The following is a 118969-nucleotide window of genomic DNA, read 5'->3' on the forward strand; positions in this document are numbered from 1 at the left end:
TACAATCTGTGGGAGTCGTCGGTGACGGTGGAAGAAACTAAAGCAGAAGGGGGGAAAATGATTATTTTAAAAGCCAGTGCATTCTACCTTCCCACCAGGATGCAGCCAGCTGGCTTGGAAGCTGGCATTTGATCCATTATTGATCACATACCCACACACCCTGCCGCACCCTGCAAAGGATTGTTCTGCCTGTATTTCTTTTGGGATTTTTTTTTAAACTTCAGAGAAGGGAGAAACTGTGTTCCCAGCAGATATTGCTGGACCCCCAACTCAGCCAGTGTGGTCAACAAGTCAGGGATGATGGGAGTTGTAGTCCAACACGGCTAGAGGGTCACAGGTTCCTTACCACACTTTTACTTCAAATGGTCCCATTGGTTTGGGTAGTTAGGTTGTCTTTTTTGGCCGTTGGCCTACAACTCTTCCTGCACAGTTCTGGTTGCCTCATCCCAAAACTGGATATTGCGGAGTTTAAAAAAAAGGTTTCAGAAAAGAGCAGCTAAAATGATCAAGGGGATGGAGCAACTCTGAATACTGAATGAAACTGAATGTTGGAAGATTCAGGACCTACAAAAGAAAGGACTTCTTCATGCAGTGCATGGTTAAACTATAGCACTGACTCCCAGAAAATGTAGAGTTGGCCAGCTTGGATGGCTTTAAGCAGGGTTAGACTACCGTATTTTTCGCTCTATAAGATGCACCCAACCATAAGACGCACCTAGTTTTTAGAGGAGGAAAACAAGAAAAAAATTATTCTGAATCAAATGTTGTTGAAGGAGGAGGGATGATCAGGCTAAGGCATCACAACAAGAGGTGCTGTGGAGCTTTCCCTCTTGCTGTGCTGGGTTCAGCAGAGCAGTGAAAAGCCTCTCCAGCAAAGCAGGAGGAGGAATGCTGCCGCTTCGCTGAAGAGGCTTTGCGCGGCTATCCCTGAAGCCAGAACAGCAAGAGGGATTGCTGCGCAGCTCTCTCTCTTGCTGTTCTGGCTTCAGCTATAGCTGCGCAGCCTGCATTCGCTCCATACATTCCCTCTTACTTTTTAGGAGGGAAAAAGTGTGTCTTATAGAGTGAAAAATACAGTAATTCACAGAGCATAAGGCTGTTCATGGCTACTAGACATGGTTACTATCTTCTACCTCTGTCATTGGAAGGCCAATTGCTGGAAATCCCAAGTAAGGAGATTTCTGTTGCATTCATGGTCTCCTTGGGGACTTCCACTGGTTGGCCACTGTGAGAGCAAGATGCTGGACTACATGGGCCATCGGCTTGATCCAGCAAGGCTCTTTCCATGTCCTGGTGTTCCCCATTACTAGAGTCCATTTACTTTTAATTAAAGCCATAAATTTATTTTAGGGCAAACTAAAGCTGCCTATTTCGTGACTACAAAGTCCTAAAATGCTTCTCTTGTTTTCCCACTCACACCTAGTTTGCTGCCCGCTCTCTGACTGCCGCCGTGGGCATAAGAATGAGTCATTGGCAAGCCTTCTTGGGTCGTTTTCTTGTAATTACCTTAGCAAAAGGTGGGCCTGGAAGCTTTGCTGCCACGACAGAACCTTTGTAGTCATTCTGGGCCTCCTCTGCCTAAACCCAGTGTGATATAGTGGTTGGAGCTCTAGATTAGGACTTGGGAGACCAGGGTTCAAATCTCCACTCAGCCACGAAGCTACCAGATGGCCTTAGGTCAGTCACAGTCTGTTTCAACCTGACCAAACGAAAACCTTGTTATGAAGATAAAATGGAGAGGAGGAGAGCAATGTATGCCACCCCTGAGCTCCTTGAAGGAAAGGCAAAACACGAGTGCAATAATGACAGGACTCCATCATCTGACAATACCTTTGATTACTGGAACCTTGTGGTGAAGTGTAGATTAAAAAAATCTAATAAAATAATGTTAGAGAGAAACAACAGCAGATGACATTATTCACTATGTTCTGCTCGGCTTTCCAAGGGGAATAGTAGCAACTGTAGGAGCCAGAGTGCTTGACCTTTGGTCTGATCCAAGCAAGGCAACCTGTGGTCCTTAACTCTTTGACAGCATAGTAATAAACCCAGCTGAAATCAATGTGATTCGTCTTCACTTAAATTTAGTTATCCAATGCTCTATAAATGTCCTCCTTCCGAAAGGTTTCTCACTCACGTGTAGTTTTAAAATTCAGCAACGGGTTTATTTGGTGGCATTTTTACGATTCCAGCCTTTTTGTGTTGTAAACCCAGTGCTTTTTTCCCTTTTCTAAAAAAAATGTTTAGGGGTACTCTCATTTTCCTACTCATATTGAAATACTGCCCCTCAATGGGGCCACACTTAGATTCACACAATGTTTAGGGGTATGCGTCCCCCCCCCCCAGAAAAAAGCACTTCGACATATTTGGAAAAGCAACTATTTTATATTGTTCCTGGCAGAGCATTGCATTTCTTCTTTATTCCTCTCATCCCTTTCCAGGTTTTTTTTTTAAGCTGCCTTTATGTCTAGAAACCTGTTCTTCATGTGGGATTGCCTATGCCATTATTCATTCCTATAAGGTTAAAATTCAGGCCAGCTGAAGCGCTGTAGCAATTTGGCAACTGCTTGATTGGAAATGGCCAATGAGACTGTGCTTCTCCCAGGTCCTGCATTCTTCAGTCCCAGTGGCCATTCATCGTTTATGTGTAATAATCATCTAGGTAACTAGGTAGCCCAAGGTATTTAAGAAGGAATGAGCACAGCTCTCTCTCCCCCTTTTCGCTCTTGGATAGGTACATGCAGGCAGATCCTTGGCTCTACCGACTGACAGAACATTTACAAAACTGCAAGCAACATGTGTTACGGGAGATGCATTAAATATGTTGGGTACAAGCTGCTGATTCTTGCTGTGCTCTGCATCGTAGCAAACATCCTGCTTTATTTTCCCAATGGAGAAATAAGATACGCTTCACACAATCACGTCAGCAGATACGTTGGCTGTCTTCATGGCATTGTAGGAGGAGGTATTTTGGTGAGTAACAAATCACTGTATGTTTCCTTTCTCACAATGGATGTTCTTATGCTTCTCTTACCTCAGCTGCTGAATTTCATGTTTCAGAAAAAACTCCACATGGCCTCACTGGATTTGGAATCTTTGCCATATTTTTACTTTTTATGTTTACTTTTTTTAAAGTTTCAAAAATTCAGAGTTGTGCAGAACAATAAGCCAACAAAAAGTGTCTTGGCTGGCACTCCTTGGAAGCCACCAAGACATCTGCTGAAGAACTGAAGTTAAACCAGAAAGTTTAACCAGAATGATACTAGTGGGGCCTGCAACAAAATGTTGCAGTGTAGCCCCACCTCCTGAGAGGAGCACTCTTATTCAGAGGTCCAGACAGCCTAGAACAGGATCCTTGGAGGCCTCTGTGAGGTGGTTGTGGGAGATTCAGAAATAAGGAATGGAATAAAAGATATTTCACCCACTTGACACCTTCTCCTGCTGAGCACTAATTCTATTTTATGGTGGAGAGCATAAAATTTACTATATATTTACTACAGTATATACTGTCAGAGTATTGAGAAGATTAAGTTGCTCTTTTCCTCTGTTCTCCTGACACGTAAATATTCCAAATCTCAAAAGTGATGTCTTTTAGACACACACACACACACACACACACACACACACACACACGGTGTGCCTTTCTAGAGTCAATTGACAACAATTTCCTAAACGATCATTGTTTCATGTTGGGCAGTTTCCTGGTTTTAAAGATGGCATTTTTTAAAAAATTCACAAATGTGTGTGTTACTGAGGGTGTCTCGTGAACAGTAGAAGCTATTACCTTGGTTTCGGGTGTCTCTGTTTCACATCAAAACTTATCAGTCCTCAACCACCTCATATTCTCCAACATTCCTCAGGTGAAAATTGGGGCATTTCTCTCTCTCTCCCCCGCAACTGACCCACCTCAAACCCCCCCCCATTTTTGTTGCCCCCCCAACATTACCTAGCAGAGAAAGAATGAGTGCCACGAACAGGACACAGCACACTGTCCTTAGGAAACCCCTTAATTTTATTTTCTTCTTTGGTAAATTTACAAAAAGACAAACCACACACCAATAATGAAGTTTTAGAAAGGGGCGAGATTAGATGCAGAGAGACAAAGCTTTATTTTTTAAATGTATTTTTAATCTCTTGTTGGAAGCCACCCAGAGTGGCTGGAGAAACCCAGCCAGATGGGTGGGGTATAAGTAATAAATAATAATAATAATAATAATAATAATAATAATTATTATTATTATTATTATTATTATTATTATTATTATTATTTATTTTTAAAAGCATTAAAAATAAATAAAAATAAATAAATCAAGACTCCTTGCGCTTTGTTCTGCTCCCCCTTTCTTCCCACCCAGGAAGACCCTGCCCTCTGCCTGCCCCTCAGAGCTGGCACATCTCAGTGGCGGCAGCTACCAGCTATCCAAGGGAGGAGGTCGGCCGCAGTGGCCATGGAGAGGCAGTGGGGTACTCCCTTGCAGCTGCCACTGCCACTACCACTGCTGCTGCCACTGCCATTTGTGACAAACACCAGCCTGAGCTAGAATGCGGCAGCACTGCCGGGGGAAATAGGAACATTCCAGGATCACTCTGGGACTGTTCTGTTCCTGGAAAATCAGGACGCTTGGAGGAGGGTATGCCACCTTCGTTTGCTAAAGGACCTGGCAATGGGGAAGAATACACCTGCAGACATGGCCTCTGGGCAGCTGTGTAGCTGCTGCGTGCTGGAGCAGTCAGGGAATGCGGCAGTAGCAAGGTCAAGGCTGTTTGGGGATGGCAAAAAATAAAGGCAAACCAATGCTCCTGTTGATGCATCTGAACCTCCCTGACCTTGCCCTCGCACTGTCCCTGGTGGTGACGCTGCTGCCAAGACGCCAGGTCTGTGGTGGCACCCCTCCCTGCTGACCAGTCCTAGAATTATAGGTGCCTAGGAAGGTGTCGGCTAATAATCCCTTCTCCTTCTGTGGTTCATGACATCGTTATGACAAGACCTAAACATCCCCTCTCAGCTGATTCAGGCCAATAGTTTTTTTCAGCAGCCACCTCTCCCTTGTGCAGTGATGGGGAGGGGCAAATGAAGGAGGTGGAAGAAGTGGAATAGTTTAATTTCAAATTAGGCCAGATTTGATTTAGCCTGTAGCCCATTGGCTAACAAGCTTGAATTGGTACGTTGACACTTTCAAATAAATACAGCTGGTTATCTGTCTTCGCAATGAAAACAGAAGTACTATACATGACACAGGGAGGGTTGCAGCTTGGTGGCAGAGCATCGGCAGCAGGTCCAAAATTCAATCCCTGGCACCTTCAGGTAGGGCTGGGAGAAACTTCTGCCTGAAGCCTTGGAGAGCAGCTGCCGGTCAGTGTTGACAGCACTGAACTAGATGGACCAATGGTTTGACTCAGGAGATGAAGTCAAATCCATTAATTACGGTGGTCTGATATTGGGCAACTGCAAAAAAATATCTTTTGGTTTAATTAGCTAGAAGAAATTGGACATAAATGGGATACGAGATGTAAGCTGAGCCACATCAGTAGGCATGATCGAAACTAATCAGAAACTCATACTGAGATGTGGAATGCAGATACAGTGGTACGTCGGGTTACAGATGCTTCAGGTTACAGACACTTCAGGTTACAGACTCCGCTAACCCAGAAACAGTACCTCGGGTGAAGAACTTTGCTTCAGGATGAGAACAGAAATTGTGCTCAGGCGGCATGGCAGCACCGGGAGGCCCCATTAGCTAAAGTGGTGCTTCAGGTTGAGAACAGTTTCAGGTTAAGAACAGACCTCCAGAATGAATTAAGTTCTTAACCTGAGGTACCACTGTACAATCACTGATCTAATATAATTGTTTGCAATACAACTGTTTGTTTGTTTGTTTGTTTTAAAATTAAACCTAGGTGTTGATCCCGGCATTTGTGCTCATTGGACTCGAAAATGAGGGGTGTTTCCATGGATGCTTTCCCCACGAGCACTATGGGAGAAACTGCGCAGTAAGTGAGCCTTTTCCCTTTGCCAGTCATTTAAATATGAGACCCAATCAGAAACTCAGAGGAGGCTGTTCATTCCTTTCATTGGTGGTGGGTACCCATCGCAGCTGGTTGGGTGGAAGGCAGAGAGGCCAACACTAGGTGGCGCCAGAGCCAATGGCAGGCAGAGCCAACCATTTCTAATGTTGTCCTGTTCCCTACTGAGTTCTACACTTGGACTGATTAGGAGGAACCTGACAACCAGAACCACATCCTGGACTATTTCTTAAGCAAGAAGGCAAGGAAATGGGACTGGCTGAGGGCAGACTGGAGTGGTGGGGCAATAGCCCATTTGCCTTAACAGACCAGCGTCCCCTGACTCCATTCTTTCTACTTTCCTATTGTAGCTGCTGGCATCAGTCGTGGTGGCCGCTGTTGGGATTCTCGGTGCTGGATACTGCTTCATCATTTCAGCTTTGGCTTTGGCCGAAAGACCTTACTGTTATTGCACTGATGACCACAGCGGGTGCTATCCGTTCTTAAACACTCATGGAGGGTATGTAAGCTTTCCTGTGGCAGACTGCAGGGGCAGGGTGACTTTTTGACTGCAACGCTCATCATCTTGGGCAACCAGCCATGTGGACTGAGAATGATGAGTGCTGGAGCTCAAACACCTTTGCATACTGCCCAGGCATCAGAGTCTATTATTCTATGTTGCTGGTTTTATTTTGATTTTTTAAAGACTATCTTGTCTGATTATATTGGCATTTTAAAGGTATATTTTATGTAAACTGCCTGGAGGTTTTGATTATTAAGTAGTACAGTGGTTCTCAAACTTTTTGTTCTGAGCCACACTTTCAGAATGAAAATTTGCTTGCGCCACAGTGAAATTTTTATTGATGAGAAGTACATTGAAAAAGGAAAATCTCTGTCCTCTTTCTGTTTCCACATCATATTTTTCCATGTATAAGTCTATATTTTTTCCTAAATTTTTGAAGTTTAAAATAAGCGATCGTGCATAGTGCGTTTTCTTAATTTTGATTCCCAAAAAATAGGGGGTGTTTTATTCACGGAAAAATACGTGTGTGTGTATGTGTGTGTGCGTGCTTTAAGTATGCATACAGATTCAATGAGAGGTGTGACTTGGCTTTTGCTGGGTAATCTTTTATATTAAGTCTAATTTGAGATAAACAAACCCTCATTTCCTCATCAACACAAATGAATTGTTTAAATGTTTCTGTGATAGCCCTTGAATCTTCCCACCCCTCTTGCCATACTCTCCTGCCACACCCTTTGAGAACCACTGAAGTAGTATATTGCATCCTGTCATTCATCACCATCCCTGACCACTGGTCCTGCTAGCTAGGGATGATGGGACTTGTAGTCCCAAAACAGCTGGAGACCCAAGTTTGGGAAACCCTGGTGCACACAAATGAATAAACTTGGGTACGAGAATGCATTAGGGAAGATTGCTTGCGAGAATGTGTATGTCAGGGGGTGGGGGGGAGAGCCTACAAAAATGTATATACCAAGTGGTACCTTGGTTCTCAAACTTAATCCATTCCAGAAGTCCGTTCGACTCCCGAAACTGTTCAAAAACCAAGGTGCGGCTTCTGATTGGCTGAAGGAGCTTCCTGCACTCAATCGGAAGCTGCAGAAGCCGTGTTGGACGTTCGGCTTCCGAAAAAACGTTCACAAACTGGAACACTTACTTCCAGGTTTGTGGCTTTCGGGAGCCGATTTGTTCGGGAGCCAAGCCGTTCAAGTACCAAGGTACCACTGTTTGAGTACTAAAATTCGGATGAATTATCAGGAGGACTTTTTTAAAAAATTGCAAACTGTTGCAGAAATGTGAAGAACTGAACTTAAGACTGAAAAAACAAAAAACGGAAAGAAATAAAAAGTGACAGATTTGTCTATTTCTAGATGCAGACAGTCCCTCTCCAGGGAGGAAAAACCATGTTGTGAGGATATTTTCTGACTGCTGTTTTTCTCTCTCCCTTCCTCCCTGTCTGAAAAAGCAGAGTATATTCACGACAGCGAAGGAATAGGGAGCAAATATCTTCAAAATATTAAATGGGGACAAAGACTATTAAATTTATTAGAACAATTTGTTGTTGTTGTTGTTGTTGTTGTGGCACCTTTTCTCCACTTCCACAGCTACAAATTAATATTTGTGATTGTTTTCAATAGGTACCTGTGCCATGAGCCAAGGCACATTGTTACCTGGAACGTGACCCTGTTCGCCATCCTGCTTGTTCTGAGCGGGATCGAAATAATTATCTGTACCATTCACATAATAAGGGGCTGTCTCGGAGGTGCATGTGCCGTGTGCCATGTTCACAAAGAGGTAAGTGTGTTTAAAGGCTACCCAAAGCTTTCAACAAGTATTTTTGGGGTTATTTGATCACACAGAAACTGCCCATGACGCTTTACGAGCTGATTCAGCAAGCCAAGGATGGCCATTATGTCTGTGTCATTAGGAAATTCGTGCCTGGACAAGCAAATACAAAGTATATTTCTATATTTATTGCATTTATAGGTCCCTTTTGGGCAATGCCCCCAAAGCAGCCGTTCCATAAAAATGTAAATCCAATAAAATGTTAGCAATTATACCGCAGCGAAACAGACATCAAAAAGAACCAAACACTACTAATTGGTTTTGCAGCACAGAATCGATCCGGCTTGTGGGTCCCAACCAAATGAGTGTTGCCGCTCAAGAGAGTTGGGCATGTGCTTAAAACACTCCCCCTCGGCTTCAGTGTGACTTAAAAATGCTTGGCCACAATCCAAAATAGAGGTGAGTGCATTCATGTTTATAGGGTTGCATCTGACTAAGTGATGTTTGGAGTAGACACACTGAATTCAATTGACTTCCGTCGTTCATGACCATTTGTATCAATGAATCTACTCTGAGTGTGACATATCTGGACACAACCCATAGATTTCAGCGCAGTGATGTATGTTCAGTGCTATCTTGGATTGTGGCTCTTAGCTTTGGCATGAGAGCAGTGTTCTCCAACTTTGGGTCCCCAGATGTTCTTCGACTACAATTCCCATCATCACCAGCCAGCTTGGACCAGAGGTCGGGGATGATGGGAGTTGTAGTCCAACAACATCTGGGGACCCAAGGTTGAAGAACACTGCATGACAGTATGCCTTTCCCAAATGTTGCATAATGTTACATCAGTGGGATTTGCTCATATGAAAAGATGAGAATGTGTGTGCAAGTGTCCCATGATGTTAATTTCCTCCCAAACTTTCTAAATGATTTGGTCACCAGAGCTTTTACTGCCTATTTAGTTTTATAATCTTCTGGTCTCATAAGGAGTATCTACTACCCATTTTACTTCCAAGCATTGTTCCTTTGGTCCTTGAGTGACTATCATTTTCTCTCTTTCATGGGAACATCTGATGGTCAATCAACCAAAATCTTGTTGTACAGGAGTGAGAAACATCACACAAGGAAGAAGCCCCACTATTTTCTGTGTGAATGGCACTCTACCAAAGGATGCCAACGCTATAGTTGGTGTCACAACAGAGGATCTAGCAATGGGGAGTTTCCCCCATTCAGATCAGTGCATCAGCTCTGAAAATGAGTCATTGATCCATTGAAATTGACCTTGAATTCAGTGAACTCTGCATTGGGCTGCCTATATTGTATAAATGGATAAGGGTTTTGGATTCTGGGCTATTGCTCTCATGTATTTATCAAATGTGTGTTTTTAATCTTTTACAGACCTGCCCTTGCTAAAACGCTTGGACTTGGAAATGGGTTGAAAACTTCTCATACTTCGCTGTAATTATTCCTGTATTTTTTTGAACTGAGACAAAACTCATATTCTTAGCACTTGTTTTATATAGCATATGTACTCTGTTCATGTCACATACGTTGCTCCCGAATAGCATTGTTTAAAAACTTCTAGCACGTAACTCGGCAATTAAAAAAAGTATATTGTGCCAGATCCCCTTTGAGCTCTCTTACGTTACAGAAATGTAACTATATTGTTAGCTGTGCAAGCGCAGACCGATGGATCATTTAGGCTGCCACCTTGAACCCACGTAACTGGGAGTAAGCCCTACTGAACTCAGTGAAATTTACATCTGAGTAGACATGTGTAGGATTGCGTTGTTAGCATATATTATACTGTTTTCCATCGTTAATTGGATGGTTTTCAATGTTCTATTTTTCATGTATAAATTGATTTCCCCCAACAAGACGTTTACTGCTTCAAATGACAGCACTAGGAGCTGTAGCTGAGTAATGGTACCAGTAAAAGCTTGGACTCATTTTATTAGGGATCATGGGTGTAACCAGGATTTATGTTAGGGAGGGACAGAACACCTGTCACCGTCCTCTGTCTGGCTCTGTCTAGCAGATTCGGAATGTAATGTTGTTTTAAATTACTTTTTTTTTTTTACCCCAAGTGCTCAGAAAAATCTGTCAATCTTTCTACGGTTTCTACTTTTAGTAAAGTATTTTTATTTACTTACTTCATTTAGGAGGGGGCAAGTGCCCCCCCTGCCCCCTTGCCTATGCCCATGTTAGGGGCGCGTCATATATCTCCTCCTTCAGGTGTTCAAAATGAACCTGGGGAAGGAGCAGAGTTGAGTACACTAGCTCCACGTCCCACCACCATGGAAGCAAATTTCAGGTGCAAAGATCTGAAGTGGGATTCCAAGCTGAACCCACATAGAAGTCTTCCTAAGATTGAGAGCCCTGCCTTGCTTGCGTTCTCAAGCATGGGGAAGATTCCGAGTATGTTTAGCCAAATGCACTTAGAATAAACTTCAGACCTTTGCGCTCAGTGTGTTGAAGTCAGAAGTGGAGTTGAGGTCAGGGCTGGTGTGCATTCTCCACCTTCCTCCCACAGTCTCTGTCTTCACACATTCCGTGGAATGCCTGATTAGGGCTGGAGTTGTATTATTTATCCTTTATGGATATAGAGATATATTTGGGGAGTGCATACCTAAGGAGCAGAGAGGCTGCTTCCTTGAACATTGTATCTTCCTATAGAAGAAGGAAGTAAGATGACGTCAAGGTGGGAAGGAGTGAAAGAGATTCGACTTAAAAAAGATTGGGTTGAAAATTAAGATGACGGTGATCCACAACAGTAACAATAAAATAAACCCCACAACCCCCACGTGTGTTTTCTTTCTTTTCACGTCTTTCATAGAGATTCATTTCACTGCCGAACAAAATTCACAGTTAAATATACAGATCTGAGAAGGTTATGAATGAATTGGCACCGGAAATAGACCACATGAAGCGCTGCAAGGAAATCGCTAAAGAGAAAGGCAGCTCATGCACTAAAATTACAAGCTATTGCATCTCTGTAGTAAGTGAAATAAAAAAGAACTGCAGAGTTGGAAGGGGACTAAGAGGGTCATCTAGTCCAACCCCCTGCAATGCAGGAATCTCAACTAAAGCATCCATGACAGATGGCCATCAAACACCTCCAGGGAAGGAGAGCCCACAACCTCCCGAGGGGGATGGTTCCACTGATGAAATAACTAACAAACGACAACTCCCAGCATTCTTTGAAGAAACCTTTGTAGTTAAGTGGTATAAAACCATCTTATGTTTGCAGTGTACATGTGTTCCTTGTCTTTCATCTCTCCTCACTGTAAGAAGACATCCTCTTGCACACTTGATTTGCAGTTAGTGCAAAACTGGAAGTGATCTTTATAAGTCATGACAAAAATCTTTTCGGCTTTCTTATGCGAGTAGAGACTAACACGAAATAATGGCAATGGCATAACGCCTACTGATGAATTCTAAACCCTTTCAGAACAAAAACCTTACGTCTGGCAAATGAATTGCTTTTGGTCAAATTTGGTTTCAGTCAGCAGGTAGGTTATTCAACTCTCTCAGCAAGCAACAACAGCTAGGAAACTTGTCATTTATGGGAATGTAGCTGTAACTATTGCAACACTAAGCAACAGTTGAGAAACTGTCTGTTAATTAGCAATCCAACAAAAGCAGAAGACATTTCTTCTGTTTGGCATGCACAATCTATGATTAAATTTTTTTGCCTGTGGAAAGCCACTTTGAGCTGTGGAAAAGCAGCACACAAATGGTGTGGTCTTCAGACATTGCATCCCAAGTACAACCCAAACTCCCTTCTTACAACTTCTTTCTGGGGTGGGAGAAACCCTGCTGCAGGCCTACATTTAGAGCCCTGCCAGAGAGTTGTATATACTGTAATCCTATTCGATAAACATAATGTTACTAGCACCCGTGAAATCGGGTGTGACGATTGGGGTTTCCCAGGGGGCATTAGGCACCGGCTCCAGCACTCCTTGCTCCACGAGTCGGTCCAATTCCTCGTCTATACGGGGTTTCAGGGCGAACGGGACCCGGCGGGCCTTGAGCCTGACTGGTCGTACTGCGGGGTCAAGCTGTAGAGCAATGGGGGGGCCCGTATACTGTCCCAATTTCCCATCAAAAACCCCCGGAAATTCCTTGCATATGGCGTCCACGTCCACTTGCCAACCAATCATATTGCTGCATTGTTCTAGGACCAATCAGACTGCTGCAGTTTGGATCCTATTCAACTCAGTACATAACAACCCGCATGCAGTCTGAAATCAGTAGTCACGTTTCAACAAACAAAACCACTAAGAAAAGGAACTTACTCAGTTAAATGATAGCCCTCCCTCAACTTATTCCCACACATCTGCATTTAGAACTGCAGTACACTGAATTCTGTTGTTTTCAAGAAAAAAAGTGCATCCTATAGTTCGATACTAGAATTGAAATTGTTCTACGTTTTTGTGAAAACAGGTTAGGAAGAACATAGAAAGATGCCTTCTACCAGGTATGAGATAATTTTTGTTGCCTAAAGTTGAGCCCAAATGCTGGAGCCAGTAAAAAGTCTTGTTGTACTTTTCACACACAAATTCTTGTCTGCAGCTATCCTTTCCTCATGATGCCACCTGAAACAGGTTGCCACACCCTGGTGCATGAAAGACCCAGCCTTTTGTCAAACTAGTTGTTCACCTAACCTAGTGTTGTCTATTCGGCTCTGAATGACAGGGTTTCAGGAAGAGGTACCAAATTGATCCAAATATAAGCCACCTCCAAATATAAACTGCGGTTCCCAAAATGAGATCTTTTTGAAAGGAAAACATGTACCATAAAGCTCTGGCACCACCCAGTGCTTTTTTTACAATCTGAAAGGTACATTCAACCTCTAGCCCTGTCCAGCAATGAAATAACTCAACAACAACAACAACAACAATTTATTTATATCCCACCCTCCCCAGCCAAAGCCGGGCTCAGAGCGGCTGACAACAGTAAAAATAACACAGTTTGCATAAAATCACAATCAATTAATTGAAAAACATTCTAAAATCAATTCATTCTAAAATCAATTCAGCCAAGCATCGAGTGATTCCTGCCGAGAAGGACAGGCGATCCTTTTACAAAAAAAACTTCTGAAGTATCCCAAAGCCCCACGTGGGTCCCAATATCTCATTTTAAATCATGGCTTCTCTACCTAGAAGTACATGATTATAAACCTCACTCAGGTTTTATACAAGCCAGATTTTGGGGAGGAAGTGCAGCCTATATTCAGACCAATACAGTATTACCCATCACCTGCTTTTAACTGTTATGCTTATTTGTTCCTATGGGTATCACATACTAAAGTACAAACAAAACAAACCTCTTTGAAATGGAGACAAATGCTACTGCATCTGAAAAGGGAGAGTCACTGCGAGTGGGAAGGTGAGTTAATGTTTGGGGATGGACTAAGACTTATTTTGGGATGCAGAGGCATGTAAACATCAACTCCTTATTCTGGGTGCTCACCCAGCTCTCTGGAAACTTGGAGCCAACTTGGAGCATCATCCTCACAAAGCAGCACCAAGGTAAAGAAGAGAATTGGTTTGGCGTCCTAATCAACTGTACCTCGTACAGCGTTGGCGCATCTGGCAAGAGGGCATGTTTTCTGGGTGAGCTTGAGGCCCCAAGCTCAGTTAAATGCCAACCCAACTGCATGCTGCTATGGAAAATGAAAAACAGGCAGTCAATTGGTCCTACCTACATAACCTTGTCCTGTTTTTCTTTAATTTTTGGAGAAACCCTGGCTGGATCCAGCGGTGGAACTAGCCACTGGGGCACCCAGAGCCATAGCTGTCAACTTTTCCCTTTTCTTGTGAGGAATCCTATTCGGAATAAGGGGATTTCCCTTTAAAAAAGGGAAACATCGACAGCTATGCCCAGAGCGGTGCATATGCCATGCACCCGGGGTGGGGGTGGGGGGGTGATCGGCATGGCGATCAGTGTCCAGGGGGGATTTTGTCAGCCCCCCTCAAGGATGACACCAGGGTCAGACCGCCACCCCCCCTTCCTATGCCCTGACTGGATCTAGACACATCAAAAAAAGCAATTCAGTTAAATGCATTGTAAACTTCATACAGTGGTACCTCAGGTTAAGTACTTAATTCGTTCCGGAGGTCTGTTCTTAACCTGAAACTGTTCTTAACCTGAAGCACCACTTTAGCTAATGGGGCCTCCTGCTGCTGCCACACGATTTCTGTTCTCATCCTGAAGCAAAGTTCTTAACCCGAGGTACTATTTCTGGGTTAGCGGAGTCTGTAACCTGAAGCGTCTGTAACCTGAAGCGTATGCAACCCGAGGTACCACTGTAAAGGGAAATCCCATTGGCGAAAGACAGGACTCCACAGCACCATCTGGTGTCATAGTGTTATAATTCATATAAAGCGCTTTTTCTTTACTGAGTCCCCTGTCTTCCGAAGAGCGACTGAGGTTTGAGTCGGAATTCCCTTTAGAGGCGAATTTCCTCAGAGGAACACCTTCCCCTCCTTTCAAGGATATGACAAGAACTCCAGCCAGTGGCATTTGCCTATTGTTCTACGAACCGCAAAGCTTTTATTTGCTGGGCACTGAGCTTGTTTGAGAAGAATCATATCCCGGCAACCGGGTTCTTGTCAATGCAAAATGACACCGTTGAAACAAGAAAGTTGAGACGTTTGACAACTTGGCAGGAAGGATTGGCCACCACCTTCTCTGCCCTTTTGAGATGGGGTTACAAAAGTGTGGCGGCTGCCTCAGTTGCCTGTTAATCCCCCTTGCACTTTGGAGCATTGTTATAAATATCCTGCTCTATTTTCCTGATGGGAAAGCTCTGTATGCTTCCAGCAACAATCTCACCAACTATGTGTGGTATTTTGAAGGAATCTGTTTCTCTGGTATTATGGTAAGTGTGGTTTCTGCTTTCTTTTTCAATTGCTTCTCTAGGGATCCCTGCAACAAGGTGCTAGTCTGCTGTGTGATCTTGCAATGTCAGAAGGGGCAGATGGGGGGAACAAAAGAGAAGTGGCTTTATTTTAGAGACAGGATATGTAAATGGGATTCTGAAATCAAGGGTAACAGCCACCCAAAGGAAAGTGCTTTTTAATATAGGCTTGTTTGCCAACAACATACAAAAGCATTTACTACAGAGGAGGGGTGGGGGAGAAATTCATTGCATTTAAAGCTGAATCGATCAAATCTGAATTTTCTAGAATATGAGAACCAAAACAGAGCCGCCTTCCAAAATTCTCACTTATTTGAATTTTGTGTTACATTTGTGCATATGTCGGTGAACATAACGTACAAAATGCATTATATCAGGGGAAATTGCTTGCAAAAAAGTGTATGTTATTCAAAGTTACATACCAATTTTTATTGGTCTTTAAACAAATTCAAATACAAGAGCCACTTTTCCAGCAGTACATCTAATGTTGTTTGTTCTAGCCATTGACTTTAAACATAAACTTACACACTTACACATTCAGTGTTCAAGCATATTACTTAATGTATTCCCTCCACTGAGAATACTAAGCAGTTTGGTATAACAAAGTCTTGATTTGGGCCATTAACATAGTTAAAGAAAGGGGTCCACGTTTCTTGGAAGGTGTCTCTATTCGTTATGCCTTTATTTGCTCTCCTGTGTCTGCTGAGATGCTCAGAAATTGCTGTATCCCATATGTTCAGGGCAAAAATATATTTATTAGGAATAAGTCAGATTAAAATGCTGATCATTTTTATAAGGATTTTAAAAAACAAAAAAAGCAACACCCCCCCCCCCCGCAAATGGTGGCAGAAATGTGGAGAATTGAACTTTAAACTGGGAAAAAATGGAAAACTGAGAAAACCAAAACTGGCAGAGCCTTCCATCCTACTCTAGAGTAATATAAGTGTGATCTCAATATGTATGACATGGGCTTGAACTAATGAGAACTGGCAGATGATATGACTATGGTAGCCAGTGTTTGTTGGACTGAATACCAAACAAAGTGCTTCCTTTATTCATTTATGTACAGTGGTACCTCGGGTTACATACGCTTCAGGTTACAGACTCCGCTAACCCAGAAATAGTACCTCGGGTTAAGAACTTTGCTTCAGGATGAGAACAGAAATCGTCCTCCGACAGTGCGGCGGCAGCAGGTGGCCCCATTAGCTAAAGTGGTGCTTCAGGTTAAGAACAGTTTCGGGTTAAGAACAGACCTCCAGAACGAATTAAGTATTTAACCCAAGGTACCACTGTATTTCAAAGTGTTTATACCATTGAATTCAAAATCAGAGCAGCTCACTGTAGAGTTACATAAGGCAACCGTGCTTATTGGAAAACACGCCCCTTTGAAATTAGCAGGACTGCCTTCTAAGTAAATAAGATCAGGAGTTAGGTGGTTAACTTAAGTCAAATGGATTTCAATGGGACTTCATGGTGACTATCCTTTGTATTCCCCTCAAAATAGAGCAGCGGCCATAGCTTAATGGAAGTGCATCTGCTTCGTATGCAGAAAATCCCAGTTCCAATTCTCCCAGATAGAGCTGGGAGATAACCTTGTCTGAAAGCTTTCAGAGCTGCTGCCAGAGCTGAGCTAAATAGACCAATAGTCTGGCTCTTTATAAAGCAGCTTCCTAGGTTCCTAGATGGATATTGTAGCAAAATCTACTTTTCCCTTTTAATATATCATACATCACAGATTGGACCTGCTAGACACAACTAGAAGCCAGTATTTATTTTCCAAAAGGAGAGAGTTTTTATCTCCAAATTTTTTCAGCTGCAAGGCAACTGGTTATGGTTACTCATTTATTTGGGAAAGACACTCACTTTAACTTTGTGAAGATTAGATGTTCAGCACTATCTGATCAAAATTTATTTATAATATAATTTTTACACAACCGTTTTAGGCATAACTTACTGCCAGCGGCTCATAATATCCCTTTATAGTATACCATATTTTTGTGAGCATCACACTGTAGTTCATATGCCTACCAATAGGTGGCCATACCAACTGCAGCGTGGCAAGAGAATGGCAGGCAGGCAAGCAAGCAAGGAAGCAGCACAGGTGGCAGCAAGTCCAGGTAAGCTGCTGAGGAAGGAGCAACGTTTAATGGAAAGGGGGGGGCACGCCTCAGCCATCTGCTGAATATCTCTCTGAAGAGCTTCCCACCCTCCTTTAAACACTGCTCCAGTGCTGTTTAATGGAAAGTGGGGATGCTTCAGAGAAGTTTTGCTCCAAGGGATGCTTGCTCTGTTGCTGGAGCAGTGTTTAAAGGAAGGTCGGAAGTGGTTTCACAAATCATTTCCCTAAAGTTAAACGAACTGTGAGGGAAGGAAGCTGGGGTTCGGTGGGTGGAGAGGAGTGGGGATTTGGTCAGGTGTGGGAGAAATGGTTAAGCAGATGGGGGGTGTTCATGAGTTGAGTGAGCAGGGAGGGCAACCTCTAGTCCAGCGGTTCTCAACCTGTGGGTCCCCAGATGTTGTTGCACTACAACTCCCATCATCCCTGAGCTCTGGCCTTGCTAGTTAGGGGTGATGGGAGTTGTAGTTCAACAACATCTGGGGACCCACAGGCTGAGAAAGGCTGCTCTAGTCAATATAAAAACACAACAAATTGTAGAGCTTTCTGGAGACACATGCTACAATTCTAGCTTATGGAGCAGGCATAGGCAAACTCAGCCCTTCAGATGTTTTGAGACTACAATTCCCATCATCCCTGACCACTGGTCCTGTTAGCTAGGGATGATGGGAGTTGTAGTCCCAAAACATCAGGAGGGCCGAGTTTGCCTATGCCTGTTATAGAGTCTATAAAGGTAAAGGGACCCCTGACCATTAGGTCCAGTCGTAACCGACTCTGGGGTTGCGGTGCTCATCTCACTTTATTGGCCAAGGGAGCCGGTGTACAGCTTCCGGGTCATGTCGTCAGCATGACTAAGCTGCTTCTGGCGAACCAGAGCAGTGCACGGAAACGCCATTTACCTTCCTGCTGGAGCGGTACCTATTTATCTACTTGCACTTTGAGGTGCTTTTGAACTGCCAAGTTGGCAGGAGCTGGGACTGAGGAACAGGAGCTCACCCCGTCACGGGGATTCAAACCGCTGACCTTCTGATCGGCAAGTCCTAGGCTCTGTGGTTTAACCCTCAGTGCCACCTGCGTCCCTCTTTATAGAGTCTATAAGAACGTGATATTATTGGATACCATATCCTCTGTGACTTCCATTCCTGCCTTTCCAGATGCTTATGCTGGCAGCACTTTTAATATTCCTGGACCGAGACACCTTCCAAAAATGCTGCCCAAGTGAAAGCTGCACCAGGACCTACAGGGTGCGTATCTTGCTTCCACACATGGCATTTGTGCCGAAAACTTCCTTTGACCCTTTCTGCTCCCGTCTCCTTCCTTACTCTGTACCGGAGAGGAAAAGAAAGAGGCTACCTCTGATCTCCACAGCTCCTCCTGGGGTGAAAAACAACAACAGGAAGAAATGCTCCCACTGCTCTCAAATTGACGGAAACCTTTTCTGTTTTTGTTTTTGTATGAGATACTCTGGGATTCCGGCCAATTTCTTCCTGCCTCAAACGCTCATCACTGTGGGGTGAATCACACGTTGCTTCCAGACAACCTGTTTTATTGAGCATTCATCCTGACTTGTTTGCACAAAGCTTGCTGGGAGATTAGATGGCATTGGCTATTTATTGAGCATTCGTTCTGATCTGCGAAGCTGTGGGGAGGGCAGAGTGAGCTGGATGCAGCGTCCATGCGCCCTTCGATCCCACCCCAATTGCCCTCCCACCCCCACGCTACACTCCTGCTCCCCCCCCCCAAAACCAGCACCCATATTGAGAATGTTGACAGCAAATCCAACTGAGAGGTGTTGCAAACAAAATCTGCCCTTATTCCCTTATGGGGCATACAAGAGCCCTTTATAGAATCCTTTGTAGGTTCTCCATTGGTAGGAGAAAAGAACAGAGGCCAACCAGAGAATATTGAGGAGCAAAGCAGCTAGTAAGCCTGATCTTTATGAAAGCTGTTGCAACAGGGTGCTCCCCTCACATACAGGAGAGAGGAAGAGGAACCCAGAACCAAGGTGTGCCTGCCCTTTTATAGACATTTTAAATTCCCTGCCCTGGAGCTCCAGACCACCCCTCCATACATCATACATACACCACAGAAGGGGTGTAACCCAAGACCACCCCCCACAAACATCATACCTACATCACAGAAAAGACGGTCTACAACAGAAATTTGAATGTTGTTGTTTTTCCTGTCTGCCAGGTTAACTGATAATGCCTTATCTGATTGCCTTTCGTGGTAGTCTGACTATTCCTTTGAGATGGTGATTACCCAATTCCTGAGACAATGGGAAGGTTCCCTCACCCCCTCCCTCCTTGCAGAGAAAATATTTGGTCAGTTTGGGAGTCAAAACGGTTTCAGGACGGTCTTCCTGTGCTGCTCCAGACATGTGGTCCACATATCTATGTACGTGCTTGGTTGTTACATTTATGAACACTTATTACAGTGGTACCTCTGGATGCGAACGGGATCCATTCCGGAGCCCCGTTTGCATCCTGAGTAAAATGTAAGACGTGACTGTGTGTGCGCGGGTCGGGTTTTGCCACTTCCGCGCATGCGCGTGACATCATTTTGAGCGTCTGCGCATGTGTGAGCAGCGAAACCCAGAAGTAACACGCTCCGTTACTTCCGGGTCACCACGGAGCGTAACTTGAAAATGCTCAACCTGAAGCACATCTAACCCAAGGTATGACTGTATATATTAGAAGACCTTAAATTTTTTATTACAAAGGCTATCAGCGTAACTCCCCCTCCCAGCAAACTTTGTTCAGACAATGCTCCCTTTCTTGCAGCTTGCTTCTATTGTAGTGATAGCATTCCTCCACCAGTTCCAACAAGGTAGAAATGTGTTCTTATAACAGATTATGCTATTTTGAGACATTGCCTGCCAACAACATTCATTCTAATCTGTGCTAAAGATTATTGCTATTCCCCGCCCCCTTCCTCCTGGCTCTTTAAGTTACGGAACACTTTCTATGCTGAGTTCATCTAAGTATTGGGTAGAAAACACACACACACACACTTTTATCAGGAAACTGAAGCGATGGAATTCCTTCACTGTCATAAAGATAACACTGTGCTCTCTTTAATGCAGCGCTTCATTTCAGTTGTGCTTGCCCTGCTGGGCATCGCGTTCTCTGGATACAGCCTGATCATATCTACTTTGGGTTTGGTGCAGGGCCCATACTGCAGAACCTCCGCTGGCTGGGAGTATGCCTTCAAAGACACTGCAGGCCGGTAAGAAAGAAAGAAAGATTGCTGTCTCTAGGGGCAGCTTTGAACCAGCCCCCAAAACACCAGACCAAAACACAGAGAGAGCCAGTGTGGTGTAGTGGTTAAGAGTGGTAGACTCATAATCTGGTGAACCGGGTTCGATTCCCCACTCCTCCACATGCAGCTGCTGGGTGACCTTGGGCCAGTCACACTTCTCTGAAGTCTCTCAGCCCCACTCACCTCACAGAGTGTTTGTTGTGGGGGAGGAAGGGAAAGGAGAATGTTAGCTGCTTTGAGACTCCTTCGGGTAGTGATAAAGCGGGATATCAAATCCAAACACCCATCTTTTGAAATATAGAGTCAAATGTGCATATATATTAGTAAAAGTAACATAGGAAAATGCCTTCTCCTAGGGCAAATTGCTTGCAAAAATGTGTATCTTAGTAGAAATTTGCAGTAAAATGCTGGTGCCTTTGCACAAGGTGTAGGGGCCTGCAGTTAGGGTCCAGGTTAGTTTTCAGTATGTCCCACGGAGTTCGATGGAACGAGATGAAGACAATCTGAAAAGGCAAAACCTACTTCTTGTTCAGTGTATGTGGGGGTTTAGCCCATGCACTAATGGTGCCCTTAGTGCATGCCTGCATGTCTTCCCATAGAAATGAATGGCTGCTATCTGGTCACATGGGGAGAAACTGTGCTTTGAGGCAACATTACAGTGGGGACCCCTCTGTCCCTGATAGCCCATCCACAGAGCCAGCGCAAGACATCTGGCTGCCTGAGGCAAAGGAGAAGATGGTACCTCCCTTCCCATGGACAAAAGCTGGTAGTTGAATCCTACTTCATCACCAGCAATGGGATAATGACTTCCAGTGCACCTGAGATCAGCAGGCTAGTTTGAGGAGTGTAGGCCAAGCCTGCAGCATGCATAGCTCTGATCTCCAATAGAATGGATTGACTAGAGGGCAGCCGCTGCTGCTCCCCAGCAACTGCCGCCTTAGGCAATTGCCCACATTCTGCCTAATGGTAGGGCTGGCCCTGACCACCCACTATTGATGTAGAAACTCTAATGGGGAATAACATCCCTCACATCTCTAGAAAGCAGCTCCAGAAATGCAGGGGACAAAGGCATCATGTTTCACAGGAGCCATATTTGGGAGAGGAACTGAGGCGGAAGGAAGCAGTATTGTCACCATGGCTAGTTCACAGGGCTAGAAGCATGGTTAGATTTAGAAAAGGAAGTCTGGCTCAGTTTCTTTCTTTGAAATAGCCTCAAAGATGGATGAGAAAATGAGTCATGTGGCTATAGCTCTGAATGGGGACTGACACTTCCCCTGCCTGCCAAACTCGACAGGCCTTGAGGTAAATCTACAATAATAGCTTCTAACTTCTTTATGCTGCTGTTTCTCTGATAGCTACCTCATGGATCATGCCTCCTGGTCCGAATGCTCCGAACCTGCCTATGTAGTGGAGTGGAACATCATTTTGTTTTCTATTCTGATAGCTCTTAGCGGCCTCCAAATGTTGATCTGCTTTCTGAAAGTGATTGCGGAGCTAAAGAGGATACTTTGTGGGACCTATTCTGTCTTTGTTCAGGTAAGAGAATCATTCCAGAAGCTGCTTTAAAAAACAGCAAAGAAACAAACCCGTTATTATTGTCATAGCTCTATGGCTAAATGCTCTTCTGTGAAGGATTTGAGTTCCACCCAGTGCTTCCTTTTGTAGAAAAGTAGGTCTGGTACTCACTATGAAGTTGTTACATTAAGTGCCACACTTTTTGACAAAAAAAAAAAAGAGGTGTCAGAAACTAGGTACTCTTGAGTACTCCCTGGAAAAAAAAGCACTGCTCCCACTATGCTTTTCAGCCCTGGAATATTTGGGTATAAAGGTAAAGGTAAAGGGACCCCTCACTGTTAGGTCCAGTCGCAGATGACTCTGGGGTTGCGGCGCTCATCTCGCCGGTGTACAGCTCATGTGGCCAGCATGACTAAGCCGCTTCTGGCGAACCAGAGAAGCGTACGGAAACGCCGTTTACCTTCCCGCTATAAAGCGGTACCTTTTTATCTACTTGCACTTTGACATGCTTTCGAACTGCTAGGTTGGCAGGAGCAGGGACCGAGCAACGGGAGCTCACCCCGTTGCGGGGATTCGAACCGCTGACCTTCTGATTGGCTTTGTGGTATAGGCTCTGTGGTATAGGCAGGGCTATGAATATGGTAAGTATGGTAAATGAATAAATAGCGCTTGACTGCGAAGCTGCATAGGATATAAGTGAAAACTTCCAAGTTCTGGTTTAACTTGTAAGTTAAAATTTGACCTTTCTGTTCTTTCCCACAGCCTGCACTGATCTAACATTCATGAGAAAAGAAGCACAGACGCTAGCATGTCATCATGTCTTTGATCACACCTTTTGACTTACTTGATAAGCTTGGAGCGCTCCTTCTGTTTTGCTGCATTCCTTTTTTATACACAAACACACATTTCCATGCCTTAATTTTTATTTTTATTCATTTTCAAAATATTGATACATGAAATTATCAATTAACAACACAAAGAAAAGAACCCCAAACAATAAAAAAACAAACCCATCCAGACAGCAACAAAACCATTTACTCAAAGTACATTTCCCCCCCTTTCCCGCCGTGATAAACTCATTACTTTTTAAAAAAGCAACGCAAACCTGTAGAGAACGCATTCAGAAATCTATGGATTATATAATGTCACATTCTACAACCGGATTCATTTAGACACTTCCCCTTGAAGAAACCTGTATGAAACAAACTAAATATTTATATGTTACATGGGGTTCAACTCCCTATTTCCCCAGCATGTGATTTATGATGCTGCACACCCTTCTTTGCAGGTGCGCAATGATTGGCATATCCACATGTTCTTGCTCCCTGTTTTCATCCCTTCCTCCTCCTTTTCTAATCTGTTTACCTTTCAAGCCCCCCTTTGTATTTGCATATACAAGTGGACTTTCGGTCAGGCAACAGGAAGCGCAAGTGTGCTGTGTTCTTGGAGTGAAATATCAGCTTAACTTGAGGGACACGTGATGAAATAACTGAAGAGGAAGTGCAACAGAATATTTACATGGCGACTCCATCAGATTGGCCTTGTATGTGAATTATATATGGATCCAAATCAGCAGAGAGAGAGACAGATTGAGAGAGAGAGCTGCAAAAGGGTGCCAAAGATACTCTGTTACCTCGGGTTAAGAACTTAATTCGTTCTGGAGGTCTGTTCTTAACCTGAAGCAGCACTTTAGCTAATGGGGCCTCCTGCTGTTGCCGCGCTGCCGGAGCACGATTTCTGTTCTCATCCTGAAGCAAAGTTCTTAACCCGAGGTACTATTTCTGGGTTAGCGGAGTCTGTAACCTAAAGTGTATATAACCTGAAGCGTATGTAACCCGAGGTACCACTGTATAGGAAACTTTCTGAGAAATTATGTCCTGTTGAGGTTATGTTCACTTTGGGGCTGCATCAAATTGACTGCATCTCGCTCAGCCACCCCATTGGTGGTGAGTGGCAAAGGGCTCAATTTTTCCTGGGTAGTCAAATTGGTTTGCTATTTTGCTGAAGAATTGGTGGATAGCTCAGTCAGTAGAGCACAAGTCACTTATTCTCAGTGTCGTGGGTCATTGGGCAAAAGATTCCTGCATTGCAAGGGGTTGGACTAGATGGGCCTTGTGGTTCCGTACAATTCTAAAGAGTGGCTCTTTTTAAAGAAAAAATTGCTGCAGGTGCCAAGGCAAAAAGCAGAGGAGAGGGAGGCTGCTGCAGTGGGATGGCGGGGGGAGAATAAGCCTCCCACCCCCTCACAAATGCTGCCTAGTAAGTAGGGGCATTTGCTCACATTCCACATATCATTTCACTGCAGGCTCAGTGCTCTTTTCTCAAGTTACACTCACACAGCCCTCTAAATTGACCTAGATATTTTCTCTGCTGACTGATCTCTTGTCATTCCCTCAACTTGTTGCCCTATGGAGGCGACGCCTATCATTAGTTTTAAGTGGCAGAGTGAAGTGGAGCGCCTGCTTAATTGACCAGTTCCTTTATCGTTAGGATTCCTAGCTCTGAAACTGTACATTAGCAATTATTTGGGGAGGCGGGGAGAAGCAAGGTCACATTTCCAATTTGTGTCCAAGAAGCAAAAACAAAAGAAAGAAAAAGACTTTCAGAATTTCACAGCCTCTGTTTAGTGAATGGCTTCTTTGTCTCATGCTTCAGGGGCAGAGGGTTGGGGAGGGATAGGAAGGGGGAAAACATCAGTTTTTGTTCAGGCATTGGCTTGGGTAAGCATGGAAGAGACATCTCAACAGCCACAGCGAAAAAATTATTTGACTATAACGACAGACTTCGAAGAGTTGTTTACAGACGATAACTGAGTGCGCAGCCATCTTTTGAAACTAAGCCACTGTTATTTCAAGATTCCCGTTATCAAATAAAGCAATGCAGTGTGTGGCTTGATTCGGTCTGTATCTTATGCGTCTTTACCCCCTATATTTCATAAATTTTCCTCTCCCTAGAAATGGTATTGCCACTGAAAGTCAACTGAGAGCAAAATTGGATGAAATTGCTAAAGGAACTAAATATCTAACTGAAATAAAGCAAATACAGAAAGCAGTACAGTGGTACTTCAGGTTAAGTACTTAATTCGTTCCAGAGATCTGTTCTTAACCTGAAACTGTTCTTAACCTGAAGCACCACTTTAGCTAATGGGGCCTCCCGCTGCCGCCGTGCCGCCGCTACACAATTTCTGTTCTCATCCTGAGGCAAAGTTCTGTAACCTGAAGCATATGTAACCTGAAGCATATGTAACCCGAGGTACCACTGTAGAAGCTAAATAAGAAAAACCAGACACTAATATATGCATAAAGGAAGTGGTTGAAGCAGAACTTTTGACCATATGTATTGTTGGCATCTGTCTGCCTTGAGAGACAATGGAGTGTCACCAGGTTTGAAGTCAAGCTGCCTGGGGGCGTGAGGACCCTCATCTTGACATGCTCTGCCTGTAGGGAATTTTAGTTCTAATAATGAACCTACACACATTAGTCATAGGCGAAGTTTTACAAACTACTGTAATAAAAACTCAATAATAGCAATCCTACTGTGTAAACTTAATTCTGGGATTAATTGCATAGCCTTCTTTTTGTTTCCTGCACAATGGCTTGTAAAATTTAATAAGACTTTTATTAATTGCATTTCAGTGAATGCAAATGAACTTAATGAAGCAATTAAGCACAATTTTTTTTGTCGAATTACAGAAGGAAAAAGCACATGTTCTTACATTGCAGGAAACACATATTAATAGTGCCTTTAAACGTGTGTTTTTTTTAAATAGAAAACCCAGATTAGGCCAACTGTATTGTTCTGTGGTCAATTCTAAAACAAAAGATGAAGCCATATATCAGAATAAGCTATAAGCTATTACATGAAGTTCAAGATGTTCTGTGAGCTAATTTAGGCAGATGCTGTTTTTGAAAAGGGCGTTTTATGCAGTCAACAGGATCAGTATGTCCCCAGTGAAAATATGCCTTTCATAGGCATCTCATTGGCCATCATGAGAAAAAGTTGCTAGACTAGATGAGCCTTTGGCCTGATCCAGTAGAGGCCTCTTCTTATAGTCTTAATGTCCACTATCTAAAACTTCAGCTATCTTTGCAGTGGGCCAATTGATCATGGCAATCAACACAAACTATATAGTTATGCAACTATAGGAAGAGAGCAGAAACCATTGAAAATGTCATTTGGATCATGCACACATTATTTTCAGCAAACTGCTATTTTGAGACATGGGTTTGGATCTGGGCAAAGCAATCCTAGCATCTGGCTGGACACATTGTGACATCTGAAGCCCTGCCCCTCATGCTAACCAGGGCAGAAGGTAGGGATGCTGTTTGTTTTACTTTTCGCTGTGCCAGTTTCGCTGCAAATGAGGGCTCCGAGGATGATCTTGAGGGATCAGCAGATCCAAACTGCTGGCCCCAACCCCAAATGCCCCATATGGGGACTTACCATTCCCAGAAGCTTCTTCTCTCACTCTGTGCAGATGGGGGTCTCTGCAGTGGAGTCCTTCTCCTACCCCCTTCAACAGCAAAGATCAGGGTGTTGGGATTGTACTGCAAGATCACCTAAGGAAGTTCACAGAAGGAAAGTTTTCCAATCCGTTCTTTCCCATGCAACCAGAAGGTCCCTCCCCTAGCACCCTAGCCCATAGTAAAACATCAAACATTGTTGTTGTTGTTTAGTCGTTTAGTCGTGTCCGACTCTTCGTGACCCCATGGACCAGAGTGTTGGTTTCTGTTTCCCTCACTGAGCTGCAGCTGGTAGTCCCAAGACTATGTTTTCATTCCACAGTTCAAGTTACTGTTGGGTTCCCACGGGAAAGGGAGACTGGATGTGACGTACACTGGTTTCCTGTTTCTTTGTTCTGTTGTTTCTTTGTTGAGAGAGTTGCTCTCTGCTCTCACAGAGGCAAGATGTACATTTGTGTGTTTCTCGGTATAGCGAAATAAAATAGCAATGTAGCCATACCTGCCTCATCCTTTTGTTGCGGACTACGAGATTACACTCTGCTGGGCTCAGGACAAGATGAGCCATATCAGCTCCAGATGGGCCGGAGCTGAATAAACTAACACAGAGCACCCCAGGCACTTCTGTCTTCCACTGCCTCCCGCAGTTTGGTCAAACTCATGCTGGTAGCTTCAAGAACACTGCCCAACCATCTCGTCCTCTGTCGTCCCCTTCTCCTTGTGCCCTCAATCTTTCCCAACATCAGGGTCTTTTCCAGGGAGTCTTCTCTTCTCATGAGATGGCCAAAATATTGGAGCCTCAGCTTCACAATCTGTCCTTCCAGTGAGCACTCAGGGCTCCTTAAGAATGGATAGGTTTGATCTTCTTGCAGTCCATGGGACTCTCAAGAGTCTCCTCCAGCACCATAATTCAAAAGCATCAATTCTTTGGCGATCAGCCTTCTTTATGGTCCAGCTCTCACTTCCATACATCACTACTGGGAAAACCATGGCTTTTACTATACGGACCTTTGTTGGCAAGGTGATGTCTCTACCTTTTAAGATGCTGTCTAGGTTTGTCATTGCTTACCTCCTGATACAGGGCTGCCTTCAGATGACTAATAAAAGTTATGTAGTTCTTTGTCTCCTTGACATCTGAAAGGAGGGTGTTCTACAGGGAGGGCTTGTTGTGGGGGAGGAAGGGAAAGGAGAATGTTAGCCGCTTTGAGATTCCTTAAAGGGAGTGAAAGGCAGGATATCAAATGCAAACTCCTCCTCCTCTTCTTCTTCTTCTTCTTTACTACCAAGTGGTTGATGATAGACTGTTAGATCCGATTTGCATTGCATACCTAATAAGTAACCACATAGTTAGATAAAAAGAAATGGCCTTGGGTGGAGAGAAAAAAATCAGGCAGGAAATGTTGGTCTGACTTGAAACCTAGAAGGGATAAATATAATTAATAAATATAATTTAGTAAATATAATTAAAATGTCTGTGCTTCCTAAAATTATTTTCCTATTCTGCAATGTATCAATCTTTTTAACAGATAAAATTTGGAGAGAGTAGTGGAACTGACTGAATAGACAGATTCATAGAATCATAGAATCATAGAGTTGGAAGAGACACAAGGGCCATCGAGTCCAACCCCCTGCCAAGCAGGAAACACCATCAGAGCACTCCTGACATATGGTTGTCAAGCCTCTGCTTAAAGACTTCCAAAGAAGGAGACTCCACTCAAAGAAGGAGATTCATCTGTATGTAGAAAAAACTAGTCATTCTTAAAATTGCACATGACTCTTCCTATACTGAAAGGCATTGAATTTAGTCTTTGGCACTCTACTATCAGGCTGCTAAATTTATATGGACTTTATCAACTGGATGAGCAATGAGGAAGACCAAACAAGCATGAATATAGAACAAACCATTTGTAAAATCCCTCAGTACTTACTAGGGTGAATAAAGAAAACGAAAAGGAGACCTCTTTCAAAATTTGACAACTTTAATATTACTGACCACATGGAATCCACGTCACTGTCTTACTGCTTGAAACCTTCTGTTGTGGAATGCAGGAAATTCCACTAGCACCATGTCCAAGAAAGTACGGTAGATGGGCATTGCTTTCACACTGGGAAACTCCAAAAAAAATTCACGGGGAGCTTTAATCCTTTAAACCCTTTTGATGGGGGAAAGTTTCTTTTACAGAAGGTCTTATTTGCATTTGAAGGAGGTTGGCTGAAATCAAAAGGAAGTTTTTCTAAAAATACTAATCCGTCAGCTGCCCGAGTTACTGGCATCAAATCTGGCTGTTTATTCTAGCAAGCATTGTGCAATCTTTTAGTCTACTGAACTATGCAACAGCAACCATGGGGGCGGGTGCGTAGGGGAAATCCTGATCTTATAAAGGGAACACGATCTTCTATTACACCGGCAGCAATAGAAAATGGAGCTGTTCGTACTAAGCCACTTGCTGGCTTGCTGCTTCTTACAGTCCTGGGCAGTAGATAGGGAATATTACATTGGGATTACAGAAACGGATTGGAATTATGCTCCCGGGACAAAGAACATCATATCTGGAAATCCGTTTTCAGAAGATGAGTAAGTGATACTCGCTTTGGGCTAACTGTATTGAAAACAAGCTTTCACCTTTTAGTATAGACGATTTATCTCTGTTGATTTTAATGGGTGCTCAGTAAATGCATGTTGTAGAATAGCCCAGTGCAAAGAAGGATGAGACTTTGGTACTTGCAACAACAAATTTCAGCCGATGCAGTTTTGTTCAAGCTATGCCTGCAAAACTTGTATACGTGGCTTCTTTTCTTTATTGTCACATTAGTATACAGTGGTACCTTGGGTTAAGAACTTAATTTGTTCTGGAGGTCTGTTCTTAACCTGAAACTGTTCTTAACCTGAGGTACCACTTTAGCTAATGGGGCCTCCCGCTGCCACTGTGCCGCCACTGTGCAATTTCTGTTCTTATCCTGAAGCGAAGTTCTTAACCTGAGGTACTACTTCTGGGTTAGCGGAGTCTTTAACCTGAAGCATCTGTAACCTGAAGCGTCTGTAACCCGAGGTACCACTGTACAGATTTGCTTCTATCGAAGTATACTGGCTGCTTAAGGACTACTTAAGAAAAAAAGTTGATTTGTATGGAAAGGAAAAGTGGCTTATGCGGTTCCTACAGGATGCAGCGATGGCCACTAACCTAGATGGCTTTAAAAGAGGAATAGACAAATTCATGGAGGAGAAGGATGTCGATGGCCACTAGCCATGATGTCTATGCTCTGCCTCCATTCAGAGGCAGTAATGCTTCTGAAATATACTCAGAGTCGCAAAGTGATTTCATGCTCTTTATTCAGCTCATAGTGGTGAGGCGGAATGAATGAATGTCCCCTCAAATTATCTGCTTTATATACATTATTTACACAATGGGCTGCACATGATTGGCTAATTCCGGAATTCTACTGTAAGCCAATCAGGTTGTGGATTCACTTCTATCTGGAGCATGATTGGGTGGTTCGGCCAACCAATCATACTGCTGTATTGTTCTAGGACCAATCAGACTGCTGCCTTTTGGATCCTATTGTTCTAGGACCAATCAGACTGCTGCAGTTTGGATCCTATTCAACTCAGTACATAACAGCTTCTGAATACCACAGGAGGGGAGAGTACTCTGGTGCTCAAATACTGCTTGCAGGGCTTCCCACAGGCGTCTGGCTGGCTGCCATGAGAACAGGAAGTTAGACTAGATGATTCAGCAGGGTCATCTTATGTTCTCCTCCAACCAGCCTGAGCGTTCAGCTTAATTTACTTGGCTTATGAGTAGTTTAGCTAATGCCCTGTGTCTATTGAGCGCTTGTTCTGATTTGTTTGTGCGGTGGTTATACAACATTGAACCTCCTGCACCCATCCCGATTTGCTTGTGATATGTTTATATATGTTCATGTGGGCAATTCCTCCACCCAGGGCTGCCTTACCCATAGGCACTAGGGATGCGGGGCACCCGGGCGCCAGGCTCTCAGGGGCGCCAGGCCAAGAGTCTGGGGCCCGAGAGTTGAGTCCGGGGAAGAGCCCGCCTGCCGGTTGGAGTGCCGTGGCAGGCTCTTCTGTTGCGGGCGGTTCTGAGCTGCGAGTTTGGGAGTGACCGAGACAGTGAGATGCTGAGGCGGCCGACTGGCTCCGCCCTCCTGCGCACCTGGGCCTGGGCAACCTGGGGGGGAGGTGCTGGGCAGATCTTTGCACCCCAGCACCGCATAAGCTTAAGACAGCCCTACCTCCACCTCACACTTTTCAATGCATTTCACTGTCACTTTCCAAATCATAAACGGTCCAAATATTTTCTTAAAGCTGACAGATCCTTTTAAGCTGCCGTCACTGCATGAATCTAAAGTTTCCCTCTGAGTTTTTATCCCTACCACAAAATACTGACGCTCTGGAGGCACCCCAAAATGTTGTGTTGAGGCGGTCTATACCTCTAAATTAATTTAGAGTTATTTTTACAGTGCAATCCTATTCATGTCTACTCAGATGCATGCCCCATTGTGTGCAGTGGTTCTTGTGGTTTAAAATAAACCACTTATAAACAAACAGTCATTCTGAGGAGAGAGGAGTGGTTTGATAAAAAGTGAGGTTGTGGCCACGGGTTCTGTGTTCGAGATGGATGTGGAAATGCAGAGATGGCAATCTCTGCTGGATAAGTGTTGAAACAGGAAGCAAAAGCAGAAGATGGTCGAAGAGAAAAATCTGTTAATCCTTCCTCAAGGGCTCTCATGTGAGATGCAAAAGAGGCGTTTGAGGACAATGACATGACACAATGAGCACTCAAAATCGACAAAGCTGACCCTGGCCTTTGCCCCTCCCTTTGCTTAATCTAGGCATCTTACCAACACCAGTCTCCTTGTCTTTGTTGAAAGCAGCTGGGCAAGAATGAGGAAAGAAATTCAAAGGACTGAGAAACACAGTGCCTCTCAGGGGCTAGCAATAACCAGACACACAGAGTATTTCTGAAGAGCAAAGCAAAGGGAAAAGGCTGGGCGACACCAACAAGAGACATACAACAGACCTTCACTGCCGTGGTGTGTCGGCAACTCTATTAGCTCTCTGACAAAGCACAGAGGCATAGGGCCCAATTTCTTTCTTGGTGTAAATTCACTGAGAACAGCGAAGTTGCACTGTGGGGTTGCTTTTGGCCTATGACGCTTGACGTTTCACTTTTAACCTCTACTTAAATCCTTTAGCCCTCAGGAATCTTAACTATGAGGTGGAGTTTTAATGAAAGCTATTATCTTTGCAGAGGAAGAGAAGGAGACTTTCCAATTAAATACGAATTATTTGGACAGTCCAAGGAGAGCCATGACATGCACATCCGATTTAATTTGTGACTCACAAAGCTTCCTGTAAACAGGCTCATAGCCTGAGCCTTTGCAGCAACACAGGTCTCCTTTGGAAATCTCCTCCTTGCAGAGAAAAACCCAATAAGGAGAAAGTACCCGTTGCACATTGGCAACCAGTCCTAGGTGGGGAAGCTTGGATGGGGAGTTTGCCAAATGTGTGGTGACATTTCAGTGGGTCTCCTCTGTTGCTGCACCCTGCTGAAAAAAGCCCATTCTCATGTTGCCACCTTCTCATGGAGCAGGCACATGAAGAAGGGCCTCAGATTATGATCACAGGGTCCGTGTCAGTTCATATGAGGAGAGGCGGTCCTTAAGATATTGCGGTCCTGAGCCATTTAAGGCTTTATAGGTCAAAATCATCACGTTGAATTGGGCCCGGAAACCAATTGGCAGCCAGCGCAGTCAGGCCAGGACTGGTGCTCTAATTATCATTATTTATTGATATCATTGGCTGTTTTTAACATCTTGTACCTCTGTAAATCTTGGGATTTACTCAAGCCAGATGACATCTCCCTCTTGTGCATGGATGACACCATTTTGTCTATGTAAGCAATGGCACTCGCCTCCGAACTTCGGAAGTAGAAGGAATGATAATAATAGTTAATTTGAGACAAAGCGTATGCTGTGCAGAAGCAGTAATCATAGGACCACAGAATTGCAGAGGTGGAGGGGACGACCCCCTGCAATGCAGGAATCTTTTGCCCAATGTGGGGCAAAACCCCACAACCCTGAGATTAAGAATCTCATGTTCTACTGACTGAGCTATCCCAGTGTACCCAGTATTTTTTTAAAGGACTTACGCTGACATGATTGTGTGTTGATCCTTTAGGCAAGCTGCTGTCTTTCTCCAACAAGGCCCAGACCGGATAGGAAGCACATACAAAAAAGCTGTGTACATGCAGTTCACAGACAACTCATACAGCCATATTATTGCAAAACCACCTTGGCTGGGCTTCCTGGGTCCCATTCTTAAAGCAGAAGTTGGAGACACACTCATCATCCATGTAAAGAATTTTGCGACAAGGGCCTACACACTCCACCCCCACGGTGTCAAATACACAAAAGAAAACGAAGGTAAACTTCCACTCGTGTCTTCAGGAATACCAACTGATTCCATACCTTTCCTGTTTTGCAACAGAATTGCATCATTATGCCTGTAGACGCCCACCCAGTGCTGTGAGGAACACCTTGAATTACAGTCAGGGTAGCCAACTGACAGTGTAAATCAACTGGACAAATCTAGTATAGTTGGCAAGACTGAGGGGGCAGCTGCACCTCTGTCATTTTTGTGCTGATATTAATGTCTGACTTGATCCAACTCCCCACAGACATACAACCCTATGGGTGTAGGATAGGATGCGGGTGGCGCTGTGGTCTAAACCACTGAGCCTCTTGGGCTTGCCGATGAGAAGGTCAGCGGTTCAAATCCCCGCGACGGGGTGAGCTCCCGTTGCTCTGTCCCAGCTCCTGTCAACCCAGCAGTTCGAAAGCATGCCAATGCAAGTAGATAAATAGGTACTGCTGTGGCAGGAAGGTAAACAGTGTTTCCGTTCGCTCTGGTTTCCATCACGGTCCTCTGTGCACCAGTAGTGCTTTAGTCATGCTGGCCACATGACCCGGAAAGCTGACTGTGGACAAATGCTGGCTCCCTCGGCCTGAAAGCGAGATGAACACTGCAACCCCATAGTTGTCTTTGACTGGACTTAACTTTCCAGGGGTCCTTTACCTTTTACCTTACCTATGGGTGTAGGGTTCTTTTTCTGCAACTAGAAAATCTGCTCCCCCCCCCCCCAAGACCTTCAATTTTGAGATGCGGGAGAAATTTGTTTGCTTCACATTTTAATCCCAACCTGCTCAGCCACGCTTAATGTTGCTCTGTGCTTTCTAGGCAAAGTTCTGAGTTTCCCAAGTCTGTGTCTGAGCAGGGTTTTTTTCCACCAGAGCTTTCCCCAGGGAAACCCAGATTATACCCCTGGATCAGAGCGAATGCCAATCTGCAGAAAACCCAATTGCTGTTTGTTCATATTCATCAGTAAAATGTTTGTTTTCCCAGGGAAAGCAATGGGACCAAAAAAAACCACTACTCAAATCTGTCTTCTTCTTTGGCAATCACTCGTAGCTGAGTAAGATTGTCTTCCATAAACACAGTTTTAACAATGAGTCCGTAAATGACTGTGGAGGCCAATTCTGGATCCACACATCCTTCTTTAGTGGGGACATTGGTTTCCGGGGGGGAGTTGATCATAGTGAGGATTTTCCAAGCGTGCCTACCTCTTAGCACGTTTCTCCCTTGCGTCCTGAGTTCGAGTGTCTTCAAAGTCCATGACACCTTTGGTAAAGGCTGTTCTCCAACTGGAGCGCTCGCAGGCCAGTGTTTCCCAGGTGTCAGTGTTTAAACTACATTTTTTTAGATTTGCCTTGAGACAGTCTTTAATCCCTTTTTGTTGACCAACGGCATTTCACTTTCCATTTTTAAGTTCGGAATAGAGTAGTTGTGTCAAATCTGAACCTGTGTCTAGAAACATGGCACAAAAGGAAATGTGAATGAGTCCTAAACTGCATTTCCCTAGCTAATGGATTGTGCCCAATGATACTCATACGCAGAGGAGACCCACCAAAATTAATGGACATGACTACCTTAGGTCCAATACTTGCAATTGGTTGAACTTAATTGGCTACAAATCAGTATGTAAACTGAGGGGCAGCTGTCCTTCAAAATTCATACTCCCAGTACATTTCTGAGCACAATTAAAAATGTTGATGCTGACCTTGAAAGCCCTAAATGGCCTTGGCCCAGCATACCTGAAGGAGCGTATCCATCCCCATCATTCAGCCCTGACACTGAGGTCCAGCGCTGAGGGCCTTGTGGCGGTTCCCTCACTGAGAGAAGTGAGGTTACTGGGAACCAGGCAGAAGGCCTTCTCAGTAGTGGTGCCCACTCTGTGGAACGCCCTCCCATCAGATGTCAAAGAAATAAACAACTATCTGACTTTTAGAAGACACCTGAAGGCAGCCCTGTTTAGGGAAGTTTTTCATGTTTGATGTTTTATCATGTTTTTAATATTCTGCTGGAAGCGGCCCAAAGCAGCTGGAGAAACCCAGCCAGATGGGCGGGGTATAAATAATAAATTCTTATTATATTATTATTATTTTGCAATACAATTCTCCAACCAAGAAATGTGCACAAACAGGCATATATTAGGGGCAAGTGGACACAAACTGCATATGTTAGTGAAGTGGCTTTAAAGGTCTGCACCAACACTTTTAATTGTGCTCGGAAATGTACTGGGAGCCAATGTAGATCTTTCAGGACCAGTGTTATATGGTCTCACCGGCCACTCTGAGTCACCAGTCAAGCTGCCGCATTCTGGATTAATTGTAGTTTCCCGGTCACCTTCAAAGGTAGCCCCACGTAGAGTGCATTGCAGTAGTCCAAGCAGGAGATAACCAGAGCATGCACCACTCTGGCGAGACAGTCTGCGGGCAGGTAGGGACTCAGCCGGCTTACCCGATGGAGCTGGTAGACAGCTGCCCCGGACACAGAAGCACTTGTACCAGTACTGTGATATATAATACCACGTTCACTATTTGTTGCATTTCCTAGGTGCACTTTATCCTGACAACACCTCAGGTTTGCAAAAGAAAGATGATGCCGTGCAACCAGGAGAACAGTATGTGTATAGATGGGAGGTAACTGAAGATCATGGTCCAGCAGCAGGTGATAATAACTGCGTGACCAGAATTTATCACTCACATATAGATGCCCCAAAGGATGTTGCTTCTGGGCTTGTTGGACCTCTGCTCATTTGCAAGAAAGGTAAGGGAAATATGGAAAACGGCCAAGTGCTGTTTCCCTTCCCACCCCCCTCAAGAAACGAGAGTCAAAGAATCTTATCTGTTTGCAGTTTATGAGTTGTGTTCCTGAGATTTTAGCTGAAGTTTATCTGTGTGAGTCACATGTGCTCCTCATTTCTCTGAGAGGTGAGTAGTTTCAAGGAGCAAATACAACACAGGTTTGGGTTTCCTTTGAAAGAGAGAGCACTGGAAGGTCATGACTTTATTTATGAATAAACAAGCAGTAGGCGGAAGCAAACAGGATGTGTGTTTCTTCCAAGCAGAACCCATTGCTTCACATCAGATCTGCAGACTGAGTCACCCTGCATCCTCTGATGTTTCTATAGCCATCAACCAATTCTGTTTCTTCCTGACTTTCTTTCTCTCTGTCCCTAAACTGCTTCTTCTTATGGTTCTTCAAACACACAAACAACTTACACAAGCCTCTTTCTCACAATTGCAGTGTGTGTGTGTGTGTGTGTGTGTGTCATCTTCCATTCTCTGATAGTTCCTCCATATCTGTTGTGTGTATTTGTGTCTGGTTTCTAAACATTTCATCAGCTGTTGCACCCAACATAACTGTCCTGGATAGCAATAGACTGACCACTGTTATTCATACTGTAGGAACCTCCTGATGACTCAGCTGCTATGCGCTGCATGAGGAGTTGCCTTTAGAGATTATTTGAACTATTAGGAAACTTTAATTGGTTTAAAAAATAACAACAACAACACTCCTAGATAGTTGACCAGCAAACGCATTAGGGTTGCCATATGTCCTCTTTTTCAGCAATAAAAATTGGGACACATTGCATTTATTTGCTTTGAATGGTTGTCATAGCGTCCTCTTTTTTGCTCTCCAAAGTATGACAACCCTAAAACACATCCCACCAGTTCTTAAACAGCTGACTGCTGGTCTGCTCTGTACTGTCTGCTGGTCTGTTTCTGATCACAGTTCAAAGGTTTTGGTTTAATCCTTTCCAGACCTTTCAAGCTTAGGATCTGGGAATCTAAAGGATCATCACTCCCATGTGAACTTGCCCAAATGTTGAGATTGTCTTTGGAGACCTTTAGATAAAGAGAGTGGGTGACCACTGGGGGGAAATTCCTTTTAAAATGGCAACATCACATCCAACAACAGAAGGCTGCATCTCAGAACTGGAAAAGAGCCTTATTTGATCAGAAAAGCCCATCTAGTTCCACCACCATTCCAGTTCATTTGATGGCCTCAAGTTCTAGTTCTGTGATTTTAGATTTGTTTGATGTTGCTGATCCATTTAAGGTGTGTTGCTGTTTTAGCCATGATCTTTAACATGGTTGTGTGTGTGTGTGTGTGTGTGTGTGTGTGTGTGTGTGTTTGTGTGTTAGCTGCCTTGAACATTTTTATTTCACATTGAAGGGTTTGCTATAAAGTATTTCAAATAAATAACCTCAAATGTCTCTCTTGGCATTTTCCCACCTGAGTGAATACCCACTATTCATGCACATGGAAAAACAAAAAGAAAAACAAAAGAGCTGCATTTTCAGACACTGTAGCAGAAAATGGGTTGGCCTCTCCATCATACACCACTGGTGGGCATTTTTCTGGTAACAAATAGCTGGGAGACAATAATTTCAGCAGGTAAATGTGCAAAATGTGTCCTTTGTTTTCCTTAGGTACACTGCAGGGTGGAAAAGATAAGGATGTCGACCGAGAATTCATCCTGATGTTTGCTGTGGTAGACGAAAACTTCAGCTGGTACTTAAAAGATAATATCAAGAAATACTGCTCTGAACCTGACAAAGTTGACAGGAATGAGGACTTCCAAGAGAGCAATAAAATGCACTGTAAGATTACCTTTCAGAACAAATTGTTTCATTCTTTTAAGAACCTTCTTTGCAACATGTATATGTGCGTATAACATTACAAGTAAGTTCCATAGATATTCACAACTTAGGCAAGATATTGAAAGTTAGCCACAGCAGCAGGCAGTCAAGAGATATACTGTCCCTGAACATAGATGCTTCTGCCATAGTGAATCATTTTTATATTGCTCCACACAAATATCTATATGGTGTATGTGTTACTCTAGTCTGTATGGTTTTTTAAAAAAATATATGGCACCTGTTTAGAAGCTAAGTAGCTGATCAGTAGCTGAATGGCAGACTGCTTAAATGCCCCAAGTTAGTCACTCTGAAGATTCTAAAAACAAGTACAAGATACAGAGTGGGCATCAAAATTCAATGGGTCTCTTGCAAGTTTCCACTAACAAACCCAGTCTGGCAAGGGCCGATTGGTGATGGGCCCTCTGAGCTATTGGCAGGTGTGCAACAACACCAACTTCTGATGTCATGCCTGGGGTCAAGATATTAGGTATAATAATCAATTAAGTGAAATCTACGGCATCAATGTTCTAGATCTAAAGTGGGTTCTGCAAAAAGAAAACCTGTTTCAGAGGTAGAGTTTTGTTGATTCCACCTCATCATGATTGATGGCAATAGGTTTTTTTGGGCTCAATCCAAGATGCTGGTGTTAACCTTTAAAGCCATGAATGGTTTGAGACCTGGAAACTTTTGGAATGGCCTATTTGTTCCAAAACTATCAGTCTCAGGAGGTGAGGATAGTGTCAACCAGGGATAGGGCCTTGCTAAGTGAGGTCCCCTTGCAATGCTTCTTCAGGCAGTTATTGAAGACCTGGCTTTTTAAAAAGGCCTTTGGTTAATTAACTTTCGCTGGTTCAATTCAATTTGTGCTGCTGCAATCTGTAAATAGATATTGCTAACATATTAATTTGAATGTACTCTGTTTTTGGGGGAGCACCATGGTAGTTTGAGGGACGCGGGTGGCGCTGTGGGTTAAACCACAGAGCCTAGGGCTTGCTGATCAGAAGGTTGGCGGTTCGAATCCCTGTGATGGGGTGAGCTCCCGTTGCTCAGTCCCTGCTCCTGCCAACCTAGCAGTTTGAAAGCACATCAAAGTGCAAGTAGATAAATAGGTACCACTCCGGCGGGAAGGTAAACAGCATTTCTGTGTGCTGCTCTGCTTCGCCAGAAGCGGCTTAGCCATGCTGGCCACATGACCCGGAAGCTGTACGCTGGCTCCCTCGGCCAATAAAGCAAGGTGAGCGCCGCAACCCCAGAGTCAGCCACAACTGGACCTAATGGTCAGGGGTCCCTTTACCTTTACCTTATGGTAGTTCAGCGGCGTAGCGTGGGTTGTCAGCACCCGGGGCAAGGCAAGTAATTTGTGCCCCCTAACCCGGGGCAAGGCAAGTAATTTGCGCCCCCTAACCCCTAACCTGCCGCCGCTGCCAGCTTCTTCTTGCTGCTGCCTGGGCTGGTCTGGTGTGGTTCTCTCCCGCGCTCAGCGGCCGCTGCACTGTCCCTCCCCCAGATAGTCCCTCGCTCTCTCTCCGCACCGCAGGCCTGGCACCCACGCCCTCCACAGTGGGCGGCGACCCGGCGGCTCGGATCGGATTCGCACAGCCAGCACTGCAGTGAGAGAGAGTGAGCCAGGTAGGGGCAGAGAGCTGCGAGTGCGAGTGCCCCCCCCAGATGTTGCGCCCGGTGCGGCCGGCCCCCCCTGCACCCCCCACGCTACGCCACTGTGGTAGTTTGAAATAATCTTTTAACTTTTTTCTTTTAAAGCAATCAATGGATATATGTATGGGTATCTTCCCAATCTCACAATGTGTGCGGAAGAAAATGTGAAGTGGTATCTTTTTGGAATGGGTAATGAAGCCGATATCCATTCAGCCTATTTCCATGGGCAAGTCTTGACAGAAAGGAACCATCGAATTGACACGGTCAGCCTCTTCCCGGCTACCTTCGTGGATGCTCTCATGGTGCCAAAGAACGATGGGCAGTGGCTGCTTAGCTGTCAAGTCAATGATCACATAGAAGGTACAAACCAAGGGTGCTTTCTCTGGGTTTCTTTTTGCATACCAAAGAATTATAAATATTTTCAAGGTTCTGAAAGGTGTATTCTCTTGAAGCCTAGAGTTCACAGCATAGGGTCCACTCCTTAAGAAAGTAATAAGATTGAGACAGGCAAAAGGACAGAGACTTTAGATCAGGGTTGGAGAACCTCTGGCCTTCCAGATGTTGCTGAACTACAGGCTCCCATTATCCCTGGGCATTAGCCATGCTTGTTAGAGCTGGTGTGCATTGTAGTTCAGCAACATCTGGGAGCCCAAATTTTCCCCACACCTGTAAATCTGGGGTGGCTCCCTTTTTTGTCCAAAGCGCCAGCTTCATCCTTGACCAACCCACTGGGGCTCACATGCTAGCAGCAGGTGTGGTTGGGGATTGGGAAGGAATTCATCAAACTCAAATTGCAATTAATCAGATCTGGGCAGACCATGACCTGGGTTGGATCAGGGGTCTACAGAATCCACAGCCCTGCAGAATCCTTTACAAGGTTGCTGCCTCTATTCCTGTAAAAGGTATTTCTGGCTTTTAAACCTCTTGAAAAAAACAGGCAACACAGCTGCCCAGAGCCTGGAACAGCTGGCAGGTGAAGCTCCACAAATGAAGCTCTTTGTCGCTGCATGCTTTGAATTCAAGATAGGAAATCCCCTTGAGAGTGATGGGCCTTGATGATATTTCATTGCTTTCAGGGGAAACTGAACAGGGGAAAACAAGTCTGCACTAGGGAGCAATTCATTTCACTCTCTCTACCAAATTTGCTTAACTGAGCTGCTCAGATATACTGAATAAAATTATAAGGTTCTGATAAATCATGAAAGACAGCCTTCTCCAATCTTGTGGCTCCCAGATGTTTTTGATTACGTCTCCCATTAATCTAAGCCAGCACAGCTGCTTCCTGGGGATGTTGGGAGTTGTAGTCAAAAAAATCTGGAGACCACCAGGTTGTAGAAAGCTGCTGCAGATTCTTGCTGATTAATACAAGCAAGTGAATGCTCATAGCTTTTATAGTGCTTCATGTTAAGGTGATTCATCATGAGGAGATATGGATCTGGGCTCATTGAAGCAAACCTTTAACTTTAAAGAGTCTTCAATCTGTTTGCAGAGATTCCCAGAATTTGAAGTATCCTAACGCCATGTGTTCTGTCTTTCTTTTCTTCAGGCGGCATGCAGGCCATTTTTGAGGTGAAAAACTGTAATAGCCATACCCCCTCTCCCAAGAAGAGCACTATAGCAAGGCACTATTACATTGCAGCAGAGGAACATGTATGGAACTATGGCCCATCTGGAATAAATAACTTCACAGGGGAACCATTAATTCTGGATGAGTAAGTATTGCCTTTTAAGCTATCAAGCAAACAGCAGCCAGATGATTGCATGAAAAAAAAATGTGTGCTTCCAATGCACTCACCAGCAGAGCTGTTCAATCTTAGCAAGCAGCTGTCTAGGAGGGGTGTGTGGAGCAATCCAATCCAGCAGTGCCTTTCCTTTGTTTGTATGTTCAGATTTTTTTTAGCAGGGAGGGAAGTATAGAGTCAAGTCTGCACAAGAAGATGTGGCCCTGGTCTGGTACCAGCCTCTGGCATCCTAGGGCAGCTGCTGGGGACCCAGTGCCCCCAAAGGACCCACCAGGGCTTATACTTACCTTGGGTTCTCAACATCGTGCAGCTAGGCTTGTGAGCTTCAATTACCTACAAGGCATGACACTACATTAGGCACTCTGTGGTGTTGTGGGAAATTAAAATGGCAGCTCCCAGGCGTTCTTGGGTTCCCATTGCTGCAGCTATGGGGAGGCCCATTAATGTAAGAGGGCTCCCTGTCCTGGCCCTACCCTTTGCCTTGTGCCTATCAGTTGCCTCAGGGACAAGGGTGACGCTATGGTCTAAACCATTGAGCCTCTTGAGCTTGCCGATCAGAAGGCCAGCGGTTTGAATCCCCATGATGGGGTGAGCTTCCATTGCTCTGTCACAGCTTCTGCCAACCTAGCAGTTCAAAAGCACGCCAGTGCAAGTAGATAAATAGGTAGGAAGGTAAACGGCATTTCCGTGCACCCTGGTTTCTGTCACAGTGTTTCATTGTGCCATAAATGGTATAGTCATGCTGGCCACATGACCCGAAAAGCTGTCTGGACAAACGCTGGCTCCCTCGGCCTTAAAGCGAGATGAGTGCCGCAACCCCATAGTTGCCTTTGACTGGACTTAACTGTCCAGAGGTTCTTTACCTTTACCTTTACCTATCAGTTGCCTCAGTGGTGGATGGGAACGTCATACCCCTCAAATGCCCCAATTAAATCAGGACACCCCGTTTTTTGAGCTCTGTGCTTTCTTGCGGGTCACGTGACCCAGAAGACGCACATCCTGGCTTTAGGCCTGGATTTGTTGGAGGGTGTGGAATGTGAGAGTCTGGTTGGCTCTTCTCCTTCTTTGCTGCCACAGTTGAGGCCACTGACTGAAAAGGTGATGCGATTTGGAAAGAGGAAGGTTAATGTGATAGAACTGATTCCTAGAGAGGAGAGACAGGGAAGGGAATGTCACCAGCAATCTAGGAAATAGAGCAATTGATGCAGGTCATGACTAGCTGGTACAGCAGCACAAGAGGACATCTATACCTGGGGAAATTGTGCAGCTATTCCATTGATTTTTTTAAAAAAGTTGTTCAGAATGTCGTGTAAAGAGTCAGTGAATGGAAGTGTGGCTAGTCCATAGCAAATTCCCAGTGTGGAAGCAAATCTTGTTACCTTTTGCTCCTTTAAAACCCCTTCATTGTAGTTCTTCCATGCTGCCAGTAAGACTGACCATTTGGGCCTCCAGGCGGAGTCCTACCATCCAAATCACTTTGATTCCAAGTTACACCACTCAAAACCAAACAACAGAAGAAATTAGAATGAGATGAGGACTGAACAATTTTAGTATGATGCAGAATGTCTTTCTCTTTGCCGTTAACTGAATGCAGTTCTTGAAAATAATTTGTGTTGCTGCACAGGGAGTCCAAGACATTTTTTGAAAAAAGCGAACAAAGGATTGGTGGATCTTACAAAAAAGCTCTTTTCGTTGAGTATACCAGCAGTGAATTTTCACAGCGCCGGAAGAGGCTCCCTAGTGAAGAACATCTTGGGCTTTTAGGTAAGACTGTTTTTAGCCTCTGGCAATCAAAAGCAGAGGAGATTTTCAGTTTCCTAGGCTGAGTCTTTCAAGGCTGAAGACAATATACCTTTTGAGAGGTAAAAGCAATGGTGTCACTAGTTTGGTATCTGAGTACTGCAAAGGGGTCTGGCAATGTGGTTTTACCCAAAGTGACTGTGGATGGGAGCCTGAGACTTGACACTAAAGAAACCGAAACAATCCTTTAAAGCAGGAGTGGGGAACATCATGCCCAGAGTCAAAATGCCACTGTCATGGCCCCCACTAGCAGACCCTGTACTTGGGCCCTTGAGTCAGTTGTTAGTATTAAAAGTTTTATTCCAAAATTCTCTACAGCACCCAAACATCAGTAGGGTTACTGGTTACAAAGTCAGGAAGCATGGCAGATAGGCAGAAAAAAGACATTGACACAACTTTTGACACACTCTCACAGGTGGCGCTGTGGGTTAAACTACTGAGCCTAGGACTTCCCGATCAGAAGGTCGGCGGTTCGAATCCCCACGACGGGGTGAGCTCTCGTTGCTCGGTCTCTGCTCCTGCCAACCAAGCAGTTCGAAAGCACATCAAAGTGCAAGTAGATAAATAGGTACCGCTCCGGCGGGAAGGTAAACGGCGTTTCCGTGCGCTGCTCTGGTTCGCCAGAAGTGGCTTAGTCATGCTGGCCACATGACCCGGAAGCTGTACGCCGGCTCCCTTGGCCAATAAAGCAAGATGAGTGCCACAACCCCAGAGTCAGCCACGACTGGACCTAATGCTCAGGGGTCCCTTTACCTTTACCTGAGCATTCCCTTCAAAGAGCAGGGTGGGCACCTTCATTCATGTGGTTGAGGTATGAAGACTCAAAACTGGGACTCAGCTACATTAGTAAAGAAACAACAAATTGAATGTATTTTAAACATGTAGCACCAGATGGTGCCAGAGAGCAAGAACTGTTTAAAACGACATTTCCCACAGTATTTTTTTTCCTTTTTAAAAAACGATCTAAGTTCTCATTTATCTATAGTGTTTTTCCACCCTGGGAAAGCAAGTAGGCTGGGCATGATGAGTCTGTTCATACCAGTACAGTCACTTCTGCATTTTTGGTGATGGCGGTAGAGACGATAGGGCTGACTCATGGTCAGGTTTATCCTTCTGCGCCGCCCCTGAGGACAGTAGATCTATGTTGCCAGAGGGCACTGCCAGGGGCAGCACATTGACTGGCTGGGATACCCCATCCAATGACATTGAGGCAGGCCATTTTCCTGACAACCCATTTGGCCCTTCTCCCGGGTCTAGGTCACCACCTCCCGATCTGCTGGACCTCTCCCTGGGGCCAAAGTCCTCCACCAGGTCCTGTTGATCACCTCCCACTCCATTGGGTTCCTCCCATGGGTCAGATTCCTGCAGTTCCTTGACCTCTTCCTTCCCGCCTGACCACTCCCACCAAGATGTTTCCATGGGGGGTCATGACGCTTGGGACCCTTCCTAAGCCACATCTCCATACAAGCTTTGTACCACACCTTATTCAAGTGCTTCTGCTGAGAGGCAAGTGTGTTTGAGCTGCAACCGTGATTAAGATATTATAGTTTTAATTTGTGTTGTTGGGTTTGTGTGATTTTTTAACTAGGACCTGTCATGAGGGCAGAAGTTGGTGAGACCATCCAGGTGACGTTTCTAAACAGGGCAACGCACCCTTTCAGCATTCAGCCGCATGGGTTGAGCTACAGCAAAGACAATGAGGGTGCCTTCTACAACACCATCTCTGGAGGTGAGTATTTATGTTAAGGGAATGATGTAAATCTTGTGTTGCACCCATTGGAGGAGGTAAATCAACTTTCTTAACATGCTTCCCATGATACAACTACTTAAGGGCATTTCTTTCTTGATGATGAACTTAATGTAGGACCTGCAAGCCCATCTTCGCATGTGAATCCTGGAGAGAAATTCACTTATGAGTGGGAGGTTCCTGAAACTGTGGGTCCTACTCCGGACGATCCAGATTGCCTTACTTGGATTTATTATTCAGCATCGGATTCAATCAAGGACACCAGCTCTGGCCTAGTGGGCCCATTCTTGGTGTGCAGGAAAGGATCACTGCTTCCTTCAGGGAAACAGGTAATGCAGGAAGAATTGAAATCCTCCTCTTTGCATCACTGAGTTTTTTGATGTCAGCCACACATCAGGGACTTTGAGAAACTCTGGTGAGTGTTGGTCACAAAATGGCTGCTTCAGAGGCATAGCATAATGGCTGCCACAACTTAAAGACAAAATGGTGTGGGTGTACCTCTCCCCACCCAAACGGCACCTGCATCAGCCACCACCATCCACCCTCACAGATGGAAGTGCTTCTGTTCTGAACAGAGGAGCAGAAGAGAGGGTAGGTGTCAAATTCTGGCATCGAATGAGGTGTGGTCATTTTTAAGGGGATGCGTTCAATGTAGTAGAGACTGAGTCACTGAAAAAGGAAGAGAGCAAGGATTTATTGATTTTTGAAAAGATTCTGAGATTTTTCTTGGCTGCCATACTGGGGGCACACTGGTGCCTGTGGGCACCACATTGACTCATTGCCTTTGCTATAGCTGTCAACTTTTCCCTTTTCTTGCAAGGAATCCTATTCGGAATAAGGGAATTTCCCTTTAAAAAAGGGAAACGTTGACAGCTATGGCCTTTGCCTACTGCTATCCTCCAGAAAACCTTTTTTTTTTTTTTTAGTGCTAAGTTGGAGCAAACATCAGGGGTGCCAACTTATATAAAATATTGGGGGCTCCCAGATAAGCCCCCTCCCCAATAGATCACAAGATGTGACACACGCACACCATTTGAATGACAATGCCCATCAACTTAGGGGGGTCTGCCTCCTCAAATATTTTATTGGGGGGGGGGCAAAGAGACCTCAGCCCCTAGGAGTTGTCTCCTTTACATAGAAGACTCGGTTGATGTTTGCTCCAGTTCAGCGGTAAACAGTGAGTTTTCCTGAGGGAAGGTGGCAAGAAGTGTGGGTGAGCCCTGACTTTCTAATCTCCAGCAGCATAGGAAGTCATTTGCTGGGTGATTTGAAAAAGAGCACCCCAGAACCTGAAAGGCGTTTGTAAGGATGTTTCATTAGTTGGATAAGGAGTTGCATGTAGTTTTACAGATACAGTGGTACCTCGGGTTACAGACGCTTCAGGTTACAGACTCCACTAACCCAGAAATAGTACCTCGGGTTAAGAACTTTGCTTCAGGATGAGAACAGAAATCGTACTCCGGTGCCCCATTAGCTAAAGTGGTGCTTCAGGTTAAGAATAGTTTCAGGTTAAAGAACGGACCTCTGGAACGAATTAAGTTCTTAACCCGAGACTAGCACTTAACTAGCACTTAACTAGACTTAACACTGTAGCTAGCCCCAGCCAGTTTAATAGCGTTTTCCCACATGTGTCCCCACCCCCACACTTTTACCCTTGCTCTTTTCCACAGAAAAATGTAGACAAGGAGTTTTTCCTCCTCGCCACAGTATTCGATGAGAATCTGAGCTGGTATCTGGATGACAATATTGCGCTATCTGTAGGAAATCCTACGCAGATTAATAAGGAGGATGAAGATTTCCAGGAATCCAACAAGATGCATTGTAAGTTTACCGTTTTGTTTTGTTTTGTTTCTTGAAATGATGAAGGCAAATCTTTACCCCATCTCCCCAGCCAATCACCTCCCCAAAAAAACACTTACTCAGAGAAGGTCTCTGTGGAAGGTCTCTCACCCTGGCTCAGATGGGCAGGGGCGGCCTGTCCCATTTTGCTGCCTGAGGCAAAAAAATGGTAAAGTGCCACCTTCCCCAGCTGCTGCCACTGCCCACCTACTAACTGGGGTTGTACAGCTTCCAGGTTCTGGCAGTGCCCCCTCCCCCCATGAGATGTGGCGATGGGCTCCAGGTTCTGGCAAGATCCCGCCCCTTCTCCTTGCTTCTCCAGCAGTGGTGGCTGGGGCTGTTCCCCACTGAGGTTCTGCCACCCAAGGCAGCTGCGGCCCAGCCCTGCATCTGGGGATCAGCCCATGGAACGTAAGCCATTGGAACTTACATAGGGGCAAGCCCCCAAAATGGGTATTCTGGGAGCATGACAGAGGTGGAACTGTTAGTTTATTCAGCTCCGGCCCTTGAGCTGATATGGCTCATCTTGCCTTGAGCCCAGCAGAGTTTAATCCCAGTCCGCAAATGAAAGAATGAAGCAGGTATAGTGCTACATTGCTAAGCTTTATTTCTAAGCTATGCCGAGAACACACAAATGTACATCTTGCCTCTGTGAGAGCAGAGAGCAACTCCCAACAAAGAACGACAGAAGAAAGGAAACAGGAAACCAGTAAACGTCACATCCCGTCTCCCTTTCCCGTGGGAATCCAACAGTAAGTGAACTGTGGAATGAAAACATAGTCCCATGACTTGCAGCTGCTGCTCAGTGAGGGAAACAGAAACCAACAGGAACAAGGAGAGACCTATTCCAAACTTCCTTGTCCTCAGTCACATGATACAGCCACCAGGAACTTAACAAGCAAAAAGTGTGGGGTCAAATTCCTCCTGAAAGGAGCGTAGTTAGAATTTCTATAGTTAGAATCGCTCTGTGTTTCTCAGCGAGTAACGGGGAATGAGATTGCAGTCTATCGTTCTCTCGTTCCTTGGGCAATAGGAGAAACAGTTTTGGAGACTTGGGTGCTTTCAATCAAGAAGCCACTGTTCCATGAAATAATTATTCATGCAGCACATAAACTATGGCACACACTCCTACAGGAAGCAGTGATGGTCACCAACTTGGATGGCTTTAACAGAGGATTAGGCAAATTCACAGAGCAGAGAGCTTTCAGTGAATACTAGCCATGATGGCTGCAGTCAGAGGAAGCCACACTTCTGAATACTAGTTGCTGGAAACCCCAGGAAGGAAGAATGCTACTGTGGTCGGATCCTGCTTATGGGTTTCCTGTGGCCACTGTGGAACATGATGCTGGACCAGATGGGCAATTGACCTGATCAAACTGGCTTTCCTTACTTTATTAGATTAATTAATTCCAGTGAGTTTGAGTAGGACTTAACTGAATCCAATCCTAAGATTCTACAATTCACTCCTGTGTGACTTGGAGCAGAATCCAGATAAGAGAGCAAATATGTGTATAGATGCATGTTTAATTAGATGTAAGGGTGAAATTTATGTCTGAATAAAGATACACAGGATTGGACTACATGTGTTATTAAATATTTCAAATAGATGGAAGATGATGGCTTGTTTAATTTGCAAAAAACTGTAAGCACATAATATGCATCTTTCCTTTTTGCTATTGAACTTTATTATGTTAGTTGTGGGATTTTGACGCGGAATGTGTTTAAGCATCAATTTGCACCCTTCTTTTGCAGCCTTAAATGGATACATGTATGGAAACCAGGAAGGCCTTGAGATGTGTAGTGGAGACACCGTTTCGTGGCATTTGATTGGCTTGGGTTCAGAGGTTGACATTCATGGAATACATTTTTCAGGAAATACCTTTTTGACTAAAGGAGGAAGAAAGGATACAGCTAATCTCTTTCCACATAGCTCTCTCACAGCTCTTATGAAGCTTGACTCAGAAGGTGAATAACAACAATTGTACTTACTAATTTTAAACTCTTGCCTAGACATCCCAGCCATACCTTTTGTTTAAATGAACTTCTCAGTCTACAGTCTCTGGACCAGCAAATTATTTCTAAAAGGGGGAAACCGAGTCACCATCTCTCCTTAGTCCTGTACTTAGTTTGAAGAAAACTTAATTATGGAATTCTCACCCCAATGAAATTTCTGTGGCAAAGTTGAGCAATTTCCAAAGCGAGGTTAGATATCAATGGAAAATTATACCAGTAACTGCTACCTAATTATGCAAAACTCTGCCTCCATCTAACACTGTTTTGTGGTTGGCTCTACCCCTGCATCAGCATTTTGTGACTGGCAGGCCTTGGTAATTTTCAGCCTTCTCAAGTTGGCCATATGTGTAAAAAGCTTGGAAAACCCCTGCTCTAGCTCAAGTCTAGGAGGTGGTCTAGTGTGCACTCCTGTTGGAAATGCTAAGAATTAGTGGAGCATGTTTGGAGTTGGTTTTTCTCTCTTGTATCCTTCTCTTGAGAACCTTCAATTGCGTAATGAGTAAATAGTATTCTGGTCCTTCTCTTTTCTGTTGAGTGTGACCCATGGGTAGGCAAACTAAGGCCCGGGGGGCCGGATCCAGCCCAATCACCTTCTAAATCCAGCCCACAAACGGTCTGGGAATCAGTGTGTTTTTACATGAGTGGAATGTATCCTTTTATTTAAAATGCATCTCTGGGTTATTTGTGGGGCATAGGAATTCGTTCATTTTCCCCCCCCTTTCAAAATATAGTCTGGTCCCCCACAAGGTCTGAGGAACAGTGGACCGGCCCCCTGCTGAAAAAGTTTGCTGACCCCTGCCCTTTGCTTGGGACAAAAAGATAGCTGGTTTATTTATTTATTTAAAAAAAAATTATACTTGTCTCTGAATCCTCAATGTGTTACATTGAAAAATATTCCACTTGACCTGCTTCTTCATTTTGACCATTTTATATATTACACATCTCTGCAGCTCAGGATAAAACTTCATTCATTTGAAGAAGTGAGCTGACACCCACTTCAGGAAAGCTGATACCATAATAAGTGTTTTAGTCTTTAAGACTCCACAATACACTTTGTTGTTTTTGCTGCAAGAGACTATAGTTTGCTAAGGGTGTTAGGGACTGTAGCTCTGAAGGGTTTCCAGGATCCTTTGCTTTTTCAAATGCTTGATGTGTACATAGCCTAACAAGGCTCCTCCATTATTTTAGTTCCTGCGATGCAGGCCCGGCCATCATATTTCCTAAGTGTGCTTGGTTTGGATTCATTTGTTTGCTTTCTCTCTTTGTTTCTCCAGGGGTATTTGAAGTGGCCTGCATGACTACAGATCATTTCACAGGGGGTATGAGACAAAACTATGAAGTGAGGAAGTGTGCTTCATCACCAGAGGATAATGAGGTATATACCCATGAAAAGACCTATTACATTGCAGCAGTAGAAATAGAATGGGACTATTCCCCCAGCAGGACCTGGGAGCAAGAGAGGCATCACTTCCATCATGAAAGGTAAGGCCAGAGCAAACAATAAATTCCTAGAAAAGCATAACTGAGATCGCTCACTTTTCCTTTCCATCCTTTTGTAGCAGGCATGGATCCCAAGTGGTTGGACTAGGCTCGGTGAGACCCAAGTCAAAATCCTCACCAGCCTAGTCACCAGCTATTAGCCTAACCTACCTCACAAATTTGTTGTGAGAATTAAATGTACAAGGGTGGGGCAGGGGACCACATAGCTATCCTTAAGCTCTTTGGAGGAATGGTGGGAAAAATAAAACAATACTTCTCTCCCATATTTAAATGTAAAATGTAATGAATACATGGCAAACAATAATTAGGTGGTGTCTAGTATCACTAGTGGTGATACTAGAGCGCAAGGAAATGCTGTTTACCTTCCCACCACAGTGGTACCTACTTGTGTTGCTGATGCTACTATTATGCATTTCATGCAGCAGATTTCATAGGGAGCACTTTTTCCCTGCTTCCGACTTCCCTTTGTGGATTATTTTATGAATGCACAAGGGATGAGTTTCTTTTTTATGTAGAGTGCGAAAAATATTTAGGACTGGCACAAAACATCTCCATATCATCTCCGAGGACAGACAAACCCTTTGATTAACACAAAGCCACATTCGCAGAGTGTAGTAAAGGGCACTGTTGACTCAAGACCTAGGGTCTTACAATACCAAAGCACTTAAGATGCAACAGGATTTTAAGTTTCCTCTATTTAAGTTTCCACCCACTGTTTTGCTGATAAGGTCTGCCATTCTGTAAAGCAGCCTTCTCCAACTGGATACAACTCAGATACATGACCAGTGGTTAGAAATGGTTGGAGCTGTAAGATCTGCTAAACCTGGCAAGGCATGAAATGACTCATGCAACACAACCCTTGCTTTTAAGCATGGGGCTGCAGGCACTACCAGTGTCTGGTTAAACTCTCATTACAGGCAGGGGGATTATTGCTCCAGAATAGCTATGGACTTTTCTGACATGACTTACTGAGATAGGGTGGCTGCAATTTAACAGGTCAGGTAGGCCTGCCTGCTGGAGGCCAAGATCGGGACCTCTCAGGTAGACAGGTCCTTTGGAAAGTCAGACGTGGAGCACCTCTTCCCTGTGTTTGCTCCCTCCTGAGCTTCAGTCTTGTTTGCAGGCATAGTGGAAAGTTGTCCCAGCCCACTTTCCAGCAGTGGATGGAGCCAACCCCCAAAGTAGATGGGGCAAGACACCTCACACACAGTCACACTGTGTGTGACTTTCCTAACCATAACATGAAGATGTCAACAAGCCATAAGCAGAATGGCATCTCATTAGTTCCTTCCTTTAACTCAAGGGTGGGGAATCTTAGGCCCAGTGACCAAAGATGCCTTTCGAAGCCTGTCTATCTAGTCCTCAGGAATTTGCACTTTCCTTTAGCATTTTTGCCTGACTGAAATTTGTCCTTGAACTCTGATAATGCCTTTTGCCTACCTGGTTGGAAGATGGAAGATGGAAAGTGGATGGTCTATGTGTTTGTGTAAAACACAATTTCACATTTGCAGTTACGTAAATGATACCTGGAGTTTTTGACCAGTGCCTCTTAACTTTATTGGTACTTATATTCAAATGTATCCTTCACTTTCCCCCCCTTCAGCCCAGGGAATTCATTCTTAAATAAAAACGATAATTTCATTGGGTCAAAATACAAGAAGGTTGTTTATCGAGAATATACTGACAAATCATTCAGCACCGCCAAAGAAAGGAAGGAAGAAAAAGAGCACCTGGGAATTCTAGGTACTGGCTTTATAAATTGAAAGAACAGCTATTGAACGTTATATTGGCATGAACTGAATTTTGCCGTGTGGGTCTCAAGTAAGGATGAAAGGAGGCAGCAGCTTCTGTACGTCACAATTAGCACTTTTTTTGATGTGCTGCATCTGCAGGGCCACAGGTTCCCCACCACTGCATTAAACTGTGGGTTAGGATTATGCTTGAACCAGATCAATGACTTGTAGATAAAGTTTAAGACTTAACACTGGATTTAATCCAGAGAAAATTAAACCCGCTTACATATAATTCAAGTCAATTGAATTTAAGTACACTGTTAAGTGCTTAAGAGCCCTAGCAATTTACCGTAATTTGAACCTTAAGTGCCTGTAGGTTTCCTTTGCACTGATCAGTCTTTGCAGTTTTGTTTTCCAAAGCACTTTGGAATTTCCTTTAATGCTGTGTCTTAGAGAACATATTTGTTTTTAATCTCTCCAAGGTCCACTACTTGTTGCAAATGTTGGGGATAAAATCACAATTATTTTTAAAAACATGGCCTCCAGACCTTATTCTATTCATGCACAAGGAGTGAAAACTGACTTTGCGGACGCAGCCGAAACCAGTTCAGGTAATAGTCCCATTCGTTATTTCTCTCACTTTTAAAAATCTTGTTTTCCTTGCCTCAAGATCTGTAGAATGGGGATAATAACAAAAGGACAAAAGAAGCAGAGAATGTGGAGCTGGTGAAAACTCACAAGGACTTAATTCCTCCTGTTCAGTTTTTTTGCAAAAACGTTCAAAAATGATACAATTTAGTGTTGGTGAATCTGAAGGGGAAGGGCATGTAACTATCAAGATGGGTTCTCTCATCATAGGACACAATCCTAACCCTAGGCCACCAGTGGCAGGGATTGACCTTTACCCTGGCCACCAGTGCAGGCAGTTCTGCGTCCACAGCCCAACTGCTCACACCAGCCAGGGCAGAAGGTGGAGAGCAGAAAAAATATCCCTGTGCTACACCAGGCTACTGCACTACACAGGCCTAGAGGAGGCGCATTCTTGTCACATGGTGGGAACAGAGTCAGCACAGGATCCAGTCATGCCCATGAAATGCTGCTTTTCGGGGCTTTCTGCCTGTCACCTGCCAGCAGGGATACCATCAGTGGTAGCTTCTACCCACTTGCGATTTGGATGGGTGCATTGGGGTGCTCCTTGCTGTCAGGGCTTCCCTGCCAATGTGGGCAGAGGGGCAGCTTCATTGAATGCCCATGAGTTTTAGTGTTATGAGAGAGTGAGAAAAAAGTTTCCTCTGTTCCCCTTTCTCCACCCCCATCGTTCTGCCCGGACACTGAGGTCCAGCGCCGAGGGCCTTCCGGTGGTTCCCTCCCTGTGAGAAGTGAGGTTACAGGGAACCAGACAGAGGGCCTTCTCTGTTATGTACTGAAGTTCTCACCCTGGGCCAGCAGGGGGATACTGTAGATAGTTATGCAAATAAGGGATCGAAAGTGACGTTCAGTGACTGGATAGTTTTAGAAAATTGTTACAGTTACATTGTACTGGAGCTCTATATAAGCAGGCTGACTGAACCCTTCAGTTCAGTTCTGTCATGGCCTGTGAATAAACAAGAGCTGTTTGAAGAATCGCTGTGTCGTCTGATATGTTCACCCACAACTTAACATTCTCGGTAGTGTCACCCGCCCTGTGGAACACCCTCCCACCAGATGTCAAAGAGAAGAACAACTACCAGACTTTTGGAAGACACCTGAAGGCAGCCCTGTTTAGGGAAGCTTTTAATGTTTAACAGACTATTGTATTTAATATTTTGTTGGAAGTCACCCAGAGTAGCAGCCAGATGGGCGGGGTATAAATAATAAATTATTATTATTATTACTCCATGCTATGCATGATTTTATCAATTTTAAATATCTGTTTCATGCAGGTGCAGTCAGAGAGTATGTCTGGAAAATACCAAGGAGATCTGGTCCTGCTGAAGGGGATTCCGACTGTATCCCTTGGGCATATTACTCAGCTGTGGATAAAGTTAAGGTGTGTTTTTAATGGCTGTTACCAAATCTGTTCCCTTACCTGGGCACAGAACACTTCTTCACCAGCCTCCCTATATTGGCTTCATTCCTTACTAAACAACAAGTCATCTGACTTTGTTGAAATCTTGATGGAGACAAGGAGATTGGCCTCATGTAATCTGGGTGTAGTGTGGTGTAGTGGTTAAGAGCGGTAAACTCGTAATCTGGTGAACCGGGTTCGATTCCCCGCTCCTCCACATGCAGCTGCTGGGTGACCTTGGGCTAGTCACGCTTCTCTGACGTCTCTCAGCCCCACTCACCTCACAGAGTGTTTGTTGTGGGGGAGGAGGGGAAAGGAGATTGTTAGCCGCTTTGAGACTCCTTCGGGTAGTGATAAAGAGGGATATCAACTCTTCTTCAAACTCTTCTGGAAGCAGAGCTTTTAAGGGCAGCGGGGAGGAAAAAGTAGAGGCAGAATCAGTTTTCAAAGTACTTTGGAAGTGGCAAGCCAACTTTCATCTATAATGGATGTGTATAGAAGGGGTTGGATCCAGACTAGGTTAGTCACACTTAGGTCCCATTTAAATCCATCTGAAAATTTAGTCATGATTTAAATCTCATTGATCTCAATGGGACCTAAATGGGACTAACTTAAAACTGGATCTAACCTTTTAAATATATAGCAACATAGGCCAGAAAAATACAGAGTCATGGTGGTGGAGCTACCATTTCTGAAGCCTTGCCAGGCCCACACCAACCGGGGTCAGAAGGCTGTGGGGCAGATTCCCCCCTCCTTTTATGTACTTGGTTTCCAGATTTTATTTTTCCTGTCGTTGGTTTCAGTGGGAGGGGAAATAACTATGGCAGCTCCAGGACTGGCTTATTCTTATTTTTTGCCCTTATCTGGGAAATGGGACGGCTTTAGATCCAAGGTCTCCCTCAATCTGTCCCTGCCACACCTGATTTTTCTGTGCCTTACTGCCACTGCAGCACCAATGACTAAGGAGTGGTGGTTGAAGCTGGACCACCTGGATGAATTTTACCCTTATGATTTCTACATAATCATCTATCCATATATAACCATATATCTTTATGATGATTTCTATATATTCATGTATACGAAGGGTGTTTGAATCATGAAGGCTTCTGCAGAGCTAAATGCTTAGATTTTAGAAATCCAAAATGACCTCTGCCCCATTTCTCCCCCCTTGTTCTTCTAATGCACTCAATGGCTCTCCAACATAGTAGGAAGCAAGAAATCTGGTGTGCTGGCACTTTCCTCCATCCAGGCAAGCCCCTCAGCAGCTAAAAACAGGAAAACGCTAACCACAATGTCCCTGTTTATAACAGATGATGTGTAGGAGGGTTACCAACATTGTAACAAGCAAATAAGTTTCTTTTCTCCTTTCTTACTATAAATCAGGGGAAAGGTCAGGCTGATGTACCATCTGGGGAAAGCAGAAGTTGAGGAGGATTCTTTACATGGTCAGGGGCAAGGTTTATGCATGCGCTCATTGGTTTGATTTTTGCTGCCATATGCGATTATATACGATTATGTCATGTTTTATGATGTATGTACTCAGGTATAAAGCCTAAGGGCGCTAGAGCTTCGGCGCCCAGTCTTTGGAAACCATTCCACTGGGTCATTATTGCTCAGCAATAAAATACCACTTTCTCTTTCTCCATTGCTGCGTTTGTCAATTCTTGGACACAGTTTGAGTGGGCTACAGGTACTTTAAAAATCCTTGCAGCAGTGGCAGCAGAGCTTTCCATTGCTGCAAGTAGGAGGCCCCTAGAAGGAGACTTCCAGAGGTCTCCATCTGTGAAGGGCATCTGCAAGATCCAGCAGCCCCTTGGCCAGGCTTCCAGAAGCTTAGACTTAATCCCAAGCCCTTGATATGGGCCAATATTTCGTCAGATGCTATTTCCCCATCCCCATTATTTTAGTAATGGCGATAGGTAATTACATTCTTTTTTTTTTGCTTTCAGGACCTCTACAGTGGATTAATTGGGACACTGCTAGTCTGTCGCAGGGAGCATGTACAATTACTTTCCACATCCGTACAGCCAATTCAATTTAATGTTCTTTTTTTGGTGTTTGACGAAAACCTGTCTTGGTACCTGGATGAAAATATCAACACTTACGCTGGCAACCCAGAAGGCGTGAACAAAGAAGATGAGGAGTTTATCGAAAGCAATAAGATGCACGGTACGTTTCTATGGCGATGGGAGATTTCCAACACCCACAATTGCCAGTCATTAATCAGACATTCTGTGTTCATTACATTTGCCACATACTTGCCAAACTGTATGGAATGGGTTGTATTGCAGCTCTTGGGTCCTTTTCTCTTTTAGAAACTAGGCTCCAAACATCCTGCTCGCTTTGTTTCCTTCACAGTTGGCCTCCTGTAATTCAGTAGGCAGAGTGTATTTGAGGACCGGCCCTACCATTAGCTTCATTGTATTGAAATTCACATGTTCCGTTGAAGAGTTTTTGCCTTCATGATAAACTTCTCTTTCCTTAGCCTGTGTCCAGGGCAGCTAATTATCAGCTCCATCTGGTACGCAGGCTGAGACCCTACCTGCCCACGGACTGTCTCACCAGAGTGGTACATGCTCTGGTTATCTCTTGCTTGGACCACTGCAATGTGCTCTATGTGGGGCTACCTTTGAAGGTGACCCGGAAACTACAACTAATCCAGAATGCGGCAGCTAGACTGGTGACAGGGAGCGTCCGCCGAGACCATATAACACCGGTCTTGAAAGACCTACACTGGCTCCCAGTACGTTTCTGAGCACAATTCAAAGTGTTGGTGCTGACCTTGAAAGCCCTAAACGGCCTCGGTCCTGTATACCTGAAGGAGCGTCTCCATCTCCATCGTTCTGCCCAGACACTGAGGTCCAGCGCCGAGGGCCTTCTGGTGGTTCCCTCGCTGCGAGAAGCCAAGTTACAGGGAACCAGGCAGAGGGCCTTCTGGGTAGTGGCACCCGCCCTGAGGAACGCCCTCCCACCAGATGTCAGAGAAAAATAATTACCAGACTTTTAGAAGACATCTAAAGGCAGCCCTGTTTAGGGAAGCTTTTAATGTTTAATGGGTTACTGCATTTTAGTGTTTTGTTGGAAGCCACCCAGAGTGGCTGGGGAACCCCAGCCAGACGGGCGGGGTATAAATAATAAATTATTATTATTATTATTATTATTAGCCATTAACGGAAAGCTGTATGGAAACTTGCATGGCCTTACAATGCACGTTGGAGATAAAGTCAGCTGGTACTTAATGGGGATGGGGAACGAAGTGGATATGCACACAGCACATTTCCACGGCCACAGCTTCGACTATAAGGTAAGATGATTGGTTCCTGCCTTTAATTTTAAACTTAGTGTTGGAGGAATGATAATGCGTTTTTTGGAGAATGCTCTTCGTCAACTGAATATACAAACCTGCTTTATGCTCAACTGTCCCAGTGTTTTCTATTCTGACTGGCAGAGCTTTCAGCTGACAATATTGCCTGCCATCTTCTACCTGATGTAATGTTATTGGTGGCAAACAACAAGGGCTCATTGGTAGTTTGTTTGGGAATAGGGTAAGAGTGGGTTTGGGCAGATCCACAGCAGGCGTTTAAAGCACATGACTTCCTTCAAAGAATTCTGGAAACTGTAGTTCATTAACAACGCTTGAAATTGAAGCTCTGTGAGGGGAAAACTATAGTTTTCAGAATTTTTTTGCAGGGGAAGTTCTAAATGTGCACTTTGTGATTACAGTAAGTTACTTTAACATCCTATCTGTCTCCAAGCTGGCAGGTCTGGAAAGAATTACAGACCAGCAATTTCTATCCTAATTCAATGGTAAGGCAACTTTTAAAGAAAGCAACGATAGGAAAGAGCTACAGTCCCCAACTCCACTGCCCAGTGTCCTAACAGCTACCCCACTGCCACAACTCACACTGTTTTTTCAGATTTTGGTTTTAACTGGTGGTAGTAGCATGACCGGATTGGGCAAAGTTGCTATTTCTAATACATAAAATGAGGGATGGGCAAATTTGTTGTTTTTTGTTTCTCTCCGTTTCCATTGTTAAGTTTAGTTCTTCACATTTAGACATCAATATGTTGAAACGGCTGGGGTAACCCAGTCAGATGATTGGGCTATAAATAGTAAAATTATAATAATTATTATCCTCATGAAAATTTGCATTTAGTGTAAATTTCTCCTTTTTGTATGCAATGTTGCCTAATATACACGTTTTTACAAAGCAATTCCCCATAATATAATGCATTTTTGCTTGTTATTTTCACCAGTATATGCATTTTAGTGCACACTTTACCCTTTACTTGGGTAAAGAACTGCATTGCAAAATTCAGAGAAGTGCAAATTTCAAAGGGTTATAAACTGAAACCAATTTCTACCTCATGCAATAAGGGGGAAGTAGGCATAGATGGCTCTGACTTATTTTTTAAAAAATTAAGTTGCCTGCATTTTTCTTCCAATTGTATATGTTTCCAGTACAAATACATTCAAAGTTCTGCCACAATATTCTTAACTCATTTTATTTTATGTCTTCCAATTAATTACTTCAAAGATGCTGCAAAAATGTTTACTGATGTAAGGTGGTTGTTTTTTGTGCTTGCCCTAAAAGAACACCAGAACCTACCGGGCCGATGTCTTTGATCTGTTTCCTGGGACTTTTCAAACTGTTGAAATGTTACCCAAGTATCCTGGGACTTGGTTATTGCACTGTCATGTGACCGACCACATCCATGCTGGCATGGAGACGACCTACACTGTGCTCCCAGAGCAAAGGTAAGCAGTCAGCAATTGTGTTCGAGGAAATACATTGCACTTGCAAGGCCTACCTCTAACTGGGGAGATTTAAGAAATGGGAAGGAGGCTGAAAGGGTGTGCAAAATAGAATTTGGGAAAGGGGCTCTTTTGAAGACCTCAGGGCAAAACAGAAGTTCACCCGACACCATCGTAACCCGTCAAAACTTAGCCCGTGAAGCGTGGGGAAATGAAACCGTCAGCCTAGAAAGATTCCACATCCCTGAGCTACAGCAATCTTGTGCTGCTCCCCACATCAGAAGAGCTAACTGATGTTATCTGCTGCCAGCTGCACAATTGAGGCTGACTCAGTGGCAGCTGAGAACATTGGGTAAGTAAGGCAGGATAGATCATGATAGATGGAGCCAAGGATAACAATAGGCAAACTAACAATATCAACCTACAGCAGACGAAGCTTAAGATCTGCTCCCTGCCCATTAACAGCGACCACATATACCCAACTGTTGCATTCTTCAAGTGGCCTTATTTCTTCTCTTTTCAGAAATAAGTCCAGCAGCAGGGATCCCACCCTCTACCTCACCTCCATGATTCTGTTGTTTTGTATAGCATTTCTATGATTCCACCAAGTGCTGCTGTTTCCATCCGCCACTCAAGTTCCTACCCCTGGACTTTTAACATCCCCTGAGCCTATTTTTCTATTGCTTATTTCCACACCAGGAAGGGATTCACCTGCTAATCTCTTCCACTGTGCTATGTTTATTGTTGTTGTTTAGTCGTGTCTGACTCTTCGTGACCCCATGGACCAGAGCACGCCAGGCACTTCTGTCTTCTACTGCCTCCCGCTATAAATGAAACCGTGGTTGGGGGAACTGCCAGCAACAACATTTAAGCAACGCACACACTAAATAAAAGACAGCCAATCTACTCAAGACTGTTTCGGTTCTTCTTTCTATGAATAGTGTGAGTTGCCAGCCTTAGGGTGGGTGGGGTGGGGTGGACAAAATCCAAGCTATATTCACTCATTTTGAATCTCACTTCTGTTGACGTGTACATCTCACTCACCCAGCTGTTATTAGACAGCATGCATTTCAAGTGCAAGTAGATAAATAGGTGCCACTCTGGTTCTCCAGAAGCGGCTTAGTCATGCTGGCCACATGACCCGGAAGCTGTACGCCGGCTCCCTCGGCCAGTAAAGCAAGATAAGTGCCGCAACCCCAGAGTCGTCCGTGATTGGACCTAATGGTCAGGGGTCCCTTTACCCATTTATAAATCTTAGTATTTTTTGGTACTTCCAGACAGTTGTAAATAGAGAACAGGGAGAAACTCAAGGCAGATTAAATAGCATGTGTTATTGTTTGTGCAGAAAATCCATGATAGGACCAGCTTATAAGAACAGCCCCAGCATCTGATTTCAGTGAAGTCCCATTACAGAAGCTGCTTGAACAAACAGGCTACTACAGATCCAAAAGGAAATCCAAGAACTTGCTGTCACTTGTATCCATGGCTTTTGGTGCAGAGAATGTTGTTATTATTATTATTCACATGAGATTTTCAGCTGTTTGGTTTGTTGGACACGCCATCTGACACAGGTGATTATAAGGAGAAGAATAAAACTGAATTATATTCACAGTAAAGCTATCCTTGGAATGTACTGACATTTAGCCCAACTTTCTCCACATAGTATATGTCTAGCTCACTTACAACACCCGTGTTTAGCATCATAAAACTATCACAAGAAAGGGGAGTGAGATGGTTAGGATAGGATTTCAGGCAACAGCGGAAATAGGCAAAGTCTTAAAAATTACATAGACAAACTTACATTAATGTGCCAATATTTAGATTTTAATGTGTCAACCAATCTTCTCACGCACATAGGGAAATGCTGAAGACCCCCCATATCTACAGTATTGAATTTATAGTTGCAGAGTGAGCTTTCGTCCATTTGAGTACTTTCTCTTGCAAAACGTTTCTCAGAGATCACACAGCCCTTCTTTCTTGTGCTTAGGTCACTAGTTTCCTGCTGCTGCACTGAAGCAGATGTGGCAGGAAGAATGCTGCGTTCCCATCCTCTGGTAAGACATTAAGGAAGTCCCTCAATTCCAGTTCCATGGCAATGACAGATAACGTTTCTGGGCAGGGAAGATACACCATGTTTAAACAAGATTCTCTTTAGCCATCAATTCTTACTTTGCCTAATTACGTTTAGCCTTGAAAGTGTTGCGATTTGTGCAGAAATGAGCTTAGCATCTGCTCTGAATCCAGTTCTTTAATATAGTCATTAAAAGCACACCGCCCCCCCCATGGCAGCCATCTACACGTCTAAAAGCTTAAAAAAAACCCGCACACTGCAAAGACTCTGCACATCCACAAACTGACAAGAAGCACATTTCTTTACCTGTTAGGGATGACAGGAGTACAGAATAGTTGTCTCCAGGATCTCTGATTTGTTTACAGAGCTCAGGAAGGAGTTTGTTCCACCACAGAGCCTAAGCCAGCCGCAAGACCCAAGGAGAGAGGGAGAAAATATCAAGAGTGCTATGATGTTCCTAATGGAATCCAACCTCTTTGTTTCTCCACACACACACACACGCGCGCGCGCGCACACACACACACACACACACACACACACACACACTTTCTGTCTCAAAGGAGCACCTTTAAATACAATATATATTTATATTTGTCACTCTTATATCTGTGAAGTATAGCTTGTCAGGGTTCTTCTTAAACTTAGCAACAAACAAGAGCGATGGCTCCCTCTTCAGGGCAAGAATTCAGGGCAAAGTACAAGCCGAGATGAAAGAAGTGATAAAATGCCTAACAGTGCCAAGGAAAGCTGCATTCTGTGACCAGCAGAAATCATACAAAATTATATATACTTTATACAATGCGTTCCCTTCCACTGTTACAGGGGAAAGAAAGCAGGACACTGAAAATGCTGACCCACTCCTAGGTGTCAGATTTAAGTAAGCATTGCCTATAACTTTCAAATTATATTTGAAGCTCTTCTTTGCAGACTAGAAGCTTTTTCTCATTCTCTCTCTGTCTCTCTCTCTCTCTCACACACACAATTTAGCACCCCAACACAATCTTGACTTCCACAATATTACATCGGTGTAACTTACATAACTGCTGTATTTGCAAGTAACACCAAACCATGGTTTAGCACAATGCAAACAAGTCCAAGTGTTGGACTTGCTCTCCAGGAGGACTTCTACCAAGTTTGGTCTTGTATTTTAGGAATCTCAGTTTAGCACATTGTACACAATTAGGATCATGAATTGCAGCAATGGTTATACAACTGAGCTTCACAACCCATGGTGTGAGCTGGCTTATTATGAGACTGGCCAGAGTTTTATAACTACGCTCCCTTGCTTGAATGCAAATGCTAATCCAAGATTTAATAAAAGAGAAACTAGGCTTTGTAAAAGTCCTCATGCAAGCCATGTATACATGATAAGATAAGATAAACTTTATTCGCATTAGCCAATGGCCATAGCAACATAAAACAAGCAATATATACAAATAAAATATATACAAATAAAAAAGACAGCAATGGGTAAAAAGGGCAATCAAATGACCAAGATTATCGTTCAGATAGTGGCCCTTAATCTCATTGCACCCTCAATAAACCTAGCAACCTTTGCTGTTGTCTGATCATTTTGATCTGATAAAAGAAAGAACAATGTGGCCTCAGATGGGCGGCTTGGGATGGTAAGTAAGAGTGGGGTAATGATCTCATTCCTCAGATCTTTATTAAGGGGACAGGACAGGAGAACATGAGCCACTGTTTCCAGATTACCATCTCCACAGGGGACCATGTATACATGTATGTATGTATGTATGTATGTATATGTGTGTGTGTTCAACACACAAGCCCAAAGCTTTGCTTAGACTTGCTGAATGTTGGCAACGCAGCGTTTAACCATACTTTATAATTGTGCACTAATGGGGTCACTATATAGTGGATGGAGCAATGCCCATCAGTAACAATGTACATGCCATCAGCATGTACATGACATTTCAGGACAACAGAAGCTTTGTAACATCAAGTGTGATGGTGAAAAGGTGGCTGAGGAAACTGCAGCAGGAAAGCAACAAACAGCCTCCAAGGTGTGTCTTCTCGAAAGAATACCAGTTTTCTATATCCAGCAGAATAAAGCAAGCCTTGTGAGCATTTCACACAAGCACTTCACAAGCATTTCACACAAGAGCCAGTGTGGTGTAGTGGTTAAGAGCGGTAGTCTCGTAATCTGGGGAACCGGGTTCGTGTCTCCGCTCCTCCACATGCAGCTGCTGGGTGACCTTGGGCCAGTCACACTTCTTTGAAGTCTCTCAGCCCCACTCACCTCACAGAGTGTTTGTTGTGAGGGAGGAAGGGAAAGGAGAATGTTAGCCGCTTTGAGACTCCTTCGGGTAGTGATAAAGTGGGATATCAAATCCAAACTCCTCCACTGAAGTACATTTCAACTGTGAGCGTTTTTTAAAAGAATGCCTCAGCAAACTATTGAATAATTGTGCTATGTTAATCACTTTTAACAAATGCATGGAAAGCTGATCAAGTTAAGGAAAGGTTAGCAGTACAAATACTTGTATGATTTTCTAGCAGTGCTTTTTTTGTTCATGGGTTTAAAGGAGAAAAAACAAACAAACAGAGCTAAGACTGAATGAAGGTAATAAATAAAGCTCACCCGACATTCATGCTTCAATTCATGTTGGGCGTAGGGTATGACAGCTTGAGGGCATCTTTCCAGAAGTTTGTCAATAGATCTCTCATACTGCCCTAACCGAGTATCGCAAAGAATGTGGATGCTCAGGCCAGGAATAGTCTCTTCTGGAAGGGCCTCCAACAGTGGCAGAATGGAAGGTATATTGAAGTATGGACTACATAAGAGAGACTGAAGGGTGGGGGCAGAAACATTACATCTAGAATTTAAGACACAAGCCATCCCAATGTAGGCATGGACTGGAAGACACCAACCATTTTTTTAAATAAAAAAAACCCCTCTCACCCCCAATGTTTACATCATTAAGAACAGCTTGGCAGACCGGGTGAGCCAGGGAAAACGGAAGCAAATGCAATTTTTTATTGCCTTGTTTAGATTAAGACCCAATTCTGCTATCCTCACTTGTATGCCCATTACTTCTTTTGGGGTCATTCTTGCTTTGAACGATGCCTTTGTTGCGTATTGGGATATTTCCGGCCTGACCTGAGGCATGCATTCAAGGCATTCAGTCTAATTGTAGGCAGTGGGTCTTCTCTTCAGCCCCAGTGTCTTCAAGGCTGAAGAAATGGTTCAGAAAAGCCTAGGACGGGATTGGGAAACCTGTGACTTTCCGGATATGGTTTGACTGTAAGTCCCATCACTCCTGACCAATTGCCATGCTGGCTGGAGCTGATGGGAGTTGGAAACTGGCTGCATATTGAGCACTACAGCTTCTCCATCTTTTAAGCTAGCTAAAGCCTTGTGTACTGCATCTCTTTAAAATAAACCATGTCCCTGCACACACCTTAAAGGAGATCAAACACAGGTGTTTTTTAATCTACAGAGGCTAGGGCCCAGGGTTGCCTTCCAGATGTTTTGAACTACAACTCACACGGCTCCTGATCTTTGGTCATGCTGGCTGAGGGTGATGAAACTAGGCTTTATTTCACCCAGGTCAAAGACCCAGTTTGGCACACACTCCATGTGCATTTGTGCAAGCATTCACACACGCACTGAGAGACTCAATGGCGCACCTTTGGAGGCTTCACCCGGGGCAATAAAACCCATCTAGCCCCGCCATAGGTACAGCTCTGCACTATGTTATTTACCCCTGGGCTATATAAAGAAAAGTTGCAGGGGACTGAAAGCATTTTATACCTGTAATTTTGAAAGGTCGTCAGAAGCATTCTGGTCAGAAGGAGGAATTAATGACATCATGAATGTAACCCAAGGAAAAATAAGTCCATAATGACCACAGGAATTTATCTGAAGAAGTGCAAAAATAAATAAGAAAAATCCATTAGCATTCTAAGCATTTTTATGTCTAATTTCCAAGTCCTTATTTAAGAGGGTCAAAACAAAAGCACACTCCCAGTTTATTTGTAGACTAAATTACGGTTGTAAGTCATTTGTTTTGAAATATGTAGTACTCCTGAAAGAATTATTTCCCCCCAATATTATAAAAGTCTCCAATTCATCTAGAACCAAACTGATGCAGTTCCAATCAAACGTGTTTGTACACATACATACTGTCAGGCTTCAGGGAATTAGCTTCCTCCCCCGTGACTGTAAATGAGCAGATCAAACAAAAGGGAATTCTTACCAGTTAGTTTCTTTAATAAACACAGCGAAGAACTAAAGAAAGCATCTTCCCAGAATGGCGGTGCTCCCAATTAAGGGTCGCTCCCTCTTCCGTCCCTATTAATCTACATCACTCCTACATCTTGTAATCTGAGTTTGTAGCCTCTGTGCTTTCTTTTCTGACAATTTCTGAGCTCTCCGTGACTTTGGGGAAGGGTGTGTGTGTAGGTACTATCCAGAGACTGTGAATCTGTTAACTCTCGCTCTCTTCTAGTGTTTCTTCTGCTAGTTGTTCCCCATCCAGTATTTCCCAGCTTCTGCCTTCTGAACTATGCCCCTCTGCAAACCACTGTTCCAAATCTATATTGTCCTCCTGCTCCTGGAAAGATTCAGGATCAGGAGGAGGGAGTGGCTCTTGCCACTTGGTGCAGCCCTCCTCAGCACGGTCCCTGACACACACACATACACATACAAGAGTAGGATACAAACTCTGTTTACCAGATCTTCAGTGGTTTTCAGCGGCTTAGTATTGGGCAACTGCTTCCTGGAGAGCCTCCAAATATACTGCTCAGCAAGTTTGAAATGCAGCTCTTGTACCACTTCTTTCTGACTGCATGCAACAAGAAGGGCTTCCCAGAAGTCCACTAAGAGCTGGGGGACAGCATCTTCCTCCTCAGCACTCAGCATCTGTTCTTCCAAAATATTAAGGGAAAGAGCCACTCACACACAAACACAAAATGTAGCCGATTTGTTGTAGAGCCAACTGAGGATTCCCAGGTAAGATCCCCTATTGTGTGGGCAGGGTGGTCCCTCCCCCTACCTTGGCCTGGTCACCTTGGCAACACCTCCCCAGGCAGGATTGGGCAACTGGCTGAGGTAGGCGGAGACCTCCAGGTATCCCACCTGGGGAAGGTGAAGCCAAGCCTGTACTAATGGTGCTGCATAGGGTCCAGGGGGCTGCGCACGACTATGCAAAGGGCACCCCCATTTAATGTGGGGAGCAGTCATTTAAGCAAATATCCCTTAAGCAAGGAGGGATAATCAGAAACGTTAAGCGGGGGAGACATCTCCAGATGCATCAGTATACAATGTGTGGGTGTAATGCAAAAAAATGATGTACCCAAGAGAATCACCCCCATCGTTCAGCCCGGACACTGAGGTCCAGCTCCGAGGGCCTTCTGGTGGTTCCCTCCCTCCGAGAAATGAGGTTACAGGGAACCAGGCTGAGGGCCTTCTCAGTAGTGGCGCCCACCCTGTGGAATACCCCCCAGCCCCCCCAGATGTCAAGGCAATAAGCAACTATCTTACTTTTAAAAGACATCTGAAGGCGGCCCTGTTTAGGGAAGTTTTTTTAATGTTTGTGCTGTGTTGTGTTTTTAATATTCGGTTGGAAGCCGCCCAGAGTGGCTGGGGAAACCCAGCCAGATATGTGGGGTATAAATAAATTTATTTTTTTTTTTATTATTATTATTATTATTATTATTATTATTATTAACAACAACAACAACAGCTGCTTTGGTTATGCCCCTTAGCCAACAAAGAGGAAGGGAGCTGTTGAATTTACTATACAGTGGTACCTTGGGTTACATACGCTTCAGGTTACATATGCTTCAGGTTACAGACTCCGCTAACCCAGAAATATTACCTCAGGTTAAGAACTTTGCTTCAGGATGAGAACAGAAATTGTGCGGTGGCAGTGCGGCGGCAGCAGGAGGCCCCATTAGCCAAAGTGGTGTTTCAGGTTAAGAACAGTTTCAGGTTAAGAACGGACCTCCGGAACGAATTAAGTACTTAACCCGAGGTACCACTGTACCCTCCTCTTGCTGTTTATGGAGCTGTATGAGAAGTCTGACTCCAACTTTCTTCCCACAGATGGGAATTGCACTTTTAGTTTGTCCTTCCTTTGTTTAATGATGGGACACAGGCTGCTCCGGAAGTTCCAAATAAACGAACTATTAATAAAAGCTAAATGTCAAACCTTGATGTATGTGTCTGCTTCTTCCAGCTCAATTTTGCTATTCTCGTGTAAAGCCAACACTGAAGCCACAAGGAATCCGGGCCTCGTCTCCCTAAGATAAACCGCAAGCTCGGTCGGGATAACTTGCCCTTTAATTTGCTGTCTCAGGAGTCTCGGCTCCACAATAAAACCACACACCAGCATCATCTGCAGACCAAAAAATAGAAAAAGGTGAGAGAAGATTTAGATGTTGGCATTCCTCCCCACTCTACTCTGAAAGAGGGCTGATTCAGTTTCACTTTTTGAGCTCTGGTACAAACACAGCCCAAGGCAAAGGTGAACATTTAAATCCTACCCATCTCTACAGACCAGGGCAGAGATAATGTTCTTGATGGCTTACTCATAGGAGGAATCAACAGGACTGCATGTTCCCTTGTCCTCCCCGCCCTCCTCCTACAGAGCACAAGTTGTCTAACTGTGGTTAACTGTTGCATTGGCAGCAACGTTAAGAACACGTACAGGCAATTAGGCTCTCACTCGAGCCAGGAATAAAAGCTGGTTTCTCCCACTTACAACTTGGTGCAAATATAACGGTTAACTAATAATCCCCCGTGGGAAACAGTTCCCATTCCAGAGGAGGAAGGTGAGGAAGATCCCAGGGCCAGTTCATTGTGGTTTAGCAGGAAGGCTATTACCTGTTACTTTCAAGTAACTCTGGAAATAGGTGCACTATTCTCCTAAAACAGGGGTCAGCAAACTTTTTCAGCAGGGGGCCAGTCCACTATCCCTCAGACCTTGTGTGGGGCCAGACTATTTTTGGGGGGAACATGAACCAATTCCTATGCCCCACAAATAACTCAAGAGATGCATTTTAAATAAAAGGACACATTCTACTCATGTCAAAACACGCTGATTCCCGGACCGTCTGCAGGCCGGATTTAGAAGGTGATTGGGCTGGATCTGGCCCCCCGGCTTTAGTTTGCCTACCCGTGTCCTCAAATATCAGGAGTGGTCATGAGACAGAAAGAGAACCTTGAGCTCCACACACTAGAATCACGCCACAATAATGCACAGGAGAATTATATGCAAAGGGAAGGTGAAAACAGATCAGAATATGAGAGGTGTCACGACAATATTATAGGAAATGGGATTACAAACATGTATCGATTCTGAATTGTCTTCCTACACACTGACTTAATATGCACGGGAACTGAGGGATTAAGGCAGTGTTTCTCAAACTTGGGTTTCCCCACTGTTGTTGGACTACAACTCCCATCATCCCTAGCTAGCAGGAACCAAAGTTTGAGGAACACTGGATTAAGGAGAAGGGGGAATGCATGCATATACCTGTGCAAGAGAAAGATGCTGCTGATCCACAATGACTATCTTCTACCAAATTGTCCATAAACACTAGGCCTATTTTCCCTGCCTCCACTAGTCTACGTTCTTTGCCGCATTCCCTTCTCTCTGCTCACATGTCCCAAAAGGACACATAGATGTGGAAAGAACCATAGAGCCATTGGCTCCAAATCCCTGCCTAAAAAGGCAGGATCATTCAAGCAAATAGAGAGCAGAAGTCAATGTTAACCACTTCCACCTTCCCAAATGCCACAAGCAAGAACACAGGAAGGTGCCTTATACTGCAGTCAGATCACTGGCCTATCCAGCCCAGAAATGTTTGCTCTGAAAGGAAGCAGATCCCAGGAACGGCTTTTCGCTCTATCACCTACTAGCTCCACTTTAAAAACAAAACAAAATGAAGATGCTGGGAATTGAAGCTGGAACCCCCTGCATATAAAACCAGCTCTACTGCTGACTTTCTGTTCTCCCCCAAAGCAGGGAACAAGTCCACGTGTCCACATGGAGAAAAGCTTCAGATAACTACAACCAATGGTAGTTGCTCCTAGTCTGTCGCTAATGGGTTGCTGAGATATTGCAAACGTCACTGGCAACAGGTGGTGTTGATGTTGCTTTTTTAAATATATATTATTGGATTTTGCCAATAAAAGAGAAAATCTGAATTAAACTGTGTGGATGGGTAGAGATAGAGGACTGCCATTTTGATGCCAATGACATTGACTGGATGCTGCAAAAAACCCTGAATGCATGAGAAGCAAGGCATTCACAACCCCGTGCCACCTGGAAGCATGTCATATATCTCAGGCATGACCAACAGGTAGTTTGTGATCTACCGGTAGATCACTGGACGTCTGTGGTAGATCATTGGCTCCCCTCAAAGAAGTGCAACTACTTTGGCTCCCATAAAAAAAGCTCAAAATGGGGTAGAACACTGCCAGTTTTTAACTCTGTGAGTCGAGTAGATCGCAGTCTCTTAGGAGCTGGCCACCCCTGGTATATCTGAAGGGGAAACAGAACTTTCGCAACAACCCTGGTTCTCTGCTCACTCCCACTGCACATAACGGTATGGAAGACAACAACCTTGACACAAATGTTGATGCATAGCCAGCAGGGTGTACCTCCGCGTAGCTGTCCAGCTCACTTTTACATCCATCGGGGTCTCCCATTTTCAGAGCCATAGAAGCCTTGGTTAGTGTCACCACAACAGACGGCACAACCTCTTCTACTTTCTGCAGATATTCGATTGCTATCTCAGGAGACACTTTTCTCATGCAAGGGCTGCAGAGGACCTGGGGTATTTGGTTTGACTCGGCAGGGTGGAATATATGGAGTACTTTGGCTGCCAGTTCCTGGTAAAAGAAAGATACGTGTTTTAAAAAAGCAAACCAACAGCTGTGCTTTGTTTTTAATACAAGGCCTCTTTCTAGCCATGAAAGTTCTGTATAATTCGCCCAGAAATCATCAGGGGTGCTAGGGGAACAAGTACTAATTTATCTTTTTCAAGTGTTTGTTTTTTTAAAATGCAGAGCAGCTGAAGCCATTATTTCGTTCTTGAGAGGGCTGCAGGTAATCTCAGGGTCACACACAACATATTGGTTTGGGACATCCATTTCAATTCCACTTCCACAGTGTACAACCTGTGGCTCTCCACAAGTTGCTGTGTGCCCTCCAGCATGGTCAATGGTCAGGGATGATGAAAGTTGCAGTCCAACAATATCTGGTGGACCACAGGTTTCTTATCCCTGATGTATATCCTAGGGAGTTATAGGTGTGTAGTATTCATTCATCCACAGATCCCAATTAGGATAGCAACGTGCTAAAGTTTCACATAGTTATACGGCTTCTAGAACTTTGCATAATTTCCTCAATAATGGTTAAAGCAGGACAGTACAGTCGTACTTCAGAAGTCGAAAGCCTTGCGAGTTGAAAGTTTTGGCTCCCGAACGCTGCAAACCCGGAATTGAGTGTTCTGGTTTGCAAACATTCTTTGGAGCCCGAATGTCTGATGCAGGTTCTGAGGCTTCTGATTGGCTGCAGGAGCTTCATGCAGCCAATCGGAAGCCGCACCTTGGTTTCTGAATGTTTTGGAAGTCGAATGGACTTCTGGAACAGATTCCGTTCGACTTCTGAGTTACGACTGTATTATCATTCCATTTTATATAGAGGACCACTGTGGATGGGAGGCTAGCCTAAGGCCTTTCAGTGCAAGGGAGAGAGATTTTGAGCAAAGGGCTTCCAACCTGCATTATACCACTTAACTAGGTACAAACAATGTCACCTCTTTTTTTCAGAAAAGGAACTTCTTATTTAGAAGATGCCCCACCAGTAACACCTTTTCCCAAATCGATCTAAATATCAACACAGTTTTTACATCTCATAAAAGAAAAGCGAGCAACAGTGAAGTATAAATTGTAGCTTTCTGAGATTCACAGCAGCTCCTTTTACAAAGGCTGGCTCACATTATACTTTTGGATATTTTTCACTCTCGTAAAAGGAAAGTTATTCACATGATAGTCATTTGACAAGCCAGCCAGAGGCTTATTGACTAAGCCAAGAGGAAGTTACATTAATGGAACTGTTTGCCGTCCTCCCGCTCAACGGTTATGAGCTGCTTTAAAGAAAAGTGGCATACAGATATTACATCAAAATTCTGGAGGTTGGTAATGGCAGAAGTTGCCTTGGCAAACATGTCTGAGCTTCCAATTCAGGCCTGCCACCAAACATGGAAGTAGATCTGTCACAAATGAACACAGATTAAGAAATCTTCTACAGAGGAAGAGAAACAACAACAACAAAAGGAACCATGGTCTTACTTCACTCAGCTCCTCGTCTGTGTCTTCACAAAGGGAATGATACAAGTAAAAAATAATCCCCTTTTCGTACTTATGAGTTTTATCTTCAAATGTTGGGTCTACTCTCTTCAGAACATCCGTCACGGACAGACCAGACATCTTGTAGTAAGGCAGAGCAAGGTGGAAGTCTTTGGTGTTAAACCTGGAAGTACAGAAACTACTAAACACGACAAACCTACATGAAGGGTCATATATCTTAACAGAAATGCTTCAGCATAGGGATGGAAAACCTGGCTCCCTTTGGGACTCTGCCTCACATGACAGGAGTTGTCATCCAGTAACATCCAGAGAGCAGAAGAGTCCCTCTCTTTGCATTAACAAGATACTTTCAATAAAAAGCTTTTCATATTAGGCCAAGTCTCACTGTTATGCCAGGATTAAGGCTGTGTCTGCAGCTTGTAAGGTTTATACTCCCAATATTGACAGGCTGATATTAGCTCATCTTTTTCAATGAGTAGCAACCAAACCAAGATGACTTCTAAGCACAGCCTAATGGATGGGGAGGAAATAACCTGGATGGGTTATTTCTCATTGAACATTCAAGAAAGAGTCACAACGAAGGACCACTATCAAAGTGAGATCCAACTTTGTGCAAGTCAACCTGTTCCCACAATGGAGTATTGCTTCTGCATGTAGGACAAGATCCCTATGACACAGGTGTAAGGGGCATTTGGCCCTCCAGCTGTTGCTGAATTAAACCATGGAGCGGTTCCAAAAAAACCAAACAAATAAGAGTTACAGGAACCTGTTGATGTATTGTGTAAACAAACAAATAGCAACAAAACATTCTTCTTCTTCTTCTTTTTCTTCTTCTTCTTCTTCTACTTTGACGATCACTCGTAGCTGAGTAAGATTGTCTTCGATAAACACTGGTTTAACAGTGAGTCCGTAAGTGACTGTGGAGGCCAATTCTGGATCCACACGTCCTTCCACAGTGGGGAAATTGGTTTCCGGGTGGGAGTTGATCAAGGTGTGGATTTGCCAAGTGTGCCTACCTCTTAGCACGTTTCTCCCTTGTGTCCTGAGTTCAAGTGTCTTCAAAGCCCATGATACCTTTGGTAAAGGCTGTTCTCCAACTGGAGCGCTCACAGGCCAGTGTTTCCCAGTTGTCAGTGTTTAGACTACATTTTTTAAGATTTGCCTTGAGACAGCCTTTAAACCTCTTTTGTTGACCGCCAGCATTACCTTTCCATTTTTAAGTTCGGAATAGAGTAGAGTAGAGGAAGGAAGGAAGAAACAAAACATACCAAGGTAACTACAGTCGTACCTTGGTTGTCAAACATCTTAGTACTTGTATGTTTTGGCTTCTGAATGATCGAAACCTGGAAGTGAGTGTTCCGGTTTTCGAACTTTTTTTGGAAGCTGAACATCCGATGCAGCTTTTGCAATTGTTTCCAGCAAGCCTGCGCAATTGGAAGCCAACTGGAAGCTGCACCTTGGTTTCCAAATGTTTCAGAAGTCAAGTGGACTTCTGGAATGCATTCTGTTTGAAAACCAAGGCACGACTGTATATAATAACTGAGAAGTTTCACAATGTTGAAGACACTGAAATTATCCAAACAGTACATTACAGACTACAAAGCAGCTCTCCAATAAATATGGAACAAGATTTGCAGGATTAAACCTTGTTTCATGCTTCTTCAAGCAATAGAGAGTATGGATGGATGGCAGCTAAGGAATCTTCATTCCCTCAATTCTTTGGTGGATTCCCGCCCCCGTTTTCAGAATAGTGTCAATGCAGTAGACCCTGAAAAGCTGCTAATGATCCTATTCATCTGCAAGCAGCCAACAAAATTACAATACTGTGGGGTCCAATACTGCTACATTTTCATTCACTGTGAGTGAGTATGTAAAAGCTGCTTGTCAAAACAAAATTGCACTACAACTCCAATCAGTCCCAGCGAGCACGGCCAGTGATGATTGGAGTTGTAGTTTAGCAACATCTGGAAGGCCAAAGGTTCGTCACACCTGCTTTTACAGAAGTGCAGGCAGGTGACAATGGAAGTGCTTTGATCTATAGCCTATATAAATTATGACAGGGCCAGAAAGCAGAGACTGCATGTCCATCATTGATGGAAGCAGGAAAAAAAGAGCAAGTTGTTGCTTTTCCATGCATACATCTTTGTTTTATATATGAAGGCTGAAAGAAGATTATATAAAGATGTTTAAACATCAGGAGTCATCCAAGCGTAAGTATTTATGGATACGGCATCTAAGAAATCCAAACCTGCTGTAACAGTCTCCTAGGAGAGCACAGCTTTCCTGTAATGCTGCTAGGAGGTCTTCCTTCTCTGCCGGCTCCTTCAGATCAGGGTCCAATAGTGCTGCTCTGACTAATAAGTGAGCCTCACTTAGAAGGTGGATACAACTCTCCGTTCTTACATTTTCATAGGTCTTGCTGTACTCTACCTAGGGCAGAAACAGGGCACACCATAAAGGGGGGGGGAGTTAGCAAATGCATTGAGTTACAATATGCTATTTTCTATATATAAAAAAACCCTAAAGCAGCGTGTAGTACCATTTCTCTGTAAAGCAGGAGAGTTGAAGTTGTGTTCACGATGTATAAATTCCAGCCAGGTTCAGATTCTGGAGAAACCTTGGGTTTGATGCTATCTGACTTCCGGGAGCTGAAAGAAGTGGGACGTAGGCTCAAGTTACATGAAAGGCAATTCCTACTAAACATCAGGAAGAACTTTCTGACAGTAAGAGGCTATAGAGTCTCCTTCAATTGTGGTTTTGAAGCAGAGGTTGGACGGCCACCTGCCATGGATGCTTTAGTTGAGATTCCTTCATTGCAGAGGGCTGCATTAGATGACCCCTCAAGGTCCCTTCCAACTCTTGATTCTATGTTTCTTTGTTTTTGCATTTATGTCCCACCTTTTCTTCCAAGGATTTCAAGGTGGTATACATGGTTCTCACCCTCCTCGTTTAACACACACAACAACCCTGTGAGGTAGGTTAGGCTGAGAGGCAGTATCTGGTCCAAGATCACCCAGTAAGCTTCATGGCAAAGTAGGGGAGTTGAACTCTGGCAACCCCAGTCCAACACTCTAAATCACTATACCACGCTGGCTGTTAAAATGCACATCTACCCATAATTATGTCTTTTAGGTATTTCAGTTACAGTCATACCTCGGGTTGAAGTAGCTTCGGGTTGAGCATTTTCAGGTTACGCTCCGCGGCCACCCGGAAGTAATGGAACGTGTTACTTCCGGGTTTCGCCACTCGCGCATGCGCAGACGCTCAAAATGACATCACATGCATGCGCGGAAGTGGCAAATCGCGACCTGCACACGTGCAGACGAAGATTGCGTTTGCTTCAGGATGCGAATGGGGCTCCGGAACAGATCCCATTCGTATCCAGAGGTACCACTGTATTTATGCTATCAAGAGCCTTCTTGAGACATTAAAACTAGTCTAAAGTAAACTTTTTTTTTTTGGAAGGGTGGGGCTGACAAGTGGGATAGCCCTGACTTCCTTGAAGTCAGAAGGTGACGAAGTCTGAAGGGGGAGCCTTTTGCATCTATGAAGCATCTCCATGCATTTTAGGATCCTGAGAAATCTTGGCTCTAAGATGCATGGAGGGCTTCCGCAGATACAAAAGGTGACAAGAACAGCAAAAAGGGCGTCCCTGAAATCCACTCCCATACATGTTTATTTCATCCCAATTGTAACGCTTACAACGTTTACAATAGGGTAAAGTTGGCGCATGTACCCCCATCATGTCTACTGATGCCACCAGACATGTCCCAAGTCAGCCTTATGTCCCATATGAACTACCGTACTCACAGGAGTCTCCTTGAAGGCTTTTTTCTCTCTGTTATGTCTTCGGTCTCTGCTTTTGTCAAAACTATGACGTGGTTCTTGAAGTGAGAAATAGCTTTCAGCCCTATAAACAGCTGCATCCTCAAGGCACAGACATCCAGGGACACAGGGGGGCAAGCCTATGAAGAAATGGTTCTTTAGTTATCTTGAGCAAGCTTATTAAAGGTTCAAGTTTCTTACAGGGTCCAGAGTGGCATGCTGATCATTTCCAAGCTGACTGACATTTTAAAAAAAAGGACATAAACCCTCTGTAAGGGAGATTCAGGGGTCTAAATAGGAAAATATTGTATGCTGTGTGAAGTTCTCAATCTACATGTGCATCTGTATTTTATGATCTTGAGAGTTCAGGTGGTGGCTCTGCTTTTTACATAGTTACAGTGTTATATAAGTCCCCCCCCCCTTTCCTGACAGAGTTTGTATGGTTTTGTCACGGCCTTTGGCTAGTATAATAAAGCTTATTTTGATTTGATTTGACATAAGCCCCTTCATGGTTCAGTCACTGCGGTATGTAGACTAAAGGTCTACAGGTTTAACAGAGGTATGTAAGTTGCATATCTTTTTCACATGCTGAAACGTGGAATTGGCAACAGCTCAAGATTTCTCCATTCTCTTCAGTGGAAGAGAAAGGTTTCCATCTCCTCCTCTAGTCCCAACAGAGTGCTGAAGAAAACTAGGTAAAGCTTCTCTACGCTTACTGAAATCCACCCAGCATAAATTTGAGACAGGTTTTTAATACCTGCTTTTCATTTGGTGACTGTTAAAGGGACCCCCTGACCATTAGGTCGAGTCGTGGCCGACTCTGGGGTTGTGGCACTCATCTCGCTTTATTGGCCGAGGGAGCCGGCGTACAGCTTCTGGGTCATGTGGCCAGCATGACTAAGCCGCTTCTGGCGAACCAGAGCAGCGCACAGAAATGCCGTTTACCTTCCCGCCGGAGTGGTACCTATTTATCTACTTGCACTTTGATGTGCTTTCGAACTGCTAGGTTGGCAGGAGCAGGGACCGAGCAACGGGAGCTCACCCTGTCGTGGGGATTCGAACCACCGACCTTCTGATCGGCAAGTCCTAGGCTCTGTAGTTCAACCCACAGTGCCACCCACGTCCCACTGTTACAATGCCTTCACACGTTTATCTGGCTGTGGGTGATGGGAGTTGAGCCCAACAATACCTGAAAAGGTGTGCAGAGTCCTCCAACCTAGGCTTAAGGCCTACAGGACAGTAATCCCCAACTCCTGCAAAATCCCCTTGCCAAACTATCTGACCAGATGGAAGCAACAAGGACTAAACAAAAGGAAACTCAGGATTGTTGCAAGTCATTTGCCACTGCTTTGCAAAGATGCAGATGTGAACTCTGGGCATGAGGAGCCAATCTGAGGGTTGAATCCACTCACTTTTAGCGTTGTATCAATGTATGGATCTTCATCACGAGCTGCTGCTGCGCTGCATCTCACAGTAAAGCACTGCAGGTTGTTGCTAGGGAAGAAAACGAAAGCCATTGGATAGATGGTTTTGCATTGCTCCGTGGTTATAAAGTGCCCATGCCAATGCTGTAATATCTAGATGCTTACTGAACTTAAACCCATTGATTTCAATAGGTCTGTGATGGATTATGCATTACAGATCTGATCCTAAAGCTTTTAGGGATATGTTCGAGAAGGCATAGGAGTAAACAAATCTGGAGTGGAGTTCCTATCCAAGCGCCTTATGTGCCTTCTTCTAGGACCACTGCAGCCAAGCTGGTGCCAAATATATTGCTCTGCAGTGTGGTGTAGTGGTTAAGAGCGGTAGTCTCGTAATCTGGGGAACCGGGTTCGCTTCCCTGCTCCTCCACATGCAGCTGCTGGGTGACCTTGGGCTAGTCATACTTCTTTGAAGTCTCTCAGCCCCACTCACCTTGTGGGGGAAGAAGGGAAAGGAGAATGTTAGCCGCTTTGAGACTCCTGAAGGGGAGTGATAAAGCGGGATATCAAATCGAAACTCCTCTTCTTCTCTTTGGACCACATCAGCAAGGCTAAGAGACGGGCCTTGTGTCTGGGCAGCCCAGGATATTCACACATACTGCCCAGGCTTGCACCCCAAGGAGATCACTTTGGTGCTGATAACGCAGTGGTTTGGCTTCACCCTCAGATGCACACTGCAATGTTTCTCGAGACAGACAAATGCCAACAATGTGTTGTGCTATTATTGCATTTCAACTGATTATTATTATTATTATTTTTAGAAGTGCTTTGAGCACAATTTTGTGTGTGGAACATGCAGTATTTAAATTTAACTATGGCTATAATACCTTGTGATAACATGTAGGAATTGCGGGGTGAGTACCGCCTGTTGGGATCTCTCTGAATACTGGTAGGTGGAAATCAGCTCCACTAAGTTGCCCACCGTGTAGAGGTATCCAATGTGAGGCAGAGAAAAAAAGCAGAACAGACTCAGCAGTTCTCGCTTAGCTGGTTCGGCTCCGCCAGTTGTTGCAGAATTCCCTAGATGAAAGGAAGAAAGCAATTACTCCCCAGGCTCCCTTTCTTTAGGGAGGCATCAGCTCTCAGACATCCTGCAGAATGTTTTAGAAATATATTTAACCATAATTGAAGAGAGCAGCCCACACTACATTCACTTGGGTCTCTGTTTTCGAGTTAGGAATTCTGAGATAAAGCTCTTTCACTCTGTAGCCTATAAGCACTAGAGCAGGCACCCCCAAACTTGGGGATGTTTTGGGACTACAATTCCCATCATCCCTGACCACTGGGTCCTGTTAGCTAGGGATGATGGGAGTTGTAGTCCCAAAACATCTGGAGGGCGAGTTTGGGGATGCCTGCACTAGAGTATTATTCTGCAAGAGTGAAAGCAAACCAAAACATAATAATAATGGGAATGTTTATTAACTCTTGATTTGATCAAGTAGCTCTCCAGGTTACTGACAAATTGTCAAAGGATAAAGAGAGGTACCCTAAGCCATTCTGGTTATGAGGCAGTGCTCTGTTGGAATGCTGGCATTCGTAGGAAATCATCACCTATACTTACTCCTTAGTATGAAGTGTTGTTTTTTTTATCCTTTTACTGTTGTAAACAGCTTTGATAGGTTTGCTGATTTAGTGGGTGGCACTGTGGGTTAAACTACAGAGCCTTGGGCATGCCAATTAGAAGGTCGGCGGTTCAAATCCCCGTGATGGGGTGAGCTCCCGTTGCTCGGTCCCTGCTCCTGCCAACCTAGCAGTTCAAAAGCACGCAGTGCAAGTAGATAAATAGGTACCACTCCGGCGGGAAGGTGAACGGCGTTTCCGTGCGCTGCTCTGGTTCACCAGAAGCGGCTTAGTCATGCTGGCTACATGACCCGGAAGCTGTACATCGGCTCTCTTGGCCAATAAAGCGAGATGAGTGCCGCAACCCCAGAGTCGGCCACGACTGGACCTAATGGTCAGGGGTCCCTTTACCTTTACTAAATGCTTCTATAAATAAACTTATAAACTTAATATTTGACTAAATGTTAGCCTACATTTAATGCACACTCTTCTTACAATGTAATTGCTTCCCTGCCTGACACCCATTCCAGCATCAATAAGATCCAACAAGCCCCCCTCCTCCTGTCCCATTTTCGTCATCCCCTGCTTTATATATCAGCAATATAGACTATGCTGACATGTCCGATCATACAGTAGCACCACAAAAAAGCAAAGAAAAAAGTGACAGTGATAGATCCAAAGTCTACTCAGAGTATGATTAATGTTGTGAAGCACCGGCAGATTATAAAAAGTGTTGAAAGCCAAGAGGAAACTTTAAGACAATACCAGTATTTTATAAAGGAAATTCAATCCTTAATTCCATACAGAAGAAAGCTCTCTTTTACTTCTGACATTTAGGCATTCAAAACTAAATTCAAAATAATGTACTTTTAAATATTTATTCCATCTAGAATTATATCTAAACATCTAATCAGAGTCAGCTACTACTCTTGTGATTAAATTACTCCTAATGTTATTTAAAGACAATGTGATTTCTAGGAATAGGATTTTTATGTCATAGAAGTTCTGTAAAATGCTCTAGAGAGATATGGTTTGAATGGATGTATTTAATTGAAATCCCCTTTATTTATTTATTTCTTTAATTTCATTTATAAGTCACCTCCCATGAAAGAGCTCAAAGCAATTCTACAATAAAAATTGACAACATATATAAAAACAAATTTCACACCCAGATTCATAATCTCTAGCTTTCCCACATCTTGCATAATTAATATGGGTTGGTTTTTTTGGGGGGGAAGGGGGGCTGCTTCCCAGTGAACCATAATCCCATTTTCATTTGCTCCCAATGTTTTACTTTGCCCTTTCCCCCAGAAAGACTGTGGTGGATGCCCACGAAGAAATGCAGATGTCATAAACCTACCTGTTACATACACAGGCAGCAGCTGGAGAGAGTGCAGCTTGGCATCGTCGCCAGAGAAGGCAAAGGAGGATATGTCTAGAGCAAAACGTCTAAAAAGAAACATGGCGGGTGAAACAATTCCAAGCCAACATGTAGGCATGAGCTGCTCACAAAACTTCTGGAAGAACATTGTAAGAATATTCTGAAGCACTGCTGTGAGGCAGAAACTTGCATCTCAATGCATGGGCAAGTACACAGAAACCCATAGGTTGCAATGACGACAATATGAATATCCAACAGCTAAAATGGTCACCAATAGAGATACAACTGGCTTTTGTCCCATGACTGAACCCACTTACTAAGTGTGCATGATATGCACAACAACTAGGGAGCCAAAGGTGTTGGGCTACACAATCTCTATTGCCACATGCAGCTCCATCATGCAGAGCCCAGTTCCTGTAAGGTTGTTTTGCTTGCCATGGTCCTGTCCCAGTTTCTAAGCTTGAAGATAAGGGGAGGAGTTGTCCACAAGCTTGTGAAGATGACAGCTATAGCTACATGGTTGGACCAAAACACTGAATATACAGCGGTACCTCTACTTACAAACGCAATCCATTCGCACCCAGAAAAGTCCATAAGTAGAGCGCCACTACTGTGCGTGCGAGATAGATCGCTTCTGCGCATGTGCAAAGTGTGCAGATCTCTTCTGCGCATGTGTGAAGCACGCAGATCACTTCTGTGCGTGCGTGGCGAAACCCAGAAATATACACTTCCGGGTTTGCCGCGTTCGCAAACCAAATATCCGCAACATGAAGCGAATGCAACCAGAGGTATGACTGTATGGTTAAAGGCATCTTGGTTTAAATATGCCTCATGCAAAGCAAAAAAAAAAAAAAATAGGAACCGGCTGTGTTTCAGTGAGAAAAGAGTTGTTCATTTCTCAGCATATTAAGTCAAAATGTAATTGCCCAAACTGGCTCACTGGTCTGTTCTAAGCTAGAGTGTAATAATGATCAATGACCTATTAATTATACAGTGGTACCTTGGGTTAAGTACTTAATTTGTTCCAGAGGTCCGTTCTTAACCTGAAACTGTTCTTAACCTGAAGCACCACTTTAGCTAATAGGGCCTCCTGCTGCTGCCGTGCCGCTGGAGCATGATTTCTGTTCTCATCCTGAAGCAACGTTCTTAACCCGAGGTACTATTTCTGGGTTAGCGGAGTCTGTAACCTGAAGCGTATGTAACCTGAGGTACCACTGCATACGTACTATTGGATATGGATCCAATAGTGGGGCCAATAGTTAAGAAGGCAGTTTCTGCACATGCTGTGGAGGGAAGTGAGGGGCAGATGGGGCTTGTCAACCTGGGAATGTAGCCCATCTAGGAGACGGAAAATTCTGATCCTAAATCTCCACTACCTTGGAGATATATTCTGAAGAAGAAAATGTTAAAGAGTAAACTCTGCACAAATCCAGAGTGGAGCCCTTAAGAAGAGCTTGTTATGCCTCTTTCTTGCAAGTCCTGCAGCCAAACTGGTGCCAGATATTCTGCTCTGCTTTCCTTTGGACCACATCAATGAGGCTGAGAGGGAGTCTTGTCTGGGCAGTGATACACTCTGCCCAGGCTTGTGCCCAGGGAGGTCACTTTGGTGCTGCTAACATAGCGGATTGACTTCAGCCCCAGAAGCCACACTGTCTCTCAAGACAGACGGGTGCCAACAATAACAATATATATTTATGGCTTTGTTTAAAATAATTTTTTAATAAAATTGACTACCTGTACAGAACATATTGCAACTGGAAGTTTGACTCTTCACCGACTAAGCCCGTTGACTCCAGAGTAACAGATATTCCACACTGCCTGCTTTCTTCCCCAAAGAGCTCCACAGGCTGCTGACAGATAACAAAGTCATCCGACTCAAACGGAGTTAAATCAGGTTCTTCTTTTACACCTTTAATAAATGGAGCAAAGAACCAGGTTTACAACCCAGAGGGGAAATGGTGAGGAACATGCTCAGTGTCCTACGAATAAAAGCAGCCTTACTTAAACAACTGCTACTTACAGTATAACTAACAGTATGGAGAAAAGTCTTCACATTCATGAAAGCATTCAAATTAGGACTATACAACAAGTTCAGGAATTTGGAATTGCAAATCCTAGAAGGCATTTCTAACCATGGATGGCAAAAAAACAAACAACTGAGATGAATGGAAATTCAAATTTTTGCAACCCACGTTCCCGCTCCTCCCAAAAGATTCAGCATGCCTGAAAAGAGACTGTAGCATTTAGATCTGTGCATAATAAACATATGCCAAGATGGAACTATTTCAGTTAAGTGCAACTTTATTTTTTCTTTTGCATGACCTGATTGGTTTTTTTGTTTTTGTTCTTTTAAACACATATACAAACATTGGGCTGGATCGAGAGAACTAAAGTTTTGTTTGTGCTGACCTGCAAAGACTTGATCAAGAGGATTTGTGATGTGCCATTACAGATAAATTCAATAGCTGCCTCCGTGCTCTCGATCCAATCTTAAAATATTAATTCAACTTCTTGTGTTTTCTAACTATCTACAGCTTGCAGTGCTTTCGAAAATAAATCTTTTCTCAACTATCATGATGGCTAGTTTTACAGAAGGAAACGTTTTATCAGCTTGTCCAGCCTCTGCTCCCATCCCAAAGACTTTTTAAAAAAACAACAACATACATCAAGGACTACAAAGCCTTGCTCTGGAGATTTTAAGTGCCATACTGTACCAACCTTTGTTGAACAACCTTTCAGACTCTACAGTGTCACAGGCCTGCTGTCTACTCCTGCCTGCTGCTTTCACACCAGCTTCCAGGTGAACGATTAGGACCTCTAGTTCTGTTGTTATGGCTATATATCCAGCACAAAACGCAACTTCTGCAGGAGTGATGTTATCAATGTGCAAAATTAACAAGCGTTCGAAGTCCAGCACAGTCACATTCTGACTCCTGACCAGATGTTTCAGGGAGAACAAGATCAGTTTATTCTTACAGCCAACAAGCAGGTCTCCAGTTAAAGGACAACAGGAAAAGCACAATGGGGGGTCTGAAAGGGGCAATTCTACAATTGTAATTTGGTTCTTAGACGCTTCAGAATAGGATGCCTCCAGGTTATGGCCTATCATCCGCACACAGACGCGGGAGTTCCCAGTTGACATGCATCTCCAGTTTACATAAGCTCGCAAGAAGAGGCTCTCGTTTTTTTCCTCAACAGTGACCACGTAGTCTCCTGCGGAGGGAAAAACAGAAGCATTTTTGAAACACAGAATCAATATGTACACCATACATAAGCTGAGGAGTTACCAAGTGAAAAACAGCAATACAGTGGTACCTCGGGTTACATACGCTTCAGGTTACATACACTTCAGGTTACAGACTCTGCTAACCCAGAAATAGTACCTCAGGTTAAGAACTTTGCTTCAGGATGAGAACAGAAATTGTGCTCCGGCGGTGCAGCAGCAGTGAGAGGCCCCATTAGCTAAAGTGGTGCTTCAGGTTAAGAACAGTTTCAGGTTAAGAACAGGCCTCCGGAACGAAGTACTTAACCCGAGGTACCACTATATGAGGGACATGGGTGGCGCTGTGGGTAAAACCTCAGCGCCTAGGACTTGCCGATTGCATGGTCGGCAGTTCGAATCCCCGCGGCGGGGTGCGCTCCCGTCGTTCGGTCCCAGCGCCTGCCAACCTAGCAGTTCGAAAGCACCCTCGGGGTGCAAGTAGATAAATAGGGACCGCTTACCAGCGGGAAGGTAAACGGCGTTCCGTGTGCTGCGCTGGCTCGCCAGATGCAGCTTGTCACGCTGGCCACGTGACCCGGAAATGTCTGCGGACAGTGCTGGCTCCCGGCCTATAGAGTGAGATGAGCGCACAACCCTAGAGTCTGTCAAGACTGGCCCGTATGGGCAGGGGTACCTTTACCTTTTACCACTGTATGGTGTCACCTTTAAGAGCAACAGGCCATTTCATCTGATTTGTTGCCCTGAATGGCAAATACACAAGAGATTGTAGACCATGCAAGCGTACTCCATAACGAGTTTGTTCAGTCTTCAAAAGATGCCAAAGGACTGTTGTTTATCTTGCTGGAGATTAACACAGGTACACCTCTGGGGATTTCCAAATGAAGTTACATTTGCATTATAAAATGTGTACGCTTCTTGAATTACTCGGCAATGTCATCGGATGCTCACGCCACACAAGCAACTGCTCAGAATCCTATCTAGTCCACGAAGGTCACTGGGCGATCCTACCTCGCAGGATCGTTGTGAGCACAAACTGGCATGGGCTTAGGGCGGCGGGGGAAACGATCCTGCACGTGCACCCTCGAGCTCTTCCGGAGAAAGAGGAAGAGGGGCTGACCTGCAACGAACGAAACAGATCCCGCCCTCTTCTCGGGCGCTTTGCCCAGCTTGCCACTTACCCACTTCGCTGTACGCCATGCGCAGCACCCGCCCCAGAGTGCAGAAAGAGCCGAGGGGCTCGCAGAGCTCCGGCCGGCCGGCGGCGAACACCTCCACCTTGCAGGCGCCCGGCGCACAAGCCACCAGCAGCGTGTCTCGGCCGCAGCAGAAGAGCGCCGGCTCCTGCTTGGCGGGCACCACTTGCTGCGAGCCGAAAGGGTGCAAGTTGTACAGCTGCACCATGGCTCCCGATCGCCCAGGCCGCCTCTCCGCCTCCGGCCGCTGCTGTTGGCAGAACTGCAGCTTCCGCGGCAGGCACCGCCCCACGTCGGTCAGCTGGAAGGAGGCGTCGGCCGCGCCCCCGATCCTCGCTACGGCTTCCCACAAAGGCAGCATCGTAGCGCCGTGTAGCGGCCCTGGGCGGAGGCCCATTTATACCCGTGGTTAATGTCCGCATACGCAGAAAGGTGCGGGGTCCCAAACCTAGGGAAAGCACTGGTTCTGGTGCCAAGCCGTGCAATCTTACACAAGCACCCTCGGAAGAAACCCCCCTTTTCTTCATCGAGACCCGTTGGCAGGTAAAATGTGCACAGGATCAGAGCCCCTAGGCGCACATACTTGCAAGGAATACTTGCTTTTCAGTTTCAGCTCCGTCGGTTACTTAGCTGGGATCGGGCTGCACTTGTGAATAGACGACTCTTAAGCAGCAGTGTGGGAAAGGCTTTGTACACGCAAGATAGAACTCGAGAGACACGTAGTACCAGCGTGGTTTTAGCAAGAGAGGGTTAAAATTTGCCCGCGCGTCACTCTTCTGCTGTGTTTACGGAGAAGTTAGTTACATCATCGAACCAATTGCAGTTTACAGTATTATTTAAATTTATATCTCACATTTTAACACTTTTGTTCATGGACGTAGCCAAAATTTATGCTGCGGGGTGGGGGCAGAACTGAGCTCTGCGAAGCGATTGGTCAGTTATTTAAGTATTTTTGTTTATTTACTTGATTTATGGGGGGGGGGGTCAGCTGCCCCCTGCACCAAAGCTATGCCCATGCCTTTGGTGCCCAAAACAGCTAACAACCAAAAAAGGAGATCAACTCAATTCTGGCCAGCTGCGTTGCACTGTTGAGGTCAATGGGGCTTAGTCTCAGGTAAATGGGATTAGGAATGCTGCCCAAATGAACCATAAGTGACTCCTTTGCCGTTACACGCTTTTATGTTCGTGTGAGACAGACAGACAGACAGACAGACACGCACACTTTTATATATATATATATATAAAGTGTGCGTATATACACATGTTGTAAACAAAAATCTGCCCTTTTCCCCTTATGGGGTATCCAAGAGCCCATATAGAGTCCTTACATAGGTTCCCTATTGGTAGGAGAAAATAACAGAGGCCAACCTGTTTTTGAGAAGCAAAGCAGCTAGTAAGCCTGATCTTTATTGATCTGTTGCAACAGGGTGCTCCCCTCACCCGCAGGAAAGGAGGAGGAACCGAGAACAACAGCGCGCAAGGCCTTATATGGACTTGTGAAATTGCCACCCTGTATATCAAGGGACGCAGGTGGCGCTGTGGGTAAAACCTCAGTGCCTAGGACTTGCCGATCGTATGGTCGGTGGTTCGAATCCCCGCGGCCGGGTGAGCTCCCGTCTTTCGGTCCCAGCTCCTGCCCACCTAGCAGTTCGAAAGCACTCCTAAGTGCAAGTAGATAAATAGGTACCGCTTTATAGTGGGAAGGTAAACGGCGTTTCCGTATGCTGCGCTGGTGCTGGCTCGCCAGAGCAGCTTCGTCACGCTGGCCACGTGACCCGGAAGTGTCTTCGGACAGCGCTGGCTCCCGGCCTCTTAAGTGAGATGGGCGCTCAACCCTAGAGTCGGACACAACTGGCCCGTACGGGCAGGGGTACCTTTACCTTTACATCAAGACCACCCCCAGAAACATCATACATACATCACAGAAAAGGCAGTCTAAAACAGAAATTTGAATGTTGTTTTTCTCCTGTCGTTGTTTATCCCCTGTCTGGCAAGTTGCTTGATTGGATTGCCTGGGGAGCCCACCAGTCTTTTGTAATGATAGATACTTAGTTCCTGGGCCATGTCATAGGCTCACACCCTATTCAAACACAGACATACCCTTAAGACAGGATTTGTGAAGAAAAAGACAATGGGGAGGCTTTTCCATTTTCCTTGACCTTGCAGAGAATACATTTGGTCAGTTTGGGACAGTTTGGGAATCAAAAATGGTTCCAGGTCTGACTTCCTGTGCTGATCTATGTACGTGCTTGGTTGGTACACTTATGAACATTTAACATATATCTAAGACCTCAAGATTCCTATCACACACACTTGTGAATTATCATCGTATATTGAAAAAGCAGCTCACAACACTCATCAGATTTCCATACCAAATATAACAATAACATATTCAACACAACCGGGCTTGCTATGAGAAGCAGTAACTCAAGCGCCTTAGCAAAAGAAAAGTAAAAGACGCGGAAGGCGCGAATGCCATCGGTCAGCAATTACTTAGTCACGTGCATTCCTTATTATGCTTTCAGGGCGCATGCTCTTTTGGTTTCGGAAACCCGAGCTGCCCCGCCCCCATAACCCTTCTCGCGCGGCGGGCCCATCCTTCCCGGCCTGCTTCATTGGACGCGCGGAAGCGAGTGACGGGTAAGAGCAGCCATTCGGCAGCGGGCGTTCTAGGTCTGCCCGCCCAGCTTCTTCGCGGATTGGGAGCTGCGGCTTCTCGCTTTAACCGGGTTGGCTGACTGTGGAAGCTCTGAGGCGGCTGTGCGGTTCTTCACCCGGCGACGTTCGCGTGGCGGGCTTTTTCGGTCCTCTCGCTCTTGCGGGGCGTTGCCAGAGCGGCTTTTAGGAGTCCGGCGGCCGCGTCATGGCTTGGAGGTTCATGAGGTGGGGTTTTTTTTTGTGTGGGGGGCGCGGAGCGGGTCCCCGAGGGCCTAGGCAGGGAAGAATTATAAATGGGACGAAGCGCGGGGGGGGGGCTCTTCCCGCGTCCACTACCCGAAGGGAGGCCTTGACTTGAAGGGGCTGCAATTCCCAGTCGTTTCTGCCTCCGCCTCCCCTGCCGCTTTTGCACTAGGCCTCTCGAGTTATGGGGACGGGACCGGTCGTGGTCCTTCTGCCTCTTTAGGCAGGGCTTTCCCTGCTGGTCGGGGACTGATGGGGAAGCTCTTCGGCTGCCTGGCGCGGTGCCTTGTGCTGCGGTCTCAGCCTGCAATTTGGTTTTGCATTATTATTATTATTATTATTATTATTATTATTATTTTATTTAATATTGCTGATCAGGGCAATAAATATTACAGAAATGCTAACAAGCATCCAGGAGCCTTCTTCCCCCGAAAAAAGAAGAAAATGAATTTGGTTAAGTGTTGTGTTACTACGCTAGGGTAAAGGAAAGGTCTGTGTCACAAGAACTTAACCCTGACTGATATATGTGTGCAAGGAAGGTGTTTCCCGGGACTCTGTTTATCATCAAGGACTTTGTTCTCATTCCTGGCCCTTGCATTTCCGGTTTGACCCACCTCTTTGCTCTGGCTTAATAATTTCTTTCTTTCTCACATATCTTCTTAAAGTACACAGGAGCCAACTCCTCGGGACCATGGTCCCTTTGCTCCCCCAATAAAATATTTGAGGGGGTTGCCCCCCCCCAGTTGGTGGACCTTGCCATTCACATGGGGTGTGTGAGCCGCATCATGTGGTCAGTAATGTGGGGTGGTGCTTACCTGGGCCCCCCAATATTTAATTCAAGTTGGCACCCCTGTCTAAGTATGTTTGGTGCTGCATCAACTACATCTTGGAAGTAACACTGATGCAGCGCTGACAGACCTATTTCTTCATACCCGTGTTTGCCCTAATTGCTTATAAAAGCAGGATGTGTGTGGTTTGATTTTTCAGAGCATGAGAGGGAGCAAATCCTTCATCACACTCTTGGCACTTACCTTCTTATAGCTGCTGCTACTCTACCATCCAGTGTTTTTCTCCCAAGTGTACTTCTTGGTAGCGACACTCAGCTGAGGAGAAAAGTGTTTACTGCACATATGCACACCCCTTTTGCTTTAAAAAGAATTGCGACCCACATTTTATATTGAATTGGGATAGAATATCTTTGTCATGTCTAGTTTGGTCTGTATAGTAGACTTCAGGCATTCAGAAAAGGGAATAATAAGTATAGAATAGTGTAATTTCTGCAGAGTCACCATTTCCAGTAACACACAAGCTTATTTGGTCTCAGTCCCAAGATTATTGTCTAATGTGGAACATATCACATTCCTTTCTTTGAACTCATCATTCTTTCAGTACTGTCTTCAAGTAGGTTTCCTAACATTTTTTTTCTATAAATGGGTAGCAGATGGCGAGAGAGATTTGCCTAAGGTCGACACGTTTTGAATTCATAACTGATTGGAAGTTTGATGGGTAGGTTAATTGCTAGCGGGTTGGCTAACTATTGACAAGTTTACCTTGTTGAGACAGTAGTAGCGATGAAGGTTATCTGAACTGTTTGTGCTAAAGGTTTATTTGTGTTCTGTTTAATTTGTGTTCTCCTCCCCACATTTGGGGGTGTAGTGGGGGGAGACTTTGAACTCACTTAGACACTTATTCCACATGTGTGCATGTGTGTGGGGGATTTTTCCCCCTTTTTTGTGAATTGCTTAAAAAGTGCCAACTTCAAAGATGTCAAACAAAGATTGCAGTATTGGTTGCTAAACGTGCACAAACCATAGTTCCTTCTGATTATTAAAAAAGTAGTACAGATTAAACAACAAAATGTTGCAGTGTGCAGCTTCTGGTCAGGGTATTGGCCTCTCCATATCCCCTTCTTAATTCCTCACCCTACAACAGCCAGTCATTTGGGGTAGGTTGAAATAGATTTAAGCCTAATCCCAGCTGAATCAAAACATTTCTCCAGTAATGTCTTTGAGCAGCTTTCATTTCTGCCCATGAAGGTATTTCAAAAGAGCTCATATCTGTGAACTAGGAAGTGACCTATCAGTTGAACACCCTGCCAATAACAAACAATTCCAAATGAAGTTCTTTAAAAATTCTTCTTTTTTTGCAGCAATTTTGAATGGGAATTGGATCCTGATATATATGGAGATCGGCATTACAATGTTTTTACTCGAGAATTTTATCCCAGCCTAGAAGACCTTATGGGATCAGATGCTACTATGGTGACTGAAGAAGATACGGATTCAGCTATCTTATTTGGAACTCTGAGAGGCAATGTGGTTGGATTGCGGTATTATACAGGAGTGGTAAGTACAGGAGGAATAGAAATTAGTAACTGAGAACTAGATTGCTTGAAAGGAAAAACTAGGTATGTTGTATAAATTCTAGATAACTAGGTTGTTTGTACTCCCAGTAATGAGCAGAGGCGACTGAAGCACTAAGTAATTTGCACTTTAATTGTGATTCCGAGGGGGGGCGGGTAATTCAGGGATGGCTAACCTTTGACAATGTAGTGTCCGTCAAAGGTTGTTGGACTCACAAATCCCATCATCCCTGACCATTAGCCATGGTGGCTAATGAGTAAGTAAATAGGGCTTCCTTGTGAATAGGATTATGTAGGAAAGGGGAAGAGTGATGGCACCAATGGGGGTATTAATATTGTTTGCCTTTTAAATAGCCCCACTCCTGTTTTACATGTGAACTGGGCAAACCCAAATTTAAAGTATGATTGCAAGTAGTCACATCATATGATGGGTTAAGGCTGTAAATAGATGTTCTTGATAGTGGTGCCTTGATTAGGGAATTCCCCTCTGTCTCAAATTCAGTTGAGGTGAGGTAATTAAATTTCTATAGCACCCTTCATCTGTAGATTGCAGGGTGGTTTGTAATATAAAAATCTTCAAGGTGGAACTTATTTTTTTGTGTATAACTTCATCCAGAGCTGTTCACTGAGCCTATTCTACAACAGATTTGGACCTTACTCTACTTCTGCGAGGTGACTGGTATTGCAAGCAAGATCCACACTTCTACTGTGTGTGTATCTTATATCAGATTCCCAATGTGTTAATTGTACAAAGAAGTATATTTCTTTAAGTTGAAGCATTGTAGCATATTATAATGTTCCAACTTTGATTATACACTTGGGTACTGAGGCTAAAGACTGCTCTGAAGTTTAATGTACCTGAAATGTTGAGGGAAATCCTCAATCCTTCTTTAGCTTATATACAGAATGTTTCTAGTAATGTAAAAACTTCCTGTTAGAACAAGGGCTTTTGCATTTTTCTCCAAAATGAATTGAACAGTTTCCACCTTCACTTCAAGTCAGGCTGTCATATTCAAATTCTTTTGCAACGTTAAAGAAATTTCAGCTGCTCTCTGAGCAATGGCATATGGATGATTTTATTACTTTGAAATTTCATTGTGTTTAATATTACTGTAAAAAACATTGGAAGCAAAAAATATATGGTGTAAAGGTAAAACTGCCTTAACAGTGTTTTAAAGATATTTTGGTTGTATTTTGTATTTTGTGTATTTTATTGTGTATTTTGTACATTTTAAATAACGTGAAGGCTAATTTTGCAGGTCAATAATAATGAAATGGTTGCACTCCAGAGAGAGCCTAACAACGCATATGACAAGAATGCTGTAAAAGTAAATAATGCGAATGGAGACCAGGTAGGCCACATCAAAAAAGAGCTGGCAGCATCATTGGCATACATCATGGACAACAAGTTGGCAGTGGTGGAGGGGTAAGTATGTAAATGTAGGGCTATTTCCCCTGTTGTTTTCTTGAACAGCAGTCCATTGGTAGTAGTTAGTAAAAATAAAAGTTTGCTACTGTTCACATGATGTGAATCATTCTGATTGTCCCACTAAAACTAGTTTCTAATAAATAAAGTGGGATATCTGGAAGTAGAATCACAATTTGCAGGAAGCAAACTCTATAAACTAAGAAGTCTCAGTATCTGATTGCTGGTTGTGCTGGTGGCTTATGTTGAACAGGTATAGTATAGTGTAAACAAACTCCCAAACATGAAGTGGTTTACTAAATCTCTCACAGATTGATAAGTTCATTGAGGTTTAGAACTGAGACCAGATATACAAGTAATAGTTATTCTACTATCTCTTGAAGCATTGCAGAATTAAGGTTAGGTTTTCCCTACCTTTAAATTTAATTATTTTTTGCCACTGAATTTCCATACCTTTTTGAAGCGTACTACTAACAAGCTGACAAAGGTCCGTATAGTTAAAGCCATGGTTTCCCAGTAGTGATGTATGGAAGTGAGAACTGGACCATAAAGAAAGCTGGTTGCCAAAGAATCGATGCTTTTGAATTATGGTGCTGGAGGAGACTCTTGAGAGTCCCATGGACTGCAAGAAGATCAAACCTCTCCATTCTTAAGGAAATCAGCCCTGAGTGATCACTGGAAGGACAGATCCTGAAGCTGAGGCTCCAATACTTTGGCCACCTCATGAGAAGAGAAGACTCCCTAGAAAAGACTCTGATGTTGGGAAAGATGGAGGGTGCAAGAAGAAGGGGACGACAGAGGACGAGATGGTTGGACAGTGTTCTCGAAGCTATGAACATGAGTTTGACCAAACTGCGGGAGGCAGTGGAAGACAGGAGTGCCTGGTGTGCTCTGGTCCATGGGGTCACAAAGAGTCGGACACGACTAAATGACTAAACAACAACAACACTAACATATTGATTCGGCAGTAATATTGTATATGTAAATAGTAGAAACAGGTGGTTCGCTTAATTCTCTCCGCTCTTAAAATCAGTCCCCCCCCCCTTCTTACCCCTTCATTCCCTTTCCATTGCATTCTAGGCTCCTTTTATAGTTCCTTTTAGGATTGTGATAGTTATAGGTAAAACTAGAACTGATGAGGCTGAGATTCAAATCTCCACCCAAGTATGATGCTTACTTGGCAACTTTGATCCAGTCAGTGTCTCAGTCAAACATACCTCACACGTTTGTTGTGAAGATAAAAACCCAGCTATTTGTGTGCACTGTATGCTGTCCCAGTGTTTTGGTTTTTTAAAAGGAAGGGCAGGGTATAAATGTAATAATGTAATGTTTTTCTTTTTCTCTAGAGTTGTTCCTTCTGGAGCAAAGAATACTTTCACTATGCCAGTACAGTTGAGTTTTTGGGGAAAAGCAGAAAATAAGCAAGCGGTTCTTGATCGACTAAAAATGCAGGGCTTTAAATTAGCTCCTCCAGGAAAAAGTAAGTTAAATAAATATTTTATACAGAAACTTAATAGAAATTCCTTTAAGCAAAACATGAAGTATTTCTTAGCTTATTAAACTTCTCTTATTTCGCATCACATCGATCTCTGTAAATATAAAGCAGTTTTGGTCTGCTGATGATGGGAGAGCATTTGCAGTCATTGATTAGTTTCCCCCCCTTCCCCTTTTAAAAATGATACTCAGTTTCAGAATTTAGCGTTGGGACTAGCAAGAAATATGGCAAAGCTGGAACAAGTTACAGTGCTCCGGTCCATGCTGCTGTACAAATGACAACTGAACAGGTACAATGCATGTTTGTTGTTATAATTTGAGTTGCTGAATGTACTTTAGAACTTTAAACTCTCCTTTTAATAGGAGTAGAGCTTTGGGGTATATTACCTCGTCTAACTTCTCTGTACAATTCTAGCTCAAGACTGAATTTGACAAACTCTTTGAAGATCTGAAGGAAGATGATAAAACGCGTGAAGTAGAAGCAGCAAAGGTAATATATCCAGCACGTCACATTGATAGTGTGTTAGTGCACACGTTAAACTGGCAAAATGCTAGTAAGTTCTCAGCTACAGGTTGTGGTTTCTGTTACGAAAATGTGTATAATATAACACCTTAATTTTCCAGGCTGTTGTAACTCCATTACTTCCACATCAGAAGCAAGCTTTGGCTTGGATGATTTCACGTGAGAACAACAAGGAGTTGCCTCCATTTTGGGAAGAGAGGGAAAACTACTTCTACAATACAATTACCAACTTTGCTGAAAAAACGCGGCCAGAAAATGTTCTTGGAGGAATATTGGCAGATGACATGGGCTTGGTAATTCTCATATTAGAAAGTTGCCTCTGGGAGCCAGTGTGGTGTATTGGTTAGTGCAGGGGTCAGCAACCTTTTTCAGCTGTGGGCCAGTCCACCGTCCCTCAGACCATGTGGTGGGCCAGATTATATTTTGGAAAAAAGAAAGAAAAAAGAATGAATTCCTTTGCCCCACAAATAACCCAGAGATGCATTTTAAATAAAAGCACACATTCTACTCATGTAAAAACACGCTGATTCCCGGGCTGGATTAAGAAGGTGATTCGGCCGCATCCGGCCCCCGGGCCTTAGGTTGCCTACCCCTGGGCTAGAGTGTCAGACTATAACTGAGAAGATCCAGGTTCAAATCCCTACTCAACTGCAAAACTTGGTGGGTGACTTTGGGGCAGTCACTGCGTCTCACTTGACCTACCTCACAGGTTTATTGTGACAATAAAAGTTGGAAGAAGCATGTATGCCTCCTTCAGCTCCTTTGAGAAAGGCAGTATAAAAAAGAAATAAATAATACAAACTTAACTTATGAAACAATGTTAATAAAATGTTCAATGTATTTTAGGGTAAAACACTTACTATGATAGCTGTGATACTTAGCAACTTCCATGGTGGCAAACCTCTTCCTGTTAAAAAGAAAAGTGATCAACTGAAGATATTTCCTATTAAGGTAATTTACTGTTAATACCAGACCCCTGCTTGAATTGTATCAGTTCCAACTTCTCATATTTATAAGACAAAAATAATGCAGATATGTAAAGCAAGAAAGAAGGAATTATATATCACTGATGTTCTTGTAGAATATTTGGTGTATATATACAATATATATGTGAATTTAATTTATTTGAATTCTACGTGTTACTTGGACTTTTAGCCAAGCCGTCTCTACGACTCAGTTTCTTAAAAAAAAACAAAAATACCAAATTAAAAACTGTAAATAAAATGTGTTCTATCACCTCTTGTGCAGTAAGCTTTATCCAGTCTACCAAAAGCAGCCCCAAAGAAAAGGCTCTTCAGAAGGTTCAGGATTTGGCAGTTTTCCAGAAGGAAGTATTTGCATAGATATGGATCACTTCTGTCCAGAATAAGAGAGAGCAGATATAAATAGCCATGCCTCACAATTCTGTGTGTCCTGATTTCGGTGGAACTTAGCAAATATAGGATTGCAGCCTAAATTCTTCTGTAGGATAAGCGCCACATTTTGTCAGAAAGTCGTAACTAGCAAAGTAGAAAGTATCTCTAGCAGCAAGTGCAATCTTCAGTAATATTTTTTCTTACAGGTTGTTCTCAACAGTACATAGATGTATAAATTTATCTAGTTGCTAGTTGGCTTAGATTAGTTAACATTTGGGGCATATTGGAATGGTTTTGTTGCATTTCTGAACAAAAAAATATTGTAATGCCCTAAAAATACTATGTTTCTGGGCAACATGTCTGATGCATTCAGTATAAATCCATAAGGCCACTAGAGGGTGCTTCCTAAGTAGACACCATGTACCAATCCTGTACTGTACTACAAGAAAGAGACTTAAAATCTCAGAAAATGGTCCGAATGTTGCAATCTTCTGGAGAAGATGGGACAACAGTAGCAGCCAATTGGAAAACAAGGAACAAATTCAAACAAACAAACCGTATTCTTAATTTACAGGGAGGATCTAAAATATACAGTGTTTTAGAAATTACAGCTTATTGTTGTAAATTTTAGGAAACCTTGATTGATTGAGGTGAGTGTATTATCTGAATAACTGGAAGTGTCTGAAGTAGTGGAAAACTTACTAACTGGCACTTTGAACATCTGTGCTAGCCACTTGTTCTTTCAAGTATGTTTCAACTAATTTCCATAAGATTTGTTTTGTTTTTAAACTAAATTTTAGATGCCATTTCAGTGTGTTTATTTTTCTTTTAGAAATGTGTTCCTGCTGTGAAAAATGATCAAGAAGGTAATTTTGATATGGAAACTAATCAAATTTGTTTTGAATTCAGTCAGATGACAACTTTCAGTAGAAATTAATTTAATAAATTATTTTTTTTACATTAAATATCCTAATTGATCACCAGTAGCTTAAATTTATGACGTGTTGTGGAAAGGGGAATTATTGGCTTGCCTTTGTCTTTGCTTTTATTTTTATTTTGTATTTATTTTTATTATGTATTTTCCATTTCTTACACCATGATTTTAATGTTGTGAACTGCCCTGAGAGCTACTGGATAGGGTGGTATGCAACATTAATTAATTAAATTAATTAACTAATAATAAGTTCTTAGATAAATCATAGGGTGTTTTTTGTTTTGTTAAGCACCCAGAATTGGCCTGCAGCTGAATGCTTCTGATACAGAGGAGAGTGATTCTCTTCCATCTCAGTCATCCAGAACCCATCCAAAGAGGTAAGCATATTTTATCTGTTCTTATAAGTCAATTGCAAACTACTTCTGAACTGTTCTCTTCCCCCTCCCCTGTGTGTGAGAGGGGGTGTTTCTTGGGAGAGAGGTTGCTTTCTGGAGTGAAATCAAATGAGTTTTTTAGATGTGCAAAACATGTTGCAAGGTTATCTTTATTCTGGCCCATTTGGCGACTAGCATAATTTCTGTTCAATGCTACTGTTTGGTAAATTTATCTCTATACCCTGTCAATCTAAATGATCAGATAAGCGCTTGTGAAATCCTCTATTCATTGTAATCCTTTTGCTTTCTAAATGCTTTAGAGCTATGGGCAAAAAGCCAAAGTATACAGTAAGCGGTGACTCAGAGCCTGAAGAGCAGAACACAGAAATAATGGAAAGTGAGCTTCACTTATTTTTTGGGGGTCATTATATTTGTTTTAACAACTTTATTGATTTCCACACTGTGTTAACACTTTTCTTGTTTTCCCAGCCAAAGTGCAAAAAACGCATCCAGCAACAAGAAAGAGAAGAAAAGGTATGATGCTAAGTACTTAAAAAATACTACCGTCAAAAAGTTATTGTTCCCCCTTCCCAATAAAACCTGATAACAGTATCCTAATGAGGCCTTTCTAACAGAGAGTGTGTGTGACTTTTTGCAAAACTTAAACATATCCTGGTGCATAGCACATGGTTGTTGGCATGGTGCAAGTGAATGTGTGTTTGCACATTGTCACAATGCTTATGGATGGGCTGCTTTAGGTATTTGAATTAACTGGCCTGTGGTTTAGTTGAATCAGGACTGGCTCTAAGCTAGGAAGAATAATCTTTGATCTATGAACTGTAATACAGTGGTACCTCGGGTTACATACGCTTCAGGTTACAGATTCTGCTAACCCAGAAATAGTGCTTCAGGTTAAGAACTTTGCTTCAGGATAATAACAAAAATTGTGCTCCAGCGGTGTGGCAGCAGCGGGAGGCCCCATTAGCTAAAGTGGTGCTTCAGGTTAAGAACAGTTTCAGGTTAAGAACGGACCTCTGGAACAAATTAAGTACTTAACCCGAGGTATCACTGTATCTGTATTAATTGTGGTGGCTAAACCTATAGTTCTCATCTTCTTTATACCTAGAAGACAATGCACGGATAGTATGTGCACGAGTGCTCACATGACTGAATAAATAGCTTTTCAAGATAATCTTATTTTAACTAATTTAAATAGGAACTTTCATTTTTCAAATGTATGCCACTATTTATTTATAAAACATTTTCACAGCTTCTTGTGATATTCAAGAGGATAAAGCATTTGCTTCTGCTCTTGAGGAACCAGCCATTTCTTCAAAAAAGACAAAGAAAAAAGGTATCCAAACTGTTAAGCTTTTCCTTTTACAATGCCACTTAACACGAAATGCTACACAGTATACTTTTTAACAAGCCTGTAGTTGGGAAGGAAAGGAAGACATCTGAAACTTCTGGACTGATTGAACCATGTAAAGCGATGATTCCTAGTTGGTGGTATGCAGACCCTAGGGGCTCTATGTAACCCACCCAGGGGCTCTGTGGCACCATTAATATAACAAAAACTATCATAGAGGTATCAAAATTTTCAAAAGTAAGGGGTCCATGGCTTGGCTTTTGAAAAACGGGGGTTGCAATATTTAGCTAATTGGGAACTACTGGTGTAAATGATTGAATTCCTATTCAGTAGTTAAAGCAAAAATGGGAATAATACATACTTAGGATTAGAAATGATAGTAAATAATTGCAAATTGACTGGATACATCTAAAAAGGACTACATGGAAGTCCTGTGCAGTTACATTGCTAATTATTGTTTTTCCTCTTAAAGGTGTTGTTACTGTTCAGCATAAGAAAAAGGAAGGCGAAGAGACACTTGGGACAACACTGATCATTTGTCCACTTTCTGTCCTAAGTAACTGGATTGTAGGTTTTAAATTTAAATAATTGTGCTTTTCTAAGATAAAAATATGGCATCTTAACTTCTAAAAAAGAATGTTAAAGTGAAGATATATGGGGATTAGAATTTTAATACAGCCTAAATGTTCATAACCAAGATTTAAAGCGCAATCATATTTATTCATACATCCTGTTGAATTCATTGGGGCTTATTCTAAGGTAAACATAGAATTGCAGCCAGAGTAATATAATTTAAGGCGGTTGATGATGAACCAAATGGGTTGGGTATTTCTAATGTTGACTGTGCCTCCAGCCTTGAAACTACAGTATGCAGGGGGGGCCACTAGGTGGCGCATCGGAAGATGGCTGACAATAACATCTCTCCGACCCACACGAGGTAATTTGGAGGCTATGATGGGGGTAATTAGCCTCCTTAACCCCCCCAGGATTATGGGGGGGACGGCCCTTGCCTGCTGTGCCCTATACCACCCCCGAATTTGTGGGGGTGGGGGCACTAGGCACAAAGCCCTCCTGTGGGACTCCGGCACTCCTGGACGCCGTCCCTGATCCGCGTCTCTAGTTTGCAAGAATCTTCAAAAGAAACAATTTGGACGAGATAAATTGCACATACTTCAAGGAAAAAGGGGGAGTAAAGACTGTTGACAGAAGAGATCTCTGATAACAAGGCAAGAACAAAATATGAGAAGATACGTCAAGATACGGTATTGCAAATGACTGAGGGGGGAGGGGGAAATAAAAACTTTCCTATCCTCTTTATGTGATTAACAAGAATCCCCTCCCCTAATGAGTTAGAGCTTTAAGGACTTAAGCTGTGATTTAAGGCTGTGTGGAGATAAACTTTCGAACCAAAGCAATGTTTCAAGACGAAGCTGGAAAGTTAAGAGTTTTGGAATGACGCAGTTAAAAATGCCGTCGCCATCTTGGGAGGCATTGTTGGAGCTCTTGGGTCTGGGAGGAGAAAGAGAGAAATAGAGCTGTTTACATATCGTGGATTAACTTCTCTGTGGGACTTAAGAGCGAAAAATGCCTGATTTATGATGGAAAGAGTGATGTTATCTACGAAGGAGATATATGGAAACCATCTGGACTTAAATTGGAAGAACGGGAAATTCACACAGGATTATTATATTTGCTTATCGGCTTAAGGAGACTAACAGAAGAGATCGTAAAAGAAAAAGAGAAATTATATGAACAAGATATGATGTGGAAACACCAAGATAAGACTGGATAGAATTATGAGCTTTGTCTGGACTGATTGGGACTGATTTGGACACTAACGCAGTAATAAGAAGATGATTTGAATCCCCCTTTGGATCTTGAAGTATGGGTTCCCCCAACAAAATTTAAAAATTTGGCTTTGTAATTTGGAATTTATGTGATGTGATTTAATTTGATGTGATTGGCCAGTTAATAAAAATTATTAAAAAAAAAAAAAAGAAACTACAGTATGCAAGTTGCTCTCATTTTTTTTCAGCAGAACAACTTCCATTGTAGTCTCAATAAATCTGAATTAGGCTTACTCTTACTGTGCTCTATCAGGAAGGGCTGTGGCTCAGTGGTAGAGCATCTGCTTTGCCTGCAGAAGGTCCCAGGTTCGATCCCTAGCATTTCCAGGTAGAGCTGGGAGTGCCTCCTTTCTGAAAGATGGAGAGCCACTGCCAGTCAGTGAATATAGTACTGAGCTAGATGCACCAAGGGGACATGGGTGGAGCTGTGGGTTAAACCACAGAGCCTGGGACTTGCCGATCAGAAGGTCGGCAGTTCGAATCCCCGCGACGGGATGAGCTCCCGTTGCTCTGTCCCAGCTCCTGCCAACCTAGCAGTTCAAAAGCACGTCAAAGTGCAAGTAGATAAATAGGTACTGCTCTGGTGGGAAGGTAAACGGTGTTTCCGTGTGCTGCTCTGGTTCGCCAGAATCGGCTTAGTCATGCTGGCCACATGATCTGGAAGCTGTACGCCGGCTCCCTCGGCCAATAAAGTGAGATGAGCGCCGCAACCCCAGAGTTGGCCACGACTGGACCTAATGGTCAGGGGTCCCTTTACCTTTTTTTAGATGCACCAAGGGTTATGATTCCTATGTTCCCGACTGTAGTATAGCTTAGAAACCTCTTGACAGACGACAGTTGTTGAGCCATCAGTTAATCACAACCATCTGGTTAATTTTTATTTCAGGATCAGTTTGAACAACATGTGGATCCGGGCGTTCACTTGAACATTTACGTTTACTATGGCTCGGAGCGCAGCAAAGATCCAGCGGTACTTTCAAGACAGGATGTTGTATTAACAACTTACAACATTTTAGCTAGTGACTATGGAGTAAGTATGGTGAAAAGTTGCAACAAGATAAAGAAAAGCAGTTTATGCATCATAAATATTTGACTTTTGTTCTAAAATACAACCTAATATTGAGCTTTTTTCAAATCAATGCCAAATGCTCCATTGTATTCCTTTTGTTTTTTAAAACATGTAATCTGCTTTTCCCATTGTATGAGTCTTTAGTTCAGAACAAGCATATACAGTGGTACCTCAGGTTATATACTCTTCAGGTTACAGACTCCGCTAACCCAGAAATAGTACCTCAGGTTAAGAACTTTGCTTCAAGATGAGAACAGAAATCGTGCACCGGTGGCGCGGCGGCAGCAGGAGGCCCCATTAGCTAAAGTGGTGCTCAGGTTAAGAACAGTTTCAGGTTAAGAAAGGACCTCCGGAACGAATTAAGTACTTAACCCGAGGTACCACTGTATATACGAAGGAGGTTTTTGTCTTGCTGAAGGGTGTCTCCAAGCATAAACTGCCATTGCTCATCTCATATCATCACCCTTGACCTCTTTCCCCAGATGGGCGCTGGATAAAAAGGGTGCACTTGACAACTACAGGGGCAGGGTTCCTCTGTGAATCTGCAGTTCTAAGCAGATGCACAGAGAAAATAGGCTTTAATATTTTCTGGTGTCTCCAGTTGGTAGAAAGTGGGATGAGATGGCAAATGTTCTCTTTTACTCCCGCCCAGGTGTTTTAGTTTCTAATGGCTTCCAGTCACTAATGGTTTCTATGCTTTTATCTTGAAACAGTTTAATGTTTTATACTTGAGGTGTTCATTATACTCTAGCTGCACTATGATGCACTTTCATATAGGTTGTTATATTTTATTATACTGTAAGTTTTTTGGGATTCTATCCAACTAAGTCATATTCAGAGCAGACCCACTGAAATTGATGGACGTGACTAACTTGAGTTCATTGATTTCAGTGGGTCTCCTCTGAGTACAACTTAGCTGGCTACAACTCTTGGAGTCTTGTTCTACCTGGCATTAAGTGCTTAAATTACTGTAATGGAGAGCTTGGAAATAACTCGGATGTTATTCTAAGTCAGCTGTTGCAGAAGGAGTAGTAAAAATAAGTGAAATTCTGTACCTGGAAGCTCTCAAGGCTTTCATGTTTTCCAGCCGGGCAACAGAAAGATAAACATTTGGTTCCTTCTCTTAGAGCTTGAAAATGATATCAGTTCTGAGAATTGCATACCTTTTAAGGAAGTTAAGTGGAGACTGATCTTTGTAAATGTAGATGTGGGCATTTAAAAACAGATCCACTGTGCATTGGGTGTTCATGCCTTAAGTAGCAGTATAGCAGTTTTAAAAGCACATGCTCAAGTAGCAAATCTTTTACAGCAGTTTTAAGTTGCAACTGATGTTTGGAGTGTGGGGGTGATTGCGGAGGAGAGAGATACAGCTCAGACTGGATAGTAATGCTGGGACTATGTGTGGTGGTGCAGTGCCTGGTGGCTGTGACTTTTTTGTCTGTTTAAGCAGCTGACACAATCTTGCCTTCCTCTGCCCTTTTCTTAGGTGATACTATTAATTGCATCTTGATGTGGGTGCTCACCCTTGGAAATAGAGTAGAAAACTTTGTTTTTTCTCATACAGCTCCAATGGAAACACTTGTAAAATACTGAATTGTTTTTGGCACCTGCTAAAAATGTTTTTGTTTAGGCAAGCATGTCCAGTCATGTAAATTGGATGTGTATTTTATTATGCAATTTTATTTTGTAATGTGTGTTTGTGTGTTTGTGTGTGTGTGTGTGTGTGTGTGTGTTATATATATTTGAAACTACTTATTCTGTTTATGTTTAGATTTTATTTTTGGTCAACTTTATATGTTATGTAAACTGCTTAGAAGTTTAGTGATTGTAATCCTATTAAATAAACAAAAGCTCTTTCTGGAGTGAAATAGGGTCTGTATTACACTTCCATTTTCTCTGTCCCTTAAAAACAAAACTCCAGTTGCTTAGCTGCTGCTTTATTTTAAATCATATGACTAACAGTTCTATTGATACGTTCTGATGACTGTCATGGCAATAAATTTAACAGATCTGTGTAGTATCTGCTTTAGATGTGAACTGTAAGTAGAGCATGCTGTATTTAAGCCATTCAAATAATTTCCCATATCTTACACTGTGTGTGTGTGTGTGTGTGTGTGTGTACATACACACACCTGTGATCTGGGGGCAAGTGTGGCCCTCCAGGTCCCTCTATCTGGCTCGTGGGGCTCTTTCTAGGCCACACACCCTCTGCACTTGCACCTTCCTTGAGTATTTTTATTGGTTGAAATTGTCCTTATAATGCCTCTTGCATTAATTGGGTTGGATTTTCAGTGAAGCAGCAAAAGTGATTTGGCTTCCAGGCCTTCATGCACGCTTGATGTAGCTGACTTCCTCTATTCCTCTTCATAAAGGTTACGTATATTCTTCTGGAATAGAGAATGAAAGCAAAATGGTTTATTTTTATTTTTTTAAGTCACTGCTTATTTTACAGAGTTTACTTATATCCTTAAAGTACTACAGCCATTATTTAAATTTTGTTCTAGGCCAGAGGTAATAGCCCTTTACACAAATTAAAATGGCTGAGAGTCGTGTTGGATGAAGGACACACAATACGAAATCCAAATACTCAACAGACAAAAGCTGTACTGGACCTAGATGCACAAAGAAGATGGATTTTGACAGGTAATTATGCCAAAGGGAGAACACTGCAGCACTGTGTTGATTGACTGTAAGAGTTATGCTTGTTGAACAGCTTACTGATTTCATTAAGATTTTTCAACAGTACTGTGATGCATTATGTCTCTAAGTTTGTTTTGCACTCTGTAAAGTTGCTTTAGTTAAGATTGTAGCTTGCTACTTGCTTTGGGGCATGTGTGTATGTACTCCTCCCTCCAGGGAGCATTCAATTAGCAAATTTCAGCCCAGGCAGGAGCAATCAGTGCAGTGGGATAGTACTGGACCACCCTATTGACAGCACTGTTGCTTCCACTTAGCAGGATGGGGCAGGGCTTGTATGGACAGATCGGCAGAGCCAATGTGGCACTTTGGGCTGCCACTCTGCCACTCTGATCTGCTCCTGCACCATCCTGGTAAACAGTAGAGACCCCACTTTTGGAAGGGTGGCAATGCAACCCTGTCTGCAGCTGCTCCTGAGCATGTGGAATTTAGCAGCATGTAAGAGATGCAAGAGCAGTTCTGCTAGGGATGCAACATCTGTATTTCCTTCCTTTCTGATCATCCTAGCTGCTTGGCATTGGAACCACCCAGAGAAGCAGCCAAAACTACTGTCCTATTCAAATGGAAGTGCTGTTTTTGCTTTGAGTGCCTGATGTTTCTCAGGGAGGTGGTATGAATGTCTTTGCTGGAAAAAACTGCATTTGTAGTGCATATGCAGACATTTTCAGATGATACCTCTCTGAGAGCAAGCACCTTTTCTACTGTATTTTTCTGCCTGCCTCCAGCACTGCTTTCACTTTTCCAGTCATAAATTCCAGCTGCAAAAATGCAGCTGAAGTGGCTGCTTCCTGTTCTGAACAGTTCAATTGCTCATCCAACAGGGACGAAATTAGTACATGAACTGATGGTGTTACTGTTAAAACCTGATTTGAAGCCATGGTTGGACTAGATTCAAACTCTTATCACTGTTTAGTTTTAATGGACTACTGGGATCAAACCCATAAACTTAGATTAAAGAAAGCGTCTCTCCCAGGACAGCAATTGTTTCTGGCCTTAAAGTCAGCGGAGTTTAAATTTTCACTTAATTATACAACTGAATAATAGTTTGAACAGGGACACCTAGGCTGAGAAATTCCGGCCATCACACCTTTTTCTTGTGCCACAGCATCTCTGACTCTCGGAGGAGCATTTATTGAAGACTGGTGGGAAAAACAATAGGCTGAAAAGTCAGCTTCTGCCAGCCCTAATATATGGGCTGATGATCCAGAGGTCCAGCCCATTTTTAACTTGCTGATTATAGTGGAGTATTGAAGTTGACATTAATACAGTGGTACCTCGGGTTACATACGCTTCAGGTTACAGACTCCGCTAACCCAGAAATAATACCTTGGGTTAAGAACTTTGCTTCAGGATGAGAACAGAAATTGTGCTCTGGTGGCGCAGCGGCAGCAGCAGCAGAAGGCCCCATTAGCTAAAGCGGTGCTTCAGGTTTCAGGTTAAAACGGACCTCCGGAACGAATTAAGTACTTAACCCAAGGTACCAATGTATTAAAATGAAAATGCAGCTTTGTAAACAAGTGCATCAATGCAGTTTAAGCCCAAGAATATTTATTTTCAGTGTAAACTCTTATTTTGATCAGGCTCTATGTCTTTTAGGTAATGACTGTACCTGACTAAATATGTTTCGAAAGCTAAGCAAAGTAGATGCCAGAACTGTTGCATTTTGCAGTAGTGAGGGACTTCATTATTTACAAGGAGGCACTGCTTTTAAAAGACCATTTTTAATTCATGAAATAAAATCATCAGGATCTAGTGCCAGACTGTGTTGATCCAAAATAATAATCGATGATACAGTCTTGCAACGGTGTGTGGGTTTCCATCAGCCTGCAAGTCAGCCAATCATCTTAAGACAGATTCATGTAAATGTAACTTTATAGGAAATTAACAAATGTTTTAATATGTGAAATGGATTTTTAAAAAACTTGCCTAGCAGAAGCTGACTACTAATGGTAGAGTGGTACTTAGCAATATTTTGGTGTGATTTTTTAAAATAATACATAATAATATTTACTTAAGAATTCAAGCTGATACATTGATACAAATGCCAAAATAATTTTTTGGCAAGTTTTTTATACTTGTACAAGGATATTTTTTGTTTACCCAATCTTTACTTTTGTTTTTGAGTGAATTTTATGTGGTGTAATCATAATGTGTGGCATGTTTTTGTTTTGTCTGTCTTCTTTCTTTTAGGCACACCTATTCAGAATTCCTTAAAGGATTTGTGGTCTCTTCTTTCCTTTTTAAAGCTGAAGCCTTTTACAGATAGAGACTGGTGGCACAGAACAATCCAGCGTCCTGTCACTATGGGAGATCAAGGAGGGCTTAAGTATAAAATGTTTCTAGTTTCTAGTTTTCTAATACATATCCTTGATAAGTACATTTTGTAAACATAAGTACGTGGGTTATACATAAACTGAATGATGTGTGAAGAATACAGACTTCATTTAAAGTCCTTTTAGTAAAATACAGAAAATTTGCAGTTTTCACTGGGTATACAAGACTGAGCGACTGAGATATAAAATATATCTGATGTTAAAGCCTCACGGGTGCTTCTTTTGTCTTGCTAGGCGTTTACAATCCCTAATTAACAGCATTACACTTCGAAGAACAAAAACAAGCAAAGTTAAAGGGAAGCCAGTTTTGAAGCTCCCGGAACGCAAAGTATTCATTCAGCATATTACACTTACAGATGAAGAGAGCCAAATGTATCATTCTGTGAAAAACGAGAGCATTGCTGCTGTTAAGAGGTAAATAGTGCCAGCTGTTAAGTGGAAGAACAGAATTTCATTAGGTTGCATTCAGTAATTGTTGTAGTCTGATTTTTTATCTTGCATGTCTTATAATGTAATACTAAATATGTCTACTCAGAAATAAGCCCTGTTGGATTCAGTAGGACTTAACTCCAAGGTAAGTGTATACAGTGGTACCTTGGTTTATGAACTTAATCCATTCCAGAAGTCCGTTCTTAAACCAAAGCGTTCTTAAACCAAGGCGTGCTTTCCCATAGCAGCGAGGGACTCAATTTACAAATGGAACACACTCAACAGGATGCAAAACATGTTCTTATTCCAAGGCAAAGTTCACAAACCAAAACAACTACTTCTGGGGTTGCAGCGTTCTTAATCCAAGTTGTTCATAAACTAAGCTGTTGTTAAACCAAGGTACCACTGTATAGGATTGCAGCCCTGTAGATTCTATTGTAATAAAATTCCATGGAATGCAATATTAAGACTCCCAAATTTATCTATTTATTTTTATAAATTTTATTTTCAGTTTTCATATACATATTAGGCTTCCCTTTCCCCCCTTTTGTGGTTTCTTGTCTTACTTGAATTTTTAAACTGCATTTTTCACATTACTCCTTTTTTAAGTTATTATCTTGATAATACTTTTAACTGCTTGATTTAAGGTAACTCTACTAATGCATTTAATTGCATGCCATGATTTTTCCAATATTACACAAATGATCCCCACTCTTTAATTTATATATGTGTGCGTGCGTGCGCGTGCAATATTAAGAATCCCAAGTTTTTGGATTATGTAGAAATTTAACCATTCTTCCTTCAGTGGCCAGCACATTAGCCGTTTTTGTTGCAATTGGAATAGTACTAACAAACTTCCATGATATTTTAATCAGATTAGTTAGTACTCATCAATCGCAACATGGATTACTAAAAGGATGGTTGAGGAAACGGGAACATCTGCTGCAACTGCTCAGTGACTGCTTGGTCTGTTGTATACAAATAAAACTGCATTGTCAGGCAGAATGCTGTTCTCGAAACAGGGCATGAGATTTTAACTAAGTGGCTCCTGATAATGCCATTGTTTTTCAGTCCATTATGGAGGGTTAAATGACATGGGAAGCAAAATGGATACACATACATTTACACACCCCTTACACTGAGGTGCCTCATTTGATAGCCTGGATTGTAATCCTTGGTTAAAACAAAAAAAAAAATTTTCCTTCCAGTAGCACCTTAAAGACCAACTAAGTTAGTTCTTGGTATGAGCTTTCGTGTGCATGCACACTTCTTCAGATACACACTGTGTTTTTTTTGTTTTGACTATGGCAGACCAACACGGCTACCTATCTTTAACTGGATCCTTGGTTAAGTCACTGTTTCCAACTGTAATGGTATGGTAAATATGACCTAACAAATCCTGCAAAGTTCTCTAATTATTATGGCACAAGAGAGAATTGGGCCAGAATTCGGAGGATTTGTGGATCACAGCTCAAGTATTTAAACTGTAACACTTGCTTTATTTAATGTCAAAATTATCTTGCAGGTATTTCAATGATAGAAGTGTCTTGACCCACTATGCAGATGTTCTTGGTGTGTTGCTCAGGCTGAGACAGTTGTGTTGTCATCCATGGCTCTGTACAAGTGTGTCCTCATCCAGTGATACAGAAGGTAAGTATTCCCATGTTCTTTTAAAAACATAGGAGACCTTTAATCTCAGGTGCTTACACTTCTTGGTTTACGGCGGTTGCTGATGATCCAAATGGGTTGGGTAGTATCTCTCTGCACGTGACGAAGGCAGGAGAGCAAAGAACTCCACAGTAAATAGTTGTGTGTCACCCTTCTATTAATGCACACCTGCCAGTTGTTTAGTATTCAGATCTGTGTACCGTATATACTCGAGTATAAGCTCACTTTTTCAGCACATTTTTATGCTGAAAAAGCCCCCCTTGGCTTATACTTGAGTGAGGGTCCTTTCGGGCTGCTCCTTTCTCCTCCTCTGCCTTTGCCGCTGTCGGCGGTGGTGGAATGAGAAGCCCGAAAGCAGCCCTTTTGGGCTGCTTGTTCTTCCTCCGCTGCTGCCGCCACCAGCCTCTGCCTCTCGGCAGCACCCTAGGTAGGCAGGGGGACGGGAGAGGCTGGGGAGGAGAGAGAAGCCCCCTCTGCCGTGTGCGCATGCGGACACACGCACTCTGGCCCACCAGGAGGTTTGTGGTGTGGTGAACCGGCTTATACTCGAGTCAATAAGTTTTCCCAGTTTTTTGTGGTAAAATTAGGTGCCTCGGCTTATATTCGGGTCGGCTTATACTCAAGTATATATGGTAACTGAATACTCAGGAGACTGGTATGGCTAGAGTACCAGCTAGTTGCCCTCCACATGTTTTGGACTACAGCTTTCATCAGTATGACCAGTGGTCAGGGGTGATGGGAAATATAGTCTAAAACATGAAGCAGGAGGCAGGTTTCAGAAGGTTATGTTAGTAAGAAAAATATAGAACTGGAGAGTAGTATTATGGTTACAGATACGTTGCAAATGTAAAGAACTAGAGAAGCTTGTTGAAGTAGGCTACAGCGTTTTACATTGCTGATTTCCCCCAAGATGCATTTTGCTTGATAAGTGTTGGCTTAACATAGGACAACTTTACTTCATGGCCTAATAGTTCTTCCTGCAATCTGTTCTTTGGGTCTCCTAGCCTCTCTTACTTTGACCATCGTTGAAGCGAGATGAGGGAGGCAGGGGCCTACACTTACCATATTTTTCCGTGTATAAGACGATGCTTTTTGCTTCAAAAAATTAGGCAAAAATTGGGTATCATCTTATACACGGATAGTGAATTCAGAGGGGGCCCCGTGCAATTAATGGCAGCAGCAAGCAGGAGATTGGCAGCAGCGATTGGCGGCTGCGGCGAGGTGTGTGATTGTGGCTGTGGCAAGCGATTGGCAGTGGAGGGCAGGCGGGTGAGTGATTGGCGAAAGTGACCCCCCCAAAATCCAAGCAACTTAATTTCGGGTTTTTAAAAATAGGGGGTGTCTTATACATGGAAAAATATGGTATATTTCATTCTGGAAAGGCAAACAAACTGCTTGTTGTCAAAAAGAAAATAATTAAATATTTTTTCCAAAAAAAAAAAGTCAGTTTGTAACTAGTGGGCACTACACAGGACATGAACTTTTGGGCTACATAGTGAATCTGCTGAGTAAGCTGCTGGAGAATTTTAGCTGCACGCTTGGTGAGAATAATTTTGTGTATGTAAAAAGATATTTCTGTAAATAACTTCTCTGAGACAACTAGAATGTGAAATGTTCAAATGCATAGTCTCAAAACAGATACTTGGAAAATGACGTTTGTTATCTCATATGGGGGAAAAGATAATTCTTTTAAAATGCTGTTAAATATCACTGTAGTGGCAGCTCTTCCCCTTAAATGCTGATAACTAATAAGCATTTGAGTACAGTGGATAAGTAGATTGTTCCAATGCATCACTTAATATGAATTGTGATATGGTATCTATCTAAAAGCAAACCTAGGTTTTTGACAGAAGTGGAACCAAAATGTTGCTATTGTGAAATAAAAGGGGCATTGACATCCTTGGGTTATAATAAAAGTTCTAAAACATTCCAATCCTTTAGGGGCATCTTCCATGAAAAAACCTAAATGCCACCAGCCCACCCCAGTGAGGACTAACTATGGTCACCACCCACAGAATGTTGAGAATCACCTGAAAAATAAAAAAGGGAAAATCAGGAGGCTGGGAGAGAGAAATGAAATAACCTGCGAGTTAGGGGAATGTCTATCTGGAACCTTCAATAAGAATAAATCCTACTAGAAGATGAAATACACTGCAACATTTTGTTGTAGATCCTGCTGAAATAGATGCACCTTTGTGGTTATCTTGCACTGTGATACTTTAACTCTGTAACATTGCTCTTTTTAATTTTTTGTGTATGTGTCTGGACAGCTAATAGTACCCCTGAAGAATTGCGTAAGAAATTAATAGAAAAAATGAAGTTCGTGCTCAGCTCTGGATCAGATGAAGAATGTGCCATTTGCTTAGAGTCCCTGAACTTTCCTGTGATAACACACTGTGCCCATGTGTTCTGTAAACCATGTATCTGTGAAGTCATCCAGAGAGAGAAGGTTAGTTATTACCTTTACAAAACTGCAGTGAAGGCAGTTTATATCAGTGGCCAGTAGGGCTACTGTTTTGATAAAACAGGTTAATACTCCTTATATTTTATTAAAATTTATTGCCATCGAAACTAATCTACTGACTTTTCTACATTCTACTGCATGTATTCCTCTTGATTCTGACCTTTTGATTGTATTGACCTGCATGGTATATATATTTTTTTAATGTGTTTATGATGGCTTCACATTAGACTGAATTGGTACATTGGACAACTTTAACTTGTTTAATTTCAAGGTTTTGCTCAATACCTCAATAATTTCATTGCTGTTGCATGTTTTTTGGTGAGAGGAGGGAAAATGCATAATTATGCTACTAATGGTTAACAGGTCCTACATGGCATTCTTAATTCTTTCATGGGGGTGTATTGCCACCCACATCATGTCAAACCAAACAGCATATCAAAATTGGTAAATATCACTCCTGTGCAAGACCTCGTTATTATTATTTTTTAAGAAACCCAAATGCACATTGCTTCCCATCTCCATTTTGTCTGTAGTGAAATGTAACTATGGGCTGGTAATATTTGCTGTTACGCACTTCTGGCAAATTATTTTGTTTTGAAAAGCTGTGAATGCCCGTAGCAGGAAAAGGCAGTAGAGGTTGGGGACAAGTGATTGCAGAGAGGGACAAGAAACACACACAGCCCAGGTACATTCCATCAAGTTCCACCCATTGGGGTGGAGGCAAGCAGTGGACAAGCAAAGAATATTCATGACTGAAGAAAAACAATGTGTGGAAACTAACGCGCTAAGCCGACACATAGACAGCCTGATCTGAATGACCCGTCTGCTGTATAAAGCCACTGTCAAACCAACCTTCATCTAAATAGGACTCTAGCCCACAGCAATACAATTAATGGTGCCAGTAAGCCAAACTGTATCTAGGAAAAAAGGGAAGGGGACTCCGATGCCAATTGTACTGTACACAGTATGACAGTATTGTTTAATTTGTTCATGGTAGAATGTTACCTCCAAAGAGACCTGATTAATTATTCTTTTTTAATTTTTTTTAATTCAAAATTAAAACAAAACATAATATCCAGAAACATATCATCCTTACTTTTCCCACATTTTTCCTCCCTCCCCCCACCCTCCCACACAAAACCCACCCACCCCCACCCCACGATTTCCCTCAGTTCCATTCTTTGATTTCTCTAAGAATGCTGATTTCTGCATGTTACAAAGTTGTATATATCCTCAAACTATTTAGCTTAAACAAATTATTATCAATAAAAAGTTTGTGAATGTTTATTCAAAGCCAGCCAAGGAGTCCAGTTCGCTTTGTTGCGTCTTCAAATACTTTGTAAAGGGTTAGGGTTCTTTAATTCTTTGTAGTAGTCACTTTGTATATTGTTTTATGTGAAACCTTACCCTCTTCAAAAAACCGCTGAACTACTAACCGAAGCATAATACAAAAGCTAGCCTTTAAACATGCAAATCACAACGGTGTATTTCTCAGAACTATAAACTTGTGTTGTCTTTTTCAGGCAAACGCCAAATGTCCTCTTTGCAGGAAAGAGGTTGGATTAGAAAATTTAGTAGAATGTCCTTCAGAGGAACTGGATAGTGAAAAAAAGCCTGGCCAAGAATGGGTATCTAGTTCAAAGGTAAATGTCAGATTAGAACACTTCATTATCTTTATTCTGTGGTATGCAAAATATGTTCTTAATTTGTTTTGCATTTTTGCACCAAAATATTACACTTTAGCTATTTACCACACTGGCTAAAGTTTGATACATGGATTGTGCTTAGTAACAGGAAAGGGCATGAGTTAGCCACTCTTTATGTTCAGTCTTCTTGGTTCTACTTCTTCCTTCTTCCTTACTGATTTTTGGTGTCTTTTTCCTCTGTGCCCTCATTAAGGATTTAAGCAATTCATCTAGACTTTTGCAAGAACTCTGCTTTCTCCATATTATTTTCTATTACCTTGTTCTTGGCTTTAGCCATCTTCGCTGCTTTATGCCACTGAAAGCAATGGGAGGTGAGGCCATAACTGGAAAGAATTGTTACCTATGGAAAATACATGGCTTGCACATTTGTGAATTCCTGGTATCTTCCTACATTTAATTCCATTTATCAATGTGACTTAGGTTGCTACTTCCTAAAAGTCACACATTACTTTCATGTATGTGTTAACAGTTCCTTTTGCTTTCCAAAATTGAGATTCTAGGTCTCCTAAGTAATGACATTTTATATAGGAAATTAAGTTTTCTTTCCAATTCTTGTACCCTTTGATGTTAGTTCCAGATTTACCAATTTTATTTCATTTCTGTGAGACCAATTATTTTTGGTATGTGGTGGTAAGAAATGGGAGAAACAATTGGTCAGTCTAGCACACAGGACTCTGAGAACATGCACGCTTTCCTTTGAAACAATAAAACTAATCTCAGGAAAATGAAGAGATTCATTGTTTGTAAAATTGAAAATAACTACTTTGTGTTTCAGGTCAATGCACTGATGCATGCATTGATAAAACTAAGAAAGCAAAATCCTGCTGTTAAGAGTTTAATAGTTTCTCAGTTCACAAAGTTCCTGACTCTAATAGAGATTCCACTAAAGTAAGTAGAAATATGTGCTTGTTAAGTTTCTTCAGCAAAGAACTGAAAAATGTAAATACTTGCTATCTAAACTGCTGTGCTACGTGCAATCCTGCCCCTCCCAAAAAAACTTCTCATTAAAAAAAATCAAAACTTCATATCAAAGTAGGGGTTGTCATTTTGGGGGGGGGTGAATTAGTTTTTGAAAATTTCTTCAGTGAGGCATCTTAAAAAGATGTTTTTGGGTGTGAAGAAATCAAATCTGCTATTACTTTTATGGTTGGACAACATTTAGCTTGGTAAGTCTACATTTGATGAAGAAGCACATAAATTGCTTTTGGAAAACCAAAGAATTTTAATTTTACCTTCTGAAAGAGTCAGATAATAATTATAATTTATAATATAACTGCAAGTACTTGGCAATCATTTTTAATTATTTCTATGCAATTTTACACACATTTTACTTAGCAGCAAACTACTAACCAAAATATCTTTTGATAACCGAAGTCATGTTATAACTTTTTAGCACCCTTCATTTTGGGAATTTGGAAGTTGAAAAATTCAGCATGCCACAATATGAGGTCAGAACTCTCAAATTGATTAACTGTTGTACTTCTTCTGATTCAGGGAATCTGGGTTTGCTTTTGCTCGTTTGGATGGGTCTATGACACGGAAACAAAGAGTACAGGCAATTCAGCAGTTCCAAAGTAATGCAGAAGGGTCCCCAACTATAATGCTGTTATCTCTAAAAGCTGGTGGTGTTGGTTTGAATCTCACAGCAGCATCACAAGTATTTTTAATGGATCCAGTAAGTATAAACGAGTCAATCAGTGTGATATTTACTGGCTCTGCAACACATCCTAGAAATAAAAGAAGGAATGAGAAATTCATTTTTAGCAGCTAGATAATGGCAAAAGAAAGTGATAATGGTGCTGTTAACTGCAGCAAAAAACAGGTTCTACGCCATCATGTTAGCTGTGGTAGAAAACCTGTAATAAAGCTACTGATTTCAAATGTGCATAAGTTAACTTGAAAAGCTAAGGGAGCAATCCTAACCTCTGGCTGGCAGAGGTGCGGTTTGATGCGCGTGCATTTTCAGGAGTAGAAGTTGTGGAGCGGGGAGGAAAAAAGTCCCTTTGCTGTCCCAGCTCCAAAGTTGGTTCAGCAAAAGGCCCAGATTGGGCCTCTTGTAACATGATGACAGCAGGTTTGCGCAGCCTCTCCTCTCAGGGATTTCTGCTGGTTACTGCTGTTGGAAATGCTATCTACCTGGTGTTTCGGATATGTATGTTGAGGTGCTCCTTGCTGGTGGAGGCTGAGCAGGGGGACATAATCGTTCCATCCATAACCCTTCAAGATCAGGAGTTTGTGTGCCTGCTATCATCCTTATAAGAAAAAGTGAAATTGTATCAGTTCATTCCTCCCCCAGTCATCTTTAAAGGCTTTATATCTTATGGAAGTGAATGTGCTCCCCTGGAGAGCCTTTGTATTCTAGCTTAACTATAATCAGAAATCCGTTTTTCTTCAAGAATACTCTTTATTCCAGGCAGCTTGATGGGATAGGCAGTTTGTCACCAAGAAATGGGCTGGTGGACTGATGTGTCATGTATATAACTAATAGAAAATGGAATATGTTATTCTCAAGTCTTCCAGCGCCATGCTAGTAAAACACTAAAGTCCCACAGTGCTATAGTGATCATAGCTTAGAAATCTGAAATGTGAAAGCACATTACTTTTGGCAAGGCTTAGCATGACTACTGAATATCTCTGATAGGCTTGGAATCCTGCTGCAGAGGACCAGTGCTTTGACAGATGTCACAGACTTGGGCAGAAGCAGGATGTTGTCATCACCAAGGTGAGCTGGTGATTATCTTAAGCACCTGTGGTTATAAGAAGTTGCTTTTAATTCGAGCACACCTATGCATACCACTGAACCCAGAGTCTGCAGTTGTGCTTAGGGATGCAGTATAATAAAAGAGGGACTAGCAAGGTATTAAATCACATTTTCTGTATTGCAAACATGTGGCCTTTGAAACAACAGAGTGCACATAGAGTAGCTAAGGGTGTATGCGAAGAGCGTTAAAAAGATGAACTTTTGCCAGTTAACTATTTGGCACAAAGATGGGAAACAGACTGAATCTTGCTTCCCTCACTGAAATGATTTCAGTTTTGTAAAATGGCCTCTGCTGTTTGAGTGGGGTCCACAGATAGTTTTCAATCTAAGCTGGCATAGTAATGTAAGACAGCTTCCCCACACATAAGGCTCCTTGCTATGTGAACAGTTGCAAATATAAATGAAGGCACTACTTTCTTCTTCTTGCTGTAAGTTGTAGGACTGTACTTTCCATAAATATTTTTTCCTGAACTCTTAGTTTGCCACAGTTCATGGAGGACCACTTAACATTGTGGTTTTTGTTCTACAAATCAAAGCACATAGAACCATAGAGTTGGAAGGGATCCTGAGGATCATATAGTCCAACCCCCTGCAGTGCAGGAATCTTGCCCATTGTGGGGCTCGTACTCACAAACCTGAGATTAAGAGTCTCATGCTCTACCAACTGAGCTATCCTAGCGTATATTAATGATATTTAGATAATGGATGTGCATGTGTTTTGCAAGTATGGTTCTGTGAGACTGAGAGTATCAGTTTTTAAATCACTATGGGGGTCAAGTACAAATACTATTTGACTGTGGTTGGTGAACCACAGTTTGAGAACCTTTATCTAGAATGGGGAACCTATGGACCTGCATTTCTTGTTGAACTCCCAAGTCTCATTAGTGTGGCTAATGCTCTAGTATTTGCCTCCTTGCTAGTCTTTCTTCTTCACATCATAGTAAATGAATCACACTTTAGGATAGCACGTTTTCAGTAATATATTTAAAGTACCTTTGGAAAAGTAATATGATAGCAGTGAATTTCCTTTTTTCTTTTGTTTGAAAAAAAACAACAACGCATTTAGTTCATTGTGAAGAACTCAGTGGAGGAAAACATGCTGAAAATCCAGGAGAAGAAGAAAGAACTTGCAACTGGAGCCTTTGGAACCAAGAAATCTTCTAGTGAAACAAAAATTAACGAAATCAAGACTTTGATGGATTTATAACTTGAGATGTTAGGCCCAGCTAATTTAAAGACAGCCGACCTGACGTTACTTGTTCAATCAGTGTGTACATAGCTTTAGAATTGTTCTGTTAAATCATTATTGGCATAAGATGTGCCATGTAACAAGCAGGCTGATGCAGCTACCATTATTATTATTATTATTATTATTATTATTATTAATTTTATTTTATTTTAGGCTGCATTCCTAAGGCACGGTGGCTCTCAATTTTAGGACAGATGAGAACTTTAATTACTCTCATTTTTCTTTCTATCCACACTTCCCTCCTGGCCACCATTTCCCTGGGAAATAAAAGAAAGATTTTTGTTAGCTCCTCAGGTGGAGTATTTTTTTTTCTAGTGTTGGGGGACTGGGTAGGAGCAGGATTCTTTGGATCCAAGCCTCTCCTGCATGTCCCAAATCTCCCAAAATCTTCCTGATATGATACCCCCACTTGGCATCAGAACTGACATTGGCACCAGAACTGACATTGGTAGGGCCATAGCCACAGAAGTTTCTTCAGCAGTGGTTGTGGGGGACCAACATCAGATCTCCTATGCTGAAGTACAAGGGGAGATCCAATGTATCCTATATTGCCTGGGACTGCAGACGTAGGGTTTAAGATGGTAACTATCCTGAACACCTGGGCTTCAAAACACAGTTAAAGCAGTTCTTTATCGCCATGTTCTTTAAGTGTACTGGTGCCCTTTTATCAAATTTTCTTGAATTGTGTTTAGTGTACAAAGGGCAGGTATTACTAATAACAAAGAATACTATTCTTTAAAGTAGAGTTAAATGAGTCACCTAGCAGTGTCATATTTTATTTGTGTGTTGGGCAGATTGACAATGACAAACACCAACATGCTTTTGCCTCTGCGGTGAATGCCAGTTAGATAACCTAGTTCATGTACTCCTGTAACTGTCTACATCAGTAGAAAAGGATTGTAAAATGAGGATGTGTATGACCAGAATTAAGTTCCTTTTTTTTTTGCTAGACTATATCCAAACAATCTTAACTCCTAAAAGTAAAATATTTCATTTTAAGTTATAGCTTCACAATTTTTAGTTAATTGCACATTCTTAATTTTACAGTGATATGACTTAAAACGGTCTATAGATTGTTGTCCACTATATACTGAGTTTTCTACTATCTTGTACAGCTAGAATCCGGATTTAGGAAATCATGTTTACTGAAAACAAGTAAACTTTTGTCCGAGTTGATACGCTGCCTGCATTCTCTTGCGGCAAAGTCATTCAAGAAATAGCATCGCTTGAAATAGTAAAACCTCAGTAATTCGGAAGTTTTATTTCTAGGTAAATAAAATTGTGGCTTATGCAGACTCATGCCTGTAATCATTAACATTTTATAATGCTTTTTGTTTATCTACACAGTATGACCTGTAAACAGCAACTGAGGCATAAGCTCCTGACAGATCTTGTAAAAATGCACAAGAATCTAATAAACTTTATATCCATGGGCTTCTCACCCATCGCTTAGCTTATCTGCTAATCAGAAATCAAAATCTCTAGTGCTGATAAACATTCCCCTGCTGTCCCCATTCTATGCTGGTCACTCTTAGCAAGTAGTTAAAACTAGTGAAACACGGAAGAAAACCCATTGAGGTGTGGTGTACTCCTGTGCAGCATTCTGTAACCAGCAAGCCACTCACTTCCTCTCATCATTGTGCCATTTGAGATTTTTCCATCCTTTCATTTTTTCTTAAAGCTTTGTTTGTTTGTTTGGCTTCATAAGGATTAGCATGTAGGATAAAACTTGATGGATGAGTGCTTTAAGTGCACAAAGGGTAACATGAACTAACTATAATTAAGAGTAACTTTCCCCTGTTTTTCCTGTAGAGTCTTAACAAGACAGGAACACAATTTTCCCTTGATAGTACATCAGGCGGGTTATCGTCACTGGACCACAGCTCCTGCCATCCCTGACCATCGGCCATACTGGGTGGAGACGATGGGAGCTTGAGATCAGCATCTCTATAGCTCTCCTGCTCTTGCTGAGATACTATTAAATTATGATGACAATTGTTTATTGTGGCAGTCTTCTATGGACACCACAGAAATGGGGAAATCCAGCTATGCTAGTGGGACGTGCATGCATCCAGCAAGTATAAAAGATGAAAATAATTATAAAATAATTATTAAAAATAATTTATAAAAGATGAAAATAATTTAGCGTTGTCATAGTGACATGGCTCACCTCCCCTACTCCTGAATTTACTAAGTGGCCTCAGGTAAGTTGGGGAAACGTTTTGGCCCAATAGATCAGAACTTGTGAATTCTTCACTTTCAGAACTTGTCTAGCAGAAGCAATGCTAGTTAACAGACCTGGTGAAATACAACCCTTGTCTGTGGCCACTGGATGTTACAAATCTGTATGTCTCATTCAGTTTGGTCTGTCGAAGCCAGGCATAGGCAACCTCAGCCCTCCAGATGTTTTGGGACTACAATTCCCTGACCACTGGTCCTGTTAGCTAGGGATCATGGGAGTTGTAGTCCCAAAACATCTGGAGGGCTGAGGTTACCTACGCCTGGTCTAAGCTTTCATTAAAAAAAGGAAGCATTGCTAAAAGCTAGGAATGAGAAAACTGAAGACTGAACACTAGTGTGTCACAAGAGTAGTTAGGCTGTAGGAGTGGTAGTTAAATATGAAGCAGAATGAGGTAGTGTTGTTGGCCTAAGATAAATACCAAATACTTTAATGAATGTAGAGCAGAAAATAGACGCTTGAGAGAAGAAACATGGCCTGTCAATAGAGCTTAGTATAGATATACAACAGAGGTCTGGCAGAAACAAGTATCCAATATAAAGGTGACGAGGAGCAGTAAATCTGCACTTGATAGCCCATTTAAGCAACAGGCACAAACAGTTGTTTAGCTGCATGATTTCTAACTACTACTAATGCCATAGTTCTGCTTTATTTTTACCATCGGTGATTGCAGGTGTGGCAGAAATAGGCCGCTTCTGAAAGGATTTAATGTAGAAGTAGGAGCTCGGAAGTGCTTTCTAGTTTAAAACTACCACCATCCATTGTGATTTTGGTATTTGTGTTTGAATTAGCCACCTTCCCGCCTTATCTATAAAGGATAGGAGTGGTTGTTTACAGTTTTTGTGACAGGTTTTGCTTGCTGTGTTTGAACATACATCACTCTCAAACTACTTAAATACAGAAGGTAGCTTCAAAGGCTATTTTTAGTTCCTATTTACTGAATCATTGCTTCTTTTACCAAAAGTGTTTGCATCCCTCTGCTTGGCAGAGTTACCCTGCAGTCTGCTTGCTTCAACACACACACACTGCCTTTTCTGCAGCCACCTACAACAATCTCTGCTCTTTCAGCTGCGGGCATCATTAGAATAGCCCTACCACACTACCTAGCAGTTCGAAAGCACGTCAAAGTGCAAGTACATAAATAGGTACTGCTCCTGCGGGAAGGTAAACGGCGTTTCCGTGCGCTGCTCTGGTTCGCCAGAAGTGGCTTAGTCATGCTGGCCACATGACCTGGAAGCTGTATGCCGGCTCCCTCAACCAATAAAGCGAGATGAGCGCCACAACCCCAGAGTCAGCCACGACTGGACCTAATGGTCAGAGGTCCCTTTACCACACTACACCTATGAGGAAATTGCTAAATGCACATGGACCATAATGCAGGGGAAACCAGTTCCAAGTTTGTTTTTGTTGAGGAGTCACTCATACCACCCCAGGCAAGGACATTTTTTCCTAACAAATAGTATTTCTAAACTTAATACATTTGAACTGGTGAGGCAGTTATAGGGGAGTACTGTTCCTGTTTCATTTAAATGCCTGAACATGTATTTATAGTAGTTATAGTTTTGTCCTGGAATTCAACAGATTCCTTCCCTGCCCTAAAACAACATGCCTCTTGAATAATGCTACTAGGAGAAAAAGCAAAATTAGAACTGGAGTCCTCAATATGGTGCTTGATGGTTTCTCACTATTGAGAGAGAGCTTCTTCCTAACTCAGGAATGTACGGTATTTCTGAACCTGAACACTTTCAGAATGAGCAAACAGCCTGCTAGTGGGAAGTACCATATAATAACTTGCACTTTTCTGTATTTGGCAACAATACAGTGGCTTTCTGGAAACACTATGCACTTTGCAATAATGTACAGGGACATGTTATAGCTGGATGAATGCAGTTCAGAGTGCTGCAACGGGCAAGATTTGATTTTTAATAGATATGACTTCTAAAGTCAGCTTTACATATGACCGCTCTTCTGAGCCATTCATGTAGTTGTGCTGTGTTAAACACTTATTTTTAATTATATAAGGCATTTTAATGGTGCACTAAAATGAACCCAGGCTAACAGCCCACAGAATAGAAACAAGTCTGGTTCATGTATATATACACGCTTCATAAAGCCTTGTTTGCACCACTCCTCTGTTGACATGGGCAAGGAGTATATTGAGAGACATATATTCACTTTCATGAAAGGATGGCTGTTAGGTCCTTCGTT

At 43.0% G+C, this 118969-nt stretch overlaps 4 protein-coding genes across 11 annotated transcripts; 3 read left to right on the forward strand and 1 right to left on the reverse strand.

Moving 5' to 3' along the window:
- The first annotated feature begins 2505 nt into the window (after nucleotides 1-2505).
- Nucleotides 2506-25009, forward strand: TM4SF18 (transmembrane 4 L six family member 18). The gene is made up of 9 exons (XM_083615156.1): nucleotides 2506-2970; nucleotides 5896-5988; nucleotides 6372-6520; nucleotides 8158-8314; nucleotides 14946-15191; nucleotides 18501-18590; nucleotides 20432-20574; nucleotides 21963-22143; nucleotides 22885-25009. Exons 1-9 carry the CDS (start codon nucleotides 2794-2796, stop codon nucleotides 22897-22899), a joined length of 1251 nt encoding a protein of 416 aa, XP_083471282.1. The 5' UTR covers nucleotides 2506-2793; the 3' UTR covers nucleotides 22900-25009.
- Nucleotides 25010-28908: 3899 nt separating this feature from the next.
- CP (ceruloplasmin) lies at nucleotides 28909-60098 on the forward strand. Of its 5 annotated transcripts, none has more exons than XM_083613147.1 (19): nucleotides 28909-29157; nucleotides 32782-33026; nucleotides 35557-35769; nucleotides 37440-37610; nucleotides 39411-39665; nucleotides 40852-41017; nucleotides 42672-42811; nucleotides 44436-44576; nucleotides 44712-44923; nucleotides 46265-46415; nucleotides 48186-48398; nucleotides 49721-49928; nucleotides 51550-51689; nucleotides 52162-52290; nucleotides 53602-53708; nucleotides 55676-55895; nucleotides 56891-57030; nucleotides 58322-58485; nucleotides 59238-59393. In XM_083613147.1, the coding sequence occupies exons 1-19, from the start codon at nucleotides 29003-29005 to the stop codon at nucleotides 59245-59247; spliced, it is 3180 nt and encodes a 1059-aa protein (XP_083469273.1). In that variant the 5' UTR covers nucleotides 28909-29002; the 3' UTR covers nucleotides 59248-59393. The 5 variants fall into 5 exon arrangements, with proteins under 5 accessions (XP_083469273.1, XP_083469272.1, XP_083469271.1 ...); XM_083613146.1 differs by lacking the exon at nucleotides 59238-59393 and adding an exon at nucleotides 59828-60098 and having other exon boundaries at nucleotides 28948-29157; XM_083613145.1 differs by having other exon boundaries at nucleotides 28948-29157; nucleotides 59006-59393.
- A 186-nt stretch (nucleotides 60099-60284) lies between these two features.
- Nucleotides 60285-84162, reverse strand: HPS3 (HPS3 biogenesis of lysosomal organelles complex 2 subunit 1). Of its 3 annotated transcripts, none has more exons than XR_014547955.1 (17): nucleotides 83547-84162; nucleotides 81864-82358; nucleotides 80880-81054; nucleotides 79125-79213; nucleotides 77032-77224; nucleotides 76136-76217; nucleotides 74709-74863; nucleotides 73438-73546; nucleotides 73147-73328; nucleotides 70881-71061; nucleotides 69186-69416; nucleotides 66730-66915; nucleotides 65250-65438; nucleotides 64329-64436; nucleotides 61090-63362; nucleotides 60860-61035; nucleotides 60285-60593 (listed from the first exon to the last, which is right to left on the reverse strand). XR_014547955.1 is itself a non-coding variant. In XM_083613150.1 (17 exons), the coding sequence occupies exons 1-17, from the start codon at nucleotides 83956-83958 to the stop codon at nucleotides 60466-60468; spliced, it is 3213 nt and encodes a 1070-aa protein (XP_083469276.1). In that variant the 5' UTR covers nucleotides 83959-84162; the 3' UTR covers nucleotides 60285-60465. The 3 variants fall into 3 exon arrangements, 2 of the variants coding, with proteins under 2 accessions (XP_083469276.1, XP_083469277.1); XM_083613150.1 differs by having other exon boundaries at nucleotides 60860-60950; nucleotides 63156-63362; XM_083613151.1 differs by lacking the exons at nucleotides 60285-60593; nucleotides 60860-61035; nucleotides 61090-63362 and adding an exon at nucleotides 63443-63771.
- A 1981-nt stretch (nucleotides 84163-86143) lies between these two features.
- On the forward strand, nucleotides 86144-115817 carry HLTF (helicase like transcription factor). 2 transcript variants are annotated; one of them, XM_083613183.1, is made up of 25 exons: nucleotides 86144-86444; nucleotides 88612-88807; nucleotides 90084-90250; nucleotides 91597-91730; nucleotides 91937-92034; nucleotides 92160-92234; nucleotides 92369-92560; nucleotides 93114-93218; nucleotides 94455-94488; nucleotides 94846-94933; nucleotides 95251-95327; nucleotides 95420-95464; nucleotides 96201-96284; nucleotides 96772-96866; nucleotides 99033-99176; nucleotides 101720-101858; nucleotides 104103-104238; nucleotides 104480-104659; nucleotides 106200-106324; nucleotides 108613-108791; nucleotides 110330-110449; nucleotides 111288-111400; nucleotides 112007-112187; nucleotides 113154-113234; nucleotides 114340-115817. In XM_083613183.1, the coding sequence occupies exons 1-25, from the start codon at nucleotides 86425-86427 to the stop codon at nucleotides 114478-114480; spliced, it is 2949 nt and encodes a 982-aa protein (XP_083469309.1). In that variant the 5' UTR covers nucleotides 86144-86424; the 3' UTR covers nucleotides 114481-115817. The 2 variants fall into 2 exon arrangements, with proteins under 2 accessions (XP_083469309.1, XP_083469310.1); XM_083613184.1 differs by having other exon boundaries at nucleotides 86286-86444; nucleotides 96201-96295; nucleotides 96789-96866.
- The last annotated feature ends 3152 nt before the right edge of the window (nucleotides 115818-118969 follow it).

The sequence above is a fragment of the Podarcis filfolensis genome, assembly GCF_964270895.1.
Source record: "Podarcis filfolensis genome assembly, chromosome: 5".
NCBI classification, from domain to species: domain Eukaryota; kingdom Metazoa; phylum Chordata; class Lepidosauria; order Squamata; family Lacertidae; genus Podarcis; species Podarcis filfolensis.

Excerpts from the sequence above, each read along its gene's own strand:
- HPS3 (XM_083613150.1), bottom strand. The coding sequence starts at position 83,958 with ATGGGCCTCCGCCCAGGGCCGCTACACGGCGCTACGATGCTGCCTTTG. Across the intron at positions 79,214-80,879 it reads TTGCAATATGTTCTGTACAG|ACGTTTTGCTCTAGACATAT; the intron begins GTAGTCAATTTT and ends GTTTCTTTTTAG. Across the intron at positions 66,916-69,185 it reads AGCTGGACAGCTACGCGGAG|ATGATGCTGGTGTGTGGTTT; the intron begins GTACACCCTGCT and ends TTTGGTCTGCAG.
- TM4SF18 (XM_083615156.1), top strand. The coding sequence starts at position 2,794 with ATGTGTTACGGGAGATGCATTAAATATGTTGGGTACAAGCTGCTGATT. Across the intron at positions 5,989-6,371 it reads ACTATGGGAGAAACTGCGCA|CTGCTGGCATCAGTCGTGGT; the intron begins GTAAGTGAGCCT and ends TTCCTATTGTAG. Across the intron at positions 18,591-20,431 it reads GCTGCACCAGGACCTACAGG|CGCTTCATTTCAGTTGTGCT; the intron begins GTGCGTATCTTG and ends TCTTTAATGCAG.
- HLTF (XM_083613183.1), top strand. The coding sequence starts at position 86,425 with ATGGCTTGGAGGTTCATGAG. Across the intron at positions 91,731-91,936 it reads ATTAGCTCCTCCAGGAAAAA|TTTCAGAATTTAGCGTTGGG; the intron begins GTAAGTTAAATA and ends AATGATACTCAG. Across the intron at positions 99,177-101,719 it reads TTTTAGCTAGTGACTATGGA|GCCAGAGGTAATAGCCCTTT; the intron begins GTAAGTATGGTG and ends ATTTTGTTCTAG.
- CP (XM_083613145.1), top strand. The coding sequence starts at position 29,003 with ATGGAGCTGTTCGTACTAAGCCACTTGCTGGCTTGCTGCTTCTTACAG. Across the intron at positions 39,666-40,851 it reads AGTCAATGATCACATAGAAG|GCGGCATGCAGGCCATTTTT; the intron begins GTACAAACCAAG and ends TCTTTTCTTCAG. Across the intron at positions 41,018-42,671 it reads GAACCATTAATTCTGGATGA|GGAGTCCAAGACATTTTTTG; the intron begins GTAAGTATTGCC and ends GTTGCTGCACAG.